General features: G+C 39.3%; 1 long non-coding RNA gene and 1 pseudogene across 1 annotated transcript; both read right to left on the bottom strand.

Annotated features, from left to right (window-relative positions):
- Positions 1–36462: 36462 nt before the first annotated feature.
- LOC135327522 (uncharacterized) lies at positions 36463–46253 on the bottom strand. The gene is made up of 3 exons (XR_010387762.1): positions 45318–46253; positions 44443–44609; positions 36463–43776 (listed from the first exon to the last, which is right to left on the bottom strand). It is a non-coding gene; the product is annotated as an uncharacterized LOC135327522 (long non-coding RNA).
- Positions 46254–62006: 15753 nt separating this feature from the next.
- On the bottom strand, positions 62007–128462 carry LOC112996418 (vesicle-associated membrane protein-associated protein B/C-like; annotated as a pseudogene).
- Positions 128463–144179: the final 15717 nt, after the last annotated feature.

Genomic DNA, 144179 nt, shown 5'->3' with positions numbered 1-144179 from the left:
ACTATTGGTCTGAACTACCGCGTGAGGGGTGGGAAACTTAATTTGAAAAAGCTATAATTGCCCAGGGGTTTCTTTGTTCGGGGTCCCTCTTTGGAGGCACCCAACTCGAGCTGTAACTACTGCACGCGTGTCATTACAATTTATTTATTTATTTTGCCTTGATTTGGCTCCGAACTTTTCAGCGGGAACCTAGGGTCGGACCCTGCTCGAGTTGTAATTACTGCACGCGCATCACTAAAATTTACACCCAGGGTGAAGAGGACCAACGGGACGCCGCTGGATCCACGGGTGGTGATATCTCTTTCTCTCTCCCCCTTTTCTCTCTCTTTCTTTCTCTCTCTCCTCCCCTTTGCCTTTCCCCACCTTTTCTCCCCACTCCGTGGAAAATAAATTTAAAAGGTTGTATGATATTTGACCGGTTTTAGCGTCTTAATCTCGTCCTTGGGATTGTAATGAACCCCCCCCCTCCCCCCCGATAGTGGATCGGGACACTATGTACTTCTGATCTTCTGTGCCAACAAAAATTTTCAATGAAGAAATAGAATTCCATCCTGTCCTTAGTCATTCACCTAAAATAAACACCTTGGGGATAACATCAGAAGAAAAACTGTTATGCACTTCACAGCTACCAGACACAACTTCACTCTGTTTTACATACTTCATGAAACCATACTCATTCTAGGTGATTTATAACTACGTGTTAATCTACAGCACATTTATATTGTCTACATCATAATACTTTTAATAAAAGTAAATGTTCTTTTAAAATTACGATTCACATAGTGATATAAGGTTAAATCAGGCAAAGGTATTTAAAATCATCATTTATCTGGCTAGCCGTAAAAGTAGATTTCTCAATAAATATGGTCTTGGGATAAAAGCATTTTGAATTATATGAAAAAAATATTGGCATTGATATCAAAAATGTTTTTCTTTTTTGTGAGAAATGGCATTAAAAGAGAGACAGAATCAAAGAATGCCATCCAATCACAAGCAAATAACAGTAATAAGCTTTGAAACACTTCAGCCTTAACAGTATCTTTCCAAATATAGACTTGATTCTACAACCTTTGTAATTGGAAGGTAAATCTCAATTATTTCAATGGCTGTAGAATTCCATAGGTGAAGTTCACAATATTATCTAAAGTACCTAAATAGAGCTGGAAAAACTCGATAGGAAAGATGCAGATCTCTGCTTCTGAAATGTAAGGTCTCTCAATGTTTCATTTTAATTAACAATTATGTCTCTCTCTATTAAATTTCCACTCACTCCAAAGCTTTCAAAAGAGACCCCAGAGGTAACCTCATGGCTCTCATACACAGCTCTGCTGGAGAAAAATCCTTTTATGTCACACCAACCTTTTCATATGGTATAAGAGGACCAAAACAGTTGAGAATGTGACCCAAAATGTCACACATCAAAAAATAACACAACTGAGAAAACAATGTGAACTATTCCTGCTAACAACAAAAATGCCTTTTAAAAAAATAACCACCTGAAAGTTTGGGTCATGCTTCAAAAACAAGCATTAGCAAGTTTTGACAAATGCTGTGGAAGATCATAAGACTAGAGTGCATCACTCCCTGCTCCCCTCCTGAGGCAGGAGCAGCCGTGCTTGAGAGTAACCATAGCTGCTCTTCTAGACTGTCATGCTGACCAGTGGTGGTGGTGCCACACCTTCCCTGGACCACTCCAGTGTTTCACTTACATTTCTTCTAATACCTTACATGAATTCTTTGTTGTAACTGAAGTCCATTATTTCTTACTTCTAGCTATTACAGATGGGGAAAACGGACCATTTCCTTCCCTTTTGCAACAGCTTTTTACATACTTCAGGATGGCTGCATCCCCTCTGCAGTCTTTTGAAGTGTTAAATTCATCTAATCCTCCCTCTGGTTTTCTAAACCTCTGATTTTTGCTGAGCTCTTTGGACATTTTCCAAAGAATCCAACTCCCCACCTTCCCAAAGGGGAGCACCCAGAACTGGCTGCAGTGTTTCAACTATAGCCTTACCATCACTGAGCAGACCAAAAAGACAGTGTGGTCACCAGTAACCACAGCTCTTTAATATTTATAGCTCGCATGTACAATCATGTTCAGGAGAAGGGCAAGAGCTGTGAAGTAGAAGCTTTGTAGACTTGAGGGGAAAATGTACCTGTGAAGAGTCAGTACATGCGTCTCTTTTTCATAGGAAGATTATTTCAAGTATCTTGCAGAGTATTTTTCTGTTTAGTTTTATTCTAGCATAGTGTTTATAGCTCTTCCCACATTGCTGACATTCATTCTCTTCCTGTGATGTTTTAACTTCCTGATGATTTTGTGAAAAACTGTTCCTCAAGCTGTTGTTCCCATTCCTGCAACCATGCAGCTGGTTATTCCTGTGTGTAGTACTTTGCGCCTCTCTCTCTCAAAATTAATCCTATTTTTTCAGACCACTTCCTCAGCTTATCCAGATCACTTTGACTTCTAATCTTGTTCTCCATCACACTTGCAGTATTCTCCAGCTTTGTTGCAACACCAAATTTAGTAAGCATACTTTATATTTCATTGATATTTCATCCAGGCCATTAATACTAATAAGGAACAGTGCAGATCCAGAATAACAGTTTTCTTCGAAACTAAATTTGATATAGCCTTCTATTTTGACAGTGAATCCTACTAACTCTCTGAGTATGGTTTTTCCAGCCAGTGTTGCCTCTGTGCTATAATGCCAATCAATAGATAATTTCTTTTCTTTTTTAAGAATGTCATCCAAGACATTTTCAGAAGTCTTACTTAAGGTTAAGATCTGTGATACCTGCTGCTTTTCACTCTCCACAGAGCTTTTTTTAACCTGTAACAAGATGTTCTTGGCAGATCTGTGTGGGAAGTCATTTATTGATTAATTCCCAGGTGCTTACAAATAGTTTGACTATTCTGTCATATTTCCAGGAATTTTAATTTAACTGAATAGTCTAATTCCCAGATTTTTCTTTCCCTTCTTTTCTAGAGATAGGAAAGTCATTTACACTTTTTGAAACTGTTAGCATTTCATTTCCTTGAGTTTCCAAAAAACTAAAAGGCTCTTTAGGATAAACTTTATCAACTTCGCCAATCTGAAGACATCTGACATATAAAACACTTTCTACATTTTGCATGGTGCTTGTCTTCCTAGCCTAGGCTGACAATTCCTTTTATTCTGGTATTAGTCATGCTAGTTACTAAACACAACTGACCTTTTTGGAGCTCATTGATGGAAAAAATAAAATGATTTGGCCCTGTAGGTGTCACATCTTTGTGGACTTCCCCTCCACTGAGTTGTGGATCTACACTTTCCTTGAACATCCTTTTGTTGGCAATGTAAAATAGTACATGTACATAATACGAAGTCTTACTTTCCTTGGTATTTTCTTGCTGGTTGCATCGCAGCTTATGGCTCAACTTTTCCAATTTTGTCTTTATGAAAGCATTATTCTTTTATGTTTGTTCTTGGTGGTACTACCTGTTTACACTTAAGCTCACAACTGACCTTGAAAAAATTAGATTATGATTCCCTAATCTTGGTCTTCTGCACTTCTTCTTTGATTCTGCTTGACTAATTTGCTTAGGATTCTGTAAAGGTCTACCAGCCCTCCTTAATTCCTTTTGGTCTTAGACTAGCCCACATATAATCCAAGCTTATTGTTTTCTACCAATACAAGAGCAGCTCTTATAACCCTTTTAATCATTACCTAGAAAATTTCAACAGGCCTATCTTCTCTGCAATCTGGGTCTCAAAACCCATCCTTCATATAAAATAACCTCTCTCTCATTCTTCTGCCTGGCTCCCATGAATATGAATAGCATCATAGAATAATTCTGGTTAGCAGGAATCTCTGGAGGTCATCCAATCCAACCTGCTACTTAGAACAGGTACAACTTCAATGCTAATAAGACATAATCCTTCACAATACAACTCAAGTCAGGTGCGTTGATCTGTTACAGTAATTAGATCATTAAAACAAATCAAAAACTTCTCTTTTAAAGGTAGAACACTGAGATTATGAAAATTGACTCTTAGAACTTAGTGAAAATACTAAATAAATATGTTTGAATATTCAGAATATGATTTTTGGCACTAACAAGGTCCCACCTGTGGCTGAAACTCAAACTATTCCCTTGTTTGCAGTAAAGCTGCAGTCTTCAGTGGAAAGGACAAATGACATGCTAAACAGTTGTTTCTGAGATCTTTGCTGCTTCAGAAAATCAATCTTGACAATCTTTAGATGGACTTCTGCTTGCAGAAAACGGTAAGTTAATAGTGCATGAGAACTGATAGGTTGCCCTCAAGACTAGATTCATTTTGAGAATCTCAAGCGTAGCCAGAGGTCAGTCTGCAGTATGGAGGGCTTTGTATGCCTGTAAATGCTCCAAAACTTTACACCAGTAATGCTCCTTTAAGCATCTAAGTGCACCAGACATGCCTACACAGGCTGCTTGCAAACTGTCTGCCAGGACTCAATACAAATGGCAAGCAAAAGAACTGGTCCTAGCTTTCAGCTTCTTCTCCTTTCCCCACTCCCCACTCCTTTGTAAGAACTGTTTTAACACTCTCAATGAGAAGAGCAAATGATCAAGCTTGTACGTTCCGTATTATTTTAGTGAGAGTGACTGTGTTAACATTTTCAATTTTATTTGATTTTCAGCATGATTTCCTAGGAAATCAGGTTCTGGCTAGCACACTGCCTACCCATCTTGCTATTTTGAATCTACTGACTGATTCCAATGAATTTTTCCTGGAAACTCAAAGCTATCAAGTTCCTACAAGCCTCAGAAAACCTGAAAAATAGGTAGCAGAGAGAGAACAGTTAGGTCCATTATCATTTGAAAGGAAGCTAAAACAAGCTTTTCCTCCATGGTGAGAGGAAGATACCAGCTGTGTAACCAGGTATCAATGGGGAGTTGCACAGTATCCAAGTAATCAACATACATATAGGACTGACCATGTGTGCTAACGTGGGGCTAGCCCCTTGGCAGACTTCAGGGGACATGGGAGAGTTTAGGATACTGCAGTGATGGGGAGCATTAGGGATATGTGAGGACTGAGTAGCAATAGAAAGTTAAGAGATTAAGTTACAAATCCATAGAGAGCTCGACTTCATATTTCTGCCACTCCTCAGTGAACTGGGTGCTTGTCACCATTCAGAGGCATAGACTGAATTCTGCTAGATCTAAATAAGCCAGACTTTAACCACTGGTGAGACATCATGATCACTGGAATTAAACAACCCCAAATCCAAATACTCAGTTTTCTGAAGTTCAGGTGTAACTGGAGTGAACTATAAATTTCAGAATTTTGGCATGCATTTTCAGGGATGAGAATTTATTTTACAGGTAAATACTATGGAAACCAAAATACATTACAAAAACACACACACACACACACACTGGGTGACACACGCAACTGTAAGGGCCTTTCCACTACCTTGAAAATTGTGTTTCGAAGCTGATTTCTGATGCAAAAACAATACTTGTCAGTGTGATTTACATAATTACTTGTCCAAGTTTACCTAAGTTAACCTTTTGCTAGCCATATAGTCCTAGTCTTTCGTGGTGGAATCACACTGCGATGAGAGAACACAGACAGGCTGGATAGAGCATGCTCTAGAATGATACCTCCAAACTTCAAATCAAAGGCTGAAGAACAAATTCAATTAGCTAACAATATAATTCAGTTGCCTCCAACTCAGGTGCATGGGGCCCATCAAAAAAGGAAGTGAGTGCTTTGACCTGCAGTCTTCAGAAGCAATGTCACTGTGCTCAAAATGGAAACACCTACAGTTTGCTTTGTAAAATTTGCTGTATCTTGTTTTGTTCAAGAGGTGCTTTTTGTTCAGTCATGCCCTAAACTCCTAACTGATTCAAATAATGCAAGGGCAGGATTACATTATATATATGACGTTTCAAGACTTAGGATCTAGATTTTGAATATGAAGTTTCTGGACCAAGGGTTCTCAATGTGTAATACATAAGCGCAACAGAAAAGAAATACATCATGGAGCCTTAATAATGAACTTTTGCCTTGGCTGTACACACTTGAGTTGAAGTTTAGCTCAAGTGGTCATGCTGTGCACTGAGACCTCTGGAGAGTATGAAGTTTACAACAGTAGCCCAGTGAGGGTCACTGTGGCCTTCACCCCAATTTCTTCATTTTAACAGAAAAACTCAGACTATATGTTTTTCTCATCAGGTTACTATCAACTTCTGCTAGAGCAAAATAAAAGTAATACTTCACTGAAATTTATTATTTTAATAATTTATCTGAGTGGTAGCATGAGACCCATAGTTAGAAAACAAACTGTCTTAATTTTTTTGGCCTATCACAAGGTCTGTGTACCAAAAAAAACCCAAAAAACAAACAAACAAAAAAAAACCCTGAACACTTGAAAAATCTTTACTAGTTACAGACTGATTGCTTTGTATGCTACAAATTGCAAGGAAAACAGTATTACCAGGTCACAAGAGAAAATGCTGATCTTCTCGAGAGAGGCTTAGCTTCAGAAAAGATTGGGAACTACAGCTCTCAATCATGCAGGGAGAGTGGGAGTCAGAGTGTCATTAGCCTTTGAACTGGATGGAGGAGAGCACACATTGCAGTTCAGAAAAATAGTATTGGTCTTCAGGTTCAGCATCTCAAGGAATTTGGGGATCTATTGCAAAACAGCTTAAAAACACAAACCAGAGAAGGATATTCCACAACACCCTGCTTTTCCCTTTTGGTCTTCCTGTTTCCGTCCCCTAGAGAAGTGTTTGTCTGCTTTCATTTGGCAGGAAGTCCTAAATCTCCCACCAGGAGACAATGAAAACACTTAATCTGACCATTAAGGCAACTGCCACCAAAAACAAAAGCAAGGAGAAAACAGAATAAAATGGATTTTCTCCATGAGAATCATATTGAGCCAACTATAGAGAGCACAGTATCTTATCACATACACCTCTAGCCACATCCCTTTTAGGAGGTAACCATACTTTTCCCTCTTCAGTTTCAAGTTCCTCTTGTTTACTGTTGCTCTCCTGCTTCTCTCCTGTTGACTGCTGAGCAACTAGAGAGTTACTGTATTTATTTTGTTTGTAACAACACTAACTTTTGCCATTCTCCTCATTTCTGTGACATCTACAAGCTGAGATCTTTCCTGACCTTTTCCCTCAACTACTGATACCTTCTCCATCTGCTGATACATTCCTCGGTAAGACTTCAGTGCTGCAGGTAGGGGATATAAGGGAAAACACTTCTCATCGATAGTCTGTCCAAGACATTTGACTATTTCTGCTTCTCAGGTTTTTTAATCAGCTTTAGAGCCAAATTTTCTCTTCCAGTCAGGTCTGACTCCATTACAGAATATCCCTCTGGTCACATACCTGTGCTATGACTAATGTCATAAACGTTTTTCTTTGGCAGAGGTGGCATGTGCTCTTCCCATTGGGATTCTAATTCCTTTGGCTCTAGAAATCATTACCTTTGTTAACAAAAACCTGTTACCTTTCCCCTACAAATCATTAAATTCCATTAATCATGAAATCCTCCTAACATTCCCTAGAAATCATCATAGATTTATGATGCTGTAAATGAGAAAAAGGGTTGTATATCCCATCTATTAGGTAATCTATGCTAGAAGACAACTACCAGGATTGAGTTGTTCATACAGATAAGTTAATTCACAGCAATATCAAACAAATGCAGACCTCAAATAAAAGACTGCAATGCTACTGTGCAAAATAAAGGTTTAGCAGCCCTGGGGAAAAAAAAAAAAACATTTCTGAACTTGGACAGCAATTAAAAATGTGCCTTTGAATGATTAAAATAAAAGCACATAAAAACTATCTGACCAGCAAAACTGAATGACAGCTCTCTGAATGAGATGGAACCGTCCCTTTGGTTAAACAAAAGCCTGGAAAGGATGTGATGCCACGTGCTTCAGCTACTTGAGTGACAATACTACAGTGGCGAAAGTTCTATAACAATTAAAAGTCATATGGAATGTTAGCAAAACTCCTCCTCTTAGAAAAAAATCCTTTTTTGTCCCAGGACTAAATATTGATACTACCTTGCATTAATCAATCATGTATCCTCACCTTAAGCTAAGTAATAACCTTCACCTCTGGAACAGGATCATTACCAACGAGTGCCATGGTGCTGTCAGAAGATACTGCCTTTTCCTCATGCAGAGCAGATCCAGTTTTAACAGGTGACAGAATAAACAACTTGGATGGCTTGCATCATTCCAATTAATAATAGATTATGTTTTAAATGTTAAATAAATTTGTCATTTCAAGGATTATCAAAGTTTCCAGGGGAAAAGAAATGCCAAGATCTTCCAAATTCCACATGTACACTGTATATGCTTTGTGTCAGTCTCAGAATAGCTACATCTAATGCCACCAGCTCTTTAGGTTGTGGGTGAAGGAGCTGATCAGCTCATGATTAATGATAAGCTCCCATCTAAAGACTCAAGGCCTATCAAATCTCTCAATGCAAAAACACTCAAGAAAGTTAATCCAAAGAAACTTTTAAAGTGGATGAATGAAAATGCATTAGAGACTTGTATTAATCCTTTAATTTAGCTTTACAGTAACTTTAACTCAATTTAGTCCACTTCAAAGTGAATTAAGCTAAATTAAATTAGGACCACTTAAATCTGAATAAAAGTGTCTACATCTGGATTAATGTGGTTTAACTTTACAAAGGACTATATAAACTACAAAAAACCCGCAATGAATTACATACTTCATAGCAGCTGTTTGTGCTTACATCCTTTCTCTGGAAAAATTCCAATTTAAGATACTCATCTTACAACGAGATGGAGCAAACTGAGTGACTGTTCATTCATAGCCTGCTTTAACAAGATGAGTTGTTCTCCGACTATACTTTTCACTTTGCCACATTTAGTTGATTTGATTTAGCTTTCTTGAGCATCCATGTGAAGACAATTTTTTTTTTTTTGTTTAATTAAGTCTTAAAGAGTTCTGTGAGAAACTATGACTTCCAAACCCAAAGCAGTAAGATTATTTTGGAACAACTTTTGTATATTTTTGTTGGTCTTAACCTTCATCAAATGAAGAGTTAAACGGAAAGCAGTTCATTTTTACAAAAGATTTTCAAAACACTTGGTCTTACCTTAAAAAGATAGTTGGGATGAGAAATCATTGATCAGTCCTGAACATGGCAGTGACAATGCTTGTTCTCTTTTATGAGCAGTGGATGAAAAATACCTTTGAAATACATTATTAAACTGACCTTACTGGACAGACTTTGCAGAGAAATTATTCTGCTAGGCAAGACATATGCAATCTAAAAGATCAGAGGTCTCCAGGTGCTGCAACTTATGAGAGAGAAAAGCAAATTCAGAGTTGTTGATTTCTTTATACATAGTTTCATACATAGTCTTAGGAATGGTTGTTTCATTGACAAAGCAGAAAAAAAAAAAAAAAAAAAGGCAAGCAAAAGCTATTCCCCTCATGACAATTTTACTCTGTATGATAACTGTTGCTTTCCACATCTGACATGTAACAAGTAAGCTGCTAGCATCAGAGTAAGTTATCTGAGGTAAAACTTTACTCTCATCACTGTAGAAGGCAAATACAATAGATTAGACCCAAGGTCACTTGCAGTTATGTTTTTTCCAAGACATACACATCATAAACAGCAATAAATGCTACAGGGAATGCAACTTTGCACACAGAACTGAAGAGTTCCTCCGAAATAGAGCGTTGTTGCCAGACTGACGTCTCTTTTCTAAAGAAACAACCTAAAATAAGTTATCTGAAAATGCTAGCCAATAATCACAGATAGAAAAGTAATTATTTAATTAGTGGTATTGAACAAACACTGAAAGCATGTACACACACACACAATTGATGTGAGAGGTGCCCAATATACATTCTCCCGGCAGTAAGATGCCCTCTATATACTTACATATTAGATGTACCTGATTAAAAATAGTCTTAAAGCACACATATGGTTGTGATATGTTAATCCACTGGTTACAGCAGCTTCTTTACTGCTTGTTGGTTTCATGCAAGCCATTCATGTTTGTGGAAAAATAGCTTTTCAAACAAACGTGTTCATATTCATATCGCCCTTCTCTTTCAAACTGGTCTTTTCATTTCTTCCACACAACTATGCTCTACTGCTATCCATCAGCTATACCGGTGGATGGAGATTAGCCTCTTAGTGACTGATCATACGAATAGAGCAGCCGTGCACAATAATGGAACGATTTTCCCGTAAATAATATTTGGTCAGACAGCTGCTCCTTCTTAGGTTCACTTTTAGGCTTCTGCATAGAAGCTGTCCTTTGCAGAGGCAGGATGATAGTCAGACAATGTATTTTACATATAACAAATGCAGAGCTTTGCATTTCAGCCAGTGCTTTTGTGCAGACACAAGAAGTTATTGTTGTAAAATATTACTTTTCCATGCAGTTATTTGGCCTTCACACACCTAAGCAATGAAGCTATTCTGATTTTTAATGAAAAAGTTAATGCTAGATCATATTAGGTATAAAAATAGGACTGCAATAATATTTGGGTTTCAGTACTTTGGGTAAAGACTAATGAATTGCTGAATACTATATTACAAAAAAACAGCTAATTTCATACATATCTCCAATAACTTTGTTTTCATGCTTTTAGAACTAATATTATTACATACTACATACTAATATTAGAAAAAAACAATATAAAGGAATTAATGTAACAGCCACTGTCATGACAAACACAATGTGGGAATTTCTGGAGCTCAAAGCAGCTGTATCTTAGACTAACAAACCAATACTCCCTACTTGGTATTTTATTACATCGATAGCCTGAGTAAGAAGGAGACTTACAATACAAACACAAACAATGAGTGACAAGGCAGATGGAGCAGTGGGAGGCTAGTAGGCTTTTTTTTCCTATGTTTTTGTGTTTCTGAGCCTTGATATCAGCTCTGAATGGATTCTTATCCCAAAGTATTGAAAATTATGTATTTACTTAATCAGTTAGTTAAATAGCACTAGAAATTCTTTCTTTCTTTCCTTGCCAGGCGTGCCTCACTCTACATAAAACATGGCATTTGTGCCAAGGCTTACATGGAGGAAAGAAAATGGAAACACACAGGCTTCAGCACCTTAATGAGAAGTTGAAGAAATTTCCATTTTAACCCCTAACAATGGAACAGTGAAAGGCAGCCTCAGAGTGGCAGTGAGACATGGTCCAGAGGAAGAGAAAACTACAGAGGGAACTTTGGTCTTATGTTGACTATTCAAGAGGCAAAAGCAGAAAGTCAGATCAATGGTGCCTTCTATACAATCATGTTATAGACAAATGGAGAAAAAGTTTTCTTGAGGAGAGAAAAAAAAAACCTGCAAAAGCAAGCAGGAACCAAGGAGCTGCACTTATCTTGCAATAATATAAAAACATATAATTCTAATAAAAAATATTGAAATGTAAAAACTGTAAAAACTCTATGGATTCCACAGAGAAAAGCAGACTCCTATATGTGAACTCAGCAAAGAAAGAAAAATAATGAAAAAACTAATTGTGGCACTGAATTAGGAATGGAAAACTGAAACGTAGTCCAAAAGTAGTAACAACCTTTAAGGTGACAGCATTAAGATTTGAGAGGACCCCAGTATCACTGGAATGTAATAGGTATTGCACTAAACTAAAACATGGAGCAAAGTGACAGTTACTTTTAAGGAAAGATCCGTTTACCTCATACTCAGTAGAATGACAGACCTTAATTCTACTAAATAGTACAACCAAGAAACTATATGAAACTGCTTAGAAAATTATAAACCACGGTTTGACAAACCGCTGAAACGGATGCACTTCGCACTGCAAACTCAACTGCTGAAATCATGTTAAAGCTTACACTGTATATTTTACTTTTTCTTTCAGTCTGAGAAAGATTAAAAAAGACAAGCTTCAGCTTCTACTGGAAAAAAAATTGCTTAACTTTTCTACAGAAGTGAATTACATCACTGGCTAGAAAATCCATTTGGTGAATAATGTATACCAGAGTCATTTCATATCTATAAACACAGCACATATAAATGAACAACTACATCAAACTACAGACTGCATCACTGTTGCGTTTATTCTTCTGTCGGAGTTTTACCAGAGGTTCTCCCCATTGCTAGCAGCAGAGAGCAAGAGTCAAGAACCGCTATGTTATTTGAATCAGAGACCTCAGTAGCTTTCAAACTTTTTCAGCTTGTGAACCTTTAAAAATTTCAGACTGCTGTATAGAAGACATAAACCTGCTCTCCTTGGTCACTTTGTGAGATCCACTGGAGAAAGTATGCATGGACCCCCAAAAGCCTGCAGGCTACAGGTTGACAAAAACAGCCCAGAGAGTTAACTTACTGCGCTGAAGCAGCCAGGTTTCATAAGGGAGTTTTCAGCTAAGCCATATCCTGTCCAAGTAGTATCTGGAATCATGCGAGGGAACCAGCATCTGGAATCATGCGAGGGAACCAACGGTCATAGATTAAAGCAGATTGAAATTTTATAAAAACAAAAACAAAAAACTCTTCCTTCTCAGTTTAGAGAAAAAAGGCAAGAAAAAACAGCTGAGTCACAAGGAGGTTCCAGGAGACGATATGGACTAAGCAGTACTCAAACGATCTTATTGCTGGAGGTGGAATGGAAAAGGTTTTCTGTGCTTTTAAGATACATCTGTATGTGCATATATTTATATATTTGTTAAGTTAGTGTCATAACTGCTGTACAAATGCCGTGTTTTATACTTTCACTGATGTGTATGTCTTTTTGGGGGGAACAAGAAGCAAGTCCCCTGCCTCAAATATAGGGCTTAAAGCTTTGAAGGAATGCCTGCAGGTTAACCTGAGTTGTCCTAAGCATTGACAATTTTAAGCTTTCAAAACAATCACAGCTTACCATCCATCTTCTAACCATGAGATTTAAAAAAAAAAAGAAAAAAAGAAAAAAAATACTCTTGCAGGTTTTCTGCTCACTTGTTGTTTGTGTTTTGGGATTCATGCATGGTCTCTCCTCTCTTACTAATGCATTAAAAATAAAAAGGCTATCAGAAATAAAAACGCATGCAGAGTTTCTCATGCGCTTACCGAGCTATGGGACACAGGAAGTTGAACTGAAGTACCACTACAGTAAAGATGCAAAAGCTACTAATATTCAGTCTGAGAACTTCAACGTTTTCTAGTCCCATATTTTTGTTATTTGTTATCATCCCTAGAGGACAGATAACTTTTTTTGAAAGTAAACTTTCCAAAATTATTCTGAAAATGTTAGTACAAAGTTGACAAATAGTTAAATGGTAGATCTGGCATCTTTATTAAAAAAGAGAGCATGTTAACCTGCCTTGCTAATTTCTGTTTAGAAATTAAGCTTTTTACAAAAAAAGTTTCTCTTTTTATTTCTACAAAGATCCATGTGAGCCATTGTGCTTTACCTTGTCCTTTCAGGAATACTGTAATTGTAATCCAGATAAACTGGATTTCTGCTACAGCTAAATCCAAAATGTAAATGAGAACATCTTTAATTTGCTTTCTAATTTTTTTATCCTCCAAAAAATCTCAAAACTGATTTAATTTTCTGATTGCTGAATTTTAAACACTTGCACTCCTTGTACTGGTGCTTATTATCTTTTATAAATACCCCTTAGATTTTTTTTTATCCTTTTCCGCTCAAAAATTCATTAAATTATAAATAAGAAAGCAAGCAATGAGTGATTTGCCTACTTCAAAAATAATGTTTCATCAGAAGACTGAAAAAAATATTGGATTTACCTCAGCCAGTCCTGGAGCCAATTTCAAGCTTGTTTATTACCAACTTAATTTGTAAATGCTTATTTTTATTTTCTGTTTTAAAAAATTACACATCCCACTGTACCATGTTATCCTCTTCCGTATTTCCAGGATTCTCCACCCACCTTCAGAAGAGTAATGGTATCTGCACCTTCCCATAATTTTTTATTTGCTTTATAGAGTGCACTACAATATGATGCTTTTCCTTTATGAAGTGCTTAAAGTTACATAGCATAAGAAACCACACAGTCTCCAAATGCATTCTCTGCCAGTACTATACATTAATTTGAAGGCCCATGTACTAATCCTGTTCCATCTCCTTTTTTAACATATGCAAAGTCTTCATTTTGCTTAGTACATTCTCAGTCTTCCCCTTTTTCGTTTGAAGAAACAAGTACCTCCTTTATTACATCTAGAATATTAAGTGCTTGAGTTTTGTTTCAAAAAAAAAAAACCAAAAACAAAAACCACACACACACCCACCACACAAAAAAACAAAAAAACACCAAAAAAACACCAAAACACCCCCCAAAACACACACCACCCACACCCACCCACACCAACCACGCTCAGCCTAGCATTAGCAACCTGGCTGTAGGTTAGAACTTAATCAAGAGATGTTACCTAGGTAGCCTGCATTTCTTCTATATGCTGCTTCAGCATGTAGAACTTCTTCATATAGCTCTAAATTTCTGAAATTAGGTAATGTTAGTAGCTCTATCTCAAGGTATGTTTTTTCTGTTGCTGCCGATGAGTGTTTCTTTCTTCCCCCACTATTGTGCAATTATTGCTGAGACTCAAAGAAAAATAAATAGTAATTTCATCAGACTTGATGCCTGAACATCATCAAGTCCAGAAGTATTTTATTATTACCTCAAACTTGGAATATTCCCTTCATAACATGAGAGGAGCCTTAAAGACTCAGCTCTGCACCAGGATCAGTTTTGCTGTCTCTTATGCCACCACCCCTTTACACTTCATGATCTCCCCAACTTGCAGGAGATAGGTGAGCTTTATACCATCGTATAGAAAAGAACCAAAACCTTTTAACGGGACATGTCACATGTGCTTTCAAATCAGAAAGAAAGTATATAATTAATGCGCATGCATACGACATTTCAGTCATGCTTTGAAGAGTCTTAACCTTATATCAGGCAGCTCAGCACAACCAAGGAACCCAGTTTTTCAGGCAGAATGAATCAAACAAGGTCTATATTATTTTGTATTCTCCATTAAACTTTTCTCCCTGCAACAAACAATATACAAAGATGTGATTAAATGGCCTTATTTCCACGCATTTCTGACTGCTTACATAAATCCTTCATGAATTTTTTGTTATTATTTCATACAATCTTCTGAAATTTATGATTATGGGACAACCATGTGCTCCTGTTCAGCCTATTATATTGTATAATCCTCGTGCTGTTAATCTTTTTGCTTTTAGCCCAGTCCAGTTCTCAAAGACTGACCAAAACCAATTCATACGCTCCATGTCATCTGCAACTGTTCCGTAAGAAATTCTTATTTCAGATCACAAGTCTTTTAATGTACCACTTAAAATTTCCTTGATAAGCAATCCTGTATTTATCATTTCGCCTTTCTCCAGGTACTAAATCATCCAGTTAATTCTTATTTTCAGTACTACTCTAAATTGATTTCCAGAGGGTTTTCAGGATACTTTGTCTTCTGTTTTCTCCCATCATGTTTCATTATCATTTCCTTCAATAACAAATCATATTTCCTAAGTATGACCTCTTTTTTTTATCTATACTGTACTGTATTACTTTTTCGAGTGCTCTGTTTAATCAGATGTTCTACAGTAATTCCCCTATGCAAAGGGATAATTCAAACTACATTTTTTTTGTTATTTTTATTCTCCTTCCCAGTTTTAATGAAGAGTTGAATATAACCACTGTTATATTTTCTGTTGTTATTTTTCCAGTTCAGTAGTAAAGAGTAACCTGGTCTAGATTTTTTTAGTTTATAATCATTTGGGTTTTAAAGGACATCCTACCCTTGCAAACATGAATCACATCAATCACAGTTCCTTCATCTTTGTCAGTATTCCTATATGTTGTTCTTCCTTAATCCTTTAATTTCTACCTTCAGTAATTTCCGCCTTTTTGGAAAGCTCTGTGAGAAGTAGGCCTCCTAATCTGTTCCGAATGCCAGATGAAAGTGTACAGAAGCTTTCCACGGTGAGGGATTGAAGTTGAAAACACTCCTTCAGTAGCTTCTTGTACACTACATCTCATGGGAATGCAAGCTTAAAAATAACACCGGGGGTGTGTGTGTGTGGGGGGGGGTTATGGTACCTGGGGAAAGACCATGGACCATGACTGCAAACAATTAAAAAATGGGATTTTCACCAAGTCTCATCAGTTGCTCACTTGTGCAAATTTTGACATTTATGGTAAAGTTCCACTGACTAATGGAAACATCCAAGAGTAGCTGCTGCTGAATATCTGATAAATGAGAATTTTTCTGTCTAACACTGACACCTTCAAATACCCAGATAACAAATGAATAAGTAGTACACACACTGCAGGACAGCTATAATGTTTTATCTGTGGAAAAATGTAATTGCAAAGGAAGCAGTCTCCTTCATTCTCTGATGGATTTCAAAGTATGGACCACACAGGTTGCAAAAGAGAAGTTAACTGTGAAATAATCCAGAGGTCAGAGAGGGAAAAAAAAAGAAAAGAAAAAAAAAAGCCTCTTGGCTAAGTGCAAGTGACCATACACACTTGGAAAAACTGTTTATTTGGAGCTGAGCTAAAAAGCTGTGTTCCTATCTTTTCCGTGCTGTGAAAGTGACAAATGCTGCAAAAATCTCCTCCATCAGAAAAAGTGGAATAACTTTTGCTATTCCTTCTGATCATCTTCCCAGTCTATAAGCACTATATTACCTTTATCTATATTAGGCAAGTTCTTGCTATCTGAGGCATAAACATTCCTTAATCTTTGAAAGAACCAGGTACCTCTTTTCAATGGATAAAATACCATAGTTCTGACAGAATTCTAGATCTCCATGCCATGCACAGTGAGTCTACCACTACCCATATATCATTACTAAGCATCTCGGGTGAGGCACGCTAGCATCTACAGATCTCCATGAAAAGCAGATCAGCCCGAAAATCTTAATAGCTGTGGTCCACATATATATAGAATAGAGAGAGCATCAAGAAAGAATTCTGCCTAAAGGAGTGATCCTTAATGGCAGGTCTCACAGAAGAAATAAGCTTCCCCTCAGGATTTGTGGACCTCATGCTTAAAGCAGGGATCCTACAGCACTGAGGCATAGTTAATAAAGGCTGCCAGAAGCCTGGGACAGAGCTTTGAAAACAGATGAGACCTGGAAAAAAGTAGAGCAGAACACGAACAACTGAAATTTTGCAGTGTAAGGAAGTTAGTCTCTCTACATTACTTTAAAATACTGTTCTAAAACAAAGCAATATTCCCTTGTTAGTGTCTCCTGGTGCTGCTGTGTGCTACCACACAGCACTGTAAAATGACATCTTGGATAACAACCTGAAGGAATTTTATTTTAAAAATGGACCCAATATCTTTATCTTCCTTTTTCTGCTACTTAACAGTATTTGTTGGCAGGTAACAAGTTTCTGAACCTGGAATCAAGTCTGCAGCCCTCTGACGAGCTTAGCAGCTGGTTGGGCCTGTGCCACTTTCAACTTTGTTTGATTCGTCAGCAAATGAAATTAACGCCTTGCAGGAGTGCTCTGTGCAGTAAGGCTGATCATTTCAGGTTCACCCTAAGAAGCAGCAGCAGCAAAAAGTTTCAACAGAACTACCTGAAGCTGAACTGGTTCCTGAGAAATGAAAGCAAAACAACAAGATATTAAACAAAAAAAATGCATACACCTCAAGCAGGAAGAGATTTCTCCAGTACTAACTAGGCTTTCACAGGAAAAAAAAAAGTCAGACAGTTGCTCAGACTTATCACAGCATTTGAAGTAATACAAAGCAGTCAAGGGTCTTGTCCTCATCACATTCATTAAAGTATATAGTAGAATCACAGGTGATCACTGGTAACACCTAGACCACGTAATTTTCTTCTACCAGCCACTTAGCATCGTCTTTTTGGACTGTGGCACAAGAAATGAAAAAAAAAAACCATAACCAGAAGACCTCAAAATGCTTAGTAATCTCCAGCTTCAAGGAACCCTGAAACTCCTCCCTTGACCCCCCCTCCAAAGGAGGATCTGTACTCCAGAAGTATCTGGAAGTGTCACAGCCGCATCACAGTGATCATACGCACTCATGATGAGACCCCAAGTCTCATTCCTCCCCCCAGGTGAGTTGAAGTGCCTTCATTCACACATTAATGTATGTAGAAATGTTTTTTGATTTGGGAAAAGATGATCACAGGCTTCTCGATCATGCAGGATTCTGCAGTGAAGCTCAGAAAAGTGAAAAAGTTTGTTGGTTACTGAAACAGAGAGGAGGACTATTTCAGTCATTTTTGAATAATGAATTATTTAAGAACAGAATTAAAAGTTCCCCATTTTCCTCTTTAAAAATTATTCCTTCTCTACTAAAATATTTGCCATTATATTTTTGCTACAGCAACTTCAGAATTCAGTATTTAAATGTTAAACTGAAAAATATGAAATAAAAGCTGCAAGAATACTATATACATGCATAACAAGTTGCAAAAATAAATCATATTCACACAAATACAAGTGTAATATTTTAGATCTTAATTCTCCAGCCTTTCTTATGCCAATCCATTCTTACTACACTACCCCAAAGTAGCAATAGCTATGCAGTGTTACAGCCCAGGGTCATAGAGATCCAGGTTTCATGATTCCCTCAGGCTAAATTAAGGTGAAACAACACCAAATGGCTTTATTCATTAACATGGACTTAGAAACAACATTAATTTGGAGGCAACCTGAACTTGGAAAGCGTAAATAGTCAGCATGGGTTCTATTGAAATGTGTAAGAAGAAACAAAGAGAGAAAGGAGTGAAAGACAGAGAAAGGGATAGTCACCACCCTTGGATCCCCCAGTGTCCACAACAATCCTTCGCTGGCAGGCACATACATGTGCTACAAAGTCTGTTTTTTATAGGCTCTTGCCCTGCCCCTAGAGGGCGCTTCCTCACTTCTTATGCAAAGGAGCTGTCATGCACAGTCCACCCTCCTGGAACCTTCCAGAAAGGGTCTAGGGGCATTTAAGGGCTTCTCAGGGTCTCTGGTGCTCTCCGCCCCCACCATTGCAATACCAAGGCCAAACAGAAAGCAGGACTGTGCGCCCTCCGGCATACCTCCCTCCCCCCGCCCCCGGCCCCTGTTGCCCAACAGCACTGGACTACCAGATTCCAGAAGCTTCGCCCAGGCAGGGGCAGCCCCATGCCATGGTTTTTCACACACTTCCTTTATGGTTTGCCACTGCCATGCAGAACTTGTTTGCTAAAATTAGTCTTGTGATAATGTTTGAGACATTAGCTCTTCACATGTCCTTAATGGTCTCTTACATGTAGCCAATACTTTTTTTTTAAAAAAAAATAGTTTAAATAAGTGTTAACTAGGAGTTAACTTCAGGGGTTTTTTTGTACAGGCAGTGTTCAATCTTTTTTCCATTTAAAGTTTCAAATAGTAGCTTCCCCCCCAATATAAAACTGGTTAGCCTAAAAGATTGTTTCAGCTTTTAATTCAAATTTAAAACATGAGTTGATACCAATATCAGTTATAGCTGAAATTAGAACTTGTGCAAGTTCTGTTTGATAAAAAAAGTTGGGTAGTGAAGGATTAGCTTTCATAGCCTAGGAGTTCCTGGGGACTGAAAGGGAGTAAGGCACACCTCCCTGACTTTGACAAGGTGTAGATATACCAACATAGAGTGTCTTCAACAAAGCAATCACAATACCTCATCCTGAACCAACCTTTGCACCAAAGCAGGATGGTTTGCAGGCTAAAACAGGGGGTATAGGCAGGAGGAGTACACGTTCCCTATGGCACCCAGTACCTATCCCTCTCGATCTCAGGAGCGTGCACTCCTGGACTGCCCTGAGTAGTGACAGCAACCAGTGAGGAGGGCACAGGCTGCCCACATGTGTGCCCAGCATCTTTATCACAACACCCACTTAAAGGCCAACAAGGTGACTGATGCCCAAGAGCACAGCCAGGCTATGGTAGGGCCTCATAGGCTGCAAACAGTGTCTGCATCAGCTTTGATTGATAAGCATTGATTCACTAAGAGGAAGAAGGAAAGTTAGCTTCTGCAGCCTGCTAACACACTCTAATATGTATCTGTGCGATATATATTTTCCCCGCATCAGATTTCTTAATCTCTCTTGCCCTGTCAGCCCACAGCTGTATCTACAATTAGCTTCAGTTAGTCTAAGTTTGTCTCATCTAAGCTTGCTTATTAAAAAATCAGGGAGGGAACTGAGGATAAACACAATGAAAGGTTATCTAAATTGGGCCCTATGAAGTGTAGCTATTTCCCACTGGCCTGAAATCACAAACAAGAGAATTTACCCATGTCTTCCATCAAACACAGCATATGTATGTTTTGAATGAAATGCAGAAACTTTTGTTCCAGTATCTCATGAACTGGGCTGGATACATGCCACCTACTTTCTGAGTTCCCCCAGAAATACATGCTGAAGAACAGTTTACCCCACGTTTTGGCAAAAATCAAGCAGCAGACCAGACTGTTGAAGCTCAAAGCAAATTTCATAATTACTTTTTATTTTGTGAAGAAGTTCATTGTCAGCTGGATGCTAGACTATGGAATCAAGTTAGATTTCAGAAACTGGTGTTGGCTCTATCCACCTTCCCTGGGTTCTCATAGTGGCCAGTACTTTAATGAGATGAAGTAGTGTTGTGATTGAAGGCGTCTCCAAATACAATCTGATCAGGTTGTTTCCTTATGTCCAATCCTCCCAAGGCACAATTTGTGGCTATCGCCCCTTGTATCGTTTGGCACTACTAGGAAGAGTTTAGCACTGTCTTCTTTACAGGTGCCCTTTGAAGAGTTACAGAGGCAACTACTGGATTGCCCATTTGCCTTTTTTTGCCAGACTGAAGAAGCCCAGCTTGCCCATTCCTAAAGAAAAAAAAAGAAAAAGAAAAAAGGAAAAAAAAATTTCACAGATACTCCAGTTCTATGACAATCTTGGGAGCCCCCTCAAATTTCTTTACAATCCTCTTGAACTAAGGTGGCTGAAACTGGGTGCAGTATTAAAGCCATGGCCTCCCTACTGCCAAAGAGATGGGATAAGAACTTCTCAGTCTGCCAGTTATGTTTCACCTAACATAGCCCAGTGTGTAGTTAACTTTATTCATAATGGGAGCTCACTGTTGGCTCATATTCAGCTACTCAACCAGTCACTTCCAGCTGGTAGTGATGCAGTCCTGTCCCAGGTGCAGGATTTTGCAGTTGTCCTTACTGAAAAGGAGGATTCTATTGATCCAATCCTAATATTTTTGAGGCCCCCTTAGAACTGAGGCTTTAGCATTTGTCATGTCAACTACTTCCCTTAGTTTAGTGTAAGCTGCAGATTTACTGAGGGTACTTCCTATCTCATCAAGGTGGCGAAGAAGATACTAAATCCAACAAACCCCAGTACTGATCACCAGCATACTTCACTACCACGGTCATTCCAGGGACCAAAGGGGGGTCAACTGCCTGCCATTTTCCAGGTACTCCTGCTCATCCTGCTTGATGATAACATTAATGTCTTTCCAGTCAAGGTCATCCCTGATCACTTACAAACAAAACAAACAAAAAACCGCACACACACATGATACACTGTTGTGTTGTAGCCTGTTTCAAGACAGTAGACTGCTAGAGATCTTTCTTAATCATGTTCTACTTTTCCTAAGTGATACTTGCATTAGTCAAGCCTTGGGGCTGCAGAAATACATACCAGTGTGATCAGGTGCAAATCTGATTACAAGCAAAAAGCTAAAATAGATGATCTTTGCTGTGTGGGCATTCACACTGAAGGAGCTCTAAAGTAGCTCTTGTAGCAGTGAGGATCAGTATTACAATCTTACTGTAAATGCCCTAAAGTAGCAGAAGGGGAAACAGGTGGGGGGAAAAAAAGAAAAGAAATCTGAAGACTTCTGACATCACTACTTCAGCCTTTTCTGAGCTCAGATACTCTTTTCAGCTGCCTGGAGGTTGCCTGTCCTACAGCAATAGTCAATATCTCACATTACACCGACATTTTTTTCCACCAAAACAACAATGGAGCCATCTGAATATTTTGTTAAAGCACAATTTTTGTTTTCTTTTATTTCTCACAGAAGAGAGATCAAACAGAGAAGTGAAAAACAAAAAGTTTAACAGCTACTTCACCTAAACGATAATATTTCCATGAAATGTCACTACTTTGATAGAATGGCATATTTCTATGACCATTTCCATTTTATAATACATTCTAAGTTCTAAACAATTGCTCCTCATCCAAGATTGATTCTTTTCCAGCATTTAGAGAGCTGTGGTCATGCTTTTTAAGAATGGTAAAAGAAAGGGTGCTAGCACCTTGGCAAGGTTAGCCCATAACTATTCAAATACCTGGTGGGCAGTTGTTTAAATGGTGTCACTCCAATTAAAGTTACCTGCAGATCAGAAAGCATGTTAAAGTGCTAAACAAGCCAGGGAAAGATACTGAGCTTTGTTGTACTAATTGGCAAGTTCCATATCATTAGTAAAAAGAGAATGTCCTTTTTTTATTAATTTTCAAATGAATATGAAAAATTGTGCATCAGACACTATGGACAAACAAACCCTTTGCAAAATGAAAACCAAGAACTCTTTCTGCTGCTTCTCTGGTGAACTCGTGTCCTGCCCTACTGCACATCCATGCTTTATTTCTAAGAGATAAATTCTCCATACATCACCTAATGTTTTCAGCTTTTTCATTTATCCTGTAAATAAGATGTTGGCATGAAGCAGTTGCTGCCATGTCAAAAGAACAATCATTCTGCAAGTAAAGCACAGAACCTCTTCCATTTAAAAAAAGAATCAGTGTCTTGGCACAGATAACAGTGATTGTGATCCATTCTTGAAGAGATGTTTTAACCTTATAAGCTGATGAAAGACTCATGTAGCAGATGCAGTCTTACAACAAACAGCATCCTGACTCAGAGTTGAAGTACCTGAGCACAGATATCTGATGCTAGGATATTGCCAGATAATATTTGTCATAATACTAGTATACTTACAACCCAGATACAGCTTGTTGAGCTACGATGTATGCTATCTGAACAATTTTTAGCAAGTCCAATGATCTTAAATGGTAGCAACTTAATTTCATAGCCACTGATTGCTGTGATATTTTTAATGTTTCACTCATATTAACATTTCCTTTTGACACATCTCCCAAATTCTTCCCCATTTACCTCAAAGCTCTGGAATTACATGGAATTTCAAACTATTCTCAAAATAGAATCAGTGTAAAAAAGGCAAAGTTATCTGGTATAAATACACAAAAGAAGCATTTCCTTTGATTTCCTCTTTCATTTGTAGCTTAAGGACCTAGTTTTAATCTAGTTTTATCTGATATGGAAAAATACTGCATTGTGACTGGTAAGGCACATATTCATTAAGTCTCATCCACACCCAGATGCCCTTATTTTAAGAAATAATATATGTATCAGATTTGCCTTATCTTGCATAATGAGAGACTGCATGATTTATATCAGAACAGAAAGATGAACTGCAGGAATTCTTTTTTAACATGGCATTTTGCAGACAATTGCCTCTAATGACTTAAACTCTATTTGCAATGTGTTTGGTATTCATATTATTACTTTCATGAGACTGATGGTGATCTGAATTGCATGTCCTGGTTTTACTGTTTTACTATAATGGTGGGATAAAGAAGTGTGTAACAATGTCACTGCATCCTTTAACACCCACAAGGAGATAACAGAGGCTAGCTTTCAAATTAGGTGGGAACTAAAGTAAGAGAATTGCATTTGCAAGTTTTATTTGTAGACCACCATCATTAGAAGTTGGAAGAAACTCCAGTACTAGAAAAAGTTAGACTACTGATTTCAGAAACAATAGTACTTAAAAAAAAAATCCTTACCCTAACCACAAAAGACAATTGGGAATGGGGACCAGTGGGGCTGGGGTGGGAGCAAGGGGAGGTGCACCTTCATTTTAAACAAACAAACAAAAAAACACACCCACAGCACACCCACACACTTTTTCCATTTTACTTCGTTGTCTCTTATCAGGATTTTGGGAAAGGTGTTACACAGCTCCATTGAATAAATGGTGTTCAGAACCCAAGATAATTGGCTACTTTCTCAGTAATTAGTAGGTACTACCTGGAGATAGTTCGATTGTATCTTCAAAGCCCCAGACTTAGGCTGGACAGTGAATGAAGAGCAGAAACTATCCCTATCTAAATGCAAGAGAGACACAGCAGGGCAGACCACAATCTCATGTCACAGAGAAGTTAATGCTGCACCAAGCAGTGCTTATTCAGGACAGGGGATTAATCATCTTTTCTTTCTCCTTCCTCCCCCTCTTCTTCCTCCGCCTACTGACTGTCACTGCACTAGCAGCAATGCTTATTTACTTTGCACCACTTACAGCTGGGCACCACACACAAAAATGACAAAATGTGTCTCAATAAATGTTACAAGTATTTTAAGCTAATCATGTGCTGATTTATTTTGTCTTTCATTAAAGACTAAATGTACAGCTGAGATTCATCAACACATTCAGATACAGGGGAGGTACATAGGACAGAGGCACACTCTCCAAGAAAGATATAAGCATGTCAGCAGAGAGGTTAAACCAACATAGATGGAGCTGAAAATCAATAAACTTTGATAATAAGTAGTCCTATCAACATCCCACTGTTTATTTCTGTTAACATCAGAAGTGTTACATCAGTTTTCACTGCCTAGCAGTATATTCATGGCAATTTCACAGGATGCTACTTACAAACTGACCTTCTTCTTCACCAAGTCAAATGGAAACGAGCACTCAATATAAAATATGAGGAGACTCTGCCAAGAACTCTGGTTAATTTATTGCCCAAGTATATATTCTTCTGGCAGCTACTGCCAGATGATTTTTTTTCCTGCCACCATAATTTTAGGGGGGTTTTTTTGTATTCTTCTTCACTCAGACATTTACAACAACTAATCAGTTTTCATTTGACCTTACATTAAAATCTAAGACCTAACTTAAAGTTTTAGAATTAAACAAATCATTGTTTTAACAATTGTACATGGAACAATTCAGCCTCATTTATTATCACTCTTTCTTCAGTCATGCTCCCAAGTGAGTCTATGAATACAAACATCAATAGATTGGCAGTGCTGGGAGTTGCTGGCCTAATTTCATGTGACCATTGGTAAGACAGATGTGATTTTATCAATTTCTACCGGGTTTCAGAAGACTTCAGAAAGCAAGGTAGTGTCATCCAACTATGTGCTGTCATTTTCCTTTCTGAAGGTGTGACAGTTTGGGTATTTGAGATTTTAATGACCATGCTTTTAGGAAGTGAAGACTGCTGTATAAATACAGTGAGTGAATAGCAGTAAAGAACCCCGATTTCACCTATTTGTAGTGAAAGAGACAACTGGAAGAACTGTGAAATTCACTGTAGCATCAGAACTGGGTCGTTTTGGGGAGGAGACTTCAGGGGTTTTTTGCTATTTTGGATTTTGTCCCCCCTCCCATCTTCAAACCTACAGACTTATTTTCTCATGCTAATTATCAGTTTTAATTGCCAGAATCATAGGAAACCTAAAACAGATTAGCATCCAAATACAATAATTACCATACAGATGCACAGATAAACAGTTCCTTAGCAAAAGAGTTTATCGCTTCAAGAAATAAGAGGCACAAACAAAGAAAAAGAACAAATTACCTTTTCACTGAAAGTAAACAAACTTTCCAAGCACCTAAAAATAGTTTAGAAGGGCGCTAAGAGATTTAAATATCTACCTAAATGAGTGCAAATACAGCCAGCACTATTGTGCATTGATTTAGTCCAGCACACTGGCAGACCACCTGCAATCCTGAAGCTACATAGCCAAATGAGGATGACCTGCTAAGAGGGAGGGCTTTTTAGTTAGTGAACAGTATCACACCAATGTCAGTGAAGGGCTTTTGGCTTTAAATTGCCTCCTGCCCAGCCAGCATGCAGGACAGACAGAGTAGTTCTCCATATATCTGACCATTGCTTAAGTCTTACTGAAATTTAGTGGCACTTCATGTCTACACAGCATTACCAGAACAGTTGTACCTTTCACTACCCTTCTCAGAAAATTGCTTTTTCCAAAGCAATTCAAATACTGAGATGTTTTGCATCAGATGTTTTGCTCCATGGTACTACATTTCACAAGATTCACAATAATCTCTCTTCAAATACTGGGAAATTAAGGTGAGGTAGCCTACCTGCAGAAAGTGGAAATGAAAAGCTGAGATTTTGAACCAACTTTCCCAGTAGGAACCTCAAAAACATTTTCTGCAACTAGTATTTTGGAAATTAGCAATAACAACTCAGTCTTTGAGAAAAAGATTAGATACCTAATGGAAAAGGGACAAGGTTTTAGGGAGAAATTCATACAGTCAAATTTGTTTTCTTTAAAGAGGCACCTCTATTAATACCTGACATTCAGGTATTGGGTAGTGGGCTGTTATCAGGTAATGGGCTGTTAAGCACCTACATTAATACTGAGGTTCCTATTTCTCAAGAGTGAGAGTTGGTCATATGTAACTTTTATTCCAGCAGTTTAGCTCTAGAGCCATGCTTCCTCAGAACAGTAACAATTGAAAACAGACAATGTTAAGCTTACCAAACTTTGCAGACAATATGGATGGGTGAAAGGGGGAAAAAAATGGATATACATGTTGGGCTGAATCCTGCAGCTATAAATCATTTCAACAGATAGTAGACAGAAAGGCTTCAGAAGTGATGCACTTAAGTGGCATTTAATCCACTAACACAACATTACACATACAGCTTTCTGATGACAGCTGCTGCTTAGCAGCTACCTCCCCACCCCAAAACAAAAGTAGGGACATGACAGGAATACAACTCAGAAACTGAGGCTTTTCACAGTATAGCATGAGTATTATCATGAGATTACAGAAGGATTAGTTTACATGAGTTTGTGTTTGCATGTGAGAAGGAACATGTGCATGTGTGTTAAGTCTCTTCCATAATTCCTACCTCCTTGGTAGCAGGGAGATCACCAGTCTACATTTTTAGATCTCTTGCTTTCTTTAAGATTGAATGTTGAATTTCCAGATAGGAAACTCCTTTAGTCTTGTACCAGGGAATATGTGAACCAAAAAAGACTCCAGCATAAAAACCTACCAGCCTGTAGTGCTTGACCCTCCCCTTTGCCCTTCTTGAAGAAGGTGAGACTTTGCCTTTTTCCAGTCATGAGGATCCTCTTCCTGACTGCCATGACCTTTTGAAGATGACAGCAACCTCACAATGACCTTGGCTAGCTCTGTCAGCATCCTCAGGTGCATCTCATTTGCTCCTATATGCTTGTATATATTCAATTTGCTATAGTACTCCCTAACTTTGTCTTCTTCCACTATGAGTAGTATTTCATTCGCAAAGAAATCAGGCTTAGGGACCTGGCGGAGCTGAAAGTAGACCCTTCCAATAAAAAACAGAAGCAAAGAAAGCATCAAGTACCTCAGCCTCATCCATCTCCTTTTTCTACTAGGTCTCCTACCCGCCCCCGCCCCCTCCCCCCCCAAGCAGTGGATGCATTGTTTCTTTAGCTTTGTTTTTATTACTGATGTCTTCTGCAATAAAATAAGTAAGTATGGCACTCATCGGCTCCAATGAATCTTAACAGCTCTTAATGCTCTGTTAAGCACCAAATAATCTCATGCTTACCCATGAACTTTCAGTGAACTAAAGTGTTATTTAGAATAACTAATGACAGAGTTGTATTATTTCTGATGTCCATCATTTTAGTCTAGGCCAGGAAAAGAAAACTGGACCTCCTGGCAGGTGAAAGGAAAGGGTAGTCACATGTCACACTTCAGGACTTCAGCTGCTTCTACAAGGACTGGGAAGGATGCTCTTCCCATCCCCTCCCATAAAAACTGGCAGACTGGCTTATTCAAAGGGATTCAGGAGGAAAGCAGAAAGGATTTCTCATCTTCTAATGGAGCACCAGCTGTCTGGCACAGCTAGACAAAGCACCACCAAATGACATGCAGGTACTCTGATGTCTGAATTGATTTTAAGGTGTAAGACATTTAGCAGTACCTCTTTTGCTGTCCTGCTCAGGCTGAAGCTGATCAGCAGCTTTGAGATCAGATAAGAATTCTTCTCCAGGTCAAATCAGCCTAAACCATGAAGGTTTTTTACCTTCCACTTCTGTGTCATGCTGGAGCTGCCCAGCTCTACTGTTCCTCTTCCCCATCTGTGGCCAACAGCACTGAAGTTTCTGAAACGCTCCAAAAGCGCTTAATATGGCTTCGCACTATCCTGCTTGGTAGCATTGCTTCAGGTCAACAAAACTCATCTCTAACATTATACGACAAACTGTTGTCCCATCTCTCTCCCCCCGCTGACAAAAAACAAAAAAACCAAGAAAACCACACACCCACATGCACAGCTGTTTGGTACTGCTAAACTGAGTGAAAGTTTCTGCACAAGAGAGAATAAACCATGAATAATGTCAAGAACAACTAGAAATGATGTGTGCTAAGCAAGTAGGAGATGCAGAGCTAGTACATGTCAATGAGAGCACTATCATTTTGAAGTAACAGACACACATGAAATTGGGCTTATGACACAGCCACATATATCTGAAAAATAACAGTAAGGCCAGCAGGAAGTAAATATTACTTTACTTTGCTGGCAGGAAAGCAAATTCTGGAAAGTACTCAATTCCCTGTCAAAGTGCAATTCAACATGCAGTTCAGTAAAGCTGCTTCTTACCACATAATGTCAAAAGAATGTCTCTTAAAAGGCATTCATCAGGCAAGAGGCACTTTATCAAGACAGTCTTTGCTGCTGAGTGTGTTCTGAACCACATACAACAGGGCCACCTCTTCAGCCCAAACAGAGAGTGCCCATTCACACTCCACATAGCTCCTGCTAAGGCAGGGGTATGAAAGAAAAGGGGCAAAGTGCTGGTACAGCTGGTGTTGCCAGAGACCTGCACCCTTGCAGGAAGTTGTAATGACCTACCTGTAAGTGGAAAGAGATGCCTGTACTGAAGGAAATTCATACTGAGGCATCTGTAGTATCCAATTAGTAAACCTAACAGGAACAAGCATTCTTTTCTGAATTATATTAATATGCTGCCTGTGCCTTCAGAGCATAAAAAGGATATGGTAGGCAATAGTTAGAGAAGCCTGAAATGCAGCTAGAAATTGAACTCAGGTTTCCTCAATCCAGGTCCCTGGGTGTAAGCAAGAGTCCATCCCTTCCCCCCCCCCCCCCCGCCCCTTTAAGGAAATGAGATATACTTCAGTGATAACATATACTAAGGAGGAAACTCGCCAAGTGCTTCCTATAATGAGCCCTGCAAACACTGGATCAGTTCTACTTTATAAAGAGAGTGGATATGCTCTTACTGTGGAAGGCATCAGGGGAAGGAATAACTCAAGATCCAGAATATGAAGTTAAAACTGCAGTCAAGGGAAAGATTCCTTTTTGCTTATATCTTCTCATCCACAAACAGCACAGCTGGTTTCTTCACCTAAGTAGATAGCTCTGGGAGTTTGTACCCTGAAATACCTGTTCTCTAAGACCACCAGCATGCTATACCAGTGTATACAGGAAATAAAAATTGGATAAGCTTCTTATCCAAGAGGCACAAAGTAATTAATACATTCATTTAAAAGTATACTGTGAAGCACTATAGAGTAAGGATAAGGCCTGGGAGGAACCATCGGTACTTCTATGTTCTAACTACATTAAAAAATGCTCTCTGCCCTGCTAGTAATTAAAAAAACCCACAAATAATGTAGATGTGCTTGCATGTTCTTTCTTCATCTTGTCCACTCAATCTCAATATAAGGGGTATTACTACAGCCATCAGATAAAGAAGCTCCATGGCACTCACAGCATAGTATCTTCTAGCCTTTGAGCTCTGGATAACTAATTGTGTCCACATCTGGGAGGAAGAATTATATGAAAGAATGAAAGGACTTCCTTTGAATAAAAATTAATTAGCCAGACATGAGCCATTGATTAACCACAACCACTTTCTAAAAAAAAAAAAAGTGTATGGACCAATGGTACTAGAATCAAAACAGGTGAATAAATCAATTACTTTATTTATATATCACCTTCTACTGATAAAGGTTCCATAATCATTGATAGATTTTTGTTATGTTATCATTAATCTGCCAAGGAGATGTGACATGACAGCTGTTTGCACTGGCAACAGCAACTTGAAAATGCCATGAAGTCCCTGTTGTAATGACCAGTATATCTAGAACATTACAACCCATACAGAAAATATTCTAATTATACTGATAAAAATATAGAGGCTTTACTTTTACCTTGCTCACTATGTTTAACACCATCCCTCATTTCATAAGCCTCTAAAAATATACAGGGCAAATAAGAACAAATAGATGGTAGACAGTTTTGGCTCAGAGAGCAACTATTCTAAACATCATTTTCTGTTCCACAGTAATTATGTTTTTCATTAATTAACAAAAGATATCACAAAACTTTTAGTATCATAAAAAGATAGTTGTTTAGGAATGCATCATCTATATTTTGAGATGTATTTTCATTTTTGTATCATCTTTATTTCAGTTTGATGAATGGCATGAATAGACACTTGCAGATGGCTGTGGCTTTTGATATCAAAACATTGTTAATTTGGTTCCAATTTTATAAAATATTTTAACTGCAGAAAAAGAACTGTGGAGTGGAAGTGTTCAAAGGCTTTTTTTGAGGAAAATTTCTAAGGACATCAAATAAAGAAATAAGCAATTATTATACTGACAGGGGAGATATAGAAAGCAAAAGCAATGTAAGTCCCCTTAAGAGTAATAAACAGAGTAAGAGTAGAAACAACGTAAGCAACAAGCAAGATGTGTAGCACTATGTTAGCAATACTGGCTACTAAAACACCTTAAAGTATTAGTCAAGAGTGATCATAGTTCATGGTTGGATTTGTTTCACAATAGAAATAAAATAAGCTCTTGTGTCAATGAGCTCTTTCTTTATATTACTTTCTTCACACACAGTACTTGCTAGTAATTCAATCTAGAGTATGACACTTCAGTCAGAGCATTCAAAACCAGTGAAGAGGTCACAATTATTTCTATGGGGTTTCTAGATTTTTTCTTTTTTTAACTGAATACTGAGTCCCATCCTAGAAGTGCATGAATTTTCCTGGCTACGTACCTGATCAAGCACACAGGGTAAACACAGGCCACCCTTTTAAGCAATCAGCCCCCTTGCAGAACTTGGTATAATGATCTAGCTCTGCTATTTAAGTAGGAAGCATGGGAGGCTGTTCCAGTGCTGCCTAAAAATACTTGGCAAGCTTCTTAAAGATGTTTCTTAGATTAGATGGTTTATATATATATCTATATATATATATAATAGATATATATAAAAAGACACACAACTTTTCATTTAATCTACAAAGAATGGAGTAATGAAATAGAAAACACATTTTGGGAGGGGAGGGGAGGAGAACACTGAGAAGTTAAAAAGATGGGTTGAATGGAAGGAAGTAACTTCAGTTATGTCTTTGAAAACAAAGAAAGCCTCATTATCTCAATGTCAGCTACCTGACTTTTACTGGCTAATTACTTTTGAGCAGCTGAGTTGTTAGCATAGTAGCTAAATGCTAGGTCCAGGGAGCAACAATTTGACACTTCACAGAAATAGTTTCTATTATAAACAAGAAGACACTACGAAGCAAAGCAGAGTCTCTTTAGACTTTTTCTTTGGAGGAAGGATGGGGGGGGGGGGCAGGGAGATGAGGTAAAGGAAACACAGAGAAGTGATTCCCAGAGTACTACAAACACTAAGCAGTAGGCAGCTCCAGCTTTGTTGCTCAGAAACCCCGACCTATACCACTACATAAGCCCAGAAAATCTGCTTTTCCTCATAGTGATACTCATAGCTGTATATCCTGGGTTTCTGGTGGTTTTTATTGCTTCTGACAAAAGCTCCAAGGTTCCAAGTTCAGTTAAATAGTATCAATTTTACCCAATAACAGCTTAGTACTATATCTGTATATTACTAAGCTAATATCTGTAATAATATCTATTACTAATATCTATAGACATCCATTAAGGAAAACTGTATCTTTCTGGCAACACAAAGTAAACAGCCAAATTTTGGTATGAAGTACACAAGGAAAAAAAAAAAGTGTCCTTTCACTCCAGACCTGCAAGGGAGAGGCCAGTGCAAGTGGCAGAAGGTGATCATACACTAAGCCAGAAAAGCATTTGTGTTGAAGCCCATAAATTACCATGGATCAAGCTTTTATTGCTGTTAGACATATTTCTGTCACAGTAAATAACATTTCTCCTTCTTTCTTTGAATCTGAAAGCATGTGCTTTGCAGTACTGCCTAGCTTTAACAAGTTGCTAATATACCTCCACACTCAATATTTGCTGCATAATAACTACTAGGAAATCCCACTATAAAACACAAAAATAAACAAGTAGTAAGTACTTACCCTGTGACAGTCAACCATGTTCTGCACTGTATTCTGTGAACTTGCCAAAGGCAGTTTGGCAGAAGAGGCAACATCAAGGCAGCAAGTTTCCACTTAGGCACTGTAAAGAAACTGGCAGAGAACACCACTAGCTATTCTCCAAAGAACAAAAAAAAACCCCACAGCTATTTTGTACGCTTGCAGACAGGAACCTCCTCTCCCCATCTACCACTTCATCTACTCAATACTCACCAGCTTATTTACATGATATTATCACAACTTGTTTACTAAAGCAATAGTATATCTAATTTTCATAACCAGTGCAGTTCACCTGTTATCTTCAAGACCTGGCTGGCAAGGACAGGAAATCAAGTACCCATAGCCAGAATGACCTGAGGTTGGAAATCTTTTGTACGCAACTTTTTCACCTGAAATCAATTTATGAAATGAGCTTGTTAAACAAAATCAATATTCAGCTTTTACTTATCAAGCAGTTTGAGATCACACCCTTTTTTACTCTATGCTTTCCTGTTACATCCTAGGGAAGTATGTCACTGAAAGGGATTAGATATAATCATTTCACTATGAAATGAAGCACTGAGAGAATTTGTTCCTTTATCATCACCCTATTATTACTTGGACCAGTGGAAAACAGGAACATGCATAATTGCAAAGCAGGTATTCAGGGAGGAAGGAACAAGATATCTATGATGTGAAAAAATGATTAAGAAAGTTGGTAAAGAAAAAAATTAAAATGCTAAAATTGCATGTACATCTCTTCAATTAGGAAAAAGGATAGAGCACTTCCTCTAGGAAGGTTGATTCTATACCTAACTGATTCTGTACCTAACTGTTTTGTTATCGTTATGATGAACAGTTAGATACAGAATCATGACCTTCCTAGAGCAACTGCATGGAAGAAAGGGAGTGAGGGGCATGAGGGAAGAGAGGAAGGACAGGGGCTGTTTGACAAGAAGGCAGCTGCCTGGTACCTGGCTGGAGCAGACCCCTTGTTTGCCAGCCTGCAACTCACTCTGAATTTACACTGCATTTACAACGGCTACACATGCCAATCTAATCATTTTAATCATATACATTCAATGTTCTTCACAGATCTGACTGTTTAAAGCAGGGGGCAATGAATCCTCACCTAAAACTAGATTACCAGCTGGACTTCAAAAGGCAGCATCCTGATCAGCAAATAAATTGTATTCTTTGAAAGAGGGAAGACAGCAGATGCTGACAGGGCATGCCTATGTTCAGGACCACCTGAGGGGTGATTATGGCCTTCATTATGTTTTACGGATAGAGGGAGAAGTCCAGTTCACTATACATATAGAAATATTTCAGCTGAGTATGGCAGAAGAAAGGGCTGAGCGTTGTGCCTGCCACCTAAACACTCATGTGCCAAGTGTGATCAGAGAGACAAGGGTGAATGATGGTCAAACTAAAGAGGGGAGGTGTGAGAGAGGGAAAGTATGATAAGGTCAAAGGCTGAGAGTGATTCACTTAGTGGGCTGGGCTTGCAGACGCGTGCTGGGCACGTTTGTATGATCCACTGCAAGAGAATGCAGGAAGTGAAGTCCAGTGGAAAGAGTTACAAGTTGACTGAGTCACAAGGAAAAAAAAGCAGACTTCAGAAAGTTTTCATACTCACCAATTGATTAAAATCTCATGTAAAATTCAAGCATTAAAAATAATCATTATGACAATGCAGATTATGAGTAAATTGGGTCAAAGCCCCATAGCCGCCCTTAAGTTACCAATATTAATTGCCCCCAAATGGAATTACATTTAAAGTTTCTCAGTCTGTACAACACACTTCCATATTGCAGAATGTGGATAAATATATGGATAAAGTATACAAACAAGACTTCATGTTTTCTCAGCTGGAGATGGCAAATGCCGTAGGAAATGGCCGTGTAATGACCATGTCATGACCAGCAGGCATGTCAGAAGACAGGATGTGTTGCATCCTGTATATTCATATTCCCGAATGACTGTTTCCAGCTGCATTCAGTGCTGCAGCTGCACTGAAAGTGAGAAAGATTAGATGGGGCAATTTGCAATATAAAAATACGAGGTTCAGTTGTAGTCAAAGAACATAGCCTTCATTCCAGCATTGAATACTGAAGGTTAGCTCATGAAAGACATGCTGTATTTGCACCAAAGGGACTAGCAGCAGTCTAATGATAGTAACCTTTCAGGGAAGACCACGTCTGCACTTCGCAAACAATTCTGCATTTGTGAGCACAGAGGAATAACAGCACTGAAAGTATATGGGGAGAGATAAGTGCATAGCAGGGGTGCAGGACAGGTACAGCTCTACCACAGTACTTCCATGTCTAAACGGTTTCTGAAATGAGCACCTAGAAATGTGTGGGGAGGCAGGTTGTGAAGATGAGATTCACTTCCTTGTTACTGGTAAGCTAGGGACTCATTCAAGACGTGATCAAAACAGCTCAGCTGAATCAAAGTGCACTTAAGGTTCAGGAAATAGGACATAAAATAGTTCTGTCGCCTTTTTCACGTCTGTCTGAATGTCTAACATCAGCCAGGTCTGACAGAAAGACAGAAGTCTCAGGGGACTCCTGAAGCAGCATTTCATAGCTACTTCGAAGATGGTGGCATTATTTTAAAAGTCTCAGAGAGATTCTGGAACATACAAAACAGTATCTAGGCCAAAGAAATTTGAACAAATTCAAAGGAAATTTTAGATTCTTATATAGTGAAATGAATGATTAAGGCTAGCTTATCTTTTGAGCTTCAGTACTGCTAAGGAATAGCCAAATACTTGTAATCAATATATATCTTTGGTTAAAACAATGCAAATCAACAGCGGGATTTCCAGCTTTAAACTTCATGCAGGTCTGCAATGTACAGGTCTTCTTTGCCATGCGAGTGTGTTTCTGTAGCTCATCTCTGTCATGTGAGGGGACAGACGAAATACAGAGTCTGAACAGTGTATGACACACTGAAAAACAAATATATGAGAAAGAGGAGAGCTTATCATTTGCTGCAGTCTACATCTATTCTGAAAAGAAGTCTGGATTTCAGGTCTCCCTTCTGTGAAACTGATGGAAAGTGAGGCCAAATACTGCAGTAATATTCCCTCCAGCAATCAGTCAGAACCTCAAATCCATTAAGAAAATGGAGAGAACCTCAGAGCTTATAGGCAGCTTTCCCTGCCAATGAACAGTTCTTGTTCCACCAGCAGAGGCTTAAGCCATTTTATGAGGAAGCATACCATGTTTAAAAATATTGTTATTCTGATGTCTTGCCATTAAGACATGAATGCCAGAGATTTTTATAATTCTTTTGTGGTTTGTCTGGGGGCAGACATTGCCTGCACTGGAAGACTAGCCACTATATAGACAATGTGAACTCAAATTTTTACACTGGCTACTGTTATCATCTCTGCATTTTAATGTCCCACCAGAATTTTTGATCCACTGATGAGAAGGCAAAAGCATTTAGAAAAAAAAACCAAAGCATTAACCGTCACAGCTTTTTCTGAATAGTTAATACAAGAGATTAATTGAATATGATTTTAAGTATCCGCTTGAAGAGCAGTTGGCTTGTTCACATAGAACAATGGCACTTTTCAGCTGTTATGCCACCTGGCCGGCTGAGTGCTTTCAAGGCTTTATTTATAAAATCTTAAATATATACTCTAGCATCACAACATTTTGTAAACACATGAACAGACAGCAAGCACAGTTAAGAATACGTGTTTATAACTTACCCATACATACACACTTTATATTTATACATACACAGAGGACAAACAAACAAAAGCACTATATTTATAAAAGCATTATATTTATAAAAATACTTTTCCAAACCCATGCCAAAAAGTTCCATCTTTTACTGCATGTGGTGTATGCATTGTCCCTCGTGAATAAATGTACTGTTGTCCAAGAATCCAAGTATCAAATCACATGCTTTATCATTTTAACGAATATAAATGAAATAGGGATTATTATTATGAAAGTTTTAGAACTGATATATTGCCCATGTTCCTGTAGAGTATTAATAACAATGACAATGTAAACATCATTTTAATTATTTATTTTAAATGCAGGAGTTGTACAGTATTTTTCACCAGAAAATAGATTTTCAGATTTCACAGCTGGGTAAAGGGAGAGATGCAGATATTTTATTCTCTTTTCTTATGAAATGTAAGTTTCAGCCCAAGCACTTGACATTCTAGCAATAAAGAAATCATGGACATTGAAAATGGTATGTGCTGTTACCCCTAAGACCATTCTTCTAGGAAAGTTTTAAGACATTGAGTGGGCAAGACTGAGAAGCCTGTAACATGTAAACTTTACTTTGACATATTTCCTTCTACACATTATCCTAATACCACCTAAAAGAAGTACAAACAAAATGCATGTATTACTCTTTCTTAAAATGTAACTTAAAAAAATTAACAAGGAATTTCAGAAGTCTGTTACATTTATAATGGTAGGTCGGTGATGGACTTTGTCACAGAGTTTAATTCTCCCCTTTGCCAGCTTTTATATCAGCCGTTACTGAAAAGACTAGCTGGCACATTTTATTTACCTCTAACACATGATGTCAGACTTTTGCAAAAGTTATAAAGAAAAACAAGTTCAATGGCTAAGACATGCACAGGCCTGCTACTCATGCACCTAATACTTTCCAGTACCCTCTTGTCTTCACTCCTAATAAAGCATAAGCCTTAACCTTCTCCTTGACAGATTTTAAATTTAAAAACTCTATCTCCACATCAAGGATATCAGTCAGCCTTCAAATTCTACTGCTCATCATAAACCATATGAACAGCTATGTCCTCATTTCTTATGTCAACAGAAACCTTCCCTGGAATCTCTAGCCTTGGACCAAATCTGAGATCAGCTTTTATTTTGCCTCTTATGTCCCCAGTCCCAGATTAATTTTGCTAGCTGCCAAGCTTCTGACATGAATTTGATAGTAATTTCTGTAACATAGCAGCCAACAGCATTTTTTCAAAAACTGTCTCCTGTTTTCATTATCATCATTGATCAAGATTCTCCCAAATAAATCCTGTTATCCAGGATAAAATCATGACCTAGAGCTTTACAATGCTAAAAAAGTGTAACTTATTTAAAACGTCCAAATATGAATGCATATTTGACATACTTATTTCAGCCTCAACCAAAATGTGGTGCTGATCTGCTTTTATAGTTATGGCATAGGCTATTGGGCAATATAGGCTTCTTGAGAAGTTCAGTATACCCTTAACAACATTTTCTTTACTAACTGGATTCTATGACCAATGAATTGTTTCTGCAAGTTTTCTTGTGCATTGGAGCAGCTTCTGCTAGTACTTCACACATGTGGAAGTGCATGGAGGTCAGTAGTAATTTGTCATTAACTTGTGAGGACTGGGCCGACAATAATTAATGTAAAACTAACAGAAGTTTAATGAGGACTGATAGGAAGGAAGATGCCCATTCCCATTAGATTCACCATGCCTAACTCCAATTTAATTCCAGTATCCACTGATTTGCACAGAAATAAAAGAAAAGTGAGAAAGGGCTGCTTTTTGGACCTGTGCTTGTAGCTGCATGGTTTGGTCTAGCAACCTCATTTAGAGGAGAGAGAAATTGAGAATTACTACCAGAGTACAAAGCTAGGTTGAGCCAAGAACTGCTTTTCACACTCTTTTGTCACCCGGATTTGATGTACTTGCCATATGGCAGATGCTACTGCCATTTATTCTCCATTTGCTGTCTGTCAGTTTACACCGGGATTAATACATTTCAGAAATCTTTCATTTTATCAACCACAGTGGGAGCAGCTCTTAAACTTGTAGTGATATATCCACGTGGAGGCAAGCTTTCTGAAAACAAACAGCCTCAGGTTTTCAGCAACAGAGGCAGAGAATCCAGACAGTGAAAAGGACTCAGTTTTACACAGAAGGAGGTAAATTTATCTGTAAGCAGGGCATGAATATCATTATAGAAAAAGAGAATACAGAAAAGACAGCATGTTCCCGGCCCTTTATCTGTAACCAGTGTAGAAGATATTCAGTCTGTTGCCTCAGCTGTGCAAGAGACTTGAGACAAAAGCAGGATGAAAAACAAAGGAAAAAAACAGCAAATCTTAGTCTAAAATGCCTCATTCAAGAAAGTCCACTGAGTTCAACATAGAACAAAGGTCATCACTGCAAAGCTATCTTTCCTGTCTTGGTCAGCTTTAGCTTAGAATTCTAAATGAAATACATCTTCTTACTGCTTTGATAGAGGACTCAAAGTTATTCTCTGGGGATTTTTTTATTTCTCATTTCCTTCTATGTAAAATGACAAAAAATAATAAAAGGGAAAGAAGAATTACTGGAATAAAAAGACAATGTGCTTCACAGAGGAAATATATTACTGTTCGCTTTGTTATGTTCCAAAAGCGAGTTTTATTTCTATTGTATCGCATCTCAGCTGGGTCTTGGTGTGTGACTTTTCTATTTTATGCCTCTGACTCTTTCCTAGAAAAAAGAAGAGTGCTTCCAAGAGCCAACAAACCTGCATGACAAGAATAAGCAAAATTCCGATGAACCAGTATAGAACTATAAATCATAAACTCAGTCACACAAATGATATTTTCACATTACCACTCAGAGTCAAGTGCAATAGTACTATAATGAGAATACAAACCCCCAAATTTGTAGTGAAAGCAAGAAAGGGAAAACCCTTTCATTATCACTGTCCACCTAACAGAACTATATCACATGCCAAGATCAACAAGCTAAATTATCACATGGACTAAAAGATGAGCGATATAAGTCAATGATTAAAAAGTAATGGTTCAGTAACACTGTATTTCTGCAGTGAGTGTGGAACAATTACTCTGGTATGCAATTTAATAGGGCATGAGAGTTATGAACCTGAATGTATGATTCCTGCATGTAATTTAATAGGCCATGAAAGTTATTTACTTCAGCCTGTAGTGACAACTGCTCAACTTTTTCCCCCAGAATGAAAGCCAATGCTTTATAGATTCTCTTATCCTATAGGTTCAAAAACAAACATTCAAGTCTAATCACCTTTGCATATTGTAAAGACAGCATCTGATAAAAACCTATAGACCAAATCCATCTTTATCACCTCTCACCCATTCCATTCAGAGTTGAACAATAGTTTCTTACAGGCTATTCTCACTCAGAACTAACACCAGCAGATATTTATTTTGTGAGAATATCATAACTCATCAGCAGTAAAAACATTAACTTAGGGATCTGGCTATCCACTAGCTACATCCCACTGAAGATATTCAATTAGAGATAGGAATATTTTTTTTATTTTTAATTTACTTAGGCTCTTAACATTTTACAGAGAAATTTCCAAGCCATTGGCTTTGAATCTATTATTTTCTTTAAAGTTTGAAGTTTGCATCTTGAAAAATGGTTTAGTGTACAGAATGAACCGGCTGGCCAGATGACTTGGTATCTTCCAGAGACATCTCAAAAAAGACAAAGTGGATTGCACCTCACCTAACTTAAACATTTAAAAACTACAGTTAGTCTAAGTCAGATCACTGTAGGTCGGTCTTTACAGACACCTGAGGGTAAAAGTCTCTCCAGGAGATGTCTCATTTCAGGTATGTTGGATGCTTAGAAAGAGATAAATCACCCCCAGGAACAGCTCCATTTCTCTCCACTGACCACAAAGGCAGCTCAAGACAACTAGGTTAGACATAAGACAACTAAATTTAGAAACCTAAATTTGGTGAGCATTGTTTCATCTCTCCATTTTCTCAATTTTTCTATGGAAATGTACTTGATCACCATCTGTAGCATATGTTTTCAAATCCATTATTTTCATTAAGATCAGAGAGCTTCAGAACTAATCATAAGAGGAAACTTTCTTTACTTCTGCCTAAAGAAAAATGGAAAATGATGCGTGCCATGATCACCATACCTGCCTCAAATCAGCCTATTTGCTCTACCCCAGACAATTTTGCCTTCATACATCAAATCTACTCCTTTCCCTCTCTTTCCCACCTAAAACTTTGCCTCAGCTCCTGTGCCTTCACAGGCATTCTTCCTCCCTCTCCCCAAGCCTGCAGGGCAGAACAGGCGGCACCACAGTTTCCTCTGTTTCTGAGACATGTGGAAAGAAAAAACAGAAGGAACAAAGAAGCTGACCCATTAGTTTCAAAGGAAACAACTTGGGGGAAAAAGGAGGGCTGCTGAGGGGACTTTTGCTATGCTGTGCAAAGATCTCCTGAGAAGAGCAGAAGAAAACTTTTCCTGCTTCTTCCAGTAGGCTTGCCTGATTGCTTTCCCCCATTTACAGATCCCTTGGGGAGATCATCAGTCAGAGCTCTCCTCTAATAACATACATACATCAGCAATCTCATCTCACTTGCTGGAAATTTTATTTCCCAAATGTACAACTGGTGGCAATTTAGCATAATTTCCTTACTCCATTCCAAAGGAGTACTTCCCATTTTACCTTACTACACAGACAGCAAAAAAGAAAAACACTGCCCCGTAAGAACCAAAGGCAGAAGGTTACTGGCTGGTGGCAGTTCTTGAAAGTGAATGAAATCCTGAGATTACAAGGACACCCATTTTAAGCTGCCTGTTCCCTTCTCCCACCTCCAGGAAGGTGGGGGTTGCCCCAGGGAAACTCCAGCCATTCATATTTGTGAAAAGGTTAAAGAGTAAAAATTCGGACTTAGTTTTGAGTTGCTTGACACTATTGTATATGAGAACAGACTTAGACTCTGCAGCTCTCCAAGTGTTTTGGGAGAAGTGTCTCACATTTTTGTGCTCTATGCTTTTTACTGTGCACAGAAGAAATAGGATAATTGAGCATAAAGTACAACCTTTGAATAATTGTGAACAATATTCATTGACAATTTTGGCAATTTCATCACAGACAATTATTCAAAGATTTCTTCAATATTGTTGGCCTAACGTGACTGCCTTATTATAACTAATCTCTGCTCATTCATCTGGATGCATCCTACATGGATGAATTATTACGCCAATGACCTGAAAAATCTGACTATAACTTAAAACTTCTTGACATCATTTAATGCAAGAAAAAAAGAGAAAAGCTTACTGTTAGTTAGTATAGTAATGAAATTACAGTATTGGGAAACATGCCAAAGCACATGTTCAATGTCAAGAAGAATTTTACGAATACTTTGCATGAAACTGCTATCCATGTTATACTAGATTTTGAGGCGATAGATGATCTTTTGGGGAAAAATGAATGATATATATGATATTATGTTACATCAGTGGATGAACAAAATAAATAGTTAACTGTGAACATTTTTTGTGGTAACTTAAAGGAGAAAGTTGGGAACCTTTCCTTCAGAGGCAAAGCTTCCTTGAGGATGAAAAACGGAAAAAGTAGCAGCTAACACTGCTGTCTATACCAGACTTCAACTGCATGAAGCGTAAGATGGCAGCTTTGATGGAAGAACTTAGTGTTTTTTCATGCAAAAGCACAGCAAAACATCCCCATCTGGCTTATTATATATAAGAATATACAATTCTTTTTAGGAGCTCTGATTTCCAAAAAAGGGGACTGGATATATGAAGTGATTATAAAGCAGTCTGCTACCTTCCAAGACAGAAGACAAGGCAACAGAATAAGCAGATTCTGTGAACATCAGCAAGACTCACTTGGCTGCAATCCACAAAAAGGCAAGTAGCATTGCTTTCAGCAGGATTTAAAGTTTTGAGAAACAACAGAGCTCTAAGGATGCTGATGGAGAACACTATCCAGATAGTCATCTCAGATATTTTTCTGTCCTTCCAAACAAGAAGAAAGAAGATGCAGAAAAGACTTGACATCCACCACTAATGAAGCAATAGTATAAGAGGAAAGCAGGATACATGTTTTAGCTGAGAAATAACCACTGATTCCAGTATACAAAAGGACTCCTTAGACATAATATTTTAGAGAATCTTCATGATCCAAACAGCTGGAGAAGGGAGCTGAAAAATATTGCTTCTAATCTGATTTACATTACCTTCTGTTAGTTTAAGTTTTCAGCAGAAATCAGAAGTAGCAATGGTGGTTAGATGCATTATATTATGGAGAACTAAGTCACTACTAGAAAGTGGCAATTGTAGTGCAAACGTCTATGATGACAAAGTGATTTTTCATGCTTTGATTAAATAACCTTTTTAGCTTTGAAGAAAAAAGTGAATATCAGTTTGATACCAAGTCTACAGAACAAATTCACACATTTCTATTTTATTAATATATTTTCTAGCAAGAACATAAAACAGTATATTTTGAAATATTCCAAAATGGAAAACAGAATGTGTGAAATAAAAATTTTTTATATATATATGTTTATGCACAACTACACACACATACAGTTGATTATGGTTGTCTGTACAGAGATATATACAAACACATAGAGTATTTTTGCATTATGAATTATGATTTATGACAAATAGAATTGCTCTAAAGCAGACATAATGAATTTATTTTAATGTATTGGAGGAAAATAGGACATATTAAGGAAATGTATTAGAAGACACACTAGAGAAAAACATGGTGAAGGAAAACAGGACATTGTGTACAAAATATACCATGAAGAAGGGGCAGATTCTGAGATTTCACATACTGAAGCCATCTGGATTGTATTAGTTGGTGAAAAACATAATTTACTATTACTAAAATGTGGCAAAGTTAATCTTGATTGTGTTCTTCTGTCATCTGATCTAGTCCACATGGTTTCAGTGATGCACATTAATTATTTGGGATGAGGGAGAGTGGGGAGGGTCAGATTTCTGCTTGCTTTTTCACTTTGCTATATTAATTTTCTCATGGTGAAAGCAATCCTGTAGGGATGATTCATCGCATCGCAGTGAGTAGGAGCTGACATGAAATCTCTGCTTCTGACCATCGCCAGCTGACTCCCAGCACAACTTGCGACTGAAGGACCAGCACTGCACAGGTTCTGTCCCTGTCAACCAGAGGGCGGGAGAACAACCCACAACCCCATGCTGAACATCAGGAGTCCACTACACTAGAAGCACACTGCCAGCAAAACCAAGAGCTTTTGGCTTTCTAGTTTCATTCTCTTTTTCCCTCCACCAATATATTTGCAGAACATATGGCTATTTGATGTTCTGTTACAGCTGTGGCATTTATTCATCAGTCACATGATATGTCACTGGCTTTTCTCCTTTCTACCATCACCTTCTCCTCTTTTCTGCTTCACTGGCAGCTATACCTCTAACAACTTAGCTTAAAAGACATAGTCTTTGCAGGGTCTGCGAAAATCTTTCAGGGTTGTTCCAGATGGCTGCATACAGCAAGAAGCAGAACAGACCTCTTGCAAGAGCCTTTAGCACTGAGGGCTCAGTGAAGTCAGTGCAATACTAAAAATATAAAAAGAAAAAAGAAAACAGAAATGTTAAAACCCTCAGAAGAACAGCATACAAAAAGAAGAAGAGAAAAGAATCCCACAAAATAAGGACAGTTTAAGTTATATTTTATTCTGGAACTGATGAGTACTAAGCAGATTCCAGTAATAAGCTGCCTTCTTACACAGGTACCTGGTGTACCAGGTGTACCAGCAGTTCTGTTATCTCAGACAGAGAAAACCCATCATGAAGCTACAGCAAAGTGAGAGGTATACTACAGGACAACAAAAACTGAAAGATACATGACTAGAGTACGTAGAGTACAGAAAATGGGTAGAAAATATGAAAGCAGGTGTGAACAAGGTAAAGATGATGAACACATTTTGGATTATGGAGGAAGAGGCAGGAACTGACTTCTTATTAGAGACTAGTTTGCTGATGAAATCAGCACATTAAAAAAACCTTTGAGAAAGACAGCTGGTGACCTAGAATCACCTTAAAAAAAAAAAAAGTCAGATTTCAGTGTTTTGTGGGCAATGCCTGTATTCTAGAGATAAAATCTAAATCTGAAAGAGATGGTCAAAATATTCCATCCAAAGAGATCCAAGACAGAAAGGTAAGTCCAGAAATCCAGCTTTATCAGCAGATGAAACTGTACACATAATAGCTAGGAAAACTCACACCAGCGCACAGCCAAAGGCACCAAGTTCCATCAGTCTAGAAGACTTCAAAGAAACCAGCAATGTTGCAGCACTAATGAAGACATCAACAGGCACTTTGGTAGCTCAGATGAACCCCACGCAGATGCAATGAACAACAATGTAATACCAAATAACTGCACTGTCAACCTGTAAGAAAAATAGATTTAATTTTTAATTTGAAAACCAGTACCCCAAATAATGTGCTTCTAGCAACAGTGTTATTAACAAGAAGAGTCAGAGTATTTGGTTACATGGTATCCTTCTCCCTCTTTACTGCACTTCCTGGGTTTATTCCAGCTTTTATCACTGTTTTTTTAATCAAGTCGCAGCCTCTCTTTTCCTAGGATTTATAATCCCATATTCAAAACATTCCCAAACAGGACATCATAGACGGATGCCTTTCTTGAGCTTGCTATTAACCTGCAAGTTAAGAGGGAGATGTAATGCTGATGAATCTAACCATTCTGGCAGAGTCTGTGAATCAAATATTTATTAGAATAGAAATAGTATGTATTACTATCAGTAAAAAAAAAATATTGTAGTAAAGGAATTTCAGGCCTCTAGACTCATTCGAATTGTTCATCCTTGGGAGGGACAACAGACCAAAGTAATTGAGAAAGAGGGTACCTGCTGAGGACACAGAATCTCACTCTAACATATAGAATAGACCTGAAAAAGTCCACCCATGCCAGGGCTTAAGTGTCTAGGTTGATTCCTCATCTGTTAAGAAACTGGAGAATAAAAGAGGAGAGGCTCACTGACCTGGAAACAAGCACAGATTAGAAGACAGACATTGGCAACCTTTATCTGTCATTGAAATGCAGAAATGAAGGAAAAAACAAAGAGTGCACATACCTAGAACACAGGGCTAGCTGGTCCTTGAACTTTCAAGACAAAGTTACAACCTAACGTTTCCTATGTAAATGAAATGCAACAGAGAACAACAGAAAATGCAGCAATCAGAAAAACAGCAAGAGACATAGGAAAACATAGCAACTGAAAACATAACTTATTTGTTTGGCTTACAAATACCTAATTACCTTTTGGCTAGAGCTCACATTTATCCTGTGCAACAGTAGGAAGGTTTCTTTTAAAGAACACAGTAAAGCATATTAATTTTGGACTAAAGCCAAGTTAGAGTCTTTATTATCATAAAGAGGGTCTATTATTCACATATTTTGATTTTTTTTAGCTTTGCACTAAAAAAAGCAATTATCTGACAGAAAATTTCAGATTGTTGTGTGAAGGTCTTATGGACCACACCTTCTGTACTCGTAGGGCTTCCCTAAAAAGACATTTATTACAACTTTGATCCAAAGACAAATCAACATTCCTCTTGAAAGTCATCAAGGATTTTGACTACTTTTTCCACTAGTGAACTCAAACTGAGCAATACAAACAAATTATAATCATTGGTCTGTAAAACCTAAGTGACTTTAGTACTGAGCTGCAGGCTTCATCAAATGCAGATGCTGTAATAGTAATTTCTATATGGAGCAAAAATCTGTGTGTGAAAAACATAGAAAGGCACTGTAACACATGAAGGAGCAGTTGTAAACAAGAAGAGAAGCAGTAGACAGACAGGCTTTATTGAAATAGTAATCAAAGACATTATAGCAAAGTCATTATAGCAGTAACTGCCTTCTGCTTGCTTATTCCTAGTGCATTCCTGGAAAAAAAAGCATTATAATTCACAGTCATAAGCAGAATCACACCACAGAGTATGACAATTTATACAATGTTTTTCAGCCTCATAAGAACTGCCTGAACTTCTAAACTCACTCTCAAAAAAAAAAAAAAAAAAAAAAAAAAAAAAAAAGCCAACCCCCCCCCCCACGCAAAACATGCAAAATATGCACATTATTGCAAACAAAAAAAGTGGAAATAATTTCTGAGTAACTACTGAATTCAGCTGCACCTTTTACTGAGGTCATATTTACTTTGATTGACAGCACAGTAGACTAACATTTTGTTCTGTGAACAAAAAGATTACATGAGAACTGGTAACGGAATATAAGGAATATATAAGGAATATATAAGGAATATATAAGGAATATATAAGGAATATATAAGGAATATAAAAGTTGCAAGGGTGCATCAGTAGAACTGCAGTACATTAAACATCCATTGTTTTATTTGACAAATAGACACTAAAATGAAAATCTGGTTCATGAAACAGTGTAATTAAGACACATTTCCTTTTTACTGGTTAAGGCTATACTGTAAATCAAACAGCTATGTACATGCTTGCAAAATGCCTTGTTAAGAACAACTTGCTTTCTTTTCATTTGACTCTATGAAGTGCCTTCTAACGATAGCTATACTATAAAGTTACGTTTTTCTACATAAGCTTTTTCAGGCTTTTAAATTTTGCTTATTAAGGTAAGCTGTCAAGCATATATCCACTGTTACCAGACTGCTGGAAGCTGTCACTACCTGTTTATATGAAAATATAGCAAACATGCACTAGCATGATGATTTTGGACAACCTAAACCTACAAAGAGAGGAAAAGGAGAGTACACTAAACATTTACTCACTGAGTCGCACTTACCCAGTTGGGAGTCCCGTTCACGTTACTGACTGCTTTTCACAGTGCCATAACTCCTCCTTCAAGACCAGCTCCACTGCCGCCCACAATGCCCCGTGGAGTCAGAGGAAGCTCGCAGAGGCCCTCAGAGCACAGCACACCTCAGCACAAGGCAACACATATGCTGGCAACTCGGTACAGTCAGATGTATGCGGCCAGGCTACCTAGTGTCTAACTGTGAGGACCATATTTTACCCTGTTTAGAAATCTGAAAAAGTGTTTTTTATTCTGATCTGACTATCTGGTATTTTGGTGATTTGCCTGCATCATTCAAGGAAAAGGTTTCTATCATGGAGAATCTGGATTAATATATTCTTTCCCAGAGTGCATCTTCAGAGTAAACAGGGACGTGCTGATTATCCTCAAACAAATTTGATATTAAATGAGACAAACCTTAAAAAAAGGCTTGGCATTTCCTGCTGCTAATTTACTGAGGGAGAGAGGGAAATGGGAGACAAGTATTTATGGAATCATGGGAAAATATGCATCAACTCAGTGTTTGTTACAGTGACAAACCTTGAAGAGAAAGATTTTTGTGTTTAAGGATTTTAATTACAGTTCTATAATATTTAAGGATGTATCTAATTCATGATTTAGACATAAGAATCAGTAAATTAAGATTAATTTCAGTTTAGTTGCTTCTATAAGGAAACATGGAAAGTCATTTAGCAAGAATGGGTCATAAAAAGAAAGAGGTTAGCATCCCATTAGCATTTGCAAACACATTTTTATAATGTTTGTGATCATTTTCTAATGGAACAAAAATTATACCATAATGGGAAACAATTCAGTCTGAAAAACAATCATATTTCAAGTTACATTGGAGTCCAGTTCTTATTTACACTAGGCTTCCAGAGGACTGTTGTTTAGGTAAGTGCACTTTTAATTCGAAGAATTTCCCATTAAAAAAAAGCAATTCGTTTTTAGCATCGGCGTAAGATGTGGTGCATCACATGACCTTGAATTTCCATTTGTCCTTGCTTATGGCAGTTCTGTTTCATTTGGCCATATGATGTTATCTATTTCCAGAAAAACTGTCTTTTCACACACAGAACGATTGAGGTTGGAAGGGATTTTTAGAGACCATCCAGTGCAAGCCCCATGCTCAAACAGGGTCGCCTACAGCAGGCTGCCTAGGACCTTGTCCAGATGGCTTCCGAATATCTCCAAGGTTGGAGACTCCATAATCTCTCTGGGCAACCTATTCCAGTGCTCAGTCACCCTCACAGAAAAAAATGTTTTTCCTTGTGTTTCAGTTGGTGCCTGTTGCACTGTCACTGAGAAGAGTCTGGCCCCTTCCTCTTTACATCCTCCCTTCAGATAGTTATACACATTGATAAGATCCCCCCACTCAGTCTTCTCTTCTCCAGGCTAAACAGCCCCTGCTCTCTTAGCTTTTACTCATAAGACAAATACTCCAGTCACTCAGTCATCTCAGTAGCCCTCTGCTGGACTTGCTCCAGTAGCTCCATCTCTCTCTTGTACTGGGGAGCCCAGACCTGGACACAGCCCTCCAAGTGTGGCCTCACCACGGCTGAGCAGAGGACAAGCATCACCTGCCTCCAGCTGCTGGCAATGCTCTACCTAATGCAGCCCAGGAGACCACTGGCCACCTTTGCCACAAGGGCACATAGCTGACTCAGGGTCACCTTGTCCACCTGCACTCCCAGGTCCTTCTCTGCAGAGCTGCTCTCCAGCAGGTCAGCCCCCAGCCTGTACTGCTGCAGGAGATTATTGCTCCTCAGGCGCAGCGCTCTGCATTTCCCTTCACTGAACAGCATGAGGTTCCTCTGCCCATCTCTACAGCCTGCTAAGGTCCCTCTGAATGACAGTACAGCCCTCTGTGCTGGGGTATCAGGCACTCCTCCCACATTTGTATCAATCACCAGCAAACTTGCTGCGGCTGCACTCTGTGCCTTCATCCAGGTCACTGAGGAATCAGCTGAAGAGGACTGGAGCCAGCACTGCCCTGGGGCACACCGCTAGCTACAGGCCTCCAACTAGACTTTGTGCCACTGAGCACAACCCTTGGAACTTTGCCATTCAGCCAGTTTTGAATCCATCTCACTGTCTGCTCACTTAACCCATACTTCCTCAACTTGCCTAGGAAGATGTTATGGGAGAGTGTCAAAAGCCTTCCTGAAGTCAAGCGAGACAACAGCCACTGCTCCCCCCCTCCTCTGCCCAGCCAGTCATTCCAGGAGAGAAGGCCATCAGGTTGGTTAAGCATGACTGACTCTTCTAATCCCTTCTGATTACACCTGATCCCCTTCTTTTCCTTCATATGCTTGGAAATAGTGTCCAGGATGAGCTGCTCCATCTTTCCAGGTATCGAGGTGGGGCAGACTGGCCTATAGTTTCCTGCATCCTCCTTCTAGCCCTTTTTGAAGACTGGAGTGACATTTGCTTTCTTCCAGGCCTCAGGCACCTCTCCTGGTCACCATGACCTTTCCAAGATGATTGAGAGTGGCCATGCAATGACATCCACCAGCTCCCTCAGCACTTGTGGGTGCATCCCATCAGGGCCAATGGACTTGCGTACGTCCAGTTTGCTTATGTGATGCCTAACCCCATCTTCCTCCCAAAGGGAAAGTCTTCCTTTCTCCAGACTTTCTCCCTGGTCTCCAGGGCCTGGGATTCCTGAGGGCCCATCTTAGCAGTAAAGACTGAAGCAAAGAAGGCATTCAGTATCTCTGCCTTCTCTGTACCTGTTGTCACCAGGGCCCCTGCCCCATTCAGCATCAGGCCCACCATTTACCTGGTCTTCCTTTGGTTACTAATGTATCTGTAGAAGCCCTTCTTACTGTCCTTGACATCACCTGCCAGATTAAATTCCAAATGGCCTTGGCCTTCCTAGCCCTATCCCTGCATACTTGGACAACATCCCTAGATTCTCCCCAGGTTACCTGTCCCTGCTTCCACCTTCTGTACATTTCCTTCTTCTGTCTGAGTTTTGCCAGGAGCTCCTTGTTCATCCATGCAGGTCTCCATTTTCCTTGACTTCCCTCATTGGGATGGACTGTTCTTGAGCTTGGAGGAAGTGATCCTTGAATATCAACCAGCTTTCTTGGACCCATTTTCCTTCTAAGACCCAATCCCATGAGATTCTTCCTAGCAAGTCCCTGAAGAGGCCAAACTTTGCGCTCCTGAAGTCCAGCATTTTGATCATACTTTCTGCCCTGCTTTCTTCTTGCAGGATCCTGAATTCCACCACCTCATGGTCACTGAAGCCAAGGTTGCCCCCAACCCTCATGTCTCCAACCAGCCCTTTCTTGTTTGTAAGTACAAGGTCCAGCAGAGCACCTCTCCTTGTAGGCTTGTCTATCACCTGTATTAGGAATTTATCATCAGTGATCTCCAGGAATTTTCTGGATTGCTTGTACAGTGCTGTGTTGTCCCTCCAGCAGATATCAGGGTGGTTGAAGTCCCCCATGAGGACCAGGACCTGTGTTCGTGAGGCTACTTCCAGCTATCTGTAGAAGGCCTCATGTATTACTACTTCCTGATCAGATGGCCTGTAGCAAACACCCCCAGTGTCACCCATATTGATCTGCCCCTTAATCCTTACCCATAAGCTCCCAGTCAGACCATCATCCACTCCTAGGCAGAGCTCCATGCATTCTTCCTGTTCTCTCACATAAAGGGTGACTCCCCCATCCTTGCCTACCTGGCCTGTCCTTCCTAAACAGCCTATCTCCATCCATTGCAGCATTCCAGTCAAGGGAGCTATCCCACCCTTCATAATCACAATGAACTCATAGTCCTGCAACTGCACACATATCTAATTCCTTCTGTTTATTCCCCATGCTGCATGCATTTGTGTACAGGCACTTCAGAAAGGCATCTAAACACACCAATTTCCCAGAATAGGTTTCCCCATAGTCTTCTCTTGTAGGCACTTCCTTGCCTGCATGCAAATGCTTGAGGTACCCCCACTTGAGCCCTGTTTTGCTGACTGTGTGGCCTCTATAACTCTTCTGTTCCCCTGTCTTTCCTATTTTAAAGCTCTCCTTTCCAGGTTGGCCAGCCTGTTGGCAAAGACACACATGCCCCTCTTAGTGAGGTGGATCCCATCTCTCCCAGTCAGACGTTGATCTTCAAACAGGGTCCCATGATCATAGAAACCAAAACCCTGTTGCCAAAAGCAGCTGCACAGCCAATTGTTAACTCGCAGTATTCATCTGCTTCTCCTCCCAGCCTTCCCTCTCCCTGGCAGGATCAAGTAGAAAACCACCTGGGCCCCCATACCTCTAACTACCCCCAGAGCTCTTTAGTCACGTTTGATACTTTCAAAGTTGCACTTGGCAGTATCACTGGTGCCCACATGGAAGAGCATCAGGGGATAATAGTCAGAAGGGTGGACAAGCTTCAGCAGTCTCTCCATGACATGCAGGATCCAAGCCCCCAGCAAGCCCCTCTAGACAAGAGGTCAGATTGGTAGATGGGTGTCTCCATCCCCTGCAGCAAAGAGTCACCCACTACTGTCACTTTCCACTTCTGCTGAGTGTTCCTGTGTGGCACAGGGTCTGTCAGCCCAGATGCTTCACTTGAAAGCATGCCCAGCTCCTCCTCAGCTTTAAGGGCAGTGAACCTGTTCATCAGCTGCAAGCTTTCAGGAGAAGCAGGAGCCTTCCTCATATAAGAAGTGACCAGCTTCCAGCCTTTGCCTTCCTCAGAGTCACTACTTGCTGTCCCACAGGCTCTGCATATGTCTCCACTACTGCCAGGGTTTGGGGCTCTTGCAGCTGTAGGGTGCCTGAGAACATCCTGTCCATCTCTCACTTATCCTCTCTGATGCTGCACAGCCTGCTGATTTGCTCCTGTAGCTCCTTGACCTGGCAACACAACTCATCAACAGCCACCTTCTGCAGGAAAGATGACTGCCAGCCCCAGCCTCACAGAGAGGGCCCAGGCACTCCCTGCAGCCTAAGACTTGTAGAGCTGCATCCTCCGTGAGAAGGTCTGTCTGGGTAGAAGCCTCTGACATGGCAGATACAGCCACTCCAACAGCTCCTGGAGAACATGTCCTGTGATGTGTCACAAGAGTATCTGAGGAAGTGTACACTGCTGTGAATGGAGATGAGAACCCCTTCTTCGCAGTGCTGCACAAACTGCTGCATCTGTTAGCTACCTCTGCAAGCTGCACTCTGGCAGCTGTGCCCTGAGCCTGGCTCCGAGATAGGCCTCTCCCTAACACTGGCTAAAAGGGTGCTCAGCTCTCCCTAGTCAGTGTCAGCTGGAACAAAGCCCCCAGTTCCCTCTGATCAGGGGGCAACCAGAAGAGCTCGTTAGCAGCAGCTACACCTTGCTAGAGCTTCCCAGGAGAAATAAGGCTTCCTGTAGCTGCCCTGACATAGCTCTCCTTACCAGTCAGCAGCAAGCTCCTGCTAGTCCCTCAGAGGGTCCCCCAAATCCCCCACAGCCTCCAACAAGGTTCTCAGAAGTTCTAAGAAGTTCTTTTAAAGTTCTTAAAAAAAAGCCAGTAGTACAACATATCCATTGTCAGTAATAAAAATAAAAACCTTTTTCCAGCCAGAAGGATTAGTATTATAATCTCACTACTGAATGCTGTTTAACCAAGAGAAACATTCAACCTGTAATACATCACTCACAAGCTTATCAGCTACAGAAGGTCTGGATCGAATTTACTGAAGCAAATGCCTGAGACCAGAAGCTATCTATTTCTGGTCCTTGCATGAGTTTAGAAGTGGCCACATCAGATACACTCCCCCAGTCCAGCAGACAGTAAGACCCAGTTTCTTGAAGAATATTTGTGTTACATGATCTCTGCAATATGAAGTTTTGATGATAGGAAGCTCAGCTAAGGGAGATGTGGAAAGTTCATGCATGCTTATTCAGGGAAACCTGTTTATATATATACACAGATAAGCTTATCAGAAGGACATTTTCTTAGCTTAATTTATATCACTGGGAAAGTGTATAAACCACATGGGCAGAGTAAGTCCCCATTTATTGTTATATGCCACATTATATTAGGGGATCACATAGCAAGGACACCACATCCATGGCAAAAGCAGCACTGTACACAGTCAAAGCCTCAGTGTAGGAATAAAGCATGGCCAATTTCAAAATGACCTGCATAATGCGGTGACTTGTATATTGTTTGCAAAACTACTTTCTGAAAATCTGGAAAAGATGCCTTATTACCAGATATTTTCATCAACAGAGAATGAAACTATGAAGCCTTGGAGAGAAATGCTACCGTCATTTTAAAAAGAAAAGACAAGCCAGAAATCAATTTCCTTACCTCTTCCCCTTGCTAAAGCAGCAGATCAATATACATCTGAAAAGAAACTCTGGATCTACAGCAACTAAAATGACTAGTCCTTAAATTACGTGTATCCATGTATAGCCAAAGTATATCAGGCTTTTTTCCATAGAAAGCCTGAATGCTCTCTATATTTTGATACTTTAAAACCTTATCAAATGGGTAATTGACACTTTCTCCAGAACTCTGATCCCACTCAGTGGCTCTATGGAAGCAAACCACAAGCAGCCCCATGAGAGTTCACTGCATGATCAACAAGACAATCTTCTCTCTTGCAGATGCTTTGAACTCCTTTTCATTGTCACGTGCTTCTTGATACCACATAACTTGCACAGTTTGACACACCAAATGTTATGCACAGCTAAAGACTAGTTTGCCTGTCAGATCCTATCTTATTTAATATCATACTTTCCTTCTGGGGGGAGAGAGAACTGTAATAACATGGAGAGCTAGCTAGTTTATCATGTCTCAGATCATGCACAACATTATTTTGGAGGCTGCCTGGCAGTCAGAGAGATGTGTTGTCAGCGAGAAAGACTAATGAAAACTTTGACAACCCAGTATGTTCTTACCAATCCAGAATGCACAGAGTATTGGCTTTACTGTGAAGGGACTATTGCAAACTTGTGAAAAGTGTTAGACAACTTTCTACAAAAATATCCAAGTAATCCCAGAGGAGATTCTGGAAACCTCCCAGCATATTCAGGAAAGTAAGGACTTTCAGCACACTTCCGTTCTTCAGTACTGCAGCAGTCATACAAACTTCTGTACCATGGGTGCTAAAACATTACTCCTGTTTTTCAAGAAATGATGTACTTTTATAGGCCCTTCTTTTTCAGAAAAGAAGAATGCACTTAATCACCACAGTGGCCAGTATAATATTTTGCTTTGAAAAGGTAGAGTAGTTAGATCTTTTGACCAAATTTCACTTGACACCTATCTTTTACCTAAGAAATTCCCACTGCACTTTCAACAGAATTTTCTGCTTGCCGTTGGGGAGTATAGCTTATCACTGTTCAATATATATAATACAGTGCCCTAGATATGAAAATTTCCAGGAAAAGCACATCACAAAGACTGTAGACAACTGTTAATTCAGTATAATAATAAGCAAAGGTGAGAGAACAGGAATGATGGGCGGGGCAAGAATGGCTGGAGGGGAGACTCTGCTATTCCCAGAGCAGCATGCGGCCCAAGGGCACCCACACTCCACAGGCAGCACAGCCTGGGGCTTGGCCTCCCATCACCTGGACTGCAGTCCTCATCACGACATGTAAGGATCTCTTGTAAGCTGAGGTTTTGGCACACGTGCACATATGGGCGTGTGCAGCAGGGGGTGGAAGGAAAGAATGGTGAACACTCAAATCTTACTTCAGCAAAGATTGGGGGGACAGCTCACCCCTGGATCAAGGAAGTAGCACGGAAGCACAGCCAGGGAGAACCTGTGAAGACTTTTTCCTGGTGAAGGAGGACTGAATCGGGTGGCCTTTCAAAGTTTTTCTTGGTCCTTTTCCCTGTGGTTCTATGATTGGTTTGTTTTCACTAATGGTTTGAACAAAAAACACAGGCTAACTAGAAATGGAAACTAGTCCTATCAGTTAAGGAATGGTCTGCAGGGACAAAGAATAAGGAAGTCCTAATTTATAGGAATTTCAGTAGTATTGAAATACAGTGTAGATTAAGGACAAGCGTAAAGATTTCTGATGTATGAAATCCACAAAGCAGATATATCTGAACATTTTTAAACCTAACATTGTTACACTGCTGTAACAGCGAACACAGCTGACATGCTACTTATTAATGCAGCCCATTCTAATAGGTTTCAAAATGACTGCTGTTAAATAAAACTTCAGAAGAGTGAATTATTTAATGTTCGTAAATGGTATAGTTGACTACCTGTCACATTTTTGCAGTAGAGCATCCAAAGACAAATATACTACTCAATTATATCAGAACCAGCAGATGAGAGAGAAACCCTTATTTGATTAAAAAATATTAAATCCATGATGACAGAAACTGTATATCAAACAGCAACTTCATGAAAAAGTCATTATCTGAGCAATAAAATCATGAAGTTTTAATATTGTTAATGATAACAATATCAACAGGAATTATGGGAAGGCCTGTCTTATGACTCAGATGCTGAGCCCAAACAGCAGATATATTGACAAAAAGAGCTGAAACCTTCTTAGTCATATATAGCTAAGCTATAAGATATGCCAAGACTAAGACTAGTGGTCACACAATCATGGCCAGATCCTGTAACCCTCACTATTGTGAGAAGACACGAATGTTACCACACAGAAAGATTTAAGAAAAGTCTTTTAAGATGTCTGGGTCACTTTCAAAGCACAAATACATATGCAGCTAGGTAGTTACAGCTGCTTCTTAGAAAAATAATCAAACAGAATAATAGCCTAAAAAGACAGTTAGAATACTAGGCTTACCAGCAACAGCTGGTGGCATGAAAAGCTTGTCAGTGGGACAGATGAGATTTTAAATCTCTGAGCATCTTCTGTCATATACAGGGAGCTGTCACCTAGACATGAAGGGAAAATGTCATACAGTATGCACAAACAATGACTCAGTATTGGCTCAGAAAGCAGAGAGCTGAATTTGTTCCATGTCAGCAGAGATGGGTGGGTGCAAGGAGAGTCATGAAAATGGTGGAAAACATGAAAAGACCTAAATGCCCTGTTAAGAAGGGAGGGAAATAAAAGGCAGGTAAAGGAGAAGGAGGGGCAAAATAATCTTCACTGAGAAGAGAACTGAATGGATGGAGGAAGCAGGGCTGGGATTTAAACTGAGATCGCCACTGAAAGAACAATTCAGATGTCAATGGACTGTCATAATATCATCTCTCATATTTGTTCTTCTGGAAGCCCCACCTTTGTCTCACTGATTCAAAAGTTTCAATTACAAGAGATCAGTGAAATCATTTTCTACCACTTGTGGCTGCCAGCACAACAGTTTCCTAAGAACTCTTAAGCTTTTGACTCATATGAGTCCTCATCACTTGTTAAGTAGTTCTATAAAATTCATTTAGAGAAGTTATGAAGTGAGATGTGATTTCCTCCCCCTCCCACCAATCCTATTCTGCCAATTAAAGGTATTTCAGAGATTGAAACCGTAAACATTAGAGACAGAACTGAAGAGGCTCTTTAACTGCTTCTCCAAAAGACTTTGGTGAAACCAGTCTCCTCAATCACGTAAGTATCCAATGAACAGTTTGAATAAGTTTGCGTGGAGTAAGTGTTGTGCTGAGGACACCATAAAATGAACAACTCATGCAGTGATTCAAGGGTGCTTCACAAAATGCATGAAACCAGTTCTGAGACTGTGAAGGCTGTGTCACTGAGACCCTGAAGAGGTAGAAAAAGCTAAATGTAGCTTTTAATGTAGAATATAGACTGATAGGGCAGGACTGAGCAGATGCTGGTACAGAAAAATTCTTTAAGAGCATCCCAGATCACTGCTTGGTGTCTAATAATTAAACAAAGAAAAAATAGTGTCTATATGTAAAACTTCTCTCAGGACTTAGCTACACTGTACTGGATTGACACCAGCAATGATTTTAAGAGTCACTTGCTAACACTAGCTCTAACTGTCAGGAAAGGATATGTAAGCACATTGATGAGTAGACTGTGTTTTTAATTCTATCAAGCATAACAGGAAGTAGGGCAAGATGTAGTCACTGAGTTCAGAAATGAGGTAGGTGAAATCATTGCAGTCTCACACACAGAGATTAAGTGGTGAAGTCCTTCCAAGGACTTTCATTCTTCTGAGTGCCAAAATTGCCACCTGGTCTAATAGCTAAAAACATGGGATTCATACGCTTTCAGAAGTGTAAAAAGGGCATTCAAAAAAAGAGATTAGAAATTTAGAATCTTTTAGAAGGACATTCTTTAGTATTTACCTTGCTCGGCCTTATATTATCAAAAGGGTAAATAGAATTTAAAAGATTATATTTTCCTATACACAGTAGAGTCTTCAGTACTAATGAGAGTTGTCAGATTGACAGCCTGGGACACTTACCCCTTTAGTAATAAATCCAGAGAATGAATATTAGGAAAAATAACACAAGCTCCCTTTGACTAGTCCATCAATGTGTCTCAATCCTGAACCAAAGTGAACTACCTGCTGGGTGGCTGAGCTGCTCTGTCAGTGTTCCTCTCTCCACCACTAGCCACACATGCTCTGAGTTCAGGCTCCCTCTGTCTTGACACAGTTTGGAGCACGGATGTCTCCTCTGACATCAGCTTTGGCCCTCTTGGCCTGTGCCTGTCCTCCAGGACTACCCCCAGGCTCCATGTGTGTCCTGGGTGCTTCAGGCAACACATAACCTTTGCCATGATGCCTTTGGCCACCAGAAGACCCCCCCAGGGCAGGCTGTGGCACAGGCTTCTGCTTCGCTTACTGACTCCATGGGGAAGTAAGAAGGGCGTAGAGAGCAGGAAAGAGAAGCAGGCCAGAGAAAAAGAGCAATGTCTCACTGTCCACACAGCTGGCCACTTGCAGATTTGCCCAAGACATGAGACAGCCCAAGCAGTCCTGCCATGGTGTGCAGGGACCTGGAGGGTGAACCTGCATGGCAAAGCAGCAGTAGGTATACACACAACACTGGCAAGGCCAGGGACTGGACTCCTTGGAGTCTTGCCCATTTGTCCTAAGGCATACTTGAGGAAGCCGTGGAGAACCCATGCCTGCTTGTGGGGAAAGAGGGATTTGCCCAACAGATCAGGAAGGAGAAATGGAAGAATGCCCTGTCCATATAGGGTGGCTAGGCTGTTGTCCCTGTTCAGGATGAGGAAAGCAAGCGCCCGGTCTGTGGGGTCAGTCAAAGAACCAGAAACGGGCCAGCATCCTCCTTGGTGTGCTGCTGTCACTGACACTGCAGCTTCTGGCTTCTCTGGGCAACCATGTGCTTCTCTTCTTCCTTTTGGATTGTGGGGGTGTTTTTGTTTCCTCTGAGGATTCCCGAGAGATGTGAACTCAAGCCGGACCACAAAGCCTGAAGGACATGGCCCTCATGGTTGGTTTATTGGTTGGTTTGGTAACAAGCAGTAGTGGCCATAGAGATGGGTTGAAAAAAGAAACACACCGCCCTCCCCTCAAGAAAAAGACAACCAAACTGCCTCCCCCAGCCCCGTCTAGAGAGAGTCCTTTTCTTCTTCCCTTGGCCTTTCATTTCCCCAGTTGGACTCTGTGTTAATCCTGCCTTCCACTTATCCCAGAATTATTGAGGGTTGGAGGGGAGCTCTGGAGACCATCTGGTCCAACCCCCCGGCTCAAGCAGAGTTGGCCAGAGCAGGTTGTGCCAAACCATGCTCAGTTGGCTTCTGAATATCTCCAAGGAGGGGGGGCATCACCACCTCTCTGGCCAACCTGCTCCAGTGTTGAACCCCCTCACAGGAAAGACATGTTTCCTTGTGCTCAGGTGGACTTTCCAGTGTTTCAGGTTGTGCCCAGTGCCTCTTGTCCTGTCCCTGGGCACCAGTGAGCAGAGTCTGTCTTCTGGACCCCCTCGCCTCAGGGATTTAGACATATGGAGAAGAGCACCCCTGAGCCTCATCTTCTCCAGGCAGAACAGTCCCGGCTCTCTCTGCCTCTCCTGGGATGACACAGGCCTCCATCCCTTAAGCATCTCTGTGGCCCTTCACTGGGCTTGCTCTAGTAGAGCCGCCTCTCTCTTGGACTGGGGAGCCCAGTCCTGGACACAGCACTCTGGGTGGGGCCTCACCAGGGCTGAGGAGAGGGGAAAGATGGCCTCCTTCCACCTGCTGGCAATGCTCTTCCTAACGCGGCCCAGGATGCTGCTGGGCTTCTGTGCCATGTGGGCATGTGGCGGGCCCGTGTTCAACTTCTTGTCTGCCATGACGCCCAGGTCCTGCTGGGCAAAGCTGCTCTGCAGCTGGTGGGCCCCCAGCCTGTACTGATGCAGGGACTGCATCCTTCCCAGCTGCAGGACTTGGCACTCACCATGGTGGAACTTGAGGTGCCTCTCTGCCCCTTTCTCCAGCCTGGCAAGGTGCTTCTCGATAGCAGCACAGCCATCTGGTGCGTATCAGCCACTGCTCCCTGTTTTGTATCCTCTGCGACCCTGCTGTGGGTGCATTTGGTCCCATCCTTCAGGCCATTAATGAAGATGCTAAACAGTGCTGGCCTCCTGGGGGACACCACGAGTGACTGGCCTCCAGCTGGTCTTCGTGCCACTGATCACAGCCATCGAAGCCCAGCACTTCAGCCCAGTTTCAGCCTCAGCATTCTTCAGCCAGAGCACTTGCCTAGCTTGCACTTCCTCAGCTGGTCTAGGAGGATGTTATGGGAGAGAGTGTCCAAAGCCTTGCCTCAAGTCACAGTAAACAACATCCAGTGTTCTGCCCTCCCCCACCAGGCCAGTGCTCTCCTTGTAAAAGGCTGTCTCGTGCCAATAACCTTGTGGTCCGTCATGTGCCTGGAAATAGTCTCCAGGATTCGTTGCTCCATCACCTTCGCAGGCATGGCAGGGAGGCTGCCCAGCCCATAATTGGCTGCATTCTCCTCCTTGCCCTCCTTGAAGATGAAAGGAGTGACATTTGCTCTCCTCCGGTTCTCAGAGCCCTCTCCTGATCACCATGACCTTTCAAGGACAATCGAGAGTAGCTTTGCAGTGACATTGGCCAGCGCCCGCAGCACTCGTGGGTGCATCCTGTCAGGGCCCATGGACTCGTCTGTCCAGTTTGTTGAGGTGTTCCTTAACCTGATGCTCCTCCACCAAGGGTAAGTCAGCCTTGCTCCAGACTTCCCCACTGGTCTCTGTGGCCTAGGATTGCTGACAGCCATTCTTACCAATCAAAACGGCGGCAAAGAAGGCATTCAGTACAGGAGCGGGCCCACCTTTTCCCTAGCCTGCCTTTTGCTGCAAATGTCATTCTAGCAGCCTTTCTTGTTGCCCTTCATGGCCATGACCAGTTTCAATTCCAGGTGGCTTTAGCTCTCCCAACCTGCTGCATGCAAGCTTAGAGAATGTGTTGGGGTACTCTGTGATCCCACCTGTCACATGTGAGATGGAGTGGCAGTCCCTGACACTGCTCTTGCTGTGCCCAGCTGCTCAGGGACCTTTTTTCACTGCCCGTGTCAAAGGCAGAGCTGGAGTCGCAGACTAACATCACGCCAGGGCTGGTTTCCACACTGGGCAGGGATGTTGGCTCACCACCCACACCACTGGCAGAGCTGGAGGTGTGAGTCCCGATGCTCTTTGTCTGCCTCCTGGCAGCGCAGGGATGTTCACTCACTGCCAGTGTCTTCTGCGGGGCTGGCAGTGCAGCTCTTGGTCCTCTCCCCACCACCATGTGCGCCTGAGGTGTAGGCATGGGTCACGGCAGGGTCCTTGGTGTCAGCAAAGGACCCAAACGTGCTCATGCTTTGCACCTCGAGGACACAGCTGGAGTTATAGCTTTCACTGTCATCCTCCGCATCCTCTGAGGCCAGGGAGCTGCAGTCCCCGGCATAGCCCTCGTTGTCCCAGCTGCCCAGGGAGCTTATCTCACTTTCTGTGTAGAAGGTGAGGCTGATGGTGCAGATGGCCAGCATGACCCCTCGTCCCTCGCAGGCCAGGCAGCTGCTCTCCTCTCCCAGGCACTCAGCAGACTGCAGGGTGGAGGTGCTGCTGCGGGGAGGATGCTCTGTGTGCTGTCCTGAGCTGGGGGCAGCCCTTGGCCTTCTCGCCAGGGCAGGCGACGCAGGTGGGGTGAGGGTGCTGCCGGCCTCCTGGCACCTCTGGCCACAGCAAAAGCAGCCACACACTGCCTGCCACCAGCTCCGAACCTCAGCAGGATGCTGCTTCCTCAGCTGCCTCCCGGGACACGGCCCTGTGGGCTCACTGGAGGACTTGGGCTCTGCGGGAGCTGCTCTCTCTGCTCTCCTCTCCTGACACTGGCCTCTGCCAGCAGCAGGCTGCACAACACCTGGCACTGGCCATCGGGACACCTTGGCTGTCCTCATCTGTGGTGGTCTGATTCATGGACTCCGATGTGCTGGATCAGAATCAACTTTATTCAAGCAAGCAAGCCCTTTATATAAGCTCTAGCCCGGATTGGTACTTTCCCAAAGGTCATGTTCCCATCATCACTCCTCATTCCGTGTGGCTACCACCTTATCTACATACTGCTATGTATTCCTCCCATGGCTTTCAGCTCCTTAACTCTATCTTGTCCAATCCCTCGCTGTCTGCCCCCATATCTCCCCCTTTTTTATCTTCTAAACTAAATATTGCCAGTGCAGCGTGTATTTGTACAACAAGTACTTGATGCAAAGCCCTTCAAGTCATTCTCTGCATAAGGCTTATTAAGCAGGGGAGATAGATAGCAAGGGCTAGAAATCTTAGCAAGATTACCAATCCACACGCCAGTACCTTCTTAACCCACGACCCTAAATCTAACGTTCAGTCCTACCCCTTAAAAGGGTTGCACCCTGATTCTATCTACAACTTATTAGTAAGGTCGTGTAGTCGCCGTAAGCTTTTATGAATAGGTATTTACCCTGCATGACGCAGGCAGATATTGCCAGAAGATATCCCGAAATAGGCTTATCTTAACTGGCTCTCAGTCCTTGTTTGGTGTTTCGAGGGATGCGTCAACAGGTCGAATCAGCCGTGCAGGCATCCAACGAGGCCCTTTACCTGTGGAGACACAAGCATAGCCTTTCCCCCATGTTATTATGTCTACTGGTTCACTCCATTGACCTGTTTCCAGGTTCTTGTAGTGAACCCGAGGCTGTTCTCACCACATAGGGCATGAGGAATGCTTATTAACTGTACTTTGGTCCGTATAACGGTTTAAGAGGTTGAGAACATATAAGGCTTTCCATAGCTGCTCTTGTAGGGAGGCACCGGGGCTACTCCCCCTTTTTTGTTTTTCAAGCATGTTTTTTAGAGTACGATGGATACGTTCCACTATTGCCTGGCCAGTTGGGGAACAGGGAATTCCGGCCACGAGTGACCCCCCAGGTTTGAAGAAATGCCTGCGTTTGCTGTGCAGTGCATGCAGGACCATTGTCAGTTTTAATTTGAGTGGGAACCCCCATTGTGGCAAAACAGGCAAGCCAGTGACGACATACATCACGGCTTTTTTTCCCCAGCATAGGCAGTAGTGACAATGTAATGGGAAAAGGTACCTACAGGGACATGGACATATTTCAATCTTCTGAATAAGGGATAATGGGTAACGTCTGTCTGCCAGACATTGCAGGGTTACAGGCCTCGAGGGTTGGTCCCTAAGTAGGGTGGTAACGGGGATACATTTTGGCAATTGGGGCAACTTCGAATAATATTTTGGGCCTGGTCTCTTGTGATAAGTTTTTTGTAGCGCTTTTGCATTTTGGAGAAAAAAAAAGAAATCATGGGACAATTTAGCCTGCTGATCAAAAGTCCCTTGCTGGGTTACGCTGGGTTTTCCTCCTCTGTCAGGAATGGGCAATCCTCCTGACACAGTTGGACCAACTTTTTTTTTTTTTTTTTTTTTTTAATCACACACACTCTTTCTCTCACTCTCTGGGAACTGCACTCACACTACCCAAGGCTTTAACTGCTAGGACTGCTGTCCCTTTGCAGTGGGCGGCTTCCTCAGCCGACGGGCGCCCCGGTCGGCTATACACACTCACCCACACAGTACTGTTCACGCTCACACCAGTCACAGTGACTCTAGACTTCTGTCTTACAGTCTTGCAGTGTGCCTTATGCTGATCAGGCTGCGCACTCCCCTTTCTGGCCGGACTGAGCTGGGACTTAAAACCCACTCAAACCCTGGGGATGGGACTTGCACCCATTCCCTGGTACATCTTACAGCGATCAGCCCGCATACCACTTACAGGGCACTGTTACCAGGCTGGAATTTAGAATTTAGGCGGGAATTTAAGACTCACCTTTTTGGTGCCTCTCATTGCCAAAGATCCCAGGTGAACTCACCCAATGGCGCCAGATGATCGTTTGGAGATGAGAGGCCCTGACAGTGGTCACCTAGGGTCCCACCTGGGTTGCCAAACTGTTATGGAAATTAGGCTTGTCAGCCACCATAACAGGGCCTGACCCTAGGTTCCCGCAGAAAAGTTCAGAGCCAAATCAAAGCAAATTAAATAATTAAATTTTAATGATACACATGCAGTAATTACAGCTCAAGCTGGGTGCCTCCAAACAGGGACTTATTGATTTAGACATTACAGAAGAATCTGTCTTTGTTGCAGTTGTAGATACACTTTCATTTCTATGTCATAAGGCGTATCATTTTCCGTTGGTAGCTCAAACACACACCTAAGTTTCAAATGCATGAGTTCTTCTGGTTTTGCCTCATTCCATACTGCTTCCACATCTGAAGTATCAGCTGGAGCAAACAGACTGTTTCTTTTTTTTTTTTTCTTTTTTTTTCTTTTCTGTTTTTTAACCATAAACTTGTGTTTACTTTACTCATTAGGATCATAGTCAAAAGGCTGTGGCATCACAGAAACATTAATTGATGTTCCTGCATCGATAATTGCACTGTTAGGTCTTACACAGTATCTACGTGGTGCTGTGGTCTTAACTTTGAAGCACATCTTTCTGTCTGTGGGATTGCCAAGCTTCAGGTTTGTGGTGACATCATCTGTGAAAGGCTCTTTGAATTTGAGCTCGTGCTGCGGTTCGAGGCTGAGGCCTGCTCCGCTTTCGCCATGTTCCTCCTCCTGCTGCTCGGCGGTGGCGACACCAGGTGGAGGCGGCACCAGGCAGAGAGAGGAAGGGCCGGGCGGGAGGTGAAGGAAGGCAGGAAGGAAAGGAGGAAGGGAAGAAGGCAGGCGGTGGGTGTGCCCGGCTGGTGTAGTCACACCCTGCTGAGCGGCCCTGGGGCGATGGATCCTTCCCAGAAGGCCGGGTCAGTGGCGGAGGTTGTGGGCAGTCCGCACTCATGGGCGGCCCCTTCTCTTGAGGGGGCGATGGTTCCAAAGGGGCCGTAAGATGGACACAGCAAGGCGCATTAAGAGGCGGATAGAGGTCCAGCTCCTGTTCCGGATCGATCGGCCCTGGGTCAAATGGATTGTCTGGGTCGTTTCCTGGGGAGTTCCATCCACCCACTGCCCCCACCACCGTGTCACTTGATGGAGGTGCTGTGGGGGCTGCGGGTGCCTCCGGTCCCTGTGTTTTTTTTTTGTTATGCTCTTTCAGGGTCTCAAGCATGATATGCCATGGGGCTATAAGTCCTGCCGCCATCTTACCGCTTCTTGTTGCCGCGTCCCAGAGTTTAACTTCAGTTGAGCCCCAGGTACCAAGGCTATAAATCGTACTGGAATTCACCTCGGGACAGTTCGAGCGTGCCCACACTAAAAGCATTTTGAGATCTTGGGGGGGCATCTCTGTGCCATGCTGTTTCAAAGTCTTTTGCATTACGTTTAGCACGGACCTATCCTGCGGGGAGATTCCGTTTCCCACGACTCCCACGCGTTCCTGGCTGCTTACCTCCACCCAGCGCTAGGTACCCTGTTGTGCACAACGCCGCTTCCTTTCAGCGGCTCCCCTTCTGCTTCCTTTCAGCAGCTCTCTGTTCAGCCAGGCTCTGCCACCGGTTCAGCTAACCACTGCCTCTACAGCCCTGGATGAAGTCAGTCTTCAAGTCCCTGTTTGGGCGCCATTTGTGGCGGTCTGATTCACAGACTCCGATGTGCTGGATCAGAATCAGCTTTATTCAAGCAAGCAAGCCCTTTATATAAGCTCTAGCCCAGATCGGTACTTTCTCAAAGGTCATGTTCCCATCATCACCCCTTCTCATCCCGTGCGGCTACTACCTTATCTACATACTGCTATTTATTCCTCCCAAGGCTTTCAGCTCCTTAACTCTATCTTGTCCAATCCCTCGCTGTCTGCCCCTACACTCATCTTCAGCCTCCTCCTCAGCCTCTCCATCCTGCAAGTGAGGGGAGCAGGCGTGAGTGTGGGCTCAGAGCCGCCTCTCCCTGCCCTCCCCAGTCATGCCCAGAGACTGGGACCTGCTCTACACACACTCACACGTGTGCACACACACGTGCACACACAGAGCCGCTCACACCAGAGGAAGGAGTCCCAGCTCCAACAGAGCCCCCTCTGCCTGCCCACCCCCAGCCAGGCCCCTGCAGAGCCAGCCAGGCACTTGTGTGAGCCATGGCGGTGCCCGGGGATGCTCAGGTGCCTCTTGTGCCCTCCTCTCCTCCCCAGGTGCTACCTGCTGGATGGCAGAGGTGCTCTGTCGCAGTCCCTCTCTCCTCCGCTGCCCACAGGGACAGTGGGTCAGGGGAAAATGCACATAAACTGAGAAGGAGAAGGCAAGAGGCGCAAAGGCAGCAAGAAGATTCAGGACAACTGCCCCTGCTCTCCGCATCTCCAAGGAGGGCAGGGCCCAGGGCTTTCCCTGCCCAGCGCTCAGCAGCAGCCCAACATGCTCCCAGTCCAGCCAAGCTCTCACCTGTTGTGGCGGACAGATGAGTGAACTTTTGCCTTAAACATTTCTTGGTACATAAGGTGCAAGCAAACCAAAACCCCGAACAAGCCATCTGTTCCCAGTGGAAACAGGACTGAGCTGCTGCGACCCCCGAAATGGTCACCGAGCCTGCGCTGAACCGGACCACGATTGGACAGAGACTTTGGGACCTGGACTGCAAATTACTGCTGCTTAACACAACTTTTATAAAACTTGCTTAGCCGCACTCCCTAGTTCAGTGAGAAAGGGCCCCAGAGCTGGTGCAGACTGGAAAGATAAGGGAGTTACAAGCAGTTTGCATTCCTATGCTTCACACTCCAGGAGGGAGGATGTCAAGGCTTTGAAATAAGGCCTGCTTGGGCGCCAGGACCCTGGGAAACAAAGCCTCCCCTCACTGCTGAAAAAGTGTTAATTAGGGGGGGTCTGGATTATATCCTCCTCGTCAGGACCTGGGAAGATAACACCTACTGTCACTGCTGGGGCAGTGCTAATTGCTGGAACAACACCTGTTGGTCAGGGCCTTAAGAGACAAGGGCAGAACCCGAGGAATCAACACATTTGTCAGCAGAAACCGCAACAGTAAAGATAAGGGAGAAAAGCAGCCTGCCTGGGAACAACGATGAGACCCAATAGGGAGCAGGAGACCCCAGATCCAAAAATTACTATTGGTCTGAACTACCACGTGAGGGGTGGGAAACTTAATTTGAAAAAGCTATAATTGCCCAGGGATTTCTTTGTTCAGGGTCCCTCTTCGGAGGCACCCAACTCGAGCTGTAACTACTGCACGCGTGTCATTACAATTTATTTATTTAATTTGCCTTGATTTGGCTCCAAACTTTTCAGCGGGAACCTAGGGTCGGACCCTGCTCGAGTTGTAATTACTGCACGTGCATCGCTAAAATTTACACCCAGGGTGAAGAGGACCAACGGGATGCCGCTGGATCCACGGGTGGTAATATCTCTTTCTCTCTCCCCCATTTCTCTCTCTTTCTTTCTCTCTTTCCTCCCCTTCGCCTTCTTCCCCCACCTTTTCTCCCCATTCCGTGGAAAATAAATTTAAAAGGTTGTATGATATTTGACCGGTTTTAGCATCTTAATCTCGTCCTTGGGATCGTAACGAAACCCCCCCAATATTGGATCGGGACACCTGTCCCCCAAGGGACGCAGCTGGAGGCTCCAGAGGCGAGAGCTCTGCAAAGGCCCCTTCCTTCACGGCCCTGCCCTTGGATTGCCACCGTCTGCAAGACCAGCAACCGGGGAGAGCAGGAAAGAGAGGGTCGGGGCCAGCTCACAAGCTTCCCCCAGCTCTCTCCCGCCCCCAAACTGCTGCCCTGCCTCCCCCTTGGGGGGCTCTGCTGCCAGGACAATTTCTCCTTCTCCTTCGAAGCGGGCAATGCTTTTCCCCAGTGCCCCGAAGCACAAGCGCTGGCCGAAGGCAAGAGGCAGGTCCCGAAGAAGGTCCCCAGGGCCCCAGGAGAAAAGCCTCCCCGTGGAAGCAAGAGCCCGCTGCTGGGTCTCAGAGCAGCCCAGTGAGGGTCCCGGCTCCTTGCCCCCTCCTCGTCCCCTCCAGCCCCCCAGCTGGTGGGGCCATGCTGAAGCCCTGGCAGCCCCGAGCCCAGCTCCCTGCAGCCTCTTTGTCCGCATGGGCAGAGGAGGGAAGGGAGCAGCTCTCACCGTGTGCGGCTCAGGCTCTCGCTGCGCACAGGACGCTCACACCACAGATTCAGCTCCTGCCTGGCCACCGCTGCCGCCAGGGACCGCCGCTGCCACCCGGCTGCCTCCTATTGTGCGCAGGACCCCACCCAACAAGAGGGGGCGGGGCTGCAGCCACACCCAGGCCCCCCTGCCCACCCCATGGGGCCCAGCAAGGCCCTCTCAGCAGCTGCCCTCCTGCTCCTCCCAGCCCCGTGGGGGTGTCGTGCCCACTGGCTGCTGGAGGGTCCCCATGCACCCTCTGGAGTCTTCCCAGTGGAGGGACCGTGCCCCACCGCTGCAGATGGAATGAGTTCAGTGTCATTAAGCACACACATCAATCTTTTTTGTTACAATTGCCCATCGTGGGTATTAAAGTAACAGTCACACCACCAAGGTGTTCACTGAAAACAGCATTGACAGAATTTAAACCATGTAAGAAGCTGAACTGTGATTACGAAGTAACTTTGCTGCATGGTCTCATTTTCTATCTCCCTAAGGTTTAAGCAGTATTTATCTTCCTGTGGGGCTGTATATTCCCGATATTGCCACTGCCCTAACAAAAATTCTCTCATCAAAAATGAGTAATTAGCTAGATACTTGGTTTCGAAAATGAGGGTTTAGTGTCCCAGGACTCCTGGGTCTTCGAAATCTGTCCTAGCAACACTGACTTGCAAAATCACTTTGGGGAACTAGCTGGCTCTTTGTTAAGATCAAATTTTTAAAGCTAATCAGGCTTCCTGCCATTATTCTTCCCATTGGAAAGTTACTTCACACCATCACTGCTCTGGTAGCTAGGGAACGTCTAACTTTCAGCCAATATCATTGCCAGTGTACTTATATATTTTTCTTTTGCTGTCAGTGTCCGCCAGGTTCAGAATTACCAGCTCTCATTTCCCTGACATATTTTGAGTTAGATTCCAGTTTGACAGTATAGACAAGCCTTATTAGCAAGAGAATATTGTAAGACATTCTAGCAGTCAGAAACTATGCAGAAAGAACTAAAACTTGCTCTATTTTAAAACAAAACCCAAAACTCGTGTCCTAAGCAATAGCCAATGTACAGCAGTGGTCCTTCTAGACAGGGAAACCCATCAGTTACATATAAAATGAGATCTATAGGACAATTAGAGTAACAGCATATTGAAAAGAATCTTGCTTCATATCAGAAATTATAGCAGAGAAAATTCAGACTCTGTACTTTGACAATATGATTTAAGCTACAATACTTACAAAAATTTAATAAATGAAACTACCCTCTTCCTCTGATTCTAATACTTATCACTACAGTGTTCTTACAATGGAGACCAAGCTGACCTAGAATACAGAGAGCTTATCTCTCAGAATAAAATCTGGGGGGGGTTGTTTGTATCTCATAACCACTACCATTTTATAAGATCATTCCTGAGGAGAATGGTTCACTTACTCTCAAGTTAATGAGTTCAAGGAAAAAGTGCCCAAGCCAGAAAGTGATTGTTAGAGTCTGAAAAGCTTTTATTTTTTTTAAATCTCAGAATATTTTTCCCTACTTCTTTTGTGATTTCTTACTGAATTCTCTTTATCTACAGTGCATGATTCATTATTCTCCCACATATCAACAGTTAAGATAAACTTTTTTTTTCTTAGAAGCTTAAGAATCGATCTGAAAAGATCGCCAGAGAAATTCAGTGTCCTAGAAGTGATTCATGCCTGAATTATCCCAGTACTTCTAAACGTATTGAAAGCAACTTCCAAAATCACACAAGTGGGTCAAATTCAAAATGAATCTTTAATTTTAACCTGTCTCTCTAAACTATCTAGACCAATCACAGTATTTGCATTTCACTAGCTTTTATTTATATGAATTACTAATAGGAAAGCTAACTTTAACATACTTATGTATTAGTATCAATCAAGCTGAAACTGAGTTAAATGCAAGTCAACCACTAGGCTTTTTCATGAGGTTTTTTTTTTGGTAAATGTTGACACCCATACTATATTGGAGGTATATGTGGACTTCTACTGGTATCTGAGCTAACGTGAAAAACCTCATCTCCAAATTAATGGAAATTTGTTGCATTTAGGCTCATTTAACATGTAGCCAACATGTCATCTTTTCAATCCATCAACTGCATATATAGCTTCCCCATATAGCCTTTATGTACTTAGAAATAAGACTTAAATCATATAAAGGTCAAAGGAAAAACAAAAGAGAACCAGAACAAAAGTCAAAGAAAGTCCAAGTTAAGTGAGGCTAGAGAGTTGCACCATTTTAGATAGGCTGGAGGATGACATGGACTCTGCCGTTAAAGAGGGATGGAAGCACAGAAATAGAAATTAAAGACTGAGTTTTCCACAGCTGCTGCAGAGGAAACACCATGGTAATAACTAACAGCTAGTACACAGACAACAGGAACAGACACATTTTTAGAGGCTGTACAAAAGTAGCTGATGAAGAAATACCTCACTGGCTCACTTATCTCATTCCCTAAGCAGAAGTAGTCACTATTATTCACTCATTCAGCATCCCAGAGTTTTCAGCCTTCCATTCATCTTCCTTTAGCATAAAAGGAAAACCTTAATGCAGCAGCACCTAATGCCTGCTATTTTTCCTAAGTGGATACATAGCCTAAACTGTTGAAAGATTGACTAGAAGCTGGATTCAAGTGTCATATTAAAGCTTCAAGTTAGGGGAAAAATGAAAGCACTCATTTTGAGCATGAAAGAGCAAGAAATTCAGGAGACCATCTTAAGAGCCAAGTGTAACTGTTCTGCTTTACTAGATGGTAGGACAGGATGAAAGATAAAAAAAAAAAAAAAGTTAGTTAGGAAGACCAGACCAGGGAAAAACGTAATGGAGAGAGACTGGACTTCAGCGTGTATGTTTTCTGACTGTGAGAATGGGTGAGGCCCTCTGAGAACAAAATATAACATAAACAGGGATGGTTATGGTGTAATTATATAATTACTGTTAATATTACTTATACTCCCCCACACACCCAGCTGGCATCTTCTTGATTCTTCCACTACATTCAAGATGAAAATAAAAAAGCAAAGAAGAGCAACAAGGAACAAACAGACAGAAGAAAGAAAATATCTGTGCTTAACTGGCAGTGAAATCAGTAGAGCTTCATTAAAGTTGTGTTATGAGTTTGGGTCCAGTTCATTACACTGCACGGTCTTAAAAACAAAATATGGGCCAAAGGCAGACTACAGCCACACACACAATGTCAATGTATGGGGAGGGAAGACATAGGGAGGACTGACACAAGATGGTTTAAGACACTTTCCTGAATATTTTTTTCAGAAGATTTTGCAAGAGTGAAATTAGTTCCACAATAAGATCTACAATATTTTAAGACACTGGATTATACAGAAAACAGAAACTACTTAATTTTGTTTTGGCATGTGATTTTAGATTTTTATCCGTAATCAAATTTTTTATCATAAAATATGAAACAAAACTATAGAACACAGAACTATGCAAAAGAGTTTAAAAATCCCCAAGCCTCCTCCTATTTGTCAGGTTTTTTTTCTGTTCTGAACCCACAAAAAAAAAATCCAAGCTGAAAATGAATCATGGAAATTCAAAGGAAAAGAAAACCACCTAGCCAAGCTACAAAAACAGTTCTTAAAAAACAAGGAGTCTGAAATTTTCCCCAGTTAGAGACAAAGAAAGATGGGATTAAAAGTCTTCATCAGGACAAGGCAGTTAAAACAAAGATGCAATGTAGCTATTTACTTAAAAGCTCTGACATGAGTTGATCCATTGCCTTTTTCATGTCCTTCTATCCGTAGGTATTTCACAAGAAGTGTAGTGCTCAACCTGGTATACCCATACTGTTTACTAACCAAATTTATTACAGCAGGCAGATAACTGGCAAAGAGCCAATTTAAAAGCTAGCTATGCTCCATTAGCTTGATCATTATGAGCAGCAGCTTGTGGTAACACGTAACATCAGTTCTTTCAGTGGTGCCTTAGGTAACAATCACAGCAGTGTTTGCTCTGCTACAAAAAGGCAATGCTTTCTCATAGAAAGGCTACTGAATAACACAGGGAAAACAGAAATTACAGGGACTTCAACACTATTACTTGACTGATAATTTGGTTGAGGTTTCAACAGATCATCTATATTTTAAGACTGCTGGCAGTTATGAATTTCAAATGTTACTGTCGTTCACAATTTGAGAGAGGTCATACCACTAGCATATTTGAGAAAGCAAGATTAGGTATTAAAGCCTAAAGAAAGTAAGCAGGTAAAGCTGATTAATTCATAGAAGACTAAGATGCTGAATTACAAACAGAGATTGCAAACGTGTCTTTTTTTTTTTTTTTTTTTTTTTTTAAACCGCAACTAAAACACTTCATCATTCCTGGTTCTCTTTGAGCTAAGACAACAATGTTTGGGATTGTGACTGATACATAACAGTACTTGCTATTGCTTCTAAGGACTGAGGACAGGAGAAGAGACAATGGGAAAGGTAGCATAAGAAAAGATGGTCTGGGAAGAAAATACCAAAAAAAAAGTCAAGGCAAAAAAAATGTGAAACCAAAAAACTTATTTCCTACAGATTTTTCTGTTGTGAATGAACACCCGTATGAATTCTTTGATATCTAATAAGCAACAAGAGCCTATTATAGCCCTTTCCTCCATGAATGCCACACTAGGGTCTCTCCTTGCTGCCCATATTAATGGAAAGCATGAAACTTAGTATCTCTGACAGCTCTCTTCTTCTGTCAAATTTGGCTGCAAGTGACCAACAATTCCAAGAACTCAGGAAGAAATCAATAGATATGCACACACGGACAGCCTAATAGCATAGACTATTTTCCAGAGGAAATGAGGGTTAAAATAAAAATAGATATGAAAAAAGAAATATAGAAGTGGAGAAACTGAATTTCAAATGGTAAAACACTCATTTATACCATGAACAGTCTACTTTTTCTTTATAATACATGATTACGCTTTGAACCAAAACAATTCTTTACACAAACTGTCTGAAACGTATTTGCAAGATGCCAGTAATGAAGAATACACTGTTAACATTGTAAAAAAGGTTAAATTATTTCAGTGTTGAAAAGCCATGTATTATTTCTATCCCTGCTCTCCAAGCAATTTTTTTTAATACCTAAGGACCACTCAAGCTCTCTACCTCCCAGCTTGATCAGCCTACCATCAAAACCTAGCTCTTCAGTCTTACACACTAAGCAATCCATAGTTTGGTTTGGGTAAGATGACTGAACTTCTGGATCTCTTTATTGCATGGCATGTTTTCCCATATTTCAAATATCCTTGTGGCTCTTTAAATCTTTTTTAAACTCAGCATATTCTATTGGAACTGTGAACATCAGAACTGGACTGTATGGTTTGCGTGTCATTATTGAGGACAGCCATCAGGAATATAGAACACCCTGTTTGAACCTACTCAGTGTTTCTAAAGTTATTTAAAAAAAGTTAATCTTAATGATTTACATACTCCTTTGCACAGATCTTTAAAGGAGTGGTGGATGGAAATTATCTTCACCTGCTGATGTTTAAATGTTTAATTATAGCAACTGTACACTGAACTTTCTGAAGGCCAGAACCACTCTGTTTTTATGCCTCAGATTGTGAATTTTTGGTACCTATTAGGAAAACATTCCTAAAAAAAGCTACCATTACTCTTTATATTTTACATAAATTTGTACAGAGTTGCCCATAATTAAGTACTGGAAAAGCAGAGGTTAAAAGCAGCAAGTGCCTATGTCAGTAGTTGGGGCTGCATCTATTTTTATATGCGACTATGATCAGGGATGAGATTTGAAAATGTCCTGATGTATAAGAATTTTCTCTTACGCAAAAGTAGTAATAAAATAGATAACTCAGTTTTAAGAAAAAATGGTGATCCGTTTTTCTTGAGATAAAAAGAGAAATTCTGGGACATTCTGGGGGATAACATTTCAATCTTAGTTACCATAAAGGAAAAAATGGTCAGAGAAATGGAGGGACTGGTTAGTACTGAACAGTGAAAATAAACAATAAGCTACACAATTTGCAGAGCTAAGGATCTTGATCACTTTATCACTTCAAAAATATTCTAAGCTCTAACACAGAAAACAGAAAATGAAACAAGTGATCAGGGCTGCTCCCTTGCTAGTTTTAAATGCTGTCAGATAAGTGGCAACATCTCCAACTCAGTTCAGCATTTGGCAAACAGAAAAACACTGAAAAATACAGGAGGAATGAAGGAATGAAAATTTTTCCCTCTCATGTTCAAGACTAGGCATGATCTCATCTAACTTGAGAAACATCAAGCCTTACCCAAGACCTGAAATGGTGCTAACCTGAGGCCCTACTGATGTTAAGACAAGACTTTGAAAATCCCCTTTATTTTTGGGCTAAAAAAATCTGGAAGAAAATGCATTGTTTAGTTTCTCTCTGTATTTGTTATCTTCTGGGAGCAAAGGTGAACTAAGTGTATAGCCTGCACCCCAATTTTGGTACAGATTAGCAAAACATTAAAGCATAGACTTAAGCCCCTTCTCTGTGATTTCTTGAGTGAACACAGAAAATCGCTGAAGAGAATCCTGTAGTTTTTACCTTCTCCCCAAATATATGAAAGAAAATCTCTCAAAAAAATAACTACTAGTGAGGATTTCCTCATGACATTAATAGTAATATACTCCTGATCATTGCTGCTCTTAATAGGACTGTAGTCAGATTCATTCACACTCTTGGAGAACCTATTTTTTCCCTGTGTTTTATCACAGTGTGTTGAAACTATGTTTATTTGCTTAAAATGCTATGATGTGTAAGAAAATATAGAAAACTGTCTTAAGAACCCCCCAAATCCAGGAATTTCAAAAGGGAATGCCATATTTCAGTGGGTATTGAAAGGACCTCATTGTATCTTTCAAAAGTAAACGCTGAAACATTTTGAAAAACACCTGGAACAATGAAGCTGATCATCCATTATGGAAACCCTAGAAGATGACAAGAAATAGAAGGAAAGGTTTCTGTTTCATTCTGATGTGGCTACAATCTACCTTCTATATTTATACAGTAATTTGAGGTACTCCAGGGATTTGATCTGCCAGTGTATTTAGCCAAGTATTAATATAAATCCCCTCCTACAACTAGTCTCAATTTTGAAGTGCACAAAATTTAATTACTAAAAATGGAAAGCAAAAGAATATGCATATCTAGGTACGTATACCTTTGTAAATATTTGGAGAAGGTTTGCCCTAGGAGAGCAGTGTTTGACTTACCATCGAGAATTAAAAAAAAAAAAAGGAAAGAAAGAAAAAGAAAAAAAGAAAAAAAGAAAGCTTTAGATTAAAGGCAAGCAATCAGTTGAATAGGATTCCATTAAATGCAAGACAGACCCAAAGACAGGACTTGAATCCAAACAAACCCTCACTTTGGAAGGGGAAGGATATATATATGAAGTTCACCTTCATCCTTGTTCAGAGGCCCAACTGGCACAGGTTTTCATCATTTTGGGGTGTAGGGAGGAGGAGGACACAGAGATTTAGCAGAATAATCTGCAATAAAACAAAGAAATGACAGGAAGTTTGTAGCCAGCATTTCTATCACAAAGAACAAATTGCTGCCTGGGGACATAGAGCACATGTCTCTGCTGGGCAATGCCACACCACCAAGACATACACCTGCAGTGATCTTGAACAAGCAGGCAAGGGAAGCAGCCCAGCTATGGTAACCATACCTCCTTGCTTCTGGGATGAGATCTCCTATCGCTCCATGTGCAACAGTTCAGTGCCGAATAAAGACACCAAATCATCCAAAAAGGTGTCTGGGTATCTTTAACGGAGCACTATATACACATGGCCTAGATGAAGGGCTCCCAAACAGCCCAGCTCACTCACAGCTGCCTGAGTAACCATTACTGGCATTGCATTCTGCATATTAGTATAGCCCACGTTCTCCAAGACCTTATAGAAATACTTGGCAAAAATCAAAATCTAAAGACTAATCCCACATCTTTGTTATAAAAAGTATCTTTCTTTTTTCTCACTTTAACTTCCCTGACCTTCAGCCATTACCTTTTAAGAACCAATGATTCCCCCCATATTAATACATATTTTTATTACTATTCACCTCCTCGGGCATTTCAAAACATTTGGATTTGATCACAAAATTCTGTGAAGGGACAAGAAAAAAAATTAAGAAGTGCAGCAGTATCACTGTGACTACATACACAGAGTACCCAGTTAATCCACAGCATCTATAATGTTGATCACTCAAGGGGAGAGATAAGAAGAAAATCAGTACCCTCTCAAAGCAATTTCTGAAGCAATTTTTCTGCAGAAATTGTCATGTAAGGGATGAAGAATATGATAAATGTCTGATGTATATATTGGGCAGAGGCACATGTGCTGGAATCTGCATCATTAAATTTTTTCAGCAAACTCTTGGGTTTGGGGAAAAAAAGGAAAAAAAAAAGAGAGAAAGCCTAATCTCAAAATCACATCCAGGAACTTAAATAACATGAAAGTTTCCCCCCCCCCCCCCAACACCACTATAACAGAAGAATGTTTTTCTTTACCTTAAGTTATTTTGTTTTATAAACAGCAAAATCAATGTATTAAAAAATTTAAATCTGACAAGTGTTGCATTGGGTAAAACAACAAATGGTATTGTTATTACTTGCATTATACTCTGGTGATAGATAAATAAGAGATGTGAAGGGTCTGAACATTAGTATGTACATTCAATTTCTAGATAGGGAAGCAAAGCACAAAAAAATTAGATTTCCAGAAGAATGTGGGGGAATTGGAGGCTAACCTTCCATTAAATTCATGATGAACAGGGACAAGTTCCAACAGATACTAATGGGGAATTTAGAAAAAGTCCAAAGGGGGGAAAGAACCGCAATCCCCACCTGGCAACTTAGGTGCTTTAAAAGCCATTACTGCTTCTATTTTCATTAATTACATAAGCACTAAAACTACAGTACTGGATATATCCAAAGCAGTGTTACTTTGGCTGATCTGAGCATATTAGGCATAAATAAAACCATTCAAGATACACAAAGCAGGCCTCCATTTATCTATTTCCCACGAGGCCCTATTTAACAAATATATTCAAAGCATAATTAATGCATGATGGCAGCACTGATTTCAGCACTGAGCATAAGGACAGCAGCCCCAATCATTTCCAAGCACAGCAGAGGAAGATATACAAGCAACAGAGAACATGACTCTGCAGCCCACTGATGACATCATCTTTGCCAGGAGCACTTACACATCTTTTATTTATCAGCCACTGGATAAAACACAAGATGTGGAAGCTCATATTTGAGCCAAGCACTGGAATCGAGGACTTTTCCTAGGTGAATGCCCTGAGAAGGCATCACTAGGGCAAAAATTTTCCTTTGGATCTATCAGTCTAATTCTCAATAGCACAGCTTCAGCATCCACGTATGACCACCTTTGCTTCTAGACTTGATTTTAGCTTGGAGATAGGTGCTATTGGGGAAGAAGGAAGTTGGGGAACTGAACTTTCTCCAGGCTGAGAAATACATAAACATGCCTTAGCACTTTTTTGGATATACATGATAAACACTGGATGAATTATATAATAAGGTGGGTAGCAGCAACAATCACCACTACCACCATTTTTTTCTTCTTCACCTGCTAAGCATCCCCCCACCCCCAGTGGTCTGATTCCAGATCCCTACCTGAAGACAAATCTACATGCAAGAAGCAATTTTGAACTGCGAAATAATAATCTCACATGGGTTAACATTATATGCCTAAATAAAGGTTAGAAATATTAGAAGTGTTTGTTAAATGTTAAAATAGAGGTTAGAATCAAATGAAGTGAACAGACTAACCCTTCTCAAGCAACAGAATCCATATGGACTGAAATTTTAAGCTTAAACAGGAACAGGACAATATCATCTCTCTGTTACTGCCACCTGAAAAGGGGAAATATTTACCATGAGGCAGACTGAGCACTGGAACAGGTTGCCCAGAGAGGTTGTGAAGTCTCCACCCTTGGAGATCCTCAGAAGCCATCCAGACAGGGTCCTGGGCAACCTGCTCTAGGTGACCCTGCTTGAGCAGGAGGGTTGCACTAGACCACTAAAGGTCCCTTCCAACCTCAGCCATTCTGTGATTCTTACCCCAAGTAAGAGTCATCAGATATGAAGGGATATCCATGTAGGAGAAAAAAAAAAGTCCTTACTTCATCCAGAAAAAGACAACTCTCAGTCCAAAAAAGACAACTTGGGCCCCATCTTGGAAATGAAATTTTGTGGTTATAACACACAGCTCCATGAAAATGACAACGCAGTGTTCAGTATCTATCAAAAAGCAAATTAAATGCTAGGAAGGGCAGAGAGAAACATTAGACATATCATTATGCTTTCAAATAAATCTCTCATTCATTTGTCTCATACTTTGTGCAATTTGGTCCCATCTCAAAAATTGTGTGATAGAACTGAAAGAGTTTCAAAGAGCTCCAGGGCAACAAAGAAAACCAGATACAGAACAGTTCCTTACAGGGAACAACTAAGTGGGCTGTGCTCTTCAGCCTGAAAAAAAGGTGACAGTAGAGTGACTGGAAATCATAAATAGATAATAGGTAGTTATTGATTTTCCCTTTTCTCTTCTAATAGAAGAAGATGCCTCAACCCTGTAAGATTCAGATTTAAAAGAGATAAAAAGAGGCGATTCTTCAAGCAACAAGTGGAAGAGCTGTAGAACTCTCAGCTGCAAGAATCTGGGGTGTTAAAAGTCTTCCTGGGCTCAAGAACAATCCTGATAAGTTCATGAATGCAGTGAAAGATGCTTATAAAGTGCTCATAACTCAAATTCTTTGAGTTGTTCCTAGATTAGGAAAGTGTTTAGGAGAATTTTCGCATTTGCCTTGTTCTTACTATTTCTTAATTGTTTTTATTATTATTTACTTTACAGACACCTTCTTTCTCTTCAGCATCTGCTGTCTTCGACAACCTACACTCATTTTGAGTCTTTTTTTCTTTTAATAGCTGTGTGGAGAACTTAAACATTAGCTCATGTTTGTGAATATGAGTCCCTGAGCCAGATTAGAATTCTGGCAGGTCAATGGTAAACTAAGCAATGAGCAGAACAACATGTTGAAGTTCTTCTGTGACTCTGGCCTAATTGCCTGAGGGCCAGCTGTATCAAATACTTCACTGCCAAGTACTTTTCAGCAGCAATGAGAGAAGAACCCTCCTTTCCCCCCCCCACAAGCCACCCCCTTCCCCCCCCCCCCCCCAAAAAAAATCCGACTTTCGGATGGGATTCTCTGACCTAATTCACCATTTAAGATACAAGTTCAGTCTAAGCTAGTTAGACTCCATTTCTTTAATGATGGAATGGAAAATGATAGCATCGCCAAAAGGTGATTCACTCTGATGCCTAAGGTGGGTGACTTAGCACTCAGGGTTTCCTGTCTCTCCACTGACTGAAGAATTCTAAATTACCTTTAAAGTAAACATATTACAGATGACTAAAGCTGGGTGAACTGCATCTTTCCCTGAATTATGTACTTTTAACAGCATAGGTGCATGTTTTTCTGAAGTGATTGCATATTTAGGTCAGACAGAGAAATGGGTTCAGAGGATCCAGCTTTCTGGAATATGTTCTGGATATAGCTTCTGGAATGAGCTACAATTCATTTGGGAAAACCCATATGCCCAGCAGCAGTGACACATAGCTAGCTGCTAAAGGGCAAGAATGGGCTTTCGCCTCATTCATCTTTTTTAAACATTTCCCCAGGAAAGTATTTCAATTCTTCCTTCCTCACAATCATTCTCAAAAGACATACACATACACAATCAATCTTAACTGGCCAATAAAATCTTTCAATCAGTTTCGGTGCACATAAAAAACTTTGAACAAGTCACATAACTTTACAGTTCTACATGCAGCCCTGTAAAATTCTTGCTCTTCTCATTTTATCAGATCAGAGAAAGAATTAACCACCTTGTAGAGGAAGTCAACTATTTTGGTCCTTATTTAAAAAAAAAAAAAAAAAAAAAGGCAGGTGACCACATGGGGTCACAGGCAATGCCCAGTTCTAAGAGATCAACTATTGGGTTGGAGTTTGAAGGCCAAAGAAGATAAAGGTCTGTTACCTTTCACCCAAGGACTCGTCCACTTCTCTGTACTGATCTCTGCATCAAATATTTAGAGATCCCTATCAAAATTTTCCACAAAGACATTTCAGACATAATTTAAAGGCCTGCCTAAAAAGTACATGCAGCTGAGCACTGCAGACACTTCTTATCATGCTTCAGGTACGAGGTAGTTAACCTTGCAAGTTTCCACTATTTTCCTTCCTGTTGGATGACGCCCTACTCATTTTCGTTAAATTGGGAGATCTAATACTCAACCTATAGATGCACTGCTAAAGAAAACCACCACAAAAAGAGGATTCAACTCATACTAAGGACTCAGAAAGGGGAATCTCACACTGCAACATACATTAACAAAATGTGTCCTTCCACTCAGCCCCTTCAGGAAAGCTTCTACTGGGGACACAGCCTTAAAACTGCTCAATTCTCTTAAATACCTGAATAAGCAAGCAACTTTCCAAAAGAGTTAACTTAAGTAACATTGGTCTACAGATTATTGTCCTGTTCAAATCTGCTTTAGAAGTAATGTATTCTGAAGGATTGTGTCCAAGCTAGTAAATTTGATTAAGCGTAATAGCTATTCTGCTAAACAAAAACAAACAAACAAAAAACACCACAGTTAAGTTATTACAGCACTGTGTTGCGTAGGCTGGCTTGCACACAGCCAGGAATCTCTTTACTGTGTTTCTCTGCATGGCTTAAACGTAAGTTTCTGAAAGGGTGTAGTAGCCATCTCCTAGCCAAAGCCGGGATCGATTATACTTAGATCCCTTCCAATGGAATTATACTTACACCTTCGTGATGGAAATTTCATGATCTCTCAGAAGCTTCTTCCTATTTACTTTTTTGTAAGTATTTGTACAATAAACCCAACAAGACTATTTCATGTTGATGCCTGAGAAGTCAACAAAACACTTGCCGATAAGTATTTTAAAGCAGCAGCAACATTTTTAATGAGACAAATTGAAAAATGGAAAATGTTTTGCTAGCAAATTCCTTCAGGTAATATTATGTTTGTAATATTATGTAAGAGAAAATTCTAAGGAAAACATAATAAAAAGTTAAAAGCAGTAATAAGAGAGCAACCTTTACATAAGTATTTTTCCTGATATTATTCTGGCCATATTTAGCAAAACCGACAGCTCATTCCAGTATATATGCGAGTTTGTATGTGTGTGCATGTGTACATGCACACAAATTTTGTATTAAATGTCATTTTTTTTTAATCAGGGAAGTGTTCCTATATTACTATTTGAAACATCTGAAGAATAACTTAATACAAGCCTATTTAACATTTTATTTGTACAGTATACCTTCAAGCTGCTTCGCAAAGCAATGGTAAATACCTCATGTTTTATCTATAAAGTCTGCACAAAAACCATCTCCAGCAACAAGCCCTGCTGTAATCAACCACCTCAAGTGTTTCTAGAGCAGTTTTTCCCGCCTTATTTAAAATCTTTTGTTCCTTTCTCAAGTTCTTATGCTCTCCTACGAGGAAAAAAAAACTTTTAAATCCTTTGCCAGATAATTATGAATGTTATCAATGTTACGGCTATTATGATGTTATGAAACTTGAACATACCCCAACTCAAGTTCTAAATGCATGTATGTGCAGATGTATACCTGGGTGTATATGTTTTTCTGTTTAGCTAACCAAGGATGACAGGGCAGCTTTTATTCTGCATATAATCCATCATAGGTCGAAGATATTGAAGTAACATTTATTTCAAGCAAAGGCACCCCAAAAAGACATTTTTGCACAATACATAATGTACCACAATACTATATTGTAAACATGACTATAATTCCAATTGCTGAAAACATCTGCTGCACTGAAACACACAATTCATCAAATAAGAAAAATTTAGCTGGCTAACAATTTAGTAGGCTAACAGATTGACAGAAACTCTGGAAAAGCATGGAGGACACTAACCCGATTCAAAAGTGTTGACAAATTTCCATTGTTAGCAGTTATAAAGAATATGTCTCAAAGGAAGTTCTCATCTCACCAAATGATGCTCAAAAGGCAAGACAAGGAGTATTGTTATGTGCATGTTAATACAGTACATTATGTGTACGGGTTCTTCCACCTACTAAGTTAACATCTGTTTATTAGAAACAGGCATGGAAATAAAAAATAGTTCTGGTTCAGTGCTCTCAAAACTTTTTTTTCCTATAGGGATAAGCAAAAATTTCTCCTTGGGATGCCATTGTAATCAACAGTTTACCACACCAGCCATGTTTCAGTGATGACAAAGACTCACCTTTGTAAACACAGTGAGGATTACCACATTAAGTTCTCTTCACAGGACTGTAAAATGAAAACATGAAAGAATCAGAAGTTAATGAAGAAAAAGGCAAATACTGTATGTCTTGATGCACATGTTGGAATGGCAAAACTTGAAGTTAAGCAACATTAGCCTAAGGACATTTTGTTTGATATTTTAATGTGTATTTTAAATAACATTCATTTGTCCCAAAACGTTAACCAAGGGAAAAGAAAAATTGGCCTACAGTTAAAGAAAAAGGGGAAATTCTAGACTTTAGTTAGTTTCCCCAAAGGCATGCTATTTTCTTTGAAGTCTAAACTTTATAAAATGCAGACACTGAATTTCTCAATTCAGATAAGTTGTTCTGGTTATGACCTCATTGATCACATATCTGGGCACCATATTTGCACAGATACGGGTCTTCTTGCTTGCCATCTGACAGTTAAAATCTATGTTTATCACAAGAAAAAAAGAGACAGACTGACTGACCCTCTCAAAAAGTGTCCACTCAGATTGAACAGTATGAAAAGACAAATAAAACCAACGTTAATGTCCTACAGAGGAGCTAAAGCTTACAAGCAGATCAAGCGCAGTTCCCCCACTAGTGCTCTTTCACATGCCCAGTGATGGGTCTGCACCACTGCAGACTACTCTGACTAGTCTAAATCCCCAGCCTTACAAGCAAGCAAGTCAAATTCAAGGGCTGCCCTAGCCTCCTTTGCTAAGCCACCCTAGAATTTACCTCCACTGCAAAATTTAATCTCTTGTTTTCCCCAAGGTATGATGTTTGCCTCATGACTCTTGTTTGCATCAAAATTTTGGTATGCCATTCAAAGAGTGCTCACCCACTCCATTCCAGAATATTTTGTGATGAAAAAGAAATCTCCATTTTTTAATGAATATGAAAAAATAGTTAATTTTCCAATACTGAACTGTTATAAACGGAAAACATTTTATTAATTCTGTGCAAGCCCTATCAAAGGAGATGGAGGGAGGAAGGGAAAGAAAAGGGAAGAAAAACAGGTGAATTGAGAGTTCTCCCATTAATGAAAAATGAAAATTTGTTTTTACCCCTAATCTAAAAGACCCAGATTAGTCCTAGTTTGCTTCAGATGTCCATAATGATCAAAATCAAATACTACAAAGGAATAATCTGATTACATCTGATTATAGTAGAATCAAGGAGGAAAAAAAAGCCAAAATGAAGCCATGTTAAAACTGTAACAAAGACATGAAGAAAGCTGTCCCTTGGACCATTTACCTGTTGCATTCCTGGGTTATTCATGTTGCTCAGTGAGGGTCAAGCAAAGTACAACAAAAACTAGCTAACATCTTCACATTTTTCTACATTTTAATTTGATGACTTGTTTCTTAAGGGAAGTGCTTCCCCCTGCTCCTTTCTCCTTCTCACATGGTTAGTTTAGGGCTATGACACCAATGCTTCCATAAACTGGCTGCACATAGCTGTGCTGTCCTAAAAGCAATGGAGGGCAAAAATTGTGTCTCTGAAGTTTCCTGTCAGATTCCCTTTTGCTCTGGGTGGGTAATATATTTGCTATTGACCTCTACCAGCACAAATTACTACGTTAGTTCAGCTCTGCTTGGCTTGTATTTTGGGTCAGGGCATCATTAAGTCTCAAATCCTTTTCTTCTGCATTCCCTATTGAATGCAGTAAGTTCAGGGAATAAACTGCTTCTGTACACCCTGCCCACGAGGTGTAAGCAATTCGGCCTCTCTACCCAGGTGGCTTCAAGGCAAAATTTAGATGACAGCAAAGTCGTTAGGAATCACTTTGGAGCTGAAGGGACCAATACACCAATATCGGTTTTCACCGCCACTGTCAGACCAAAATACTTTTCAGTAACAAGACGACAGAAAGCATTAGCTACAATGAAGAACTGAAAGCCATGAAGATGCAGGTTTCTTCACTACTCTCTGCAGATTAGAAAACATTTATTCTAGGAGCCAGTGCAAATACATCACAGCTCAGCCAGTATTGGCTATGACATACCATCAGAACAGGCAAGAAAAATTGGAACTCTTTTGTGACATGTAAATAAGATTCCTGCAGGAATATCTGAACATTGACTAGTGTAAACTAAAAATAATTCCTTCTTATAGGAAAATATACCATTTATTTAACATTAATTTCATATATTATATGTATTATTATATATATTATATATGTATATATGTATTATATGTATATTACATATATATTATATGTATTTGTAATGTCTTAAAATAGAATTCTTCACTTCGGAGAGGAAACAAAAAAACATGAATACAATGCAGGACTAAAAAACCAAGACGCTCTGGCTGAATATTTTGGAAACTATTCGTGAACATCTAAGATTTTAAATGACTATTCAAACTCAATCATATTAGTGAACTATCCATTTTTCTTGCTGTAATAAACACTTGCTCATGTTCATTGCATGCTCTATGAAATATATTTGTTAAAATTTTTCACTTGTTAAGCTGAACAGTAGCAGAAACAATATCATGTTATTTAGGTATCTTGAGAATACAACAGCTGCTACCTATGACATCCATAATAGGATCCATTGTGGTGACTGCCAGGGTTTAATTGCATTTTCACCCTTTTAAGAACCATGTGTTTCATACCACTGTGCACCTCACTGAGCCAACCAGATTTCATAGCCCTCCCCCCTACGTAGTCAGTAAAGAAGCTTAGTCTTATCCACAGAGTGATACAGGGCAAAACCCTGGGACTTCTGAGTAAACTCTCTTAGACATAGACGCTCTGCAGGCTGCTTTAGGCACGCAGAGGAACGCCACGGCAGACATGTCAGATTCAGACTTTCTTACACATGTATATTTTTCCAAACCCTCCCCCCCGCAGGTATTTTATAATAGGACCTTGTCCCACAAGATCTGCTCTACAGTAACGATGACTCTGTGTAGGAGCAAGCTCACATTTGCATCAGCTACAGAAGCAGCTCAATTTAGTAAGTTTTGACAACTATTAAAGCCTTCTATGATGCCAGCATTCCTGGGTATTTGCTTAAAAGTGCTCAGTCTGAGAAACTGCTTCTCAAAAAGTGGCATATACTTTGATAAAAATGTTTTTGATGAAAAATACACTTTTCATAGCCAGAATCAGAATTATTCCCAGAGCTGGTAGGGATAATTTTTAATATGGCCAAGAAAATAAAAGATAATTATGCTTTGAAAAGATGTGAAATTAGATTATTTGATAAACCTGTATATCATATATTTTATAATGCTATAACCAATAAGATAATTTATAATAGCAGTATAATTGTATTATAAAGTTATAAGACAATGAATAAAAACTAACCCTTTTATGCAGATGACAATTATAGAAAAAGAGTATATTCCAATAGTACAGAACACACAATTACAAGCAAACTGACTATCCTTGTTTTTGATGGCTCAAAAAAAGTGAGTGCAATTAGTAGGTTCATCTGAGGTAATTCCCAGAAGTCCAATCATATTTGAGAAATTTTGGTCCTGAGGGGCAGATTCCTCAGAAACATCCCATTCTGACTCCCGAACTGGAGTCAGGAGCAATCTCTCTTCTAACGAATTCTACCTAGGATTTTAATATCTGGTTACTGCATTTTGGGACAAGATTTTGGCAAGCTGGATACCAGCTCAGCGAGGACTGTATTCTGAGTCAGCTTGGTATCACTGCTTTGATTGGGAAAGCTCTCTGAAGCCGAGGAACAAACATCCCAACTTGCCATCGGGGCAGCAAGGCTGCCTCGCTCACTTGTCAGTGCGAGCCTACAAGACTAGTCCTAACTCTGTCTCCTTCTGCACTTGTTCTCAGTGACAGTGATAGATGCAGTGTTGATTCTCACACATTTATCGGCTGATCTATCTGTTCTGTTAACACTTCACCTGGGTCACAGAAGAAGTGAGGATGCCAAGATAAAGGTCCAGAAACACAGCAAACTTTATTTTACCGTTACACTGCATTGCAGACTTTCAACTGTACAAGCATTTGAACATTTTCAGCACTCTGATTTCTAATGAGCTCCTGCGTTAGATTTGACTCTTATCAACAAGCAAAAACTGGCGCAGCTGTAGGCTAAACAGAAATGTCAACGCCTCCTTGCAGTTTCCCCATCTCCATACAATGTGCATAATATGATAACAACTATTTTATTTCTCTTGTTGCTCCCTTTAGCCTAGTCTAATCTGCAAGTGACTGAAAATGTACACATTTCTCCTCCTTTTGTAGGAGTTGGTAGCTTTGTTCTATTATCTGCTGTTCATGCTCCCGCCAACATGTTTATTTTTATTCTATTCAGTTTATTACAACTTTTGTTCTCACTGAAACAAAGATTCTTCTGTCAATACAGAACACAAAACACATATATACAATCCATAGCGTGAGAAAGTCTTAAGACAGACCAAGAAAACTCTCCTTGACTTCACTGAAATTTATAATAGTGGCCCAGCAGCAAAGCAGCTTGTATTCTTATGGTCTGCATGTTCCTCCTCCATGGTATGCTGGATAAGCAATCAAATGTTTTCCAGTCTACTATATTCATCTAAGAAAATCTTTTTACTAGATATCTCTTAGTAGAAATTGGGTGCACATGGTGTGGTATGGTCACTACTTGCAGACACCTCCATAAATATTACCCTGCATTGGCAAATATCTGAAAATCTTACAATGAAACAATTTTGGTTGAAAGCTGCCCAAATTGCAACTACCTTATTTACCCAGGCTTTGTTGATTATTACTGTGTACTAAAGAAACATGATCAAAAAGGGAACTAGTATATTAAGTATACTGCTTTACTGAAGTACTTGTAGCAGCATTACTGAAATATTCCAAGCAATTCTACATCTAGAAAAAAAAACCCCACAGACTTTTGACATAGGCAGAACAGTTCAGGCTGAACAGGAGATGGAAAGTATTTCATCCTGTCAGGACGTGACTTATTATCAGACTCCTGCATTTACAACCTAAAACATTTCCACTTGAATTAGTGTAATATCTACTTGTAATTAAGCCTTAATATGTTCCAAATATAATCAGCACTTAATGTGCCGTAGCAATTCTTAGCACTCATGAAAATTACCAAGTTGATAGTATGAGATGTTAGTTTAAGACTATTCCACAACATAGCTATAAAGCAACAAGCATGGTGCTCATCAGCCCAAACTTCAGTCTTTTTTCCTTCATCTCTATTTCATTATTGTTGAAGGGAGGCACGCAAGAGTCTAGGCAGCCATTTGAACACTAATCAATATGTAGTCCAGTGTTGGAAAGGGGTAAATAAATCTTATTACAACTCTAAAGACTGTCATACTCTCCAGTCCATGGATACAAGTTACGAACAAGAACATAGCTGCCAATATTAAGCAAAAAAGTGTCATTCGAAATGTACTGGCCTTCCCCTCTCGTCTTCGTAACTTTAGGCAGTCTTAATGACTACTCAGTGCCTCTGTTCTAGCAACTGAATGGAGCTCTCTTTCCTCACCTCAAAGTCATCATCTAATTAAATTGCAATTTAAAATTTTTTTTTTTTTTTTTAAAGAATGAAATAGGAAGTACAGGGAAGTTGGAGAATGGAAGTAATAATTACAAGCCGTGTTTAAGCCTGAGACACACAAAAGTTTTGAAGTGAAAAGGGGATGCTAATGATAAATACAGTTCCAGGATGAGGATGCAGAACCTGAATCAAAGCTGTGGGAAAGACGACTATTCTAAAATGGTTGAACAGCTTGTAGTCCAAGGAGATGAACCGACTTTGCTTCTAGAATTATTATTTTTAGGAAATTCCATGTTGAGTGAAGTAACATGATAGCCTCCAGTGGTAAATGGTCAAGAGTGAGAACTGCTAAATATTTACCCAACAGAATGACAAGAGGAAGTCAATACAGCCAATATTGTGCAAGTACTGCACAAACATACAGGATGATTTAAGCAGATAGCAGTTCACTAGATTTTGATCATTCAAAGTAAACTTGGTTTACACCAAGCCAAAGCTATGCAGTAGCTTATGTTACAGTGGATCACATGCAATATTACTTCGTGTCATAAGTCAGAGAGCTTGAAAAATAAAAAGTGTTTACATGAAAGAAATCCATCTGAGAATCTTAATCTCATCCTAAAATAAAATAATGGATTTCCTGTGCTCTCAGGGTTTTCCATTTATGTGAAAAAATGATTTATCTGTCCAATAATTAAATGTGTCATGTCAGCTTGAATGAGTGGATTGACAAAATGAAATTTAACATTTCCTGAATGTGTCATCTAGAGAAACTCAGCTCTCTGAAATTGTACAGACTTTGTGTTCAAGACTTTTATTTATTTAACAAGAAAGATGCTATAACCTAAACAGCGCTCCTGCCCTCACTCTCTGTGAACTCATCATCCTTCTCTACTGAAATTGTATAACAGATTGGCAATTCTTAATACATTTACTACTACCCAGCTGCAACCAAAAAGGAGCAAAGTAACTATCTCATGCTATGTATCAAGAAGCAAAACCGTTAAGTTTTCATATACAACTTTTCCACATCACAATGAGTAATTATTTAATATTTAAAGCCCAGGTTTAATTACTGCCTTAGTTCCTGTCAGTGGGTGAACATCCTAACAGCTCTCCTTAGCTGTAAAACATTCTGAAAGCTCCCTCACTTTTGTGAGGTTACTAAAGCAACAAAGAATCACAATGAAATAAAGTATACTTACATACCCATATACATTCATACACGTACCAGTAGGCATCTGTGAAAAAGACTTAGATGCTACAGATTCAGCAGTAGCATAAATTCCATGGATACACCTGAGAGAGGGACTCCTGTTTTCTCCAGGAAATCTGAATTTCTTCTATAAGGACCACAAAAATTCAAGTTCCTATGTTTCAGGAGATCTATTGTTTATCCTTCTTGTGGAAACCCTATGACATATCTACTTTATATGTAGCAAGCAGTGGAGGGCAATCAGTTCCCAACTGCAGCACAAAGCAACAGATGAGCTAGTTAGAACAGTATTGTTTCACCACAACTTCTGCAATGGTAGAAACAACTACAGAAGTGCAGTGGAGGCACAGGCACCAGATCTTGTTTTCACATTTTCTCTGTAAATAGTACAAATATATTTGTTTTAGCCATCAATTTTTGCTTACTACCAGCTCTCTTCAGTGGTCTAAGCCTTGCTTTTCAAACTGTTAGACAGAGCAATGCTTAAATGCAAAAGTGAAGGAGCTCCTAAACCTCAACAAAACGGCAAGACCGATTCATTTTCTAACTCTGTTCTCTTGACTTGCAAGGACAGGCTGTTAGCTTTTTCTTCTTTTTAGGATTTGAATTTTAACTTTTTCTTCTCCCCAAAACCTAGATTTTTACTTAAAGAAATAATATAATCAACACTTCAAAATTTTGATGTGCTAATATAACACTAGCAAAATAATTTAAGTCTAAAAGTATCCCTTCAGAATTAATGTCTGTTTGGAGACATACTTTTCCTTAGCATTCATAAATGTTAACTTTCCTTGCCATACTTCTTTGAACTCAAAACAAGCTGCGCTCAGAGCAAGGCGCAACTCAGCAGAAACATGGCCAAATCAGGCTGCCATTACATAGTTACTGTCTTTTCCAGAATAACTATTACACTTTTAAAGGAAGAGAAAGTGCAAAAGCAAATACCAAAGAAAAGCACCAAAGAGGAGACAAAATACAGCAGGTGTGAAGATGAATAGAGAGGAGAGTTTAAAACCTTGCTCAGAGAGTCCAGGTAGAGCCATGGCTTTACTGAATCATGATGCTGCAGCCTACAATGATACACCATAGGCCTTGCATATGCCACAGATCTATTTTTGTCAGATACCACTTGAATCAAAATAAGATTAAGGGTGATTTTAATGGCAGTATAGCATGCCTTGTCCAGGAGAAGGCTATCAGAATACAGCTCTAAATTGCTAAGTAATGCATTAGGTGCATACCTATTAACTCCCTCTAGTTCTGATATTTTAGTATTTTAGCATGTATTACAACTATCAAACATAGGAGACCATCTTATATGAAATATCAGGAGCCCACTTCCTTTTAAAGGAGTCAAATATATAGGAATTGTGTAAATCATAGATTAGCTAAACCCATGGATTTCCAAAGCATTATACAAGTATAAATCTAACTAGTTTTGCACAAAGCAGTATAAGTATGCAAAATGAGTCTGACTCATTTCAAGAATTCATCATTTTCTTCCAAATTACAAAGACATTAGGATTCTCTGGAGTCCTTTAAAACCAAGAGAATTATGAACAGTCATATTAAGCAGTAAATGGTATAAAGGCCACAGGTAATGACTGAGTTGTTAAGGCTGGAATGGTTACCATTAACAGCAGTATGATATGGGAAGCCATTTTCAAGCAACCATTTCTGGCTAGATGCTCTTTTAAACCTTCAGAAAAGAGCAAGCTGCTCAATATGTAACTTATTTCTATTACACCTCTAATAGATTTGACTTTCTTTCTGGGGTTTCAGTCGTTAAACATAAAAGGTTAGAGAACACACACACAAACCAGACAGCCTTGTGAGGCCTTCTTGCTTCCTCAAAATACCTTAAAAAGTGCAGCAATAATATGCTATAAGGGACACTCATCAAGACAAACAAAATAAAAGGAAAAGTGGTGGTTTCCACCAAAAAGCTCTCATTCAAGGTTCTCTTATGAATAGCTGTTAAATTGTTCTGTTAATTTCAATCATAGATCTAAAGAAATTTTTGCAGTTGTGTTTTGCCTGTAATGAAATACGGCAGTATTTGTTATAACTTTTCTACTGAGTTGCTATAGGTTAGTAGGCCTGCCTGAGGCTTGCAGCAAAACTAGAAATACTTCGCATTCAACTGGTATTTTGCTCAATATTCAGGTAATTGTAATGGCATCAGAACACAGGCAGGATAATACAGCCCAGGGTGCAAGGAGGGACGTATCTCTGCCTCTGGTTTTGGACAGCAGCAGCACTGTGGAAGGATGAATGATACCATGAAGAGTAGGAAGATTCCCTAGGGACCAAGTTCCTCCCTGCCAAAACCTACTTCTTCACTGACAGCATCCAGCTGCTGCCGCAGCAATGACTATTTTAAGCAACCCGAGCAATAAGGAAGGAGAGGCTAGAGGCTAGATCTTTAGCTAACTCTCTCTTTGCTTTCTTTCCTTTTACCAGGGGAGACTCAGTGTCACCATGCTTACTTCTTTCAATGATCTGCACCTTAATTTCCTTCTCTCTCTTTACCTATCATTATGATTCACCTTGGAGATGCGTGCATCCTGCTTCTTCAGTGGTCCTAAAGATTTTAAGGGTATTTCAATAGATCGTGGCTGTTTAAGACAGTAAGGCTATGAGACTCAATCACTGTTAAAAAAAAGTTTAGTATGACCCTGAACAACTTATTCATGCTGTAACAGCGCATGCAAATTCACACTAGACCTCTGTCATATAATTTAAAATGCAAAGAAAGTTCTTCACGAAAGTCCAACACATATCTCAATACTATGGATTGGGAATTTAGACTAACAAACTTACAGTATTAACAGTACCTATTACTTCTGTGTGAATCCAGATTACTAGTTCTGAAACAATTAGACTCCCTCTTGAATCACAATGTTTTTGCCAAGACAACTGTTCAATGGAGTGAACAAGGTTTAAAGTATGCTCATCTCTCAGCAAGCCAGACAACAGCTGACAGATAGTCATTTTAGAAAACAAAGACCTAAAAATACATTCTAAGTTAATATAACTTACTGCAATATCAATAGTGGGGTGATGTTACTACACACAGTGGTGCAACTGTAGCATAACTGTAATACAAATCATTTCAAAAGAAAAAAAATGAACACAATACTGATGTACATAGAATAAGAATCTTTTTTTATCCAAATATTTTTCCAGTTTAGAGGCATTACTTCACAAAATCACTGCAAATTAATTCAGCTAAGTCATATTGAAAATGTCGCTAAAATATTGCTGAGTAATTCAATATAGAATTGAAGAGTGCCCTTTAAGGTGAAGAATATTAATTTAGGTAGTATTTTGAAATAACTGAAAGATTTGGACTTTACTGTTTGCTGCACTACAGAACAATAAAAGAATGATTTATAAACAGTTTGGACTAGAAAAAGGCAAATAAAGCAAGCTAATAAGATATCAGATATTCTAGGAAGCAATTTGTTAACTTCATTTATCAGCAAAAAACTGCACAAGGAAAAACCTCAAAACATATGAAGCAATTTGCAGAGAACTCATTTCTTTTTCTGTGTAATATAACACTTCTGAAAGATCACCTCCGAGATTTAATACAAATATGTGAGGTGATACCCAGCTGTAACAAATCACAGTGTGCACTTTTTGATGTTTGTTTATTAAAAGAGGGGGAAAAATCACTTTTGGCAGATGAAAGTCTTGTTTTTTCCATGAAAAATATTAGATATATTACAACAGAAATATGGTCATCTCCTTGTCCCAGGATGCCTTTCTGACTTGAAACTGATGACTTCTTTATTCTACTATTATGTCTGATCAAACAGTGCAAGTTCCAGCAGCTGTCTTTTCCATGATTTTAAATCTTGCCATATACAAAACATCAGCTTTAGTCCTTCGGACACTGCATAACGCAAAATAAATACTACTTGCAGATGTGTCTGAGGAAGAAAACATGTCTGGCTTTAGGAACTGCATACCGAAGGCAACAGCTCTACAGCCCTCAGTACCTTCTGTTTTCTGAAAAATGAATGGTTGCTGTACTTCCAAAGATCGCTGGCTCATTTTAAGAAATACCTAAAGGTACATTAGAATTTCTATGGATGAATTCTCATTTGTGCTCTAAATGTCCAAAAAAATAAAAAGTCTGTTTAAGAATGAATAAAAAAGAGGATCACTCCAAATGTGTGCCTTAAGAGATTAATTTCCCCCCTTTCATGTTTTCATCTCATAACAAAATGAACATTTACATAAAAGCTGCCTGGGCTTCTACTGTTTGTTATACTACTTTGCATTTGCACCATAGTAATATCAGAAGAAATGAACCATGAGCAGTGACATGTCATGAACAGGCATGGTACAAGTCTATATTGTTGTAACAGAACATCTAGATCAGAAATCTGATAGTTCAGGTCTTTATTCTGCTTCATGGTCTTACTTTAAGTGTCTCTTTGCAAACCAGTGAAATGCACATGGGAATGCACTGAGGAAGACAATAGCAGAAAGAGTTGATTTGGGAGTGAAAAAAATCCGGTCTTTGCAGGTGTCATTTCACATGAGAGCACCTTACTAAACAGAGAAGAGGAATCTTGACTTTTGTGGGCTAGTCTTACCTAGTGTATGTAACCAAAAACACAAACATTTTTAAAATACATACATTGTGATGTTATGATTAGGAATACACTGCCATTACCTGCTCAGTACTGTTAGCTCCAATTCTGCTTCCTTAAGAGAGCTTATGATTATTATTCCATTTAAAAAAGCCTACTGTCTTTAATTATAGAAAAAGGACAATAACTATATAAGGTGTATAGGGTAATAAGAAATAGTAGATAAAGAAATAAAAACAGCAAAAATGAGTAAGAATAGCAACACTATGCTTGTATACAACCAGTTACAATGGCAACTTAACAACTGTATGTTCAATCTTTAAGTATGACTTCATAAAGGAATTTTTCCATGCAGCCTTAGAGTTCCATGCAAAGAGAAATAAATCCCTCTGGAATTTTATCCTTTTTCTTTAGATCATGGTCAGTTAATTTTTAAATCAACTAAGCCTACATTCAGAAAAGTGTTCAGTTTTATCAAGTCTTTGTTGCTCATTCCTAAAAGTTATTTCCATACTCCTATGAAAATCAGTAATTTTCCAAGCCATGATGAAGAACATCAAGATAAGTACCTTCAAATTTTAGTTCATTCATACTCAGTTTTTCATAAATCTAATTTGAGACTGTGAAATGTGTCAGTTTAAGAGTGAAACACTTAGAGCTTTTTCAAATTTGAAGTTAGAATATCACTTTCATCCTGCCTTGAAAAATTCGAGTCATGCTCTGACAATTTCACAGTTTGTCAAAGCCAGTCATAAATAGTTTCCAGCTGGCAACCCAGTCTGTTTTTTTCTCTCTTATGTAAGTTTCCAGCCAGATCACGGGACAGATCTGATGCACTGTGGGACTGCAAAACTATTAGCAAAAACAAAAGAGGAGGAGGAATGCCCTAGGACACTGATAGGCTAAACTTGTCTTTTTCACAGCTTGGGACAAATCAAAACATGGTGCTCTCAGCTAACATGATTCCAGTGGTATGCCTCCTCACAAAAATGCCTTGTGTGTGATAGGTTCAAATTGCTTCAAAGTTCTTCAGCCTTCTGACTTAGCATCCGTATAGCATTCTCAGGAAAAAGCACTGAAAGCATTCTGTGTGTATGCAGAAAAGTCTAATTTCTGTTTCCAGGTCATCCAGAGCACTGTAATTCATAACATGCTTTCCTGTCATCCAAGTTGATGTCTACAGCCACATGCTTTTATGGAAGAACTTTAGGATAACCTTTAATGGAAGTCATCACAATATGCATATCATATATTAAGAAAAACTACAGCACTGAATTCCAAGTGTTGAATCACCCAAAGCATTTTCTTTAGTGCTCACCAGTGAAATAAATACAAGCTCCTCCAAGCGTAAGTGACGCTGATGGTCTTTAAATATCCACAAACATCTGTAGGGAGTAGCATCTTTGAAAGATAAAGACTTAGAAAAATAAGCTGCTGGGAAAACATGCTGGAGAACCAACACTCCTGTCTCACAGAAGAAAAGGAATCATAGAAGACAGCCAAGATTATCCAACACACATTTCTCTTTGTAGGAGTCCAACATTTCCAAAGGACTAAATTATAAAACTTTTGGAGAAATGCAAGCAGGATTTCATAATGCAAATCTTACATGAGAAACTGTAGCTTCTTAATAACTAATAAAAACAATTATATTACCATAACTTAATATCAAGTTATCACTTCTTTGCATCTGTTGTATAAAACTGATGCTTCAGGAGCAAATATTAACAAATTTATCTAAAAAGAATGCAACTTGCCATCAAGTAAATGACTTAAGAATAACAAATGAAGGGGAGCAGGGGAAATGGGAGCACATAAAATGCTTTCAAATACAATTTTGAAAAAAATACATGCAAGTATGTAGGAAACAAAACCTAACATAATGCTAAAAGCTTTACATATAGTGTGCTAGACTAACCTGTTAGATCTGTTGTATAAGTTACTGTCTGAAGAAAAGAAATGCACATCTCAAACTGGATTTCAGTACCATCTGCATCTGATCCAACACCACATTTAAAGTTAAACTGTTACAATCAAAAGCAGAAACTAGCAGACAAATTATAATACAGTAAGGAGATTCACAAACAGGTAGCAGGGAAAGGGAGGGAGATAGACTGTAGGGAGGTTACATGGGAAGTTTCTCAAAGATCAGACCTGTTACCTATCATGGTCAAACTTCCATTACTGACGTTGGCATGAACATTTTGAGCATGCTGCTGACACAAAGCTAAGAGGCATCACCAATACATGACAGGAAGAGGACAAACACACACAAGTGAAGAACCCTGATGTTAAAAAAATAAAAAAAAATTGTAAAATTGTAAAGAAAGCATGAAATGGAGACAAACAAGCATTGTCACACCTTCGCTACACAGAAAAAATGGGCTGCAAATCCACAGAGCCTGAGCAAGGAAGAGGTGACAGAAGCAGCTAGAATTGCCCAAGGTAGAGAGAAGGGCTTTTAGAGGGATGCGTATGTACCAGCTGAAGACTGATGGCCCCAGTCCGTTGAAGCCCATAGGTAGGTCACTGCCAATAATCCCATCACTACTGAGCTACCAAGCATAACAGGTTAAAGCTGTTCACACAGCGGAGGCCATCGCTGCTTCAGTGTCCATTTCTACCTCTTTCAAGGACCAGACTTGTTCAGCCTTACCCACTACGTATTCAAATTCAACAATGGATTTGTCACTCAGCTTCTTTTATTCAGGGCACTGTGGCAGATCTAGAGCATAACACCACCAGTGATCAAAGGGGACACAGTCTGCCCAGCAGCTTGAATCCAGAGAATCAAAACTATAATTTCCCAATGCATACATTTAATCAGTTCCTTATATACTGCAGCAGGTACTCTATTTGTTAGTTACTCTATTTGTGTGCCAAGCAAGCAATCGAGTTGCAGTCTTGAGCATTCCTGGAACATTTAATATTACATATATGTAAATATATCTGGGTATTTTTCAGTCTATACATCTTTCTCCCTAATCATACATTGTTATTGAACAAACCTTCTTTGGTCCTAAGGACTAAAGTCAATCCTGCTTGTTAGTTTGGTATTTAACTGCATACCTGTAGAACTCCTAAGCTCCATGTTACTTCAGCAGCAACCAAAAATATTTATATTTTTTTTAGGCATTCTTAGATTTGCTTGGGCCTATGTTGGGAAACACGCCAAGCATCAAAATGTCCTATGGTTCTGTTGAGGAATGAAGAAAGAAGAAATGTCTGTAACAAGTTTAAATTCACTTTGTGATTAACAACAAAACTTCAGCTATAAGCTCCTAAATTAGAAATGACAGAATTATTGAATTTAGTACTGGCCATAGGAGGACTGTGAACTGGCAGTTGTGAAGACAACATACAATCCCAACATCAGGATAGTAGAGATAGGGAAGCATTAACATAACTGTTGGTGGTTTCACTAAGATTTATTTGAAATACTGAATGCAATTCTGGGTATGCATGTTCAAAGACATGTTATAACAGTAACTGGTAGTACTAGGATGGTATGGAGAATGGAAAGCTTATCTTCTAAGAAAAGACTAGAAAAATAAGATTTGTTTTACCTGGAAAAAAGAAGGATGAAAGTGGACAATCGCTGCATAGAAATATATCAGCAAAAGATCTAAACATGGAAGACGTAAGGACTTTGTGTATGCATAGGCAAGATTGGCACTAGGATGAACGAGTCCACAGCTGTCCATAAGGGATTTGGGGCTGGAATTGAGAATGCTCCTATCCAGTAGAACAATGGAATTCTGAAACACGCTGTAGGAAGACAGGAGGAAACACAGCAAGCTGAAGTGCTTTTTGGAGCTTGCTATGTTTAGGAAGTGGAATATATAACGCATTGTCTGGAACTAGGATCAGAAGATCTCTCATACTTCCTATGATTTTATACTCCCTATTCTGAATTGTCCATAACAGAGTAGAATAAAACAATTATAAATACTCTTCTATAGATAGACACAGAGACTGAATAACTTAAGATTATAGAGTAAGTCAAACCATCTTGAACCACAGAAGGTGGTATTTTAAACATTTGCCTAACATTTAATGATTGGGGATCCTCTTGCACAGACATCTTAGAAATAAAACGTCTGCTAAGTAGTTGCAGTAGAAAATACTACAAAAGACTCTACAGAAGGCTGCAGAATAGGTCCAAAGCTTCTCCTTCTAAGTCAGGGACAGGAGAAATTGTTCCATTTCTTTCATACATTAGCACAATGCTTATATGGATTTCAAAATTTTGCCTTAAAGAAAGAAAAATGAGGAGCTAAATAACTTCAAAGATTTTTCTTCAAATTCTTTGACATACAGTTATGTCAGTGAAGCACAATAAATTAGCATTAATCTACGTTTCCTTTCTCAAGAAGAGTCTAAAAAGTGTAAAACATTCCAGTTCTTTATAAGAGATTTCAAAAGATTCGCTCCAGTCTTAAGTTGAATGCACCTTCTGAATTGAATATGTGGTCTTAGAACAGCTAATTACTTATAAAATATATCTTTGTAAGTACCAAAAGAAAGTATTTTTCCCCTCACCTGTTTCTGTGGTATTCTTATTATTTAATTTTTTGTACTAATTTCTTACAGTTAAAATGCATACTCAGCTGTTAATTTTATGCTGCTTCCTTAGCTAGTAGAGGTTTCAATAGCTGCAATAAATGCTTCACAAAAATATTAGAGGCAAATTTTCACTCTGAAAGTTTTATAATTTTAAAAAAATACATGCCTTGCCCATGAAAACTTTCGACCCTTATTATCAATGTTTAATAATTTAAGGTTACTAAATCACTGGCATTCTTTAACATACCTATTTTTTTCTGTTTGTATTTCTGACAAATATGTCTAGATCTGCTTGATGAATTATTTGAAAGAAATAAAATGGAAATATGTTTGCAATATTTTGATACTTGTGGCACTTCGCTCCAAAAGCCTTTCTCTAGAAACTACTTGGTTAGACTCCAAAGTAGGAATACTTTCAAATAATATTTGGTGCAATTCTTTAATTCCATGTAAGAAAAACTAGACTTAAGTTGTTCATTAGCAATTCTCTAGAAATATTTTTAATTAGTAGAGAGCAAATGGTACATTTGACAGTCAAACTTGATTCCCCACATTAGCAGACAGATGAGTTGCTATACCTATATATCATCGAGCAAAAAAACTATATACAGTATTAACTGTGAAGAACAAGTGTCTTTTTGCCGACCAGTTTTGCAAGTAGAGGATCAAAATGATTCATTTTCAGTCTGAGCCCACAGAGAAAAGAGGAGGACAAAAAAGCTGCTCACCAAGACGCAGAGCCAGTAGGAACCAGCACGTTTCCAACAGAAAAGTCTACCACACAAATCAAGGACTACTGACAGCAGATTTAAATAGTCATGCTGACCTCTTCCAACACAGCCCTGAATTTGGCAGTGGCTGTCACACTTTCCATTGCTGACCACTTTCAGAATAAGACTGGACCTCTTTTCAAATATGCTCCTGTTCAAACAGGAACACATGCAAATCCTACAGCACATGCTACATGGGAGGTAAAATCAGACCACCAGCATTGTCCTTTCCAGCTTTATAAGCTCCAAATCCCTTGCCCAGGTACAGCAAGTCATGCTGGGCATGAGATATCTTCCTCATGACGCTGCATTTCTTTTGCAGAGGTGTTATGCCATTTTTCGTTCTTGTTTTTTTGAACTAATTGACTCTTAGTCCCTGTCAGTTCTTCCTTTGTATGGAAAGCACTTTCATTGCCAAGACTTTGACCTTCTGTTAATTACTCTTGTGATTTGAAGCCCACAGCACAAAACTGAGAGCACTCCTTTGCTGAAGGTTTATGGGATGATGCAGCAGTCTGAGCTCTCCACTGTCTTTTTTACACATCCCAACAAGGTGTCATGATCACACAGAAAGACACCTCACAGCCCCCTCATATGTGTGGCTATGACTTAGCAGGGCTTTTTGTGGGACTGTTACTTCCTGAAAAGCTTCAACATTACAGCTTGTCAACACATCACACACTGGAGAGATTATTACAGACTAGAAGTTTTGAGGAAAACTGCTCCTGAAGACACCAACATGCATCAGGGAATGTAGGTTTTTAAATGGTAACTCAGGTATACTGTATTTCTTTTCACTGCCTGAAGTTCAAGTTTTCATGCCAAAGTCTGGATATTGAACATAAAATGTCATTGGCATGACTGATTTCCACACATGTATTTGTTCACATGAAGACACTAGGAAGTATCTAGGTATATGTCATTCTGTGGGACTGCAAACAAAAACACTTCATATTTGTCTGCTATTAGGAAATATGTAAATGAAGTATGAAAAAATTGCTACATTATTAGTACCTTCGACAAACTTAGAGAAACTATTTCTTGCTACAGTGGCAATCAGTTTCCATAGGACCCTGATCCAACTATAAACTAAAGTCCATGTGGAAGTGCTCATTAGCTTTAATGGATTTTGTCTAAATTTGTAATGTAAAATTAAAATTAAGAAAGATTATCTTTGGAAGTAAGCTATGATTCCTCAGCAACTAATTTATTTTGTCTATACTGCTACAATTATAATTAAAAAAATCCCTTTGGAACATGGTACATGAAACCATTAATTTTTAAATGGGTACTAATGAACAAGAATTTATCAAAAAACCTGGATCAGAATAATCATTAAATAGTGGATGCTTTGGTATTGTTATCTGCTATACTTTAGCCCTTTCTCTACATCATTGAACATTGCTAGCCGTTATGGATTGCTCCAGAAACAACTGTTTTCCTAAGGAATTAGGATATGTTCCTAATATTCTAGATTCAGTGCACCAGCATTATAATGCAGCAACCTATTTAGTACTATCCCCCAAACCAGCTGCTATTCAGAAGGACACATCTCAGACTAAATATTGTTCTCTGCATTACTTTCACTTTAAGTCTTTTGCATTTTATAATGATATTATATTTTAACTAGTTATAGCTTCCTGTTACTGGCTACTTTATACATCTGCCTGGTAGAACAAAGAGCTCATACACGAGCTTTCTCCATGGAGGTACGGACACACTATGATCACATCAACTCAGTCTTTGTATTAAATACACCAGATTAACTCTCAAAGACTGAATTCAGACAAATTTTTCAATTCTTCATTTTCAGAGATCTTTTCTGAAGAACTTAAATTCTTCAGCTGTCATTCCTGGATACAGAAGCTACCTGAAGTACCAAATGCAGAGCTGGCTATGCTGCTATATTTCACTTCCTGGGCTGGCTCAGATTGCTTCTGCTGCCAAGCCATTTGCTCCTCCACCAAAGCTGCTGCCCACTTTCAGCGAGAGAACTCCTGCTTTTGAGGAATGCAGAAGTGAATAGTCTCTGTATATGCCAACAAGAACATGAATTCATCGAAACAGCATTTTTCCCAATACACCTCAAAAATGCCACTTTTTTTTTTTTTTTTTAACTGTATTTCTCTGGTTTGTGCCAGATCTGGGATTTCAGCATCACTGAAGCCAACCTGGTTTTCTTGGTCCACTTTAATTTAGGAGAAGCCATATCTGACAGTGGTGTGAAAGAGTGCATTTCCTTCAATATAAAAAGTGGGTGTCTCTTCCCAGGTGAATGATACTACTCCAGTAATCACTTCTCAAACAACTCTTATTTAGAAACAGCTGCATTAGCCATAACCATCATTGCAAGAGAGATTGTAAGAGAACTGGTCCAGCTGACATAAGGAAAAACTGTTATTCCAACCATTTTCAATTCCCTGATCCAGTGCAATATGCAACAGATAAGGACTACAGAAGGGGACACAGATACTGGGAACAAGCTGCCTTGAAACAGGGAAGTGGATATAGCCACTGCTGAAATGTTCAAATGCCATAAGACGCTATTCTTACATTTTCTTTGTTGCTCCTGTCCATCCCTCACTGGTTCTTCCCTCCTATCTCTCAAAAAAGACCTATATTTTCAAAGACTTTGCCATTCACTGAATTCAGGCCAAGAGAATTTTGTGCACATTATTTGTACATAATCAGAACTGCATCATGAATATCACCACACTGCCAAAATTTCCTAAAACAAATGAAGTGGGAAGGTACTTACTTTGTTATGTGGATCCAAAAGGCAAAACCATGTTAAGGAAAACAGGCTATGCATTGGAGGTCGCACATCATATACCTAAATTTGCAAGTATCTGTAGTTCAAAAAGGAAAAATTTTAATTTGTTACTTTTTAGTCTGGTGCTATTTTAAACAATTGGAATTAAAAATCCAAGCAATATGTTGTATCAGCTTCTGTTTTGACTTGTTTGGTATTTATGTTCAGCTTGAACCTATACAATTTAGCAGTTCAGAGCAGGGGACTGAAGTATACACCTATCTGTTAATGATTTATTACTGTTTAAAATATGTAAGATATGACAATCATTAGATCTTGAAAGTTTTAAAGACAATATTTATGATACATTTCAAATACCTTTTAATTGCCTTAACTAATCCCACTGTGGTTTTTTTGAGTATTATATAGGTTTAAAGAAGTGCTGACAGAATTACCACTCATTTACAAACTAAGACGTACAAATATATGAAGCATTATTCCCAATAGGAAACTGGAAATGATCCCCCGGACAGTGCTGCCAACTGAAACTTTAACAGCCTTGTATTTATTTGTCAGAAATTAAAGTAAAAAAATACAACTATAGAAATTCCCAAAGCCTAAGTTTTGCATTTTGTTCAGACACTGATGGACACTACTTGGAATAGACTCCATTTGGCAAGGAAGCTTAACTGAGATGAGCCACCAACCTACTCTGTACAGCTGATTCCCACTCCCCAGCCTTTCTGCTTATATTCATTATACTGAGTATACTGAGTTTGCAAAGAAATATTTTAGGGTTCATATTTTGTATGAAGAAAATTTCATGGGGGTTATATTAAAATAAAAGTTTAAAGACAAACTCTGCCAACAATGAAACTTAATTCTAGATTAGAGTTGATCCTAATTTAGAGTTAATTCTAAATATATTGTACAGAAAGGGTTTTTTTTTTTTTTTTAATGAAAGCAGGTAAAGTCCTATTCCATAATCACCATCCAACCTAGATGGTCATAAGATTCCCCCAAGAAGGAATGCTCATTCATAAGCTATAAAATGATACCACCTTGCCTAATGCATGGTAAATTAAAAGGGGGCGGGGGGGGGGGGGAGAGCTGACTTCCAGAGGATTCAGTTTTAAAACAATATTAAGCCTGAAACTAATAATAATACTGAATCTCTTATTTTCTTATGTGCAAAGTACTGTTGATTTTGCATATGCTTCTGCAAATGTAAATCCTCTGCACTATCACATGAAGATACATGTGCTGTTATCACAATATTCAATAGTTTAAAGTTTTAACTCTGAAAACCTTTCAGAATAAGTACTTCATTTTCTTTTTGTTCTTTTTATGTCTGTTCTTTGTATTTCCTTACTTTGTCTCAAACAATTTTGCCAGTTTCACTTTTAGAATCTTGTAAAAGTTCTTACAGGCCATCTCAAGAGCATCCAACTTCAGAATTAAAACAAAAATCAGTTCAGGATTGATATTGTAATGAAATATTCTTGCTAAAATAAAGCAGAAGGAAAATGATAAACCCATTGTCTAAGTGACAACAAAAATCTTCTACAGCTACTTTAAATCTAAAAATCTATTAGTCCCAAACTGTATTAGCTAAGCCAACACCCTGTCCATCTGAATATACTGACTTTAAGGAGTTAAAAAATAGGTTGCCATAAAGAAGTCATGATTGCCTTTATCTATGGGTTTGTGCTCTTCACCAGAACATTTTTTTTTTTTTTTTTGGGAGGCGGGAGGAAAGCAGCAGCAGACAGGAAGGGGAGGAATAAAGTTTGTCTTCATATGCAGAAACTATTGCCCCAAATAAAAGGCTCACCTGATTCCTGCGCCAAGGGAAGGTCCCCTGGCACACTCCCTCTTTCCTTCCTTTCATGTCATTCATGCCACTCCGCGGTTCTATCGCCCTTCTTGAGGTAGGCACACCATTTGGTTATATGGTTTAAAGCATATGCACCCTATGTTGTTTTCCTTCACATATTTTAATTAACCAGAAAGTGTTACACTGTTATAACAATATAGATCTTTATTGTTATCCCATAATTGGAGATCAAGGTGCTTGTTGTCTTACCTGAAAGAGTAAAGCAACTTTGGCTATCTTAATATAGCTCAATGGAAACCACCACTGCAGTAGAGAACCTAATGCCAGAGAGATCATAGGTGTAATTCTTCTGAGGTCTGTTTATGACCAAAAACTGATTAGAAGTCTTCAGTCAGTTGTTCACCTGCCATACGTAATCAAACAGAAATAGCTACCACAAACCAGAGATGAATCTCTCCAGAGGAATCTGTCTGTAGGAGAGAACAGACAAATGAAGAGAAGATCAGAACCTGAGACTCAATATTTTAGTACTTCATCTTTGTTTTTCAAACAAACCATGAGCAGTTTTCTGAATGTTATTTTGGTGCTAAATAGAATTTTCTAATAAAGGTGAACCAGATAAGGTTTTCCACATCAGAACACTGAAAATTCCATATTTTAATCTACTTCACACCTACACATTCATCTTTATATGCTTACAATACCCTTAATACCTACCATCTTATTATAGCTGCCTACTCAGCTAATCAAGGAGTTCAAAAAGTTCCTAATGCATAGGGAAATTAATTCAGCATATTATAACTAAAAAAAGGCTATTAAAAGAAAGCAAACACACCCTATCTACTAAGGTAAACAAAGTAAACTTTATAATCTAATTAGAATTTAAAATGTTTAAGATTATAGTCCATGTCTCATATTTCTGGTTGAAATATTTTTAAATGCAAGTTATCAAAGATTCCACAATCGTCATTATATTGAGTAAGAATTTTGGACATCACGAGATGCATTCATTCCATCTCACTGCAACAGAAGTTACATGATTCCAAAAGAAAACCAAGTATTTCCTAACTTGTCAGTACCCAAATGTTTGGAAGCAATTACTTTGTGTAAAATGGGCAGAAAAGGCGCATAAAAACACCAGTTACACAGAAAAGTGCACTGTAGCTAAAAAGAAAAAAAAGATAGCCAGCGTCTCATTAATTCAGTTTAGTGATAACCAAGCTGTGAAGCAAGCGAAAATGTCGGCACATCTAAAAAATTCAAAAATTTCCATTTTCCACAGGTTTTATGTTTTTATTTTATTTCCACTTTATTTCAGTGTTCTTGCTTCATTTCTCTTGCTTTTTTCTTTCAAGTGCAGCACCACACTGAAGGACAAGCTGCCATCCATCATCACTAATTTGCTTTTTTACTGTTCCTTCTCAGAAGCACTCTTCCCCCTTTTCAAAACTTTTCTCAATTTGGAAAAAGGCAAAGCGAACCAGACTGCCCATTCTGTTTCACTGAGTAGCAAAGAAGTTCTAAAAAAAAATTTAGAAAAATAGTTCTAAAAATATCTGTTGATGGAATAAATTGTAAATCTTAAATGATTTTATCAATAAATGAAATAAATCTTCAAGTTTAAAATTTCAAATTTCCTAAAGACAAAAAAGAACATTAGAAACTCTTCTTCTCCCACAAAAACTTCATGCATGAACATGCCTACTGTAAAAGTTTTAACCCACAACAACTAAAAATGCTTACCAGGTTTGAGTTAGAATATCACACGTCTTTTCTATGATGTAGGTAAACAGACAAACATATTTGAATACATCCAGCTAAAATAGTTTTTAATTTTATTTTATGATGCATTTACTGGAAGCTTCCTTTGTTAGACTTTTTTGTTAGACTCATTTTCAAAAAAAACCTTTCTGATAAAAAACTAAACATTTTCCCTTTTTAGTTCATTTTGAAATTAAAATCCCCAAAAGGCAATTAAACAAGTACTACAACATACCTATTGTATTAAATAATGCAGTCTTGCCATGCCCTAGAAAATTGCAGAATGGTTAAGGTTGGAAGGGACCCTCTGGAGATCGCCTAGTCCAACCCCCCTGCTCAAAATCGGATAACCTAGAGCGGGTTGCCCAGGACCGTGTCCAGTCAGGTTTTAAATATCTCGAAGGATGGAGACTCCACAACCCCTCTAGGCAACCTGTTCCAATGTTCACCCTCACAATTAAAAAGTTTTTACATTCAAATTGAATTTCCTGCATTTCAGTGTCCACATTGCCTCCTGTCCTTTCACTAGATACTACTGAGAAAAGTTTGGCTCTCCCTTCTTTTCCGCCCCCCATCAGGTATTCACACACATTCATAAGATCCCTTGAGCCTTCTCTTCTCCAGCCTGAACAATCCCAGCTCTCCCAGCTTTTCACTGTACAACAGATGTTCCAGTCCCTGAATCAACTTTGTGGCCCTTTGCTGCACTCACTCCAGTAAATCCATGTCTCTCTTGTACTGGGGAGCCCAGGACTGGACGCAGCCCTCCAGGTGGGGCCTCACAAGGGCTGAGTAGTGGGGAGAGATCATTTCCCTCCAGCCACTGGCAATGGTCTTCCTAATGCAGCTCAGGATGCTGTTGGCCTTCTTTGCTTCAAGGGCACAGTGCTGGCTCATGGGCACCTTGTCCACCAGGATCCCAGATCCTTTTCTGAAAAGCTGATTTCCAGTCAGTTGGCCCTAAGCTTGTACTGGTGCAGGGGGTTATTCCTCCCCAAGTGCAGGACTCTGTACCTCCCCCTTTATTAAACTGCATGAGGTTCCTCTCTGCCCATCTCTCTAGCCTGCTGAGGTCCCTCTGAATGGCATCACAGCCCTCTGGTGCATCAGCCACTCCTCCCAGTTTTGTATCATTTGCAAACTTGCTTAGGGTGCACTCTGTCTCATCATCCATGTCATTAATAAAGATGTTAATGAGTACAGACCTCAGGATCAGCCTCTGGGGTATACAAGTGGACGCTAGCCTCCAGCTGGACTTCATGCCACAGTTCAACCAGTTTTCAGTCCATGTCAGTATCTACTTATCTAGTCCATAATTCACCAATTTTTCTATGAGGATGTTATGGAGACAGTGTCAAAAACCTTGCTCAAGTCAAGATAAACAATATCCATTGCTCTCCTCATATCCACTGAGCTAATCATTTCATCATAGAAGGCTGTCAGGTTCATCAAGCATGATTTCGTCTTCATAAATCTATGCTGACTGCTCTCAGTCACCTTCTTGTCCTTCATATATTTGGGAATGGTTTCCAGGATTATTTGCTCCTTTAATTTCCCAGGGATTGAGGTGAGTGTCCACCCTTGTAGTTCCCCAGATCCTCCTCCTTGCCTTTCTTGAATATAGGAGTGACATCTACTTTCTTCCATTCCTCAGGAACCTCTCCCAGTTGCCATGACCTTTTCAAAGACAACGAGAGCAGCCTCGCAGTGACATCAGCCAGCTCTCTTGGCACGCATGGATGCATCCCATCATGTCCCATGAACTTGCATACATCCAGTCTGTTTAAGTGTTCCTGAAACTCCTCTGTTGAGGGTATATCTTCCTGGCTTTGGACATTCCCACTGGTCTAAGGTGCCTGAGATTTCTAAAGGCAAATCTGATCAGTAAAGACCAGAGCAAAGGAGGCATAGAGTACCTAAGCCTTTTCCATGTCCTTTGTCAGCAGGCCCTCTGTCTGAGTCAGCAACATTCTCACATTATCCCTAGTTTTTCTTTTTCTTTTTTTTTTTTTTTTTCTCCTGAGGATGATAGACCTGAGACCTGTAGAAGCCTCTCTTGTTGCCTTTCATGTCCCTCACCAGATTTAACCACAGATAGTCTTTGGCTTTCCTAACACTGCATGTGCAGACAGTTTATCTATGTTCCTCCTGGATCACCTGTCCCTTCTTTCACCGCTTGTATGCTTCCTTTTTGTTTGAGTTTAATCAGGAGCTCATTATTCATCCATGCAGGTCTCCTGACACCTTCGCTTGATTTCCTGCTCACTGGGTTGGACCATTCTTGAGCCTGGAAGAGGCAATCTTTGAGAATCACCCCTAGATGCCTGAAATTTATCCCACAAGATTCTCCCAAGCAGATCCCCAAACACGCCAAAGCCTGCTCTTCTGAAGTCCAGGGTTGTGATCCTGCTTTTTCCTTAGTCCCTCCTCACAGGTAGGGAACCTTGCCAAAGCTGCTTCAGATCTTCACATCCCTGAGCAGCTCTTATATGTTTGAAAGTGTCAGGTGCAGCAGAGTGCCATTCCTCCTTAGCTCCTCAATCACCCATGTCAGGAAGGTGTCATCAACACACCCCAGAAGCCTCCTGGATTACTTCTGCCCTGCTGTGTTGCCCTTCCAACAGATATGAAGGTGGTTAAAGTCCCCTATAAGGACCAGGGTCTACCAACATGGGGCTTCTTCCAGTTGTCTGCAAAAGGCCTCATCTATTCTTGATCAGGCAGTCTGCAGCAGATACCAACCACAACATCGCCAACATTGGTCTGCCCACTAGTCCTGACCCACACTCTCTCAGTTGGTGAGCCAACCATCCCTAGGCAGAGCACCACACATTCCTGCTGCTCTCACGTAAAGGGCGACTCCCCTCCTCCCCCTCCCAGCCTGTCCTTCCTAAAGAGCCTGTATCCATCCATTGCAGCACTCCACTTACATGAGCTGTCCCATCACAACTCCTTGATTTCAGTGAAATCATAGACCTGTAACTACACATAGACTTCTAATTCCTCCTGTTTGTTTCCCATGCTGTGTGCACTACTGTACAGGCACCTCAGAAAGGCACCCAGTGTTGATTTCTCAGAGAGGGCATGAAAGCTTTCCCTGTAATGCTGTCCTGGAGGCACTTCCTTATTTACATCCATATTCTTGAGGTGTGCTTCCTTCAGCCTTGTTTTGTCGATTATGAGGTCCCTCTTGTCTACATCGGTTGTCACACTTTGCTTGCCAACTCACTCCACCACTTCTCCACTTGATTGTGGGTTGTCACCTCCCCCCTTCCCCCATCATTCCTAGTTTAAAGCTCTTCTCAGCTGGTTGGTCAGCTTGTTTGAAACGATGTTTTTGCCCCACTTCCTGTGGACCCTATCACTTCCCAGCAGTCCTCAATCCTCAAAGAGGGTGCCGCAGCAAAACAAAACCAAACCCCCCCCCCAAACACAAATATCTGTTGTTTCACCCATGAAACCTGAACTATTTAAGCACACACTATTGCAGATGCAATTATAAGAGAGCAAACACCACAACTAACATCACAGACTTGAGAAAGAGCAAAATCTAAACTGAGGGCAAGGAGGGATATTAAAGGAAGATGACACTTTCTAAGGGGAGGAAACATGCCAGAGAGTCTGTAGAAACAGTAAATAAACTAGTATAAAGGCTGCAGTCTGAGAAGAGAAGACATACCAGAAAGATGAAGCGAGTTTTCTGTACTCAATCTTGTTGAGCTTGAAGTGGTTCTCTTCCTTACATGCAGGGGGCAGAATAGGAGATGAAGTGCTAGCAGGAGAGGTTATGGAACAAATCAATAAAATGAAAGGAAACAATCTGCCAAGGCCAGTGGTAATCACCTAAAGAACTGAAAAATGAAATAGCTGAACTAGTAACCTCTTGCCTGAAACTATTTTACTGGACTCAAAAATAGCCAAAAAAAAGATCCAAGAAGCTACAGGTTTGTAAGCCTGACATTCAGTAGAAAGTATTAAAGAATACCTGGATAAATATGATATATCAGGGAAAAGACAGCATGTTTTTTAAAAAGGGAAATGATGTCTCCCAGATTCACTGGATTTCTCTGAAAATGTCAGTAAGCATATGAATAAAGTACACCGAAACAGCAGAGATAGCATAGATTTTTAAAAGGCTTTTATTGAAATCTTTTACCAAAGGATTTTTAGGAAATAAAGCTTCCAGGGCATAAGAGCAAAGGAACTTGCATGGATAAATAATTGCTAAAGAGACGGGATGTACGAGTGAGTGATCTGTTTTCACAGTGGGGGTGGTCACCAATGGGCTTACAGGGGGATTTGTGCTAGGACCAGTGCCAATATTTAAATGCATCCTTTTCTAGAGTATAGGAACATATGTTAAAGAAGCACTTCCAAATAATATCTATATAGAAAAGCACTCTTTGTTAACGCCAATCAAATACAAAATGTTAGTCTGTGAACGTGCAGCTGGCAAATGAACCAAGGAATAGCTTAGGATAGGCCCTTGCCTCACCATCAGCTTCCTTGCAGGCAGTTGCAAGTCTGAACTATCTGCTACAGACATGCAAGTCAGTAATTCTCACTCCCATAAAAAAAAAATTTCTGGATGTGTAGAAGAGATTTCATGCAACATAATTTAACAAACGATTTTCAAAATCTTTTCCTCAGTTCATAATATCTTACTTAGAAACAGGTGTTTACAGCTTAAGAGAGGAAACCAGAAACATGAAGGAAAAAGAAAAACAGTCCCTCTCTTCACATACAGAGAAATCACATATCAGAAATCAAGAGCAGAACTGCAGCACTAGATACACTGGAAGAACGATATCTTGGATCCATTTAAAGAAATCTTTAAGCTTTCCAGAGATGGACATCAACACAGTAACAAACGTATCACAAGACAGACTGTGGTGGTCACCAGCTGAATCAGCCTGGTTATTCATACATCAAGCAAAACAGCTGTTAATGAGCTATAAAAAGGTAGCATACCAAGTTATTTGCACACCATGATAGGCCAAAGCCATCCCCTAAATATAATGAAAAATGGAAATTTCTCTGCAAACACAGAAATGCTATTAAGTGCATTGGGTTCAAATATAATATGATGAAATAATTCCAAAATAAAACATCATTAACATCAGCAGAATCACTTCTAATACTGAAAAGCCATATGTAGCATCAGGGCTATAATATTCAGAATGACTTTCAGTCATTTCATTCAGCTTTCACAATTTTAGAGTTAAAGTTTATAATTATCTTCAAGGCATTTATACGTTCATTTTCCTGAGGCAAACATAGTTAAAAAATAGCAACTCAACACAAGGAAATTTGGCCAAAGAATACATAAAACACCTGCAGATAATACAGAATGCTACAGTAACAAAAGGATACAGTAAGCAGAGTCCATGTCATAAGCTGTATATCTCCATTTGTTTTCAGCCAACACACAAGCCACCTCCCATCCTATCTTTCTAAGGTTCTAGTCTCAAAATAAGCTTTATATCCCTTTAAAAAGGCACAGAGTGCAGTTTTTCATCAATACGGCTACAGAGTACTCAGAAAAAAAATATTCTCTGTGGCAAATGAGACACTGTCAAGTAATGGAAATTGGAAAGGACTCAGTAAAATAATGCTGATTACTGAACTAATTAATGAACCAATTAAATTCCAACGCATGCCTTTATACCTCTCAGATGAGCTGAAAAAACAAGATAATTTATCAGGAGTGTTACTAATACATCTAGACTTGCATGAAACATGACAGCTTTGTTTTCATTTTTTTGCCTTACAAATTTCACATAGCCTGGGTTTTGTTTTCAGCTGGGAAAAAGGATTGGAAAAAGAAGTATGGCTCCAAGTGGTGTCATGCAAAAAAGTCATGGAAGTTCAGTCGTTGTTGCAAATTACTGTCTTAATGATTGGCTTGTCATAGCTTAATGGCCTCACATGGCAATTTTAATCATAGCACAGAGATATCAGATTTTGCTGTGAACCAGCTGGCTTGAATGCTGAAAGCAGTTTAGCCATGGCTGTACAAACACGTACCCTGGCCAATTTAACCACAGACTCTCTGTGCCAGAGCTACAGCAGTGATTCTCATTCCTGAGCTGGCTTCTTCAAAGTTATAAGAGGTACCTCAAAAACTACATTTTGAACAGCATGGAGATTTTCTTAATGACAAAATGGACCTTGGTACACATTGTTCAGTGCATACTCAGATCGGCATTAATGACTTAACATTGACGTGTTTCCACAGCAAACCCAGAGTCCAAAACAAGATGGTAATCTACACTGAGAATTTTTACGTCCCCTCACACAGCCTTTGCAAGTGACCAACAGTCTCAAGAACATCAACTCTTACTATTATACCATTGAAAGTCAACATTGATGTTCTTTGATTAGGTTAGCTCACTGAGTTTTATTTATTCAGAGACCCAGCAATATTGCTTCTACTGGGCATTCAAAGCATGTGTACGGCCTAAAGATTCGTTACTTTCCTTGTCTTTTAAACTAATACAGACTACTTGGTACAGTCCTTTCACATCACATAATGACAAAATTGTTCTTTGCAGGATTGCATTACATACTTCAGCTAAAAAAAAAAGATGAATAAAATACGTGATGTTGCTCTGTGATAAGATAGGGCTGCCTGTCAGTCATAATGAATTGTATTCAGTTACAGAAGGCAATGACCATTTTTTCTGCATAGAAAGAAGAATGATTAGGTGGAAAAATATAGTATTGGTCATTAAATAATTTTGTACCTCTTGCAGTGAAAAAATTTAGCATGCTGCTCAGTCTACCGTTAAATACCCTGACTTTTAGTAACTTCAGGTTGTAAGCAAACCCTTAAGACCAAGTGCACGAGTAGGAAGGGAAGACTGTGGGAGGAGAAGAGAATTAATTGCAGCCAATAAGACAGTGAAGATCCCAAAGACAAAACATACCAGAGAGGAGTTAGACTTCACCATTTAATAAAGCCATCCTACAATTAGCACAGACTAACTACTCGCCTGTTTTGTCCTAGCATGCCAGAAAAACACTCTTCAAGAAAGCCACCATAAAACAAATACTTTACACTGGAGAGTATCTAACCCTTTAACGTCAACAATTCAGGCAAAAACAGTTTAAAATCTTCTCCCACACGGCTGTTATACCTTGAAAACTAAAACATGTCAGAGACTTCCTCAAAGCCAGCACTTCTGTTACAGGGTTTATGGCAAAGGTGTTCAGCTATCCTGTTGGTAAGTAACAGTACAAGTAACCATAGTGAGGAGCTCTTGGCAATACAAAGATGAGTTTCACTGGCCACATAACCTCTTACTATTGCATTTGTGTCATTCCTTGCCTTTTCACAATCTTAAACTATAATTATTCACCAACAATAATGTTATGTGAAAGCAGCCATTCTCATTAAAGAAAAAGGGAAACTAACATAATTTCAAAACATTTAATAAAAGGGCAATACAGCAAGAGCTGAAGTGATCACTTTAAGGCTGTATTTAGTTGCCCATAACAAGTTTTAAAAGTCATGCAAAAGCCACATTGGGAAGCAGGGTGTTGTTTTACTTTTTTAAATAGAAAGAATGATTTTTCACAGCAACAGCTTGTAAGGACAAGGAAGTCGCAAATGAAGATTCAAAACCCCCAAACAACCCTCCCTCTCACCAGTAACAAATGTTTCACTTCCATATTCCCATAGGATTGGGTTCCAGGGATTTTAACAAGGTAGCACTAATCATCTGAGCCTCGATGTTTTAGATAAACATGTTTTATTTTGAGAAGGAAATCATATACAGACAATAATCACAGCTCAGTTATGACATGTAAGCCAAAGTAATTTAAGTGAATGGTGCCATGTAGCTATCACAGCATATTCTAAAGAGTCATAAAATACTTTAAGACTAATATGACTATTGTAGTCAGTTCTACTATTCAAACAGAGAACATTGTACTTTAACCCTCACATACACTCATGCAGGAAGAAGGATCTGCAAAAATTCAGGTGCAATCTCAATTCATTTCAGTTTCCAGGGTTTAAGGAATCAAATAGCACAATAATTGCAGCAAAGGTCACAAAAGTGAAAGAAAGATCACATTTATTCTGCACAGCATACCAATCTTCCTATGTACACATGCAAAGTCCATGTTTGTTCTTACTGTTCTGACTTAGACACAGCTGCTGGCACAGCATCCTTTCCTCTATGAACACAAGTGACTCACATGAAAACCTCAGTCAAGCCATACATTCCCAGTTTTCTTCTATACATGGTGCACCTAAGAAAATCAATAGCTAAACCATGAAGGCTTATACACATCCTTATAACTTTTGTAATAATAGAATTGTGTTGCATGACACCTGAAACTTAGCATGCTAAGAATACAGGACACTTCATCATATATTAGTTTACACTATGAATATAGCCTCACTGAAGTACAGTCAACTTTCTTCAGCAATACACAGTCCTTTAAAAATGAATAGCACAATGTACATTCTGAACTAATTCATCTTTGCTGGCAGGTAAGATATGACTCCTTAAATGTCTCTTCCTTTAAAATATTATAGCAAAAGATGAATAGGGCCAAAGTGAATTTATGAGATTGTTCAGCATGAAATATGTCTTTCCTGTAAGACCAAGCCAAAAAAAAAAAAAAAAAAGTCTTCCATCTCAAAATAGATAAAGTAGTCTCTTTGTCAATTTTATGTCAGTTTTGTCAACTGAATTTGAAAGACCTGCAGTTAAATGCAATGAAGGCTACAACCATCACTCTTAAGCAGACAGCAGAAAGTTTGCTTCCTTGAAGTGAACTTTACTTATAGTTGCTTTGAGGCAAAGTCTCAGTTTTGCTCCCTAACCTATATTTTACTGGAATAGAGAAGACTGTTCATAATTACTACAGGAAACTCATTAAGGACATATAGGGACTGCAGAACAGCCTTTGTACTTCAGCTCACTTTGTATAAAATCCAACATGTCTATTAAAAATATATACATTTAGAAACTGTAGAGACTTGCTGAAGTTGAGAAACTAGAAGTTATTGAAAAATATCTTGTCCTACTTTCAGAGCTAATAGTCTATACTGAGAAGTCTATGAACCACATAGCCCCATGCACTCCAGGCCAGGGCAATGGGGGAAAGCAGCTTGGCTGGACTTCTCTTACAACAGCTGTCACAGGCCACAGTGGTCCTGAACATCAGAACTGAGACCCAGGAGGCAGACTTGCCTTTGATTTCATGTTCATAAATCAAAATTCAGGCCTTTTGAGAGAAATCCCTTTCAAAAGACTTGGGAAGCTAGACCTGGAATTTGTGAACTACAACAGAGACGGATGGGACAGAAGCCAGCACTACCAAGGAAGCTGTATGGGAGCCTGGAGGGAAGTGCATCAAGAAGGGTGATAGTAAGTGGCAGAAGACAGAGGAGGACAAAGTTTGAGGTGGTTTATGAGAAAGAGAACCAAGAGTTGGAAAAGAGGCAACCTTTCCCAGAGAGATGTGGTATATGTCAAAGCAGCTGATGGACCTTTTCTTAAGGACAGATAATCTATTTTCATGACTCTTTAAATGAAACCTAACCCAAAGTTTGGTAAAGTCACCGGAAATCCAGCCATTGTGGATACTTGGAACAGACTTTCAAGTTGAGATTTTCACAAGTGCTATACAATCATTTAATTCTCTTCCCAGTTAAAGAAAAAAAAAAAAAATCAACCACTAACTGCAGAAGGGAGAAAATTTTTTTTTAAATATATATCATAGGATGAAAGCACTAAACATAAAAAAAAAGGAAAAAAAATCCTACTTTGAACTCAGCAGCAAGTAACTCATGATTCCATTAACATCTTATTTAAATTGAGAACAAAGATTTAATTTTTCCCCTTGCTATCAAGTAAAACTTTTTGCTTAACTGTAGAAGCATAATTATAGTTTAACACCATTTAGACAGATTGTATGTTCTGTGAGATGACAACTATTTGTTTGTTCCAGACTTGTATTGCAATCTCATTTATTGAACTTTTGTTTCACAATAAAAATGCTTACAGTCATCCAATAATACAAATTAATAATAATAATACTAGAACTAATAGTATGAGACAGTACATGTCCCCATTTCTAAATAAAGAAATCATTTTTTCAGGCATCTTTGGTAGGCCCTTTTGGAACATTTAGCTCAGTTAAGGGAGTGTTTCATTTGCAAGCCATATTAAATACTCCAATGTACTCTTATTACAAAAAATTTTTTTATATTAAGTATCATATACAGTCTCTTACATCTAGACAATGTGAATGCTATGTTTTCTAGTCTACTCTCTTTAGTTTCATTATAATACTAGTTACATTTTCAGATGTTCTATGCTTATGTAAAAACAGTAATGTAAAGAAGTTGGAAAGCCAACACTTTACGAAAGCAATTTAAACCTTTCAAGATGTTAGATCCTACATTTCTAAGTGTCTTGTATGTGAAAAATTCAAGTTTTTGACTCTGAATCAGCAAAAAAAAAAAAAAAAAAAAAAAATCATTAAAAGAACCATAGTTTATTATTGTGCAAAAGCACCACATGGAAATCAGTATCAAACCCAAGGTTGCCCAAAACATTAGAGTCAACTGAAAAATATTACTTTTTAATCTTGTTTCTCATGTGACATGAGGACCAAAAGGAAAGCAGTCAAGTCCTGGGGGATTTAAAACAAACAAAATATTTGTCAGATTCTCCTTTCCTGGTTATCTTAATTTAAGGAACCTAAAATCTTCGGGTCACACAGCTTGCATTTTGTCAAAGGCCCCCATCACAAGCTAGGTTCTTATATGAACCCATAAGGAGGAAAAGGGCATTTCACAAACACACAGAGAAGAGAAATGCAAAGCAGGATGATTTAACATAACACTACATTATGCAAAGTCACCTAAATTTAGAAGAGAGAGTATGAGGTGTTGCCTAGACTTCATGCCATGGTTTATTCAATATGATGTCTTTCAAATCCTGTCAATATAGAAAGAAAATGAAACTAGAATAAAAGCTCAGGGAAGAAGAGATGAAAATTTAACCTCAGCTGTATTTATATGAGCTTATATACTCTGAAGAGTGATAGGAAGCTCTGAGAAGGAGAAAGATGTCAGCTGCAAAGCATTCTCTGGAAAGTAATCTATTTCAGCTCTCCTTTCTATAATATAGAAAGTTCTGAATAATTTTATACCTTAGAGAAACACACTTCACTTACCATTTCAGGGCTCAGGAAAAGGGAGATGGACTTCTTCTTCACAATCACAAGCACACCTGGAAATGCAAGCAATTTAAAGACCACTGCAATGACAATTCCTCCTTTGTCTTCAAAGGATTTCAGTTTACACCTCTCACAATTGACAAAATCATAATATGTTAGCAAATATGCAATACTGAAAACACCACAGATGCTCTGACAACAAAATATGCATACATTGCTATTTTTGTTCATTGCCTTTGGCCAACCTTGGATAAAACTGATCGCGCTCCCTTTACTCCTAGCTGGCTAGAAAGCAGTTTAGAGATCAGACTGCTTAACTTTTTCAAATTAATATATCCTAAAGCAAAACCAAGGCACCAAAAAGAGGGAAAGGGTCTTAAAATGTGGCAGAGAATGACAGCCTGAATAAAAAGGAAAACGCAGACAGAAGCCCATAAATATTGTTGCTATGCTGGAAACTAAAGCAGTTCAGACAGTGACATAATAACTGTCTACAGTGCGCAATGAAACTTTTGACTTCGGGCAGTCATCTCAAGCTATGGGAAAAAAAACTCTAGCTTATTTTTAGATCCAGCCTGAACACAGTCCAAGGCTATATTGATTTGGCCTCAGGAACTATACAATTTTGCCAGTCTGGTAACCTCAGTGAAGGCTCAGTCTAAACCTTTCCCAAGGAATAAGTCTCAGTGCATAGGAGCACCCCACTGAACAGCAGAGCGGTAAGGGGGAGAACGTACAATTTATACCTTAACCTGTGTAACCACAAAGCCTTTACTACTATTCTGCCGATACACTGGGGGACAACTCATCTCAGCACTAGTAACCAAGCAACTGACCCAGAAAAGGGAAGCCCCAGTTGTCTGTGGTGTTCAGGAGAACTATTAACCGTCCCACTTTAAAACTAAGAAAATGCACGTTGTCAGAGTGTTTTAAAGCATACTTTTAATCAAGTATGAGAATGGCTATAAATTATAATTCAAGAACAACCGAGCTCTGTTAGAAGTCTGACAACTGCTTTTTCAACAGTCTCGAACATAGCTCAGGATTGCACCATTGAACAACAGCGATGCCCAATGGCCGAGTTTAATGCATACACAGACTAAGCAAATAAATAACCTTAAATCTGGTTTGCAAGGACTGTGTAACAGTGAGGATAAGGCAGGCTGTAAAGATTTTACACAAAACCTTAGAACAAACATGCTATTCACAAGTGAGCTGCCAGGTCATTGCTGATAAGTATCAGAGACTCCACACTTCCGACTTCCTAAAGAATTTGAAAGGTCCCCCTCATTCTTCAGGGGATCTTATTTGACAAATGTTGCTGTAAAACTCTCCTGAGATTCCTTTCCCACTAGACTAGGATACAGTCTTCAAAAAGCCAGGCTTAGTAATACAAAACCAACTGTGTGAATGCTAGAGTGGAATTGAGAAAAATTCTAGAAACTTCTAGAACTAATTAAACAAAGTCAGCACCCTACACATTCTAGATTTTTCTGTTAATTTGCCAGTTGTGGCTTTTACTTTACTAGATTCTTTTCATAGGTCTAACATGGTCATGATCAATTTACCACACACCCAAGACCTACACATGATGAAAGTGCAAACGTGGCCTGGGCACACTGTACATGCAACATATTCAAAGGATGCATCAAACCTAGTGTAGGTAGTCTGTTGCTCTGTGTATTCACAGCAACTCCCATGCATTTCAAAGTCTGCAAACACCCGGACTGATTTATACCTGCAAGGTAAATCTGATCTGTCCTAATCATGCTGAAGCTATTGCACATAGATAGTTTAAACTCATATCAACACACCCTAAGTAGGGATGTTTCTTTTGCACTAGCCACATGAGAATGCTGTCCAAAAAAGTCTTACTGATGTCACAGCACTAGAGCTTTACCCTATTATACGACAGCACAGAAAATTCTCATCCCTTATTCCTAGAGCCAATGGGCTGAGTATATAATGCCAAAAAAACAGAGCAGTAATACTTCAGTTACTGATACAAATGACTCCCTCAAAGACATGAGAGTGTTAAGTTGGAAGAAAGTGACAGGGCTTAGACTGATTCCTGTGACATGTGCAGGACATGTCCAAAGCCCCTGGGTCCCCTTCATCCTCATTTGATCAAGGAAAGGCCTAGTTATAGGCACTATTTTTGACACCCAGAACTACATCCCAAGCAGAAGCTCTGAAAGAAAGGCTGGTGTGGCACTAGACTTACGAACCAAAAGATCTATTGCTTTACCAAGAAAAGCGTATATATTTTTATGTAGAGTGTCAGCATAACTTTTATACAATATGTACATGTAGTTATGTATACACACAGTGTTAGCGTAAATTTGTCTGGCATTGTACATAGTTCACCTAATGATTCAGTCCAGGGGAAAAAAGGAAGGAGTAACTTTATGTTGGCAGGGAAACATCTTTAAGTGAGAGGTCTGAAGGGAATATGTTTGGTTTTTAAATACTAATGCTAAAGATGATCACTTAACAGAAAGAACTCAAGGACATTTCTAAAAGCATATGACAAAATCTCCATAACACACTATAACAGGTATGAGTGTGTACTGAATTCCAAAGAGCAGAATATCCTTCACATAATTTATTCTACAGTTTTGAAAAGTGTATTAGATCACCTCTGCTACAAAGCAGCAAAACAAATACACAAATAAGTGTATCTGAGTATTTCAAGGAGGGAAAGACTAGCACAAGTGACTTTATTGTACAACTGAAGCGTGAAATGGATCTGAAGTACTATACAGAACAAAGTAACAGCCATAAAGTCTGCCCTCTGAAGAAATAAACATAATAAAGAAAAGAGAAATGAACAATATTTTGAAACTTTAATTAAAATATTAATGGACTTTAGGCATTGTGGTTGTTTTGAAGTGTTTTAAATGCTTCTGACTTATCTGTGTTTCATGTACCTAGTTAAAATTATGGCTGTTAGTTAAAAATTATTACACATTTTAAATGGTGGTTTTGTATTTTACTGAATTGTAGGAGAATCTAATTGATTCTGTGGCTTATTTTCTTACATATTCTTTTCAAAGGCCAGCATCTCTATTAAAGGAAGTAGTCTAAATGATATTTCCTGGTAATTGAACTAGCTGCATACTAAACACTTATCTATCTGCTTCAGTGCATTTTTTTTTCCTTCCCCAAAGCTGTAAGAGATAAGCTCCCCTAAAGTTTATGTGCAGTTCAAATAACAAATAAGGTAGATAAATGGAATGAGCCAAAAAAGTGGAAAGAAATATACTACGAAATGAAGATATAAATTGTTACTATGGCAACAACCTTTGTAATTAAGAATAATCTAGAAAGGCATGAAAGATATTTAATCAGCATGCAAATTAAATGTGGTTTCTTTCCTCTAGAAAGGTAATAGATGCTAACTCAATAAAAGCCTTTGAAATTTCTTAGTGGCCTAAAGTGAAAACAGGTTTCATATTCTTTCCAATTCTTCATCTAAACAGAGACAAAACCCATGCCTCACTTTACAACTGTTGCACAGCTGAAGTATGCATCTCCAGCCCCAAAATACAAATTAAAGCAAAATTATCTTCTGATTTTTATGGACCCTCACACTTTCTTTTTTAAGCAGTTTTCATTAGGGGTGACAAAACTTTTTATAGAAGAATATATTAGCATTATCTTTTAAAAATGGGGAGATGGCAGAAAGTAAAGTGTCTCAGATCCATCAGTGGAGGTACAGCTGAGAAAAACTACTATGCTTCTCAGTGTAATTCAACAAACAGGAGCGAAGCTTTATTAAATTACACTTAACGTACAGGGCCCCATTCAATTTACACCGAAAGAAGCAGTAAAACTTTTGAGCAAGACAGACATGAACTGAAACAAGATTGGGCCTTACGTGATGATAAAAAACAATGACACTTTTTAATCAAATTTATTTTAACTGCTTTCTTTTGACAAGCCATCTTGCACTGGTTGCCTACTAAAAGTCACACTATTTTTTTAATGAAATTTGAGCATAAGACACTCTGGCCAGTAACATGTCTCTGTAGAGAAATAACCAGACTCAGTAAGCTGGCTGAGGTGTGAGAATCAGTGTAGCTTTGTAGCCTCGAAGTCCATGTTATTAAAGTGTTATTGAATATCAAAGAGATCCCCACCTCTTTGCACAGATTTTATTATGTGTGCGCTGCTAAATGCAGACTCCTTTCCAACCCATTCATTAAGGCTTTACTGTACTTCAGATATCCTGAACATGCCTATTAGTAAAGCAGCAGATTTGTAAGGCACTAGAAAATTGCACAAATAAGGCCAAAATGGAAAACCTGCATTTTACTGATATATAAAAATAAAGAGTTGTATACAAAGTAGTTTGTTTATGCACAATTTTTATGCATACCTCACACGTAGTCCAAGAGTAGAGATAGCCTCTAAATCATATACCTGTTGTATTCTCCTACTAGTATTTCCATCCACGAAATGCACGCAAGTAAAACTGCAGGCACACTACAAAGCTGGAGCTCAAACTATAACATTACAGCATTTCTGAAATTGTATGTAGACAAGGTCTAATACAATACAGAGCAAAAGTCAAACCTTGCAGACACATAAGGACAGGGTTACAGATAAAAAGTGAATCTTGATAAAATCAAAGTCAAAAGTGAAAGAAAGATACCTTATAACTATAAAGTATCTTTGATACTGAAGATAATGAAGAATGGTATAGATTTCTTTAAAATCCAAAGCATTAACTCCTACTGTGCTAATGAACCAAACTCTCACTGGTATTTCTTGCTATATTCTTTTCATCAGGGCTGAAATTCAACTGTCACCATCAGAAATATCCCAGGTAATGTTTAACTAAGTATTGCTGAGCTTTAACTAGTTGTATTTTACTGCTGTTATATAATAAGTTATTATATTCTTTTCAACTGAACTTAAACTATGCATCACAAAGGTCAAAATCTGAACAAACTGACCAAATTTTAAGCCACTTACGTGCCTCTTTTTAAGACACACCCACCAGAAACTGTTTAAAATGTGATTTATGTCACACGAGGAACTCCATTTGTCACTCTTGGGTGCCCTTTGATCAGTTTTACCTAGCATTCAGCTGCTCTGTTTGCAGAAATGAGCAACAATGTTGACATGGCTGATGACTGTGAATAAGCCCCAAAAGCCCACCAGCAAGATACCCAAGTGCTATAAAGAGCCTTCACCCTCTTGATGGCTTCAACCAGCCTTTAAGAGTATCTCTGTAATCTGCAATGATCAATGTAATATTTGGAGAAGGGAAACCCATTAGATGTCCTTGGCACTTTACATAGAAGAGCAACAGAGGGGAGATAAACTATTTAAAGAGCATATTGATTTCCTTTATGCAACACCTTGAGAAAAAAATTGAACAACTAAGCCAGGAAGCCAGGGGCAACATGAACCTAGAGAAGGGTCTTGTTATTCCAGATGGTAAGACAGAGATGCCCTGGTTGCAAGGACTTACCATCATCTCCAGCAAAGGAAAAGTATGAGGGGAAACTGATGACACTTTTCCCAAATTTCCCTCATTTACCTAAACGGTTAAAAACCCCCCCACTAATTAAAACTAGTGGACCAGTTTCAAAATAAACACATTAGAATTCAATACAATTTCTTTACCAACTTTTCCACTGTTTTTAACAATTCAATACTTGTTTTACATATAACAACTTTTTATCAACTAAGGGGTAAACAGGATAAACAATGTTTTTCAACATTACTGCATACAAGCAGCATATTATGGTCCAGCTCTTTTCACCAATACCACAAATTTAAGAATTAGCCACAAAGCACAGCAAAACCCCAAAGTCCACATTATGAAAACAGAAAGAAAACAGATTAAAAAATAATAATTCAACTGAAACCAGACGAAGCACACCAGTCAGTTAACCAAATGGAAGCACTGTGTATATGGAAACACTCAGGAAAAACTAGCAGAGAAAAACTAGACTTATAAATTTCCTCTTCCCTTATGATGACTCAAGGGAAAGTTTACTTTCTCTCTGCATTTTCTCCTAGATTCTCTCAAAACTGAAGATGACACTAATCTTTCCACCTACTCATCTAAAGTCTTTGCTGCTGTTAGAGTGATAAACAGTGAACAATTGTTTAAGTGTGAAAATTGTAAACACAAATAAAAATATTCCTCCACCAATTCAAAGAGATTGGATCGAAGTCATTCTGTTGCAGATTTGACTAAGAAAACTCATAGTGGTACAGAGCCCCAGGCCCCCTGGCCAGAGGTGGAGCTGCCCTTGCTTTTCCTCAAAGCAGTGCATCATAAACTTCCACTTCACCTCTCTACAAGTACTTTTTTAGAGGATAAGATATTTAATCATGATAAGTCATTAAGCAGCAATGACTGAAACCAGAGTCTTAGTGTTTGTGAAAGAACAAGACAGAGGGGATAGGAAACCTGGGAACCAAGACTACCCCTGGATCGCAGTGCCCTTGCGGGGCAGATCCTTCATCCAGTCCCAGAAGTAGCATCACGTTGACTCTGGTAGCACAGGAATCGTGCTGACTGCTGTAAAACTGTGGCCCTAGCCCTCCCTGCCAGCTCCACATCCCTCCCACGGATCCTGCGGCCTCCCAGCTGAGCCTGCTCAGCTACTCCCAGGGAAAGGCACAGACGCCTTTCTTAGAAGTTTTTGGCATGCTGAAACAAGGATGACACTGACCTCAGGGTTCTCTTTGCCATCAGACCACATTCTTTTAAAGGGACATCTTGTACAGCAAACGAGAAACAAATTGTGTATTTCACACTCTCCACCCCATCTGTTTTTGACCTGACTAGGTCTAAACACCAGTAACATCTTTGCAGTCTTCAAGAAAATTTATTCATGTACAGTTCCAGATTTAAACTCTAACTCAGGCCTCCAGGAAACAGTGTTTAACTGCACAAAATTCTTAATGTAACAGTATATTTAAGGAAGAGCAGCACTGTCAAAAAAGTCATACTTTCGCCAAGTTCTGCAATATTTCTTATGCCGTTCTGCAACTGAGAAGTCAAAGCAATTCTGCAGCTTCCAGGTAGAAAAAAGTCAATGTCCATGAAGATTTTCTCAAGCAGATTTACTCCTACCATTCCCATTCTCTGTTTGCAGAGAGTTTTTTGCAGAAAGTTTGCATGAACAGGCTTTCATTCTTGCACACTCTTTGAGCATCCACACTGAGATCTGAATCTCAGCCAGGCTATTTTTATTCACTATTCATTATTCACTTGCTTAAAACATTTTAGCCACTTAGAAAATAAAAATGCTGCCACATCATAAACTGTTTTACACTGGTCGTTCACAACTGAAAAGTACTTGTCCTCACTACCCACCAAAAGCTTTCCACGGTTAACATAATCAGATCTAAAGTATCCTTCTCCTTCAATGCATGCTCCTTCTCTTTTGTCCACATTACACTTACTACCCCAATTTAAACCTATAAAAACAGTTTCTTCCACAAATATTTGTTTTTCTGTACATACAACACATTATTAAACACAATGAGCAAACGCATGAGCAAAATTTTGGCTTGTAAGTAGACTAAAGCAGTCAGAAGTGACTTTTTTGAGCTTCTGCTGTCAGTGATCACAGCAGTAGGAAAAGCTACACAACATTTGCCTTCCTCTTTAGGAGGGTGTATCCCACTTCCTTTGGAGTTCAGGCAGTAAAACCACATAGCACAAATGTGAAATCTCTGGCTTGAGATTGTGCCCAGGACTTCAGACTGACTACAGAGACGTGTGCTTTATGCCTATTGTGTGTCTTGTCCTACAAAAGAGCATTATAGTAAATCAGACATTTTGACATCAGCTTTGTCTTCTAACAACATGGTTCATTAAAGACCTCCCTTTTCAGGAAACTTCAGGTAACAATGTTTTGTAAAAATGCTATCTTAACCATGAATCCCATATGACACTTTCCTGGGTGATGAGATGATGCTTTTTTGACTAAGAGTTTTGTGTTAGTACTAGAAGCCAAGGAGCACAGGGCTGACTGTCCCTCTATGTATAAATCAAATTCACAACAGAACTATGCTAAAGCAAATCATCAGTAGCTGTGATGCCATGGCCTGACCATGATGAAGGGTCTGATCCAGAATGAACTGAAGTTAGTAAGCATCATTCAAAGGCATTTATTCCATGTTTCTTGTAATTAAAGGGAATAAAAAAAGCTATATTAATAGTAAACATTCTTTCTCATTTAGGGCTATATTAATTTCCTTCTGGTTTTAGGAGTAAATCTAATGCATAAAAAGCAAGCCAGTGTCTTAATGATAGCAAAACAAAGTATCTGAAGCATTAGAGAATTTTGTAATGAAACTACCTACATTCAGACAACTGATTTTGCATGCCAATATAAAACATTGATTTTTCTTCATTCACTAAACAATTTAATTTGGCCTAATGTGCAGTTCTCTTACAAACTTTATTGCACGTATACATATAAATCAGTGCAAATCTCAACTCCTGCTTGTACCTGCTTCCAGGCAAATGAATACTGTAAGAATTAAGCTTACTGTTTTTGTAAATTCAATTTTAGTTCTCCAATGAATTTGTTTCTTCCCCTGAAATTTTAATCTCTGAAAGCAACCAGATTATAAAGCAGGTATTATTTAACAGTTAAAAACAAAAGTGTCTGGTGGAATAAATCATTACCTTAAATAAGGACTCAGACCTTTAACCATTACCTTTCACACATTTTTCTTCTCCGACATAAGGAGGACTATTATAGCTTCTACATTCTTCCTCAGCACATCACTAGAATCTACTACAATATCTATGAATTCATACTACAAAAATTCTGAGAGTCACTATATGTAAAGATCACAGAGTCAGGCCCTCATCAAAATTGCTGTATCACTGAATTATCACTAATTCAAGTGTAACAAAGTCAGAAGGATAGTATTTTTCACCAGAATAAACAAAATTAAGAGTGGTGGAGTGCTAGTCATCATTTATAGCTAGGAAATAAACCTTACACTTTGATTAGCAGCTTTCAATTAAAAAGGCGTTGAGCTAAAAAGCTTAGGAAGTAACACACACTAATTCAGAAAGGAAAGATTAATTTTTCTCCTCTAGACAAGCAGTTTTTTCTTGAGTACTCTCTGTTAATAAAAATTATTCATGTATTTCCTATGCGCACTGATCAATGAACTTTCAATCTCAGCTAAATTCTGAGGTTATGGTATTCATACACCAAAATCCATTACCGTGGGACACGTTTTGTCCAAGAACTGGATGGATAGGTAAACCACTATTCTGTCACCCCTGAAGGCATTCACAAAGGATTGGCTACAAACCAGCACACTGAGGAAGTCTGTGCAATTTATATGTTTATATGTTATCCTACAGTGAAAGAGGGCACATACATGGCAATCTGCTACCTCTCCCACACTAAAACTTCATTAAAATACAAAAATGAGCACAGCTTTAGTCATCAATTTGCAGATCACACAACCAGAAGATGTTTCAAAAGATTCTTTTGATATGCTCATTAACAAGGATGAAAGAAGAATAATATTCTGATTTCTAAACATTTTTCACATAGTCTCTATTTTGGACTTCTGGCTGCTCCTATAAAAGGATAATATACATGTGTTCAAAAAAGGAAACTCAGAAATATTTACTGAGTTCTCTGACATTTTTACCCAAATGTGCAACAACTGAATGTTTATGAAATGCAGTTAATCAACAGTAGATGTTCTCACATTTATGGATAGATTAAACACTAAGATCTAATTAGCTTATTGCTTAAAGAATATGAAATTATAAGAAGCAATCATGTTTCTTAATTTATGTCTCTTCTACAATATGCAGAATACTTTTAGACAAAAAAACCTGAACATTAAGTTTTAGTTAAAAATAAGAGAAACACAGTAGAGTGTTACATAGGGAGGGAACAATTTGAATACATTTGCCAAACTCACCACGTAAATATATTTTAGCAAAATGCTTTCAAGTCTCCAGCTTTTTAAATTCCTTCTTCCTGAGGATGGAAAACAAATGAGGCATGGGAGAAAAGGGATATACACCTTCCTGTTAAAGGAAACAAACAGAAAGTAGCCTTCAAACCTTTTTTCTCCCTGTCAGGTTTACTGATTCCAATTGTTAAAAATACAGAAGCAAACATCTCCAGCTACTTCACCATTTCAGACATCCCTCTCCAGATGCATCATTTCATCATTGTCACCACAGAGACAAGAATTAAAGATAACCTAAATCCATGGTTCTTTAATGCTACATGGTAAAAAAGCAGCAATACAACAACACAGTAAAAGCTAAGGGAAAAACGGTTTTCTGTGCTTTGCTTTCTCACTTTTCAGTAATGCTAAATTCACAAGAGGAGGGGAAATACTCTGTTTTGAAAGCATCAGCAAAAGTAGGATATGTATTTGTTCAGCGCCTCAGTCTTGAGTTAAGTGAATAAGGATAGGGGATATTGACTAGTTCATCCAGTCACGGTTTATTTCGGTTGCTTATTTGAAGGTAAATTCTACTGTCTGTCACTTCTGATGTCCATGGAAGCAACCTTCAACAGTAAACCCACCAGCTCATGAGATATATTCAGTGATATAAACTTCTATTACCTTCAATTGTAGGGTGATGTGGGATTTCGAAAATACTCAGCCAGTATCCAAAGATCTTACGTTAAGTATTGTGCTCCTCTTAAAGACGGGTAAAATACTACGTGCTTGATTTTTAGGAGTCCTGGAACATGCAGTTCTAAGGGACTTGAACAGGAGAAATAGGTGATCAAGAGGTAGGAGAGTAATAAGCTGCTTAATGAAGTAAATGAGTAAGAGAAGAAGGAAAAAGGACCTAGGAAACCTGACTTCCAGTCTTAACGATCTCTCTGCCAGAGTCACTTTCCATAGCTAATTTCTCATGAAAGAAGTGGAGGATACAACTGAAATTCAGAAAGTTCCATTCAAAAAATGATCAGGCCTCAGGAGTAAGTCTTAAAACCTTTTCCTTGTTATTCACAAATAAAGGGACCAGCTTCTATGGATGGTGTCCTAATATGGTTGGTTGATCAGTTGACTAAAAGAACAAGGACCCAGTCCAGTGATAGGTAATAGAAAAACAGTGAGAATATTTCCAACATTGAATTTCTTAGCAAAGGGTGGGAATATCTGCAAAGAGAGTGATTTTTCTAGCTAAAGACAACAGCTTTTAATATAGCCACAAATAATATAAAAATACCTTGCCAATAATAGTAGTAACATTAAAAAGGCATAACACTGTATGGGAACAGAGATGAAAAACACGTAACAACTTTAAGAGTCACTGACATCACATTTGCTTGACTAAACCATGTAGGCAAACCACACATGAGACACAAGATAGAGGCAGAAAAAAAAATCTGTATTCCCTCTGACATAGCGAAGATTGATTGTCTTTATTATGCACTGATTTACAGGCACACTTCCATACCTTTGTTTCTGACTTTGCTTCCCACCCTCCCCAAAGTTACAGGATATATAAGAGAACACTATGGAAAACTATTATTATATAGTTATTCAAAGGACATAGATGCTCAGAATCTTTGGGGACAGTGGATTAAAAGCTAATAGAATTAGAAACCACAGTGTTGCACACTGAAAAATACTTATTTTGATACACAAAAGGAGCTATGTAGCTCAATAAACTGGCTGCCTAGAGTCACTGTCAGGGTTAAAACGACAAAGCAAATATTAACATCATTCTTAGTTATGTCTCAGAAGATTGATCTTATAAACTTGCAGCTGTGTTCCTGCTTAAAATCACTGACTCCTATCAAACTCACACCTTACATTCTCAAGTATCTGGTATTTCATTTCTTGTTGTTTTATTCCATTAATAGTATGTAATGAACCTAACAAAGCTGCATTTTTTATTTCTAAAAGAAAGATTAAAAATACCAAACTTAGACGAAAGCTACAAAACCAAGGCCCACTATATCCACCTGCCTTTTGAATGAGTAACACTTATTTGGATGACAGAAAGGCAAAATACAGCTCAGCAATTTCATGCAACTTTCTAATATCAAAATGAATCCATACATGTATCATCAGTGGAAGTATACCTATATTCCTGCCTAACAGTTATTGCTGGAACCCAATTCTTAGCTGGAACTCATACTGTTTTCCAGAAATCATTCTTTCCTGCCACTACTGAAAAGGAAGAAAACCCCACTAAAACCAAAACCCCCTCCCCCCACCTTTAACAACCCACTGACATCATTCTTGACTTACGTCATTTCTACGCACACTTTCATGTGGCATATGACAACATGGACCTGAGGTAGGGTAGTGCAAAAGATCCTTTATTGAAAACACAACGGCTGGTTATATAGCAATCAAGCCCAGCCACTCCTCCAAGTATCTCCTAAGCGTTGTGGCATCTTGCGATAGGTAAGAAAACATCTCCTGATCCCTGGCAGGCAGGCCTGCCGGCCAGCAGGACAGGCCCACCGTAGCTGCTGACACGTAGGCAGGAAGGCACACCGTGACTGCTGGTACGCAGGGAAGAAGGCACATCATGGCTGCTGGTACATAGGGAGGAAGGCACATCATGATCACTGGCAACTCACATGCACACATTCTGGCCACAAATCATAGTTACCACATCATTGCTTTCTACTTTAAAGATTCTTTGCTGTCTTGCACAGCGTCATTCTATCTTGGTCCCCAACACTTTCACATCCTACACTGCTATGAAAAATAAGTGTAAAGGAATTGGGAACTTATGTGATTGCCTATTCTACTCATTGACTCTGTGAGGTGAAAACAGTTGAATATTACTTGTATTTACTATCTTTGGTCATACAGAGGCAAACTGCAGAGTTCTGTGCTTAAATTGCATACATTTCATATTCATTTCCATGAATCCTTTCCTAAACATCAAGCTCCCTTTCTCAGAGAATCTGCGGCAGCTGAGATTCATAGATACAAAAGCAATACTAAATATTCGAGGCATAATTAGCCTGCGTGGAGCAGAGGAGAGAGTAAGGGGTCTCTGTACCCATACGCACCCCCTGGACGCAAGGAAAGCAGGTGGCACTGGCCTAGCAAATATGCATAAACCGTCAGGAAATACCCTAGGGGGGAAAAAAGATGCAGCCCACAGATGAATGAGTTAGCATCTGTTCACAAATGAGTCAATATCCAATGAGTCAATTTGCACAGAATATTTTAATACACACTATTCTCAGGGAATAATTTAGTTATGCTGCTCCACATTATATTCTGCAGAAGAGCACTCAGGGCAGGATGGGGAGAGTGCTGTCACAAAAAAAGTTATATTCCTTTGTGCCCCGCAGTTGGTTATAGCAGACATAAGTACTTAGAAACAGCACAATTTGTTTATGCCAGCTGACAGCACTCCTATACTAGCCAAATTTTCAGCTGAACAGTGAGGTAGGTGTGTGCAGAAGCAGAAGCTGGCAATGAGCAGTCCCCTTAGCAAAGAGGCAGAAAATCTAGGCCACCATACTCTGAAAATATTTGTTCTGACCTATGACTTAGATTAAATGTAGAGTTATCTCCGTAGTCAGGAAGTAGGAAAGCAGCCAGCCAGCCAGCCTTGGGGAATTCCGGTTCCTTATTGCAGTTCTGCTTTTGTTGTAATTCTGCACTAGATATCAATAACCATTAACTACTACACAATGATTTTAAGGGAGCTGGGATAATAAAAGCCTTGTTATGATACAGAATTTTAGTGTTGGGAAGATATTTGCTGCAAATAAATAAGACAACCAACATGACTAGAATAGAGCTTGTAACGTTTTGCAGCTACAAGATACAGCTGAGTAGAAATAAGAAAAATGAAAAGTCTAAGAGGAAAAGAAAAATCTGCTTTCTCCTGTTATGAGGGCTCTCTGTTGTGCCAAATTACCCTTTTAACAGTATTCTCGGTACTATTCTTAAAGGAATCCATATGATTCTTTATTCTGATGAAAGGAATTGTTGGACAGTGACCTGAAAGGTTCGCTTCCTCCAGAGGCTGAATCTTCCTTCCATAGCACGCCTCCACCCCTGTTCAGAGCAGGAATAGGAAATGCAGATCGCAGCCTGACCTTTGAGCCTCTGCAAGCAGTGCAGCATGCTTACTGCAGCAACAACTAGCTATTCTCCACCAGCAAATGACTGCTCGTCAGCTCCCACATGATGAATCGCTGTCACATGCCATCTTATTGCACAGGACTCTTTCATGGTTCAAAGAGCTGTTGTTCTTTTTCTCTGTTAAGCACTGATATCCCTTAGAAAACTGGATTCAGCTGCTTGTTCAGCCATGGCCTGTTAATATAAACTGTGGCAAGTTCCTTTACTTCTCTGTCACTCAAATCCCCTCTTGTAAAATAAGAATAATAGCTCTGATCTATTTCAAGAGTTTTGAAGGAGTAACTATTATCAGTATGTGTGCTGCTCAGATATTTTGGTACCATAAAAGAACTTAAGTCAGCTGGATATGCGGTGCGACTTTCTCACAGAAGTCTGCCACAAGACAGCAAAAGTTGCCTCAAGTCCCTCTTTTGGGGGGGGGGGGGGGCCGGCGGCAAGTGTTTTACAAGTTCTCCAACCTACAAGAGTAATCTTCAATATTTAATAGAGAATCAGTTATGCCTCAGCTATAAACTAACATTGCAGAAAGAAACTTAACTTTCCCCTCAATTTGTTTACATTATTAAGTGTTGAACTGGTTCAATTTCACAAGACTGTTTCTTTCTGATCTTCCCTGACAGAAAAATAAGAAAGAGAAGGGCAAGAAAGGAACAGCAGGGTGTCAAGAAACCACATGTAAGCTTGAAGCAATTGAATAATTCAACATTTTCTTTTGTGGAATTCACTTTTTTCTTGGAGAAAAGATTTTTTGTTTTCTTCACGCTTGTCAGTTTTCTAGATCAGCACGCATCCAAACACACACTGGCAAAATTATGTTGGGAAATGCACGCCATGGTAACACAGATTGTATCAGTAAGAATGTTACTTTGTATTTCTTAAAATTGTTTTCCAAATGGACAAATTACCTTCAAGGTGTATGAAAAGCCAGCACAGCACCCTGCTAGTGAGGCTACATGGCCTCTGGAATAAGAGATGACTAATGAAGGTGATAAAATTTCAGATCTCTCTGCACATGCCTGCAGCATATCTCTTCAGTCAACTTAGAGACAATGTTCAAAAACAAGATGACTTCACAGCAAGAGGCTTCCTTACATATTAGTCTATCATGGAGACTGGAAGGACGAATATACAGCAACTGTGTGGAGACTGTATACAGCAATCACGTGACCCACAGTAGCAAAGCCAAACTCTCTCCCTTCATGAGACCTAATGATAACTTTTTCCAAAGATTTCTATTCCCTAATGGAAAAAAAATAATCAAGATGGAACAAGACTATTTGAATAAAAGTCTTGCTCAGGACAAGGGGGAGGTAATGATAAACAGAGGAAAAAGCTCAAGTGTTTATTATGCTGGCTTTTGAAATAATGCTTGCATACAAGAAAGAAACGACTTTTCAGTCTTTATATTGTCATGAAACTGGTTTAATTTCACACAATTCTCAGATCTCATTATACTCTACAACAGAATGATTTCTCAACGCTTTCCATTTTGGTCATTTTATGGTTATATTTTCTTATCTTAGAAGTAGCAGTGATTCACAGTGAGCATCTAAGTCATTGCTATGTTGGAGATAGCTTGCTTCTGTAACAAAGAAGGTAATAAAATTGGAATAAGGGGTGAACCTGATCCATTTGAGAGCCTATTCAGAAGTTGTTGCTTGTCCTTTCAGATGCTCATCCCATGCATTATGAATAACATCATGTGTGCTGTACACTTCACACACTCCAACTTATTTTGGAGCCAGGTCACATAATTCACGGGGAGGCTCAGGCTAAGGATGATGCAGAACCTTAGGAGCTAAAGCCCCCTATACGTGAGAAGAAATGAATTTCTGAGTGCTCCCCACTGCTTTGCTTTGAAAGCTGGCACAGAGAGTGGATTTGCAGTAATAACTAAAGATCCATTCCACATTCTTCCCACCACCAACACCAAAAAAACCCCCCAAACAAGTTCAAATCCAGATTCCAGATGTATTATTTCATCCTCTGTTCTACAACTGCAAAAGGAATACTAATAATAAGTTCTGCTAGTGAACTCTTCAGGTCATTCCTTCCCTTTTTAGTTCAAATTTTAAAAGCACAAAGATATCAGCATTGAGGCACTTCAATTTGATGCTGAATAACAATACAGCTTGGGAAATGGCAATCCAGGGCAGCCTCAGCTTTAGTGACCATGAAGGAGCAGCACTAAAGACAGATCCTGAGGAGAGCAAGGAAGAAGAGTCACAGAATACAGACCTTGGATATCAGGCAAGCAGACCGCAGCTCACTCAGGGCACACACAGGTAGAATCATATGGGAGAAGCTCTGAAGGAAAAAAAGAGATGAGAGAAGCTAGCAGGTCCTCAGTACAGCATCATCCAAAATCCCAAATAGTCCAGGCCAATACTTGGGAAAAAAGTGGACACAACAGAGCAAACAGGAACCTTAACCAAGGGCCTGCTCTTATGCAGAACTTGGTGCCAGCAGGTTGCAGGTGTGTTGGTGGAGGCCACATATGACACTGATAAGGGCAATTAAGACCCATTAGTGTACTCAAGGCCCTGAGAGAGGCAAATATACAAAGCAGAAGCTGTGAAAGGAAGACCTTGTTAAGCTTTCCAGAATCACAGAAAGTTTAGGTAAGAGACCTAGACTAAATGCATCAAGTGCAGTGCGGAAGGTGATCAGAAAAGAGGGTAGGAAGTGATTGTAAGGACGGGAAAGTATGGGAGGTAAAATGTAGAGATTCCATAAAAAATTTTGAAGTCCTGCAGCTGAATATGAATTACATCTAGTCACTGATGGTTAGTCAATGACCATGACAGAACAGACTAAATATATAGATTTGCTTTATAATAAAAATTATTACAAGTCAAATGATTCATCTACATTGATGACAACAGAATTAGTATTTGAAGCCTCAATAGAGTTATTTGTCTTATAAAAAGGGTGTGTGTGGGGGGGAATCTTACTTTTTTTCACATGTTCTCACTAATTCTATCCTGAATTCAACGATTGTGTTCATGTTTTATGAAGCCTCTACAGTTTGAATTCTGTGTAGATTAGTCAAAGTGCCTAAAGACAAAGTAACTTCTTATTGCTTTAGACCACTTGTGGACTGAGAGCATATACATCATATGATAGCAATGATATCAAAAGCAATACTTACAGGTAGCAAATCATTGTTTCCTTTATATTCGCCTACTGTTGGTAATATCAGGCAATTTTACCTGTTAATAGGTATACTGAGCATTCTCTAGGGATGGAAGCTATAAAGAAACAGGTCACTAGCATTAAGTGAAAAGGCATAACATCTACTTAGGAAGAAACTGATATTTCTAGGCTTTTAGATCAATTAGGGATTACAAATTGAAACTTTGAAAATATTCTGGAACATGAAAAAAAGTTTAATGGTAAAATATTTGTTTATGATACACTCAATCAAATTGAGATACTTTGACATTCCTGAAGTTGAAATGTCATTTTATTTGCTGATACAACACCAAAGACTTTGTTTCAAGTCAAACCAATGTTGCAACATACAAATAGATCAAACTTCATTATCATTATTCATTATCATTAATAGATCAAAATTCATGTTTAGCATGTCATCACATACTCTTCATTATGCTTTGTGCCCTGTCTTTCATAATGCAGCACATGGAGCTTATTCAGAGGGAAATATATATTACATAAAGGGTAATCACTGAAGTTACAAGAATGAATAAGGGCCAAGCCCAAAACTCCAAAGGAGGCAATTATTCTAAAATTTAATAGACTGGATCAAATCTTAAATATCTGAAACAGTCCAACAGAAAAGAATGTTGGGTCATAGTGACATAAATTTTATTTCATTTTGATATTTTTGAAATGTATGCATTTGGGTCAGTAAACGGCTAGCTCCTCCTGTCCTGTACTAGTCAAACTGTTTGGTGTTAAGCACAGCCTGCCACATATTGGCAAGTCTCCCTAGGATGTTTTTCTACTGGAAGATATTCTAAGTCTCTGTCCTCCAAAATGGCTAAAAAAACATTCTGACACCTCAGGAGTGTACTTTGAACTTAAGAAATCAGAGATCTAAAACTGTAGTGTAAAGAAAATATGTACACCTCTAATGTTGAAAAGGCTGCTAACTTTTTTTTCAAAATATATCCAACAAATACTGCCGGTATCCATTGTCTAAACAAAGGCATCAAACAACTCCAGCCAGCTGAATAATAACAATCTGATTTATGAGGAAACTCAACTAGGGGTCAGAGTTATGATTATAATGATTGCACATGGGTAAATATTCTCAAAGAGACAAATAACCATGTGGTGCTCAATCTGTAAGGAAGATACTATTCTATCAATGTTTAACTGAAGTCTTTCTTGTTGCAGACTTATCCCTTTCTCAAGCAAAAAATCTAGATAATTCCACAAAAATTCTAATGGTAAAATCATATGATCATAGAATATTTCAGGCTAGAAGGAACCTCAGGAGGTCTCTAGTCCAAACTCCTGCTCAAAGCAGGGTCAACCCTGAGTTCAGACCAGGTTGCTCAGGGTTTCCTCCAGCCAGGTCTTGAACATCTCCAAGGATGGAGAATACACAGCCTCTCTGGGTAACCTGCTCCACTGCTTGACTGTCTTCAGGGTGAAAATGATTTTTATTACATCCAGTCTGCATCTACTTCTTTCAGTTTGACTTTTGTGTCTCTCTTTCCTGCCTTTTTTGTGTGTCTCCCTTTCCTGATTTTTCCTCTCTTGCCTTTAACCACAGTAAAGAGCCTGACTTTGTCCTTTGAACAACTTCCTCTTAAGTATTATGCCCCTTCAAAAGCTGTCTCTTCTCCAGGCTGAACAAGCTGAGGCCCCTCAACCTCTCCTCACGAGGCAAGTGCTCCAGTCCCCGGCCATCCTGGGGGCACTCCACTGAACTCACTCCAGTTTATCAACAGCTTTCTCATTTTGGGGTGCCTGAAACTGGACAAAATATTGCAGAAGTGGTCTAGAAAGGGACAAAAAAGGGAACTAAAAACTTCCCTTGATCTACTAGCTATGATTCTTTTAATACTGCACAGATGTTAAGACTATGTGGCTATGTAAAGTTTTTTTTAATGTTGCAATTGAATTATTTAATCATACAGCATCAGTCAAATAATATACTCCATCATTCAGAGAATGTCTATTATGATTGCAAGCAATAGCAGCCCCAAAGGACTACAACTCCATCAAGGGACAATTAGAATTCAAAACGATATGAAACTGAAAATAGAGTATGCAAAAATAAATTAATTTTTTTAAGATGAAAATGAGATGTTTGTCACATGCTAAAAGTAGCCTCAATCACAGGGACAAAATACATAGATCTTTCAGGATCTGTGGATCACAGGGGAGACTGTCTCCTAATTACATATTAGCTGGTATATTAAGTCGCAAACAGGAGGCACCTACATCCTCCATTATCATGAATGTTTAAAAAAAAAAATCCTTTCAACACTGAATAAACAACATAAAGATAACAAGGCCATATGTGGAGGTATTGCTAATGGAATTGAGGGGGGAATAAGTATAACACTCAAACAGGAACAATCAAGTGTGTAAGTATAGAATGGAGAAGATGAAAAGAATCCAGGTATCCCAGAGAGCCACAGCCTGAACATCATCTGATGTAAAATAATGACTGATGAAGTGGGAGAAAAACATGAGCTTTTGAATGCATAAGCCTTCCCCTAAGCCACACTGAGAGAGGAAAGAAAGGTATACTTTTTCCTTTCTTGGACAGGAGAATGAACTCAATGTCCTTCTGGGGTCCTTTTCACCATTCTAACCATTTTTGTGTCCTAACCATGCAGAGAGCTGCTCCACACTCCAGTCAGCAGACCTGCTGGAGCACACTTTGGCTCCCTGACTGCCTGCGCATCGCAATTTCCCTCTGCTTACAGGAGCACATAGGAAAGCAGAAGGACAAAGCTGGAGGTGATGGTCTGCAGCCAGATCTTGTCATTGAAGCATTATCAAGAAAAGCCACCACACACAGCTAGCCCTTGAAATTCTACTGAGCTCCTGTCCCACTGTTTTGATGTGTTTACTATCTTTTTGAATGTAAGCCTGTGACTCTGTAATTTTATCTATACAAGTGACAGTTGTCCTAGCCCCACCAACCATAATCTCTGCCTGTGTTTTGAGGCTTCCCTCCTGCATTTGGTCATTGCGACTACCTGCAGGACACTGTCAGAGGACACTTCTGTCCGTTCTTCACCTAAGGTCATGAATGGGAAATCAGAATTCAGAAAGTGACCCTTTAGCATCTTTCTGTAAAGTGGAACAGTGGATTGTCTGGATGAAATAATCCAGCCACACTCATAAAGACAAGGTTAAAAAGAGAACAAATGGTACAAAATATTTTATCCAAGGAAAATCACCTGAATATTTTACAGAGCTGCATGGGAACGTCTTTTTGTGTAGCTACAGAGAACAAAATGCATTACATCTTTGGAATTCTATCCCCCCTCTCACAGTTCCCTAGCTAACCTGAGTACTGCTGTGTACTACCCAGGTAAGTCACCCTACCTCATAGGTAAGTCTTTTCTATTTTAGTTTTATTATCATATTGAGGTGATGTTACCTTAACAGATTCACAAAGGAATGTTTCAACTGACACAAGTATGCAAGTCTTTGACTGATACAGAGGAAACCTGTCTCCTCCTTGCCTCTCAGAAAACTCCTCACCTTCCTGTCTCTAAGCCCAGTTTTTCAAAGACCACTTTGATCTCCACTTTCTTAGTTGCTCCTCAGCAGTGAGGCTGATGGACTTACAAATGTATGCTGATTGTTTTTGGTTATCATGGTAATGCTGATGAAAGTTATTATCCTACCTGATCAAAGATAGCATGGACTTGCCATTTTAGAACTCCTCCTGTCATTATGCCTCGCCATGAAATATAATTATTGTCAGACTCCAAACTCTCTTGCACAGTTGTTTCTAACCACTGATCATCCACACAGATCTGACTGTAAAATCTAGATATAGTGTTATACAGAAGAAAAACTATACCCCAATGTCCAAAGCTGTACAGCTTCTCCATAAAAACTGCAAGATGTTTAAACAAAGGATGTTTAATAGTGTTATGCAGAGAATATGATAATAAAATGATTTTAATGTGATCGAAGCAGCTTTCAACCAACATGGAGAGCCTCACTTTCCTATACCTGTGTGCAAGATTAGGCACTGAAGCATTAGTCTTACCTCTTTATTACAGGTACCATCTTCCCTATTTTTTTCAGGACACTTTGTGCTCTGATTTCTTAAGCCTTTGCTGCACTCCACTTTTGACCATTGCTGAATTTATATCCAGGATAAAGCTGAAAGGGAAAGATACAGATATGCTGGGGAAAGACTTTATACAGAAAACTATATCCTGGCAACAGTGTACAAGCATATTGTAACACTACTAACAGCACAATCAGAAAAAAAAAAAAATTGTATCACTGCTAAGCATAAAATAATGTGTTACCACACAGGATTGAACGAAAGGCATAGCTGCAGGAAAACATTTGCAAGTAGTAAAATTTGCAATATGAAAGCTGAGGATGTAGAACAGGCAGGAGAGATGTCTCATAAAACCAAAATAAACCTGCAGAAAAACCAAAAAAGATGCCTTACATAACGAGAACAACTCCTGATCCCCCAAAATAACTGTGAGAAACAGATGAGATCCTCCCCTTTTATTTTGGGGCAGGTGACTAACAGCATAAAAACCTGACAATAGATGAAGAAAGATGAGGAAGCGAGAAAACATCCCCTTCAGTTTCCCTCACTGATGAGCTCTGAAGCCCAACCACCTCAGCCTCAACAATTGAGGTCCATACCCACCACTGCCAACTATACAACATCCACTCCCTGGTGTTGGGATGGTGTTGTATACTCACAACTAATTTAGGGTAAACTTGTTAGGATTAATTGTTTGAACATGCAGGGCTAATGATGGATAGTAAGAACTACACAACCTGTGTACTGCTGATGGATATCAATCCAGTAAATTGTTGTTTTGAAGTCTGGACTCTCCCAGCTCTTCGCCACCACTGTGCTGGGTTAGGGCTGGCTGAAGCAGAAGCCATCAAGACCTGGGGCCAGGGAGACGTTTCAGGGCCCCTCTGTGCACTCAGAGGCTTGACACAAATATCCTGAGCAATTTATGCGGACTAAAGAAACACACCTTACATGTGAAGCCAGGAATTTACTGTTGGTCTAATTCAGGTCTAAGAGGCCTAATCATAAACATTATTATTTTAAATGCTCCAATAATTCTATAGTTCAAATTATCCAATTACTACATTTCATATTCAATTAAATGGTATAAACAAACTTTCTAGTATTTATCCCTTCTTCCTGCTTTCTGCTCACTTCTGCATGGCTTCCGTGGGTCCTAAGGTCAATGACAGCATGACAAAAAAGGAGCAAGGACAGGTTATGTTGAGCTGGATACTCCAAACGTTCTTCACCAGGTGGTGATAAGATGTTGATGATGGATGTCTTTCTGTCTGCTTAGGGTCATTTTTATGTTTGTTAACACAGTCTGCTTATTTGCTCTTGCTTTGCTGGCTCACAAGTCCACACTAAGTCTGTATTTAGTATTTATGATGTGTTCTACTATACTGGAGACTCTGAGTACTTTCGTCTTTCTTTTCATCCTTAAACTGGGTTTATCCTGCTCCCAAGGTTGTGTTCTTTTAATGGCCAGTAATTGACTATGTGATTCATGTTTATAGCCTTGAGGACTCGGGTATCACCCTTTGCTTTCACTTTTAAAGCTTCTGCTGTCATCTGGCACTTGTACTTTTGAGAGCCTCAATTACAATATGCCATTCTTCAACTATCTTCTAGTTGTGGTCACCTGATAACCTGATAAAAGCAATGTTTTATTAGCAAAACCTAGTCGCCATTGTTTTAGGATCATTAATAGTTCATATCACAAAAACATTGATCCATTAGAAGATGCACATATATAGAGAAACATACAGATAAAGACAAAATGCTCCAGAAGCTATTTGCAATTAATATGTACTTGTTAAAGCAGTATCACTGGTAAACATTTTCAAAATTACTTTACAATACATGCGTACAGCATTTCTTCTACTTTTTCCTAACAAGATCCATATTTTAGTTCACAGCTTACTTAACCTCCCTTTTGCAGTAATGCAAACTTTAAACCACAATAGCAGGAATTAAAAAGTAACAGTATTTTATCATTTATGAAAATATGCAAATATTTCCAGCAAACTTAATGTCATGCAGCAGCTGGAAATTAAAAGAGAATTTTATATAATGAGCAGCAGGTATCCCTGAAATTATAAATCACCGAAAGGAAAGAGTGGAAAAGGAATGGGAAAAAGCTGTTCTTCAAGATCAAAAGTCAATAACAAAACCAAAATTATGATTTTTCAGATATCAATTAATTAGAAGAGATGAAAAGAGAAGACTCTCGAAGAAACTCAGGAGTAAATCCAGCTCTGTAAACAAAAAAATTGAATATTAAGAAATAAGAAACTGGGACCTGATGCTATCACACATTTCAATGCAAAAAAGTATGGAGCAGCTTGCAAGTTTGGACACCTCTTCAAAATATAGAGGAATTGTACGATATAAGTTAGATAAAAATTGTCTTTCTTCCAAATTAGATCCAAAGACCCTCACCAAATACTAGGAAGCACTATTCTTACGAAAGTGTCATTTCAGAATTCTGAAAACCACCTATTATACTTAAATAATACCACTCAGAAGTCTGGCAACTGTCGTTAGGTGAAGTGCAAGTCAGATGAACAGTGAGGGAAAAAGGACATGTCAGGGTGCTGAGCCCATTCTTTTGCTTCCAGGACTTCAGCAGGCTGCATTCATGGCCAGCAACCTGGTAAGAGAGGTCTGCGTGAGAAGTGCTGGCCAACTTTGGAGCTCTTTGGGAAAAGCTGTAAGAAGCCTCAGCAGAGGCTCCCCCTTCCCTTGCTTGGGATCAGCAATGGAGCTGGGCTTTGGTGCCTGGCCCCTGCCTGAGCTACCCTGGGGCTGCGCTGCCACAGCATTGACATCCCATCTCGCACCTCTCTGCTCCTGATGCTGGCCCTGACCTGCTGACTTGACTTTCTGGTTTGACCTTGGACCTGCTTTGTCACTATGGTCCTGCTGGGTGCTGGCTGGGCTCTTGGCTGATGTGGTTACTGTCACCGGACCTGATCTTGCCCCCAACTTCCTGACTCCGTATTGGTGAGGCTGCTCCCGCTGCCAGCCTTGCTTTGACTCGTGGCTCCAGGTTTATCTTCCCTTGGAGGCCAGCCTCCTCTTGCTGCTCCGCAACAGCAGGAGACTGCCAGAATATAGTAAAGACATATTAAAAAATAAAGCTTTTTAAAAACGTTAGATCTCCTACACTTAACAAAATATCACAAAAAATATAAAACCATAGGGATTCCAGATGAAAAGACACCCAGTTAAAGCAAACCTTCTCAAGCTCTTACTGGCTATCAACAAATTACTGATCTAAACTCAGTCTATCTAGGCTGAAACATTGTTATCCAAACGAGGAATCTTAGCTAAATTTAGTTAGAAACTTATTTCATTATTTTGAAGTATGTGGCAACCTCAAACTGACTAAAGAGGCAATCCCAGAAGACTGGGGCCAGTAGCGCAGCTGTTAATGGCATAGAGAAGATGTTGTAACTACACGGGGATGCATGGATAAAGGGTTCCCTCTCATTATCTTATGACAAAGATGGGGGAAGCTATAAAGAGGCATCAGTCAATCATTAGCTTGATTGACAGTCTCCCTGTTTTACTCCATTTTGCAAGGGTCACACCACTTACTCTGTGCCACTAAACAGATTTATCTCAGGAAACTTCTGCCATGTCTCTTCTCCGAATACCACTTTCTTAACCCATCACCATGTCTCTCACAAAGTAACTGTGGAAACGCAAGAAGAGTGCCTTCAACAATTCCTATTCAGTTTCTAGTTCAATTTCTGTTTTCTTGTTTCTCTGAGAATTCGAAAGAAATTAAGAACAACAAACCATTGAAGCTAGCCGCACACCTTGGACTTCTTTTAACAGAAGACCTCTGCCTTGCCTGTAATTTTAGGGTTTACCCACACAGAAAGTTAGGAAACAGTGAAACAAGGTGTGAATTTACAGTTAGTTCACTATGGTTCTCAAGGACTCTCTGTAAACTCTTTCATAGTGAGCACAGAAAACACCTGCCTCATAAACACATACTTGCCTCCCAGCATGGTGTCTACAGAGCTCCAATTTTCCCTGACCGGGAAATGGTGCAACCTGCTCGTGTCACTCCGGCCCGAATGCTTCCTGTAATTAGGCTGGCTCATTTCAAACTAGATTGAGTATCTCTACATTACACCGCAGCCTGAGTTGTAAATACATCCTTAGTGGGTTCAGTTATCTACAAAATGTTAGTATGCATTTTGTGCCCGTCAGAAGAAGTTAACTGAGACTACAGAGTGAATTGGTGCATAGTAGCGAGGACACAATATATTTACAGTATTGATGTATGGTGTGTAGTCTACCCTGAATTCCTACTGCAGACAAGCTCTTAGTAAGAATAATAGCATTGTCCTTGGAGTTTCTTCTGGTCACAGTGCCTAACTGCATCCTCCCTGTTCTTTCAGTTGCATACAGCAGTTTTGTTAGTCTCTGAATATAAACCAGTTTGCCTCATTTTGTCCCATCCAGATGAAGCGTGCATCTTTATGACATGGGCTAAGTTACTGACCCAAGTGTTTGGGGACAAACACTTAAATTTTTTTTGTAAGTCTAATTGTAAAAGGGAGCAGTATCACTATATGGCCCCTTAAAAGACTTATATCTGTGGAACCAAGTTAGTTCTTATGGTACCATACTTAATAGGAATATTCTTAAAAATTAGAAAAAGACTGATCTTTTAGTAATTCATTATGTACTACTTTCTTCATCTCATTTGTATGTGACTGTGTTTATGCTACTCACATAGTTCTGAGGATTAGGTATTTATTTGGGTTCATTAGTAGAAATCACACAACAGAAGTGTTTCACTGAACTGACTGTAATTTATTTAAAAAACACCTACAGAATGAAATGTAGAATAATCTCTTGGTGAGAACAGGATTTTAATATGTCCTCTAGAGAATCACCTTATAATAGTTTATTTCATATTGACAGAAATAGGCAGCAGAAGAGTAAAACCTCATCATACAATTGTATATTTTTATGTAGCAATGACAGTAGTTTAATTTCTGATTAAAACATCAATTGTTGCATATCGTTGTGTAAAATATTTCTTGGTGTTCTCAGACATTAACATTAAATGAAAAAGTTATCTAGCATATGCAAACTCCCGCCTCCATTATCGGTGAAATTTCAAAGCCATTTGACTTACTAAAGTTTTAACTGAGTTAATATATTACCGTAATACAAATACATTTTTGCATCTGTAACAGCTCGAGTCATAAGACACAAAAAAATCTTCCCTTGTCAAGTATTGTACATTAAACAAACCATATAAAATAATATTGCCAGAACTAAAATGATTAATATTACATTAGGACATAAGGTTCCATGGCCATCAGTTATTGAATTCAATATTGTTCTCCAATTGTTAGGAAAGCATTTTCCTCCTCGTACAAGTCAGGCATCACCTTTCTGTAGTTACAGACATTCAAACTCCATGAAAACAGCAGTATCGTCTTAATCTCCAGATCTATAAAACTGTGGATAAATTTTCTAACTCATCTAAGGGCCTGATTCCAGAATCTTTGCTTTCAGTATAGCAAATGATTTTCATTATTATAAAAGTTCTTCATTTTCTATTGCAGTTCTAAGCTTTTGAGTTTTGGTTCCAGCAGCTTACTTTTTGCTCAGAATTGTATGTTCTCAATAAAACTTTCTGAGGATAGTCTTTCATACTTTATCACTAAATCTAAAGATGGAGTCAGAAATTAAATCACCATCTTCAAACATGCAAAGCACCTTTTCAATGTGCTTCCTAAGCATTCATCTGTACACCTTGTAAAAGTTGCTGAACTGTTGTATATTCCCATGTAGCTTACTGAAAACACTTTGTACAAATCATTTCAATAACTGTAATAGACATAAAACCTTGGAAGCATGGAAATTGCAAAGACTGTTATACTGAGATGTGATAGTGTACATAAGGAATTTTAAGTTAAAAGGACCTGTGTCAATACTGGAAGTGTTGCACAGTTTTGAAGGCTTGGCTCACTGCATGTAAGTAATACAAACAACCTTGGAGAAATGGATTGGACCGTATACATATCAAATTCATAAGCCTGTTTTTTCTAGCTCAGGAAGCCAAGCAAATAAAAGAAAGGAAACAGGTTTAAAGAATCTGCCTTGAGGGACAGACAAACCAACTAGAACAAAGAACTGGTAACTCTTTGTCTGGATCAGCTAATTCTCTATGCAGCAGATGTGTAATACTATGGTAAACCAGTAGGTATGGAAGTTAATAATTATTTTATTACACATTCTTTATAATGTGTTCTGTCCACAGCCACACAGCCATTCTGAAGCCTGACTTTACTAGTTAATGGTGTCCCTAATTTTAGCATAAAGTTAGCCTACACGTGTAGCACTAAGGACAGACCTGGAAGGGTTGAGAAAAATGAACTTCAAAGTTCTTCATAGTCTCAAAAACCTAACTTTAGATAGGCATGTTATTACCCACCTTATAAATAGGCTGGAAGCCTAAGTAGGATACCCTGGAGAGTCTATTCCGATGTGAATCCATTGTGTCCTCTTATTCTTTTAAGACAGAGATAAAGGTGAGCCTTTAATATACCAATAATTGTAATTTAATAGGCCACTACATTGTGGTTAATCCCTAATATAGCATAATATAATAAAATAATCCCCAAATAAAATCAAAACAGCAAGGGTCAAATGGCTTAACTGAGAGTACTTAGCTGAAAGTAGACTGGTGGTGAGATGAGGATTTTGACTGGCTCAGGTAAGTGACATGACTGCAACTGGGCTGTCCCAGGT

This window comes from Dromaius novaehollandiae, chromosome 2 (genome assembly GCF_036370855.1).
Source record: "Dromaius novaehollandiae isolate bDroNov1 chromosome 2, bDroNov1.hap1, whole genome shotgun sequence".
In the NCBI taxonomy this organism is placed as follows: Eukaryota; Metazoa; Chordata; class Aves; order Casuariiformes; family Dromaiidae; genus Dromaius; species Dromaius novaehollandiae.
Note: the sequence above shows the minus strand (reverse complement) of the source record. Positions and strands in the feature narration are given on the sequence as shown.